General features: G+C 45.3%; 1 protein-coding gene across 2 annotated transcripts; it reads right to left on the reverse strand.

Annotated features, from left to right (window-relative positions):
• Positions 1–3,533: 3,533 nt before the first annotated feature.
• AMPD3 (adenosine monophosphate deaminase 3) lies at positions 3,534–100,123 on the reverse strand. Of its 2 annotated transcripts, none has more exons than XM_073658307.1 (15): positions 99,886–100,123; positions 68,237–68,462; positions 58,120–58,321; positions 56,593–56,758; positions 54,415–54,631; positions 50,574–50,703; positions 48,965–49,159; positions 48,029–48,160; positions 47,271–47,434; positions 16,994–17,120; positions 12,050–12,213; positions 11,613–11,733; positions 10,674–10,847; positions 8,581–8,691; positions 3,534–6,384 (listed from the first exon to the last, which is right to left on the reverse strand). In XM_073658307.1, exons 2-15 carry the CDS (start codon positions 68,455–68,457, stop codon positions 6,205–6,207), a joined length of 2,304 nt encoding a protein of 767 aa, XP_073514408.1. In that variant the 5' UTR covers positions 68,458–68,462; positions 99,886–100,123; the 3' UTR covers positions 3,534–6,204. The 2 variants fall into 2 exon arrangements, with proteins under 2 accessions (XP_073514408.1, XP_073514407.1); XM_073658306.1 differs by lacking the exon at positions 99,886–100,123 and adding an exon at positions 84,211–85,001.
• Positions 100,124–144,179: the final 44,056 nt, after the last annotated feature.

A 144,179-nucleotide genomic window follows, 5' to 3' on the forward strand; every position in this document is an offset into this window, starting at 1 on the left:
AATGCGGAGGAGGATTTTATTATTTGTTACTTCCTGAATGTCGCACAATTCAGCCAGATTTACATTTTTATTGGGTGAAACCACATTATGGGCCTGAGGATATTGGTGGTGCTCTGGGATTACTGGGAAGTGATGGGTCCGGGCCGCCTGCAGCATTGTAGACACCGCGACTCCTTATATGTGAAGATTGGAGAATACACAATGTAACGTCCCAAGAACTGCGCTCCGGCTATGGGCAGAGCCATAGAGCACTTGAGCCCCCACTTTAATGTTAGGAGAAAGTATCAACATCCCTGTAAACGTTGTTTGTTTTTTTTTTTTGTTTTTTTTTACAATTTTTTCCATCATGGAAAGTTATTAAACTTTATTCCCAGAGTTAGTGCTGAGCTGACCCATCACTGCCATCATCTGTACTCCCAACGAGTACGTTCTGATATTAATGCAGCTAAGAGTGGGCAAGTAGTCTGAGGAAGAGCCGGGGTTTGGAAGCCACTTATATGCTTTTGTTTAATAATGTGATTGGCCAAGTTTTATAACTTTTCATGCTGGATAAAATTATTAAAAAAAAAATAAATACAATTTTAATTATTAAAATTATTGCCATTGCCAACATTGAAGTATAAAGAGGTGATTAATAGGTAACCAGCTCATAGCATTCAGTGCATGAGGGCTAAATCACATGTGCACTACCCCTCTAAGACCACAGTTATTCAGCCCCTGTCTGCAGCTGAGAATAATTGCATCGCCATCTAGTGGCTGAAATATAAAAAGCATTATGGTTCATTTCTGAAGTTTCAATCATTAGGGCTTTTAAAGGGTTATTCCCAAAATAGGCAGTAATCTCTTATCCATAGACTAGGGGATAATTTGCTGACATCTGGGTGTCCAACTGCTAGTACCTCCCCCCACCCCCAGAGATGCCAACAATGAACTGATTGAATTAAGCGGAGGAGTGCAAGTTTTACTTCTGCTCTATTCATTGTCTATGGGACTGCTGGAAATAGGAGACCACGATGCTTGGTTTTCTCTGTCCTATAGACAGTTAATGTAGCGGAGGTCGAGCGTGTGCGCCCATGCTCCATACAGCACGAATGCGATTCTCAGGATTGGACCCTTTGCATCCTGTACAGAGGAGATCAATGGACAACTTGGAGATCTTTGGCTTATATTAGAAGGCCATGTGCAGAGTTTTTTTGAGGCGGTCACAAACTACACGTTTTCTAGTGGAAAAAGCTTTCTCCCCTGGAGTTTTCTCCCTCCCCTCCTCCCCTCCTGGAGTTTTCTCCCTCCCCTCCTCCCCTCCTGGAGTTTTCTCCCTCCCCTCCTCCCCTCCTGGAGTTTTCTCCCTCCCCTCCTCCCCTCCTGGAGTTTTCTCCCTCCCCTCCTCCCCTCCTGGAGTTTTCTCCCTCCCCTCCTCCCCTCCTGGAGTTTTCTCCCTCCCCTCCTCCCCTCCTGGAGTTTTCTCCCTCCCCTCCTGGAGTTTTCTCCCTCCCCTCCTGGAGTTTTCTCCCTCCCCTCCTGGAGTTTTCTCCCTCCCCTCCTGGAGTTTTCTCCCTCCCCTCCTGGAGTTTTCTCCCTCCCCTCCTGGAGTTTTCTCCCTCCCCTCCTGGAGTTTTCTCCCTCCCATTTTTTTTTTTTTTTTTTTATAGCGGAAAAAACAAAACACAAACTAAACTCTGTCTGGCAAATAGCATGAAAGTAATCAGCAATAAATGTATATTTTTCTGTTTATTTTGTGGAGCTTATTGCAACATTACCCGTTACACCGTATATGTAGCATATAATTCTGTGATTACAGACTACTTTAGAGAAGCGGCAGTGATTGTCGTGTGACTACTGGGGTGTTTGGAGGGGCTGCTACTCTTCCCAGTTGCCTTCGTTAATGAGAGGGCTGCAGACCTTTCCCTTTAAGACTTGCCTGAGACCACAGTAAATAATGATATTCATGATGGTCTACCATGTACACTACCACTACATATTTCCTTCACAATTGCTTGCTTGTCTTACTGGAGGCTCAGGTTACTGTTGTCTGTTTCCCATGCTTTACACTACAGCTCTGCTCACTTATATTGTTCACTCTTTACTCTGTATAAGAAGCATTAATATACTACACTGTATAAGTACAGAGGAAGCCACCATAGTGGAGCGCAATCCACTTGGTCACAAGACTACACATCATCCACATCCCTTCCCTGCGGCCGCCTCTTATATTTCGGATTTACTTATTATTTTGACCAGACGCCTCACGCTGCTCATAGTGATTATTCATTCATGTGACCTTTTTGCCTTGTACATGAAAAGCGCTAAACACCCTTACATAACGGCCTTTGTAAAGTAAGAAGTTGTGTTACTGGAAATATTTTAAGAAACTTAAAAAAAAAAAAAAAAATTGTACGTATTTTTGATTGTCCAAAATGAAAAAAAATAAATAACTATTTTGAAACAAATGTTTTTAGAATCATTTTTAACAAAACTAGAAATATGCTTAACTTTTATCATTTTATTTTTTTTTGTACAATTTATTTTGTACATTTTGTCCTGATTTTTAATGTAAATATTAATCTAATCACTTCTATTTCTGCCTTATGTATTTGATTTGCTTTTATATATAAATTGTGGAATATTATAAAAAGACAGTCGTCTGATACAATGCAAGCCAACGTGAAGGAGAACTCTACCTGGGGACATTAACTTACAAGATATCGCTGTAGAGTAACTTTGTGAAATCTTCATTAGGTCTCGTTCACACTTCTTTCGTATGAGTGCTGTCCGCGGTTTTCAGTGATAGTCTTTGGGGTCATTCATATGTCCGTAATTTGTCGCGGACCCAGCTCTCTGCACAAAATCATGGAGATATGTCTGATATTGATCCCAGTTTGGATATATGGGTCTGCGAAAAAAAATCGGACAGCACTCTGATTACATTCGAGTGCTGTCCGAATTTTTTTTCTTTTTTGAGGGAGTGCGGCCAGAGGGAGTGCGGCCAGAGGGAGTGCGGCCAGAGGGAGTGCGGCCAGAGGGAGTGCGGCCAGAGGGAGTGCGGCCAGAGGGAGTGCGGCCAGAGGGAGTGCGGCCAGAGGGAGTGCGGCCAGAGGGAGTGCGGCCAGAGGGAGTGCGGCCAGAGGGAGTGCGGCCAGAGGGAGTGCGGCCAGAGGGAGGGCGGCCAGAGGGAGTGCGGCCAGAGGGAGGGCGGCCAGAGGGAGGGCGGCCAGAGGGAGGGCGGCCAGAGGGAGGGCGGCCAGAGGGAGGGCGGCCAGAGGGAGGGCGGCCAGAGGGAGGGCGGCCAGAGGGTTTTTCTTCTGCGAGGAAAATCCTGATATTCTCTATTTACAAATATAAAATACAAATGAAAAATGTTGCTGTTCTTAAAGTGACGCCGTCATCGCGGCAGATCTCCCCCCCTGTCTATTCTTTTGTACCTAGGGGGGCCATCCTCTTCTACGGCCTTTATTCCATTCGAGGGCGTTTTTGGTGGTTGTATGCGTGTTCCGGCTTGATATAGGATACACCTAATAAAATCACCAAACGCTCCATTGCAGGTTTCTGATTTTATTTTTAATTTTGTTTAAAACATAGAAAAAAAACACAACTTTTTTTGGCAAAATAATAATCTTAAAGTAACTACAGGACGTATAAAATGTACACAAGGCCGAGCGTTACATCCATGTAATAAGCGCAGAGATGGCGGAGCACCACTGACCGGGGAAGCGAAGCGGCAGCCTGTTAAACTGAAGATCCACCAGGAGACGATCAGATGCTGCCTCGATACTATTAGCAGGTTATAGCAGATACAGTGCGGCAGTGACTGTTTATAGGACCAGCCCGTACGGCCGCCATTGGAGCCCTCATGGGGATTTTAACCCTTCGTTCCCTGAGTCCTAAAAAGCAAACTGGCCTCAGTACTCTGTCATATGCCCCCTTCTTGTTCGATTGTGGGTAAGTCAGGGACCAGGGAAAGCTAAGTGCTAATCCGTTTTTAAGCAGCCATTTTTCACCCAACTTTGCCAGCTAAGAATGGGGTGAAAGAGAAAAATACAAAGAAAACCTCCGTTGTGGATTACATGGCCATTAAGCAAATGCATTTATATTTATATGCCCGCTTTCATCAAGACAGATGAATGGACCTCCTGTGCAAGAGGTTCTGCAGCAGCTTTACACTTCCCTGTATTCTAAATGACAACACTTGTTGGATTTGGTTCTGCAGGACGGGGCCACAGCTCTTCAGTTTCGTTATCCAAGAGAACTCTGCCAAACGATAGTGATATATATATATTTTTTTTGTACTATGGTTTATTTCAAGATCTTTGCTTGCTGTCTCAATGAATGTATTTTGTTTTTTTTTAACCAGCTACACTTTTTTTTATGGGATACCTGTCAGTGAATGGAAAATGACAAACCTCTCCCAAAACAGTGTGAACAAGAGCTTAGCTTTGCTGATACATTTCCTCTTAATATTGATACATCCTCTTAATATCAAATGGCCTCTGTGTCACCTCTGTACTCCGTTTTCCCCAAATTGCGTTGCTTTTTAATGGTTTCATGGACTAATGTATTTTTCTAGTAGAATTATTTTGTTTTTTAGATTTTTTTCCCCCCATTAAATATCCTCTCAGGGTGAAGCTGTATTTCGCCTGTAAATAAGTTTACTATTTCTTTTGGTTGATCCTGAAAGTTCCACCTTTATTGTTTTCTCTCTTATTTTGAACTTTTTCTTTTGTCCAATTATTATATGAGCCAGAAAGAAGTCACATTAAAGGGACATTAACCCTAAACTGTGCAGCTGATAAAAGTAGAGCAGTATTGTAAATACTCCCATGCACATTGGATGAAAGTTGTCCAATTTTGCCACTTTTGGACGATCACCTGATGTCTATGGGGACCTCTTGTCTTGAGAGCCGGATCGGGCAGTTGGAATTTCAATGCCCCGATCCTTTTGTTTTCAGTGGAGACCTGTTTATGTGTTTTCAATAAGGAAAAAAAGAGTCTGTCAGACTCCTCTGGCAGCGGCTTTTTCCTTATTGAAAACACAAACTTTTGGCCAATGGGGGAGTTGGAAGAAAGATCGTTTTCTCATTGGTACAGCCAGCTTGGACAGCCCGAGTATAAACCCAAATGCAACCGCCTCGTGCCTAGGGAGCTGGATGTGTCAAACAGCCTTAAAGGGATCTGTCACCAGTTTTTTGATACACAATCTGAGAGCTGCATAATATAGGGGCAGATTCCAGCGGTGTATAACTTTACTGGGTGCTCGCTGCAATTTTTATAAAATCCCTGTTTTTCTAGCAGTGCTCTGAATGTTGAACTGTGTATAACCCCGCCCACATCACTGATTGGCACAGTGTTAACAGAAAGCAGCCAATCAGTGATGTGGGCGGGGATGGACTACATGGCAGCAGGTTTACTAGTCCTCTAGTGATAATCTCCTGCTGATAATACTGTTATTTTTATCAAAACTACAACAAGCAGCCCAGTAAGTGACACATCGCTGGAATCAGGGTCTCAGCACCTACATTATGCTGCTCTCAGCTTAGGCGACAAAAACCTGTTCACAGATTCCCTTAAAAGGCGACTGATCGGTGACACATGGATGTTCTCAACACTAGAGACAGTGGTGTAATATCAAGCTCAGGGGCCCCAATACAGAATCTCTATCTGGGCCCCCAATTATCACACATATTTAATAGTATTGATCTCAAAAGGGACTTTTTCAAACCCCTCCTTTAGGCTCCAATCCCTGCACCCAATATAGTTATGTAAAGTATGATCAATCGGGCAGAGAAGTTTCCACATCATGTCACTCATTCCCTCGATTAACACTGCTGTCAGCTGATAACAGGGAGAAATAGCTTGCATTCATATATCTGATAAAGAGATCAAACGATTACTTTCACCTGCACAGTAGTAGGAAGTATGGGTGATTGTAGATGGAGTGCCCCTTTAACTACCGTCCGTTATTCACATTCTCAGTATTTTACATAAGTTTTGGCAGACAGAAAACCACCCAGTCCTGAGTGGCGGATAACGGAAGAGGGGATCCTGCGGTTGTGCCCATACCCCCTGGTGGCGCTAAAACAAAGCAATTCACTCTCCAGGGCTACCGGCAAACTGAAAATCCTGGAGGAAAACACCCGATGTCCATGATCATCGTCATCATCCGTGCTGACTTGTAGGCACCAGAATGAAGGTACTTTCCCAGTGTTCTCCTCATTGTGCCTGAGCCGAGGGCATAGCCTCAGGATTCATAGCGTCGGCCAAAAAGCTCAGCTCGTTACACAGCGTCTCGTAGCGGAACGCCATGCGGATCTGAGCCACGTTGGTTCTGCTGATGTCATTTCCTTCCGGACCTTCCTTCATGCAATTCTCCCCCAGAAAATGCTTCTTTTCCTAGAAGACAAGAGAATGAGAGATGATGATCAGAGTGTGACCCAATGCCGAAGCTTTGCCCACTACGCCCCAATGCCGAAGCTTTGCCCACTACGCCCCAATGCCGAAGCTTTGTCCACTACGCCCCAATGCCGAAGCTTTGCCCACTACGCCCCAATGCCGAAGCTTTGCCCACTACGCCCCAATGCCGAAGCTTTGTCCACTACGCCCCAATGCCGAAGCTTTGTCCACTACGCCCCAATGCCGAAGCTTTGACCACTACGCCCCAATGCTGAAGCTTTGACCACTACGCCCCAATGCCGAAGCTTTGTCCACTACGCCCCAATGCCGAAGCTTCGCCCACTACGCCCCAATGCCGAAGCTTCGCCCACTACGCCCCAATGCCGACGCTTCGCCCACTACGCCCCAATGCTGAAGCTTTGACCACTACGCCCCAATGCCGAAGCTTTGACCACTACACCCCAAACCGCCACCTGCTGGGATCTTCTCTCTGATCTCACACGTCTCCTGGATCACATCCCAGCTACAGATCAGCAAATCCATTACTAATTGAATCAATTTTGCTACAAATTTCCCCAAAAATTGAGATTCTGCAGAAAGCTAAAGTTTGGGGATTCCATTTGATCAAATCCAGCAGTGCATCGGCCAGGTGGGTGACATTTTGCTGGATTATTTTGAGCTAGGAGAGGGTTAAATTAGCAAAATAAAACTTTATAGTCCCCTTTCTTCACCAGTTCCCGGAACATCCGCCCTAGTTGTCTATGACCCCCCATTTGGCCACATGGGGCGCCAGGATGGAGAAACATTGGAGGACCAGGAGGTGGCAGTATAAAGGTGTTTTTTTTTTTAGTTTTAACCCCTTCCTCATGCTAATCAGAGCAGTTTTGATTCAGACTAAATTTATTGGGACCAAATCGAATCTATTGAATTTGAGCAAATTTGCACAAAACAAGTTTCAGGACATTCTCTCCACTCTAACAGCAAAGGGAAGTGTCTCAGACTACAACTCCATCCAGAGACTCCCCCACCTGCTGTTCTCAGATGGATCAGCCCAGATCACGGGGAGTGTCTCAGACTACAACTCCATCCAGAGACTCCCCCACCTGCTGTTCTCAGATGGATCAGCCCAGATCACGTGGAGTGTCTCAGACTACAACTCCATCCAGAGACTCCCCCCACCTGCTGTTCTCAGATGGATCAGCCCAGATCAGGGGGAGTGTCTCAGACTACAACTCCATCCAGAGACTCCCCCACCTGCTGTTCTCAGATGGATCAGCCCAGATCACGGGGAGTGTCTCAGACTACAACTCCATCCAGAGACTCCCCCACCTGCTGTTCTCAGATGGATCAGCCCAGATCACGTGGAGTGTCTCAGACTACAACTCCATCCAGAGACTCCCCCCACCTGCTGTTCTCAGATGGATCAGCCCAGATCAGGGGGAGTGTCTCAGACTACAACTCCATCCAGAGACTCCCCCCACCTGCTGTTCTTAGATGGATCAGCCCAGATCAGGGGGAGTGTCTCAGACTACAACTCCATCCAGAGACTCCCCCCACCTGCTGTTCTTAGATGGATCAGCCCAGATCACGGGGCATGTCTCAGACTACAACTCCATCCAGAGACTCCCCCCACCTGCTGTTCTTAGATGGATCAGCCCAGATCACGGGGAGTGTCTCAGACTACAACTCCATCCAGAGACTCCCCCCACCTGCTGTTCTTAGATGGATCAGCCCAGATCACGGGGCGTGTCTCAGACTACAACTCCATCCAGAGACTCCCCCCACCTGCTGTTCTTAGATGGATCAGCCCAGATCACGGGGCGTGTCTCAGACTACAACTCCATCCAGAGACTCCCCCCACCTGCTGTTCTTAGATGGATCAGCCCAGATCAGGGGGAGTGTCTCAGACTACCAGAGCACAGTGTGCATGGAGGAAGCATACGTGACAATAGGGCTGGGAATCACAGAAACCCTGCCAGTGGGAATAACCAGGAGGGCATCGGGTGGTCTAGCCAAGTATTAAGCTTTTATCCTGAACTTTTAATGAGAGGTGGAAAGTCCCTCTAAATAATTATTCCCTACGACAGCTGTTAGAGGGTGTGAATGGCAGCCTTCCTTCACTTCTATTGGATCTGAACCAGCTGTAAAAAAAAAAAAAGAAAAACCCAAACCATCATTGGATTCCCATGTCCTGACCTTGTCGGAGAGGCCGCTCTGCAGGACGCTGTTCCTGGCGATCTCGCACAAGTCGCAGGTGCTCAGTTTCCAGACCTGGGCGGCGATGGCGTATTCCTCCATCAGGGCTTCCTATATCATAAATAGAGAGCTGCATTACTGAGGGCGCAGGCCGGGTGATTTCGACCAAGGGGCGACATTGTCCTCAGCAGCACAGAGTATTTCAGGAGAAGAGTGTGCTGATTTTATGGAAGGTGGCAAATTGAGAGTTAAATAGTGCCTAGCAGCACAGAGTATTTCAGGAGAAAAGTATGCTGATCTTGTTTGAGGTCACAGATTGAGAGTTAAATAGTGCACAGCAGCACAGAGTATTTCTGGAGAAAAGTGTGCTCATTTCATGGGAAGTGACAGATTGCACTTCTAGGCACTATTTAACTCTCATTCTTTGACCTCCCAGAAAATCAGCATACTCCTCTGCTTAAATGCTCTGTGCTGCTAGGCACTATTTAACTCTCTCAATCTGTCACCCCTCGCTTCTTTCCTAAAATACTCTGTGCTGTTAAATAATACTTAACTCCCAAGAGTATTTCAGGAGAGGAGTGTGCTGATTTTATGGGAGGTGACAGTATAAGGGTTAAATGGTGCCTAGCAGCACAGAGTATTTCAGGAGAGGAGTGTGCTGATTTTATGGGAGGTGACAGAATAAGGGTTAAATAGTGTCTAGCAGCACAGAGTATTTCAGGAGGGGAGTGTGCTGATTTTATGGGAGGTGACAGAATAAGGGTTAAATGGTGTCTAGCAGCACAGAGTATTTCAGGAGAGGAGTGTGCTGATTTTATGGGAGGTAGCAGAATAAGGGTTAAATAGTGTCTAGCAACACAGAGTATTTCAGGAGAGGAGTGTGCTGATTTTATGGGAGGTGACAGAATAAGGGTTAAATGGTGTCTAGCAGCACAGAGTATTTCAGAAGATTAATGTTCTGATCTTGTGAGAGAGGTTTAAAAGTGAAAGCAGCACAGAGATTTTCAGGATCTGGATGTGCTGATCTAATGGAGGATTAGAGAGGAAGCAGTGGGGCTCCCAGCAGCACAGAGTATTTCAGTGGAAGAGCGCACTGATCTCATGGGAGGTCGCAAACAAAATTACACAGTGGGCAAAGCAGGGTCTCCAGCAGCACAGTGTATATCGGAGCAGGGTATTCTGAAGAGTACATAGTTGAAGGAGCGAGGCCCTCCAGCAGTACAGAGTATTTCTGTGGAGAAGTGTGCTGACCTTTAGGCTGTGTGCCCACGTAGCATTTTTCAAGCGTATATGCTGCGGAATTTCCGCAGCGTAAACGCTTGAAAAACGCATGTATATCCGCACCCCATGGTCCCCAATGGGATTCCGCAAGTTCTATGCACATGCTGCGGATTTTTCCGCAGCGTTTATGCCGCGTTCAAAAATCCGCAGCATGTCATTTAATTTTGCGTTTCCGCAAGCGGAATTGCCTTTGTCCAATGCATAAAAAACGCAAGGCAATTCCGTATGTGGAAAACGCGTGATAAACGCGCGAAAAATGCGCGATAAACGCGTGCGGAATTCCGCATGCGTTTTTCCGGGAGAGGACTTGCATTTATGCAGCAGAAATTTTCTGCTTCATAAATGCAACGTGGGCACATAGCCTTAGGGATGTCACAAATTGAGATTTTTAAACGGTATAAAAGACCATGGTCTCCAGCAGCACAGAGTATTTCAGGAGAAGAGTATGCTAGATCTTGTGGGGAGGGGGGGGTCATGCATTGAGTGTAATATAGGGAAAACAGCAGGGTACCCAGCAGCACAGAGTATTTCAGTGGAAAATTCTGTGCTGATCTTGTCGGTGGTCACAGGTTGAGGTTTCCATGGTATAAAGACCATGGTCTCTGGCAGCACAGAGTATTTCAGGAGTGGGATGTAGTGATTCTGAGGGACATTACAGACATTTGTTTTCAGGTCAATTTTTTTTTTTTATCTTCTGGTTCAATAGTAAATAAGAGTACAAAGTGGAAAGAGCAGTGGGCCCCAGCAGCACAGAGTATTTCAGTAGATACGTAAGTGGGAGGCGAGGGGCCCCACTTTTTCCTTGCTCCCACCTTGGTGTAGTGGAACTGCATGGGATCGTCCGTGGACAGGGAGACGACCAGGCCTTTATGCAGGAATTCCCGCAGCGGGTTCTTGGAGTATTCTAGGAACAAGCTGTTATTGCTGAGAGGAGACATGGCGATGGGAATCTGCGCCAGGTAGTAGAGGTACTGCAGCACCGGGCTCTGGGGGAGAAAGGACGGATGACACACGAGCCAGGAAAAATCAGAAGAAGAACATTCTTCCATTCTTCTTTAGAGACTCAGCGCCTCTGGCAGTTTGTTACAATTGTATCAAAATATTAATCATTGTTGCAATAATATTGAATCATTGCAGCAGTTTCCTGCCTGTTCTCATCAGACTTTATCCACACATTGCATTTTTTGCAACTTTTTATTTTCTGCACCATAAACCCGAGTCGTGGAAGTAAAAAATATTTTGTCGCATTTTTCCATTCTATTTTTCCATTGATGTGAATGGGTGAAAAATGAAACACTGAAAGAATTGACGTCAAAAAACCGCGCAGCAGCTCAGTAAGTGCAAAGAAAAAGAAAATGCAGCGTGTGAATGAGATTTTATGAAATCTCATTCACTTCGCTGGTACTGTAAAACACGGCTTTTTTTCTGCTGCAGAAAAAAACGCCATGTGTGAACACACGCTAACAGGATTCTCCACCAGGCTGGATACAATTGTAACAAACCTTCAACTTTGAGCAATATTATAGGGGGCTCACCACTCCCACCCAAATGGATAAAGAGGTGCGACAGGGTCCCGTTCTCCAGATAGATGGGGGTCCCATAGTGTATCCCGAATCTGTCTTATATTTTCACCATTTACATGTACAATACAGAGGACATATTTCTTAGCAAGCAGCAAATTCAAAGCCACAGTTGCACTACAACTCCCAGCATTGGGCCCTGATAACTGGGTTTTTTTTTGTTAGTTTTACCTTTTTGAGAAGTAATCCATGAGAAATGTTATCTGCGGTTATAAAGGCCGACACCAGATGTGTGATGGACCCGGCTTCTCCACAATGAGGCCGGAACAGGAAGGTGCTCATCCCCCGCTCCCTGGGAAATGGAAAACGTCAACGATCATTGCAATTCTTCCAAACCAGCGATCGCAGCCCAGAACCGCAGAGGATTTCACCACGGAGCCCCCCACTAATCTCTAAAGCAAAGGGGACCCCGGAAGTGAAGTCAGTGGAGAAACCAACAGCATTACTATGAGATATGGGAATCTGAAGGCCCAAACTTAGGGGGTCCGCAGAATTCTGGAAGCTACTGATGTTCCTGTGCACAAAATCCAGGAAGGAAACATTTAAAGGGATTCTCCTGCCAATGCTGACATGGTGGGTCAGTCTTGAGGGGATGGGGGGTCACTTACTTGCGCAGGTTGTTGAGCAGCATGATATTAGCATACATATAATACAGGTAGTAACTGTACGGGGGGTTCTGCTCGTGCGTCCACTGGTCGGGGGTCGGACTCTTGTTGGAGAACATGTGATCGTTGTGTTTGGACTCATCGTCGACGCTGTCAAAGCCGGTGACCTGGAATCACAAATGTGCCGATCAACGAAGGCACCAACACATGGTCGTCAGATGTTACCGCCCGTGATCTTAAAGGATACACACAAGAGGGGGCACCCCAGGATATACACAAGGAGGAAACCCCCGGATATAGATAAGGGAGAACACCCCTAGATATATACGAAGGGTGTCATCCCCAGATACACAAGGAGGGACACCCCTTGGATATACACAAGTGGAGGGCACCCCTGGATATATACAAAAGGGGGGACACCCCTGTAAATATATGAAAAATATATACCCCTAAACATACACAAGGGAAGACACCCCTAGATAAAAACAAGGGAGGACACCCCAAGATATATACGAAGAGTGTCACCCCCAGATTCACAAGGAGTGACACCCCCTGATTTAAGGAAGGACACCCCCCGGATATACACAAGGGAGGTCACCCCAGGTTACATACGAAAGAGGGGATACCCCTAAACATACACAAGGAAAGACACCCCTATATATATACGAAGGGTGTCAACCCCAGATACACAAGGAGGGACACTCCCTGATTTAAGGAAGGACACCCTCCCCCCGGATATACACAGTGCAGGACACTCCTGGATATATACAAAAGGGGGACACACACACAATATATATAAGGGACGACACCCGTAGATATACACAAGGAGGGAACCACGAATACACAGTGTGCAGAATTATTAGGCAAGTTGTATTTCAGAGGATTATATTTATTATGCTCTCAATCAACCCAAAAGACTCATAAATATCCAAGCTTAATATTTTTGGAAGTTGGAGTGGGTTTATTTTTTTGATTTGGCTATCTTAGGAGGATATCGGTTTGTGCAGGTAACTATTACTGTGCAGAATTATTAGGCAACTTAATAAAAACCAAATATAATCCCATCTCACTTGTTTATTTTCACCAGGTAAACCAATATCAGTGCACAAAATTTAGAAATAAACATTTCTGACATGCAAAAAACAAAAACCAAAAAATGATCAGTATAGCCACCTTTCTTTATGATGACACTCAGCAGCCTTCCATCCATAGATTCTGTCAGTTGCTTGATCTGTTTTCGATCAACATTGCCTGCAGCAGCCACCACAGCCTCCCAGACACTGTTCCGAGAGGTGTACTGTTTTCCCTCCCTGTAGATCTCACATTTTATGATGGACCACAGGTTCTCTATGGGGTTCAGATCAGGTGAACAAGGGGGCCATGTCATTATTTTTTCTTCTTTTAGACCTTTACTGGCCAGCCACGCTGTGGAGTAGTTGGATGCATGTGATGGAGCATTGTCCTGCATGAAAATCATGTTTTTCTTGAACAATACCGATTCTTCCTGTACCACTGCTTGAAGAAGTTGTCTTCCAGAAACTGGCAGTAGGTCTGGGAGTTGAGCTTCACTCCATCTGACTCGCCCCCTGGGCCGTGGGGCACTCGGGACCGGACTTCAGGGCAACGCTGGGAGTAGTAGTGGCGACCCGGTCCCGTGGCTCAGGGTGGTCAGACCAGTGGCAGTCCTTTATCAGTTTTAAGTGATGTCCGACTACGCCACCCGTGGATTGCGGTTATTATGAACCGCCGCTGCAAGGTAATCCCCTGAGGCTGATGGTGTGTGCAGCTGAGATTGTATAACTCCCCACGGGAGGAGTGTAGCCCCAGGGCAGTGCTGTGGATCGAGGGGGTGATGGTGAAGAGAGTCCCAGTGCCGTTAGTGCTGGAGGAGCAAGGAGTACACAGACAACGTACTGCAGTCTAATGTCTTTTACTCACAGTTCATATGCTCTGGGTCACCTGGGCGCAAGCAGTGACCACCCAAGCCGTGCGGTGTCCACCAGGTGAGGAACTCGGTCAACCCCCAGGCAACTCAGGAGTATGGTTCAGAGCTCCTTCCTATCCTTCCTTCAGCTCGTGCCCCGCCAGTGACCAAGCTTTTGTCCAGCTCCCGCGGGTCTATGCGGTCAAACGTGGGCCCCGTTTCCCGCTACCCTATATGGTATGCCTTCCTAGCAAGGTTTAGCAAGGGGTCGCACCAAGTGATGGTCACGACCTCCGGTTCTTGGCTGAAGATTATTAGCTTCCGCCAAATTGGGATCCGGTACCCTCTTCTTGCCTGACCCGTCACCCGATTCACGTTGGTCCTTAGGGTCCCTTCCACCTTCTTGTTCCTGAGCCCTTCTGTTTCTCGGCCACTTCTTTCCCTTTCCTGTTCCTTCTCTTCTCCTCTGTTCCTTCTCCTCTCAGGCCCCGGTCTTTTCTCTAGGCCTGCCTCTGAGCAGAGCTCCTACAGAGCCTTTGCTCCCAGTCTTCTCCTCTCACTGACTGTCTGAACGACTGAACTGAACCCAGAACTAAGATGGTGCCCACCTTTTATACTTCCCTCTAAAACATGAGCCCAGGTGACCAGCAACCAACCGTCCCCTCCTGCTCCTACATCACAGGATTCCCCCCCCCCTCCCCACTCCAGCCAGGGACATGGTCTGTCGTGCCTGCATTTCTGTCTAATGGGAGCACCGTTGAGCTGTCCCCCGGAAATGGGGTGTGTGTGATGCATGCAGCCTACCGAGCCCTGGCCCATATTCCATCCTTACCTGGGAGAGGAATATCACACCTCTGGGTGAGGTGCAATACCTCTGTAGCGACCGAGCCCTCGGGGCGCTACACATCCTCAACCCGAAAAGGTCCCACAAGTTTATCTTTGATGATACCAGCCCATACCAGTACCCCACCTCCACCTTGCTGGCGTCTGAGTCGGAGTGGAGCTCTCTGCCCTTTACTGATCCAGCCTCTGGCCCATCAAGAGTCACTCTCATTTCATCAGTCCATAAAACCTTTGAAAAATCAGTCTTAAGATATTTCTTGGCCCATTCTTGACGTTTTATCTTATGTTTTGTAGCGTCGGCGTCCCTGCCTTCTGCTAGGCAGGGACGCTGTTCCCCTCACCTCTCCGCTCCGTGCCCGGCGTCCTCCTCCCGCTCTGCTGGCAGCGCGCGCTGCTTCCCGGCCACTGTGCTTAGGGCGCGCGCGCGCTCCCCCTCTCTTAAAGGGGCCGCGCGCGCCGTCCTAAGGAGTCCCCGGCCAATGGCCGGAGGACCTCTCCATATATAAGGCACCTCCTCCAAAATGGAGGTGCCTGAGCAATGTTGTTGCATAGTCTATCACTCTGCTTCAGCCCTCAGGTCCTGTTACCAGTTACCTGCCAGTTACCTGCCAGATTCCAGCTTGATACCTGCCTGATACTTGTCTATCTACTTGCATTCCTGCGGTCCGACAGTCTGCCTACCAGCCCTGCCAGTCTGTCTATGGATCTGATTACCCGCTCACCTGGGAGCGTCCGCCTGCTACCTGCCTGCTAGCCTACCTGGAGGCTCTGCCGTCACCTGCCGTGACCACCTGCCTGTTCAGAGACTCTTGCCTGCTCACCTGGGAGCGTCCGCCTGCTACCTGCCTGCTAGTCTACTTGGAGGCTCTGCCATCACGTGCTGTGACCACCTGCCTGTCCAGAGACTCTTGCCTGCTCACCTGGGAGCGTCCGCCTGCTACCTGCCTGCTAGCCTACCTGGAGGCCCTGCCGTCACTTGCTGTGACCACCTGCCTGTCCAGAGACTCTTGCCCGCTCACCTGGGAGCGTCCACCTGCTACCTGCCTGCTAGCCTATCTGGAGGCTTCGCCGTCACTTGCCGTGACCACCCGCCTGTCAAGAGACTGTTCCCGTCACTTGCCGTGACCTCCTGCCCCCCTACCCAGAGACTGTCCCCGTCACTTGCCGTGACCTCCTGCCCTTCTACCCAGAGACTGTCCCCGTCACTTGCCGTGACCTCCTGCCCTTCTACCCAGAGACTGTCCCCGTCACTTGCCGTGACTACCTGCCCTTCTACCCTGGGAGCCACCCGCTTCCTTACAAGGACTGCCCCTTTGTATCGTAGCTCAGAGGTTCCACCTCCCAGACCCGTTACATGTTTCTTGTTCAAAGGTGGTGGTTTTTCAGCCGTCCTTACCTTGGCCATGTCCCTGAGTATCGCACACCTTCTGCATTTTGATACGCCAGTAACGTTGCAGCTCTGAAATATGGCAAAACTGGTGGCGAATGGCATCTTGGGAGCTTCACGCTTGAGTTTCCTCAATTCATGGGCAGTTATTTGCTCCTTTTTTGGCCAACACGCTTTTTGCGACCCTGTTGGCTATTTGCCATGAAGCGCTTGATTGTTCGGTGATCACGCTTCAAAAGTTTGGAAATTTCAAGACTGCTGCATCCCTCTGCAAGACATCTCACAATTTTGGACTTTTCAGAGCCCGTCAAATCTCTCTTCTGACCCATTTTGCCAAAGGAAAGGAAGTTGCCTAATAATTAAGCACACCTTATATAGGGTGTTGATGTCATTAGTCAACACCCCTCCTCATTACAGAGATGCACATCACCAGATTTACTTAATTGGTAGTTGGCTCTCAAGACTATGCAGCTTGGAGTAGGACAACATGTATAAAAAGTATCATGTGATCAAAATACTCATTTGCCTAATAATTCTGCACAAAGTGTATAGTGAGGACACCCGTGAATATATATATATATATAAAAAGGGGGGAGACACCCCTGAATATACACAAGGGAGGACAGCCCCTGGATATATATGAAGGAAGGACAAATATACACAAGGGAGGACACCCCCCGAATATACACAAGGGAGGACACCGCTGGATAAATACGAAGGGGGACAACCCCTGGATATACACAAGGGGGGACACCCCCAGATATACACAAGGAGGAACACCCCTCTTACTTACATAGTTAAGGAATAGGTAGAGCTCTTTGTGATCTGAAGGGTTAATTGTCGCCTCAAATAGTGGCAAGAATATATTTTCCAACATTTTGCCAAAATCTGGGAGAATCTTCTTCGATCTGAAAATGTCACTGGAAGAAAAAAATACAGATATTGATTCCCCATCATTTTTCTTATTCTCCCGTCACGGTCATCCAGCATTACATGTCATAATCCGCATTTATGGGAAAAGTAAAATTTTATTTCAAATCTGATAGATCCTGCAATTGCAGTTCCCCTTCTCTACCATCAGGGGGCAGCACATTTGCAGTTAGAAAAAGTTGACAACACATAAATGAGCAGCAGACGTCAGGGCGGCATCAGTGATAATGGGCTCCATGTCTGCACATCTCCTCTACATCATATCTTTGTGTTAATGGTCCGGAGAGATTAGTTTTTATTGAGATTGTATCAAGTTTCAAAACCACAGGAAGCAAAATGTGCATTTCCCTTGCAATTAAGTCCAGCCTGTTACTGGAAAGGCTGCAGTGCCCAAAGTGACTCCTGATCAACAGCCGGTGCTGAAACTAATTCGATAACGGGGCTTCTCTATTCCCTTGTCGGTGTGCAGCATTGTTGGTGGCTCATGGTGTTTGTGGGCAGGGTCAGCTCCAGGTTTTTCTGGGCCCCGGGCGAAAGAGTCTCAGTGGCCCCTTTAACACATGCACGATTCATGATGCACAGATACCGCAGAGAAATATACAGTATATATATAGTACAATGCCGACGATTTCACTTCTTACATTACATGAGCGATATCTATTGTAAATTCTAGAATAGCTCAGAAACCGGCGAATCCTCGCAGCGCACAGTGCAGACCGGCAGTATAGTCCTCCATACAGTATAATGGGTTCCACATAGTCCTCCATACAGTATAATGGGTCCCACATAGTCATCCATACAGTATAATGGGCCCCACATAGTCCTCCATACATTATAATGGGTCCCACATAGTCCTCCATACAGTATAACGGGTTCCACATAGTCCTCCATACAGTATAATGGGTCCCACATAGTCATCCATACAGTATAATGGGCCCCACATAGTCCTCCATACATTATAATGGGTCCCACATAGTCCTCCATACAGAATAATGGGCCACACATAGTCCTCCATACAGTATAATGGGCCCCACATAGTCCTCCATACAGAATAATGGGCCCCACATAGTCCTCCATACAGTATAATGGGCCCCACATAGTCCTCCATACAGAATAATGGGCCCCACATAGTCATCCATACAGTATAATGGGCCCCACATAGTCCTCCATACATTATAATGGGTCCCACATAGTCCTCCATACAGTATAACGGGTTCCACATAGTCCTCCATACAGTATAATGGGTCCCACATAGTCATCCATACAGTATAATGGGCCCCACATAGTCCTCCATACATTATAATGGGTCCCACATAGTCCTCCATACAGTATAATGGGTCCCACATAGTCCTCCACACAATATAATGGGCGCCACATAGTCCTCCATACAGTATAATGGGCCCCACATAGTCCTCCATACAGAATAATGGGCCCCACATAGTCCTCCATACAGTATAATGGGCCCACATAGTCCTCCATACAGAATAATGGCCCCATATAGTCCTCCATGCAGTATAATGGGCCTCACAGTCCTCCATACAGAATAATGGCCCCACATAGTCCTCCATACAGAATAATGGCCCCACATAGTCCTCCATACAGTATTATGGGCCTCATATATTCCTCCATACAGAATAATGGGCCCCACATAGTCCTCCATACAGTATAATGGCCCCACATAGTCCTCCATAAAGTATTATGGGCCTCATATATTCCTCCATACAGTATTATGGGCACCATATAGTCCTCCATACAGTATTATTGGCACCACATAGTCCTCCATTCAGTATAATGGGCACCACATAGTCCTCCATTCAGTATAATGGGCACCACATAGTCCTTCCTACAATATTATGGGCCCACATAGTCCTCCATACAGTATTATGGGCCTCATATATTCCTCCATACAGTATTATGGGCTCCACATAGTCTTCCACACAGTATTATGGGCACCACATAGTCCTCCATACAGTATTATAGGCACCACATAGTCCTCCATACAGTATTATGGGCACCACATAGTCCTCCATACAGTATTATGGGCACCACATAGTCCTCCATACAGTATTATGTGCACCACATAGTCCTTCATACAGTATTATGGGCATCACATAGTCCTCCATACAGTATTATGGGCACCACATAGTCCTCCATACAGTATTATGGGCATCACATAGTCCTCCATACAGTATAATGGGCCCCACATAGTCCTCCATACAGTATTATGGGCACCTCATAGTCCTCCATACAGTATTATCGGCCTCATATATTCCTCCATACAGTATTATGGGCTCCACATAGTCCTCCACACAGTATTATGGGCACCACATAGTCCTCCATACAGTATTATGGCCACCACATAGTCCTCCATACAGTATTATGGGCACCACATAGTCCTCCATACAGTATTATGGGCACCACATAGTCCTCCATACAGTATTATGGGCATCACATAGTCCTTCATACAGTATAATGGGCCCCACATAGTCCTCCATACAGTATTATGGGCACCACATAGTCTTCCATACAGTATTATGGGCCCCATATATTGCTCCATACAGAATAATGGACCCCATATAACGCTCCATGCAGAATACTGGTCCCCATATAACGCTCCATAGAGGACACTGGCCCCCTTATAACGCTCCATACAGGATACTGGCCCCCATATAACGCTCCATACAGGATACTGGTCCCCATATAATGCATTACATTACATGAGTGATATCTATTGTAAATTCTACAATAGCTCAGAAACCGGCGAATGGCTCCACACAGTATACTGGCCCCCATACAATGCTCCATACGGAATACTGGCCCCCATATATAACACTCCATATGGAATACTGGCCCCCATATAAGCTCCGTAAAGAATACTGGCCCCCATATAACGCTCCATACAGAATACTGGTCCCCATAAAACGCTCCGTACAGGATACTGGTCTCCTTATAACACTTCATACAGGATACTGGCCCCCATATAATGCTCCATGCAGGCTGTTCCCCCCACATAATGCCCTATGCAGGCTGTTCCCCCCTTATAATGCCCCATGCAGGCTGCCACCCCCCTTATAATGCTCCATGCAGAATGTCACCCCCCATATAATGCCCCATGCAGGATGTCACTCCCCCCATATAATGCTCCATGCAGGATATCACTCCCCCCCCATATAATGCCCCATGCAGGATATCACTTCTCCCCCCATATAATGCCCCATGCAGGATATCACTTCTCCCCCCCATATAATGCCCCATGCAGGATGTCACCCCTCATATAATGCCCCATGCTGGATGTCACCCCCTATATAATGCCCCGTGCAGTATGTCCCTTTCCCCCCATATAATGACCCATGCAGGATGTCACTTCTCCCTCCCATTTAATGCCCCATGCAGGATGTCAACCCCCATATAATGCCCCATGCAGGATATCACCCCCATATAATGCCCCATGCAGGCTGTCACTTCTCCCCCCCCATATAATGCCCTATGCAGGATGTCCCTTTCACCCCCATATAATGCCCCATGCAGGATGTCCCTTTCACCCCCATATAATGCCCCATGCAGGATGTCACCCCCCCATATAATGCCCCATGCAGGATGTCCCTTTCTCCCCAATATAATGCCCCATGCAGGATGTCACTTTCCCCCCCCCATATAATGCCCCATGCAGGATGTCCCTTTCCCCCACCATACAATGCCCTATGCAGGATGTCCCTTTCCCCCTATATAATGCCCCATACAGGATGTCCCTTTCCCCCACCATATAATGCCCCATGCAGGATGTCACCCCCCTCCCTCTTCATAATGCCCCATGCAGGACATCACCCCCCTCTCTTTAAAATGCCCCATGCAGGATGTCACCCCCCCCCATATAATGCCCCATGCAGAATGTCCCTTTCCCCCACCATATAATGCCCTATGCAGGATGTCCCTTTCCCCCTATATAATGCCCCATGCAGGATGTCCCTTTCCCCCACCATATAATACCACATGCAGGATGTCACCCCCCTCCCTCTTTATAATGCCCCATGCAGGATATCACCCCCGCTCTCTTTAAAATGCCCCATGCAGAATGTCACCCCCCCATATAATGCCCCATGCAGGATGTCCCTTTCTCCCCAATATAATGCCCCAAGCAGGATGTCACCCCCCCATATAATGCCCCATGCAGGATGTCACTCCCCCCCCATATAATGCCCCATGCAGGATGTCCCTTTCCCCCACCATATAATGCCCTATGCAGGATGTCCCTTTCCCCCCATATAATGCCCCATGCAGGATGTCCCTTTCCCCCACCATATAATACCACATGCAGGATGTCACCCCCCTCTTTATAATGCCCCATGCAGGATATTACCCCCCTCTCTTTAAAATGCCCCATGCAGGATGTCACCCCCCCATATAATGCCCCATGCAGGATGTCCCTTTCCCCCACCATATAATGCCCTATGCAGGATGTCCCTTTCCCCCCATATAATGCCCCATGCAGGATGTCCCTTACCCCACCATATAATGCCACATGCAGGATGTCACCCCCCTCTTTATAATGCCCCATGCAGGATATTACCCCCCTCTCTTTAAAATGCCCCATGCAGGATGTCACCCCCCATATAATGCCCCATGCAGGATGCCACTCCCCCCCCATAAAATGCCCCATGCAGGATGTCACCTCTCCCCCCCCATATAATGCCCCATGCAGGATATCACCCCCCCCATATAATGCTCCCATGCCTCCATAGCTCAATGTGGACAAAACTGAGCTCATTATCTTTCTCCCATCTCGCATATCCTTCCCAACTGATTATTCAATCACAATAAATGACATCACTCTTTCCGCTGTACCGACAATCCGCTGCCTCGGAGTAACCCTTGACTCTGCCCTGTCCTTCAAACTCCACATCAGAGCTCTCATCACCTCCTGTCGCCTCCAGCGCAAAAATATTTCCAGAATCCGTCCCTTCCTCAACCCTCAATCTACTAAACTACTCTCGCACCTCTCCAGTCCATCCTCAACTCTGCTGCATGACTGGTCCATCTCTCGCCTCGCTACTCCTCTGCTACCCCCCTTTGCAAATCCCTTCACTGGCTCCCATTCCCCCAGCGTATCCAGTTCAAACTACTAACACTGACCTACAAAGCCATCCATAACCTGTCTCCTCCGTACATCTCTGAACTAATCTCCCGATATATTCCCTCACGTAACCTCTGGTCCTCCCAAGACCTCCTTCTCTCCTCCACACTTATCTGTTCCTCACGCAATCGCCTCCAAGATTTCTCCCGAATATCCCCCGTCCTATGGAATTCTGTGCCTCAACACGTCCGATTATCCACCACACTTGGATCTTTCAGACGGAACCTGAAAACCCATCTCTTCAAACAGCCTTCAGCCTGCCATGACCCCACTGCCTCCTCAACAACACCAGAGCTACCGCAACTCCTCAACCTACGTACCGTTCTATCATTGTTAGTTTGTTTACTGTAAGTGATATTTGTATTTGATATGTAACCCCTTATGTACAGCTCCATGGAACATGAAATCAATGGCGCTATATAAATTAATAATAATAAAAATACACTAAAAAAATCAAATACTCACCTCACTCCTCCTCACCTGCTGCCGCTGCTCAGGTCCGGACTCCAGCGTCGCCGGCGTTGTCCCGCTCTGCGCTGCCTGTGACGGCTCAGGGGAGGGCGCGGTGGAAAGACGTCACAGGGAGCGCAGAGCAGGAAGACAGCGGATCTGCGGAGGCATGGGGAGAGGTAAGTATCTGGCTGCCGGGGCCCTGAACAATCGGGGGAGAAGGGCGGGAGCTGTCACCGCTCTCCTCCGCCCATATTCCGGCAGGGTCCCCGACTGCGAATGAGCCCCCCTGCCTGCTCAGGGGCCCGGAACTTGCCCGGGTACGCCGGGTGCTGACGCCGGCCCTGTTTGTGGGTACACGGTGGGCAGACTTATTGGGGCAGTTTGAACACAAGCTTACTGCTGGGAGCCCTGAGGTTTGACTGTGTTTTTATTTTATGGTGTTTATATTGGTTGGGCAGTTTGGACACAAGCTTACTGCTGGGAGCCCTGATGTTTGACTGTGTTTTTATTTTATGGTGTTTATATTTAGACAGGTTTTTTTTATAAAAGGGGTTGTCTCAAACTGAACCTACAGAAGCATACTGCTCCCACCCCCTGGATTCCTGCTTTGCTGGTGGGTGTGTTCTCATGAAGATTGACAATTCGCACCAGCAGCATGGTTGCGTCTTTGGTCCAAACTGTGCGCTCCCCATGGCTGCTGGATAAAGCGCATATAGACTGAGGATGGTCGGGTCCAGTGATCCAAAGCAGATGTGTCAGAGCAATGTTAGCTCCTTTAAGGGGTAAGTAAACACTCCCTATTAAAGTTCTCCATCCCAGAGCTTTTATTGTTATGATCTGCAACAAGTACTAAGGAAAGATATGGGAAAGCTGTCCCTACAGTAAGACTAAGCTGAATCCCTACGATGTAGCGGGCTGCCTGTTCCTAGCGAACAGACCCGCCTTAGTCCTCGGCTAGTCTGAACGAAGACCTATAGCAAAAGGGGAGGGTCCCTAAAAGAACTAAGGACTGGGACAAAAATGGGACACTTCCTGAACAGAGAAAGTTGCTGCAGAACACAAAAAGACAAACTGACAAAAAGGTACTAGAGTTCCCAGAAGGACCAAGCGAACTGACAGAGAAAGGCACAGAAGCACCTGGCTAGAGAAACAGTCAAACACTGAAGTCACAGCCAAAAGGGCGGAACTGGAATATATAGGCAGATGGTCAAGTGACGGCAAAACACAAGATGAAAAAAAACAAACAGGAGTGTTCTAACATTTATATGGCTACAGAAGAGCAACAAAACTTCAGCCGGAGTAGTAATGCATCAGGTCTGTTCTAGGTGAAAGAGACCAAACACCTGTAAGACAGACGCTGTTAATAAAGGAGAAGGATTGGCGCATTATTAAGGGACTTATTCCTGTTAGTGAAGAGCGCACCTGCCAGATAACTGCCTAAAAGGGTTGAGACACCAGAGGCATCTGAAAGCTGATGCCCAATTGCATGAAGAAGTGCCACAGCAGAGACGGCTAGGAGAGGAATGCCGCTATGCGGTAACTGTAAAGGCTGCAACTAGAGAGTGCAAAGCCGCCAAATGAGCTGCTGCAGAATATTGCTGCCAGAGAGATGTTCGTCAGATGGCTTGTGACTAGTGATGAGCGAACATGCTCGCTACTGCTCGGTGCTCGCCCGAGCATCTCACGGCTCGAGATGCTCGGCGCTCACCGAGTATTTCCGGGTTGCTCGGGTCCCCTCCCTGCATGTTTGGCGCTCTTTAGAGAGCCAATGAACATGCAGGGATTGCCTGCCATGCACTGTAATGCCGTAGCCATGTTGGTTGTGGGCATTACAGTGATTGGCTGGCCTCACAGCGTCATCAGGTCTATATCAGACCTGGCGCCGCCATGCTCGTCACAGTCACTCCGGAATCAGACAGCTGATGCTGTGTCAGGCAGAGATTTGATCATGTATTAGGTAGTGTAGGGAGAAAAACTGTACATTACACATATCCATCTTAACAAACAGTCCTTCTGAGGATTAATCCATCTGCAGAGATATCAGGCAGGCAGGGTGTATAGGCAGGCAGGCAGTGTATATAGCAGACTGCAGTGTATATAGCACAAGAGGCTCCTTTCCAGTTCTGCCTTCTACTGCTGTTAGATATTTCTAGAAATAGGCCCAGGTCTCAGGGGCCAGGAATACTTTTCTTTGGATCTTAATCCTCATTATTTGCTTAAAAAGCAATCCAGAGAACACCATTTTTTCTGCGCCATTTGCTTGTTGGCACTGCAGAATACAACCAGGTCCTTTCCATATTAGAGCGCTAGAAATCCAGCTATTTAAAACCGTGTTTTTTCCGTCACACGGATCACATATACGTTGTCAGAAAATACTGCCATTTCTGGCCCCCATTAAAAATTTCTTTTAGTGTGTCAGTGAAGCAATTCACCGCAGTTTGCTGTTCAAGCTACTTACCTACAGGCCAGGTATTTAAAACTCTGTTTTCTCTGTCACACGGATCACATATAAGTTCGCTCCAAACTCAGTCATTTGTAGTGAGCGTGGAAGATATTGTCCTCCATTTAAAATGGGCAAGGCATGTGGCAAGGGACGGGGAACTGGACGTGATGATAATGGTGCATGCAGAGGCCGAGGACAAGGCCGTGGGCAAGCCGAAATTGTGCCACAACAAACACCCACATCTTCTTGCCTGACCTTCCTGTCCCAATTTCTAGGGGACCGCAGCACACCACTATTGAACCCAGAGCAGTGTCAAAAGGTTGTTGGCTGGATAGCGGATAATGCTTCCAGTCACTTAGCCACCACCACCACCACCACCCGGTCTTCCACGAGGTCAAGTTTCAGTAGCCGTGAGTCTGGACCGCATATTCCTCACCCTGATCCTCCTTCCTCCCACCATGCCGAGTACCCGGAGACAACTGATCCCACAGTTGGACACTCTGAAGAGCTTTTCACTTTTCCATTTATAGATTCGGGCCTCTTGCCCAGTCCACGGGGCAAGAGGAGATCGCGTGTAGCGATGCCCAAATATTTGAGCAGCCACGGTCACACGAAGGCGACGGTGGGAAAGTGTCACAAGAGGTGGACGATGATGAGACACAATTGCCAGAAAGTCAGGAGGAGGACCAGGGTGCGTAAGTGGAAAACGAGGTGGTGGATGATATAGTAACTGACCCAACCTGGCAGGAGGACATGCAGAGCGAGGACAGCAGCACACAGGGGGAGGGAGGCAGAGCACCCCAACAGGCTGGAAGAAGCAGTGTGGTGACCGCAGACAGAAGGCAGGCAACCGTTCCCCGTAACACCAACACAAAGGAAGTTGCCAGTACAACTGTTAGGTCTTCCAGAGTCTGGTTGTTTTTTAAAGACTGCCGATAACCCCAAAAAGTCCATTTGCACCACCTGCCAGGCCAGCATCAGCAGGGGTGGCAAAACGACCAGCCTGACCACCACCAGCATGACCAGGCACATGGCAGCAAAGCACCCGACTTTGTGGGCCAAACCCCAGTATCCAGATACAGTGTCTGCGGGTGGCACAATTGCTTCTTCCGCTGTTGTGCATGCAAGCCAATCCCCTGTCCATGGTGCATGCGAAGACGCCTCCTGCCCTGCACCTGTCTTTGTACACTCTCAAGTAGCAGCATCAGGAAGCACGTCCATGTCCTTGTCCCAGCGCAGTGTTCAGTTGTCCATACCCCAGTCCTTGGAACTCAAGCGCAAATATGCAGCCAACGCCCCACAGGCCACACTACTAAATTCTCACATTTCACGACTGCTTGCGCTCGAAATGTTGCCTTTTAGGCTCGTGGAGATGGAAGCATTCCGCAACCTGATGGCGGCGGCCGTCCCTCGGTACTCGGTCCCCAGCCGCCACTATTTCTCCTGGTGTGCTGTCCCCGAATTACACAAGCACGTGTCCCAAAACATTAGTCGTGCTCTCAACAATGCAGTTACCGGTAAAGTCCACCTAACCGCGGACACGTGGACAAGTGCTTGTGGGCAGGGACGGTACATCTCGCTGACGGCACACTGGGTTAGCATAGTGGAAGCCCGGACCCAGTCGGACTTTGGGACGGAACATGTCCTCCCGACGCCAAGGATTGCGGGCCCTAGGTCAATCAGGGTTGCCCCCATGGTCTACAGCTCCTGCATCCTCCTCAGCCTCCTCCTCCTCTTCAGCCTCCATCTCCGAAATTATCACATCAGTCACAAGCTAGAAGAACTGCAGCACTGCCTTGGCCAAGGGGCAACAGGCTATGCTGAAGCTAATATGCTTAGCTGAAAAAATGCACAATGCTGAAGAGTTGTGGACAGCTCTGAAAGAGCAGGCAGATCTGTGGCTCACACCGCTGAACCTACAGCCAGGCATGGTCGTGTGTGACAATGGCCGGAACCTGGTGGCGGCTCTGAGGCGAGGCGAGCTCACACATGTACCATGCCTGGCCCATGTGCTTAACCTCGTGGTTCAGCAGTTTCTCAAATCCTACCTGGAGCTGCCGGATCTGCTTGTTAAAGTACGCCGCCTGTGTGCCCATTTTAGAAAGTCAGCTACAGCTTCCGTCGCCCATGCAGTGTTTCAGCAGCGTTTGCAGCTTCCGGCTCACAGACTGCTCTGTGATGTCTCCACGCGTTGGAACTCTACACTGCAGGTGTTGGGAAGGATTTGTGAGCAGAAGAGGGCAGTTGTTGAGTACCAGCATGAACAAGGCCGTCTGTATTCAGTTCAGACTCCACACATAAGACCTCAGAAGTGGACATGGATGTCAGACATATGTACCATCCTCCAAAACTTTGAGGACTCCACCAAGATGGTGAGCGGTGATGACACCATAATTAGCGTCACCATCCCGCTTGTCTGTCTTCTGAAACGCTCTCTGCTCACAATCAAAGTGGATGCATTGCAGGCGGAGCACGATGAGATGGAGCAAGGAACCATACAGGGTGATTACACACAGCCCAGCCTCATCTCATCCCAACGTGGATTGGGTGACAATGAGGAAAAGGAGGAGGAGGAAGGACAGGAGCTAGTTTGATGCACTATAGACGATACTACCTGCACAGCTGTCATACCATCTGTTCAGCGTGGATGGCCAGAGGACAGAGAGGAGGAGGAGGAGAGCATGGTCAGTCATCCTCTTGGTGAGGACACGGAAGTCTTGCCTGTTAGTAGTCTGGCGCGCATGGCTGAGTTTATGTTAAGCTGCCTTTCCCATGACCCTCGCGTTCTCAAAATTTTGGGTGACAGTCATTACTGGTTGGTGACACTTCTAGACCCACGCTACAAGGAGAACTTTATATCTCTTATTCCTGAGGTGGACAGGTCTACAAAAATGGGGCAGTACCAGAAGGCCCTTGTTGCAGAACTATTAAAAAAATTCCCATCTGAAAACGCTGGCGGCAGAGGGCACACTTCATTGGACAACCAAGGAGTACAGGCGAGAGAGACACAACTTCAATCCAGCAGAGGCAGGGAAACACTGTCAAAGTTCTGGGAGAGTTTTCTCAGACCCTCCCATTGCACAGGCCCTGAGGCGCGGGGTACTCTAACAAGGAGTGCAAAGTTTGGGAAGATGCTGAGGGAGTACCTTGTCGACCGTACCAACGTCCTCCGTGATTCTGCTGTGCCTTATGATTATTGGGTATCCAAGATGGATACGTGGAATGAACTGGCTCTCTATGCCTTGGAGGTCCTGGCCTACCCTGCCGCCAGCGTTTTATCAGAGCGGGTTGTCCTTGCTGGGATTTGAACCCAGGATCCCAGCGCTGCAAGGCTTCAGTGCTAACCACTGATCCAATGTGCTACCTTTCACTCTCTAATATCTAACAGGCTAGAGAAGCTTGCACCTACTGCCACTCTATCTTCAGCTCCTTTGTGAGAAAATGTATTTGGGCAGCCACTCAGTCTACCAAATAAAATTCCTGAGAAGGAAATTGGGGATGGCTTCGCTACTGGTACTGGGGGCAGTGCTAATACCATGGCGTCGTACCATAGTTTGCTGGAAATATTCCAGGCTGGTAGGAGGCAAGAAAATTCCTACAGAAAAGTACCAGCAGTAATGTTCAGGCCACATTTCAAGTGCAAGCAGCTTTAGAGGACTTCCTGTGAGAAATGGCACGCAGGGTAGATACGGTTTCCCTCTATGCCAGTGCTTTCACCGAGTTAAATACAACTCTCAGCCAAAAAAGTTGTGGACTGGCTCCGTACCGTCCCTGGCCACATTCACCTGTCCACGTGTTTGTGGTTAGGCGGTCCTTCCCAGTAAGTGCACTAGGGAGGGCACGGGTAATGCTGTGGGACCCGTGCTTGTGGAAGGCGGAGGCGATACCGGGAAAAATAGTGGCGGCTGGGGACCGAGTATGGACACCCGGCCGCCGCCGGCATGAGGTTGTGAAAAGCTTCTGCCTCCACGAGCTTAAAAGGCCACATTTCAAGTGCAAAGAGCTGCCCAGAAATCTGGCAGTTTAGTGTTACGGCCTGTGCTTGGGTGGGTGAGTGGCTGGCTGCATACTTGCACTTGCATTCCAAGTAACAGAAAACTAAGCAGATGGTGGCCTCTATCATCATCATGGCCTCACCTCGGCACTATGAACTCTCCTGAAGGAGAAGCCAGGGCCCGCCGGATGAGTCTACGGTTCTCTGGTGAGCCCGTCCAACCCTGCCGAGAAGCAGCCCTGGCTAAGAAAAGTGTGGGGGAAGGTTCCTGGACACTCTATGGCTGCTTTTTTAATGTGGATCGGCCATGCTTATGCATGTTATTTCTCAAACCGCATTACAGATCAGGCCATTTTCCAACTCTGTATTCAAAAAATTAAATGCGCAAAGAAAGATGTGTGTGTGTCAAAGCACCACCGACAAGTGCGAGTTGATGTTGGACGGGCTGCCATTGCTTCTGCAACAAGCTCAATTACAGGACTTCCTGGGAGAAATGACACGTAGAGTAGATACGGTTTCCCTCTATGCCAGTCCTTTCACCGAGCTAAATACAACTCTTAGCAAAAAAAGTTGTGGACTGGCTCCGTACCGTCCCTGGCCACATTCACCTGTCCACGTGTTTGTGGTTAGGCGGTTCTTCCCAGTAAGTGCACTGGGGAGGGCACGGGTAAGGTTGTGGGACCGGTGCTTGTGGAAGGCGGAGGCGATACCGGGAAATATAGTGGCGGCTGGGGATCGAGTATGTACACCCGGCCGCCGCCGGCATGAGGTTGTGAAAAGCTTCCGCCTCCATGTGCCTAAAAGGCCACATTTCAAGTGCAAGCAGCTGTCAAAAATTTGGCAGTATAGTATTGCAGCCTGTGGGTGGGTGGGTGGCTGCCTGCATACTTGCGCTTGCATTCCAAGGAATGGGGTAGGGACAACTGAACGCTGCAGTGGGACAAGGGCGTGGACGGTGATTGTTGCAAGTCTGCAACGACAGGTGTATGGCGGGAGGCATCTTCGCATGCGCCAAGGATCACTTATGATGGGGACACTTTTAGGCAGTGACCTGGGAGTCAGAGATGCTTCCAGAGGTCTTACCCATGCTGTTCCCATGTCTTTTCAGCACTGTATGCATGTGTCTGATGATGTGTCACACACCACATGGCCAGATAAGGTTGTAAAATGTTAAAATGACATTTCCTGGTGAATGCATTAGTCTTGGTTGAAAGCAATTCAAAAGTGTAAAAACGCATCAAAAACGCTACGTGTGAACATTGCCCAAGTTGTGGAGGAGTATTTTTGTTTTTGGTTATTTATTTTGCCTTATATACAAGTCATTACCCTGGAAAGGATGTTCCTTAACATATTTCCCAGGAAAATCCATTTTGGTTTCGTTTTTTGTATGTTTTATTGTGAGTCCGTAAAAGTGGCGTAATACTCTGACCACGTTGCTGACAGCAGTCATCTTGGAGTCAGAGATGCTTCCAGGGGTCTTCCCCATGCTGTTCCCATGTCATTTGAGCACTGTTCCCATCGATTTGGGCAATTTTTAGGCCCTCTGCAGACCGCCGGGGGGAACCGCCTGAAAAATGCTCAAGTTTCCCATAGACTTACATTGGGCTCGTTGCTCGGGTCGAGTATTCCAATTTGCTTGACCCGAGCAATGAGTACCTGAGCATTTTAGTGCTCGCTCATCACTACTTGTGACCACTGAGAAAATGTGAGCTGCTCTGCTTAGATAATGACACAGAAACTTTTGCAAACTGAAGGAAGTGCTGATGATGAAACTGCCAGCAGACTATCACAAATGAGATAATGACACAGAAACTTTTGCAAACTGAAGGAAATGCTGCTGATGAAACTGCCAGCAGACTATCACAAATATTATCTAATTGTCACAAGTGTCACGAGAGGGAGAACTGCCTACCTCTTTTCTAGTAAACCATTGCTTCATGTGAGCCTGTCTTAACCATCATTACCACCTGATGAAGGTAGCAAGCTGCTACCAAAACGCGTTGTAGAGCATAAGTAATTAATAAAGGTTTGTCACCTTATAATCCTCAATATTGCCCTGAATCCTCTTTTGACTTTAGTGCTCCTATAGACCACCTTGTTCTTTCTTCATGTCTTAACCATCAAGCTCATTGGCTCCCTGGGAGTAAAGTTTCTCAATTGACAACTGGGCTCAATTGCATCCTTCTGACAATCTTGCATGGAAAACCCCTGTATCATCCAGGGCCACTACATCCTAATTAAGTTAAAGAGTAACCGTCATTTTAATTTTTAATAAATAAATCAATAGTACACGTGAAAATAAGCAATTTTGTAATATATCTTATCAGAGAAATCTGATTCTTTCTCCTCCTGGAGAATTCACGGGTAAAATCTGTAAAATCTGTATTCAGTGAAGACAGATTTTCCCATTACTAAGGTAGGAGATGACAGTTGGTGCTCATAAAATTCTATGGAGGAGGGAGGAGCTAGAGGTAGACACAGTTCTCCTGAAATGACGGCTACAGTTCTCCATAGAACTTTATGAGCACCAACTGTTATCTCCTATCTCAGTAATGGGAAAGTCTTTATTCACTGAAGACAGATTTTACCAGTGAATTGGGAAAATTGAGAATAAAAGATCAGATCAAGAGGAGAAAGAAGCAGATTTCTTTGATAAGATATATTACAAAGTTTCTTATGTTCAGCTTTACTTTTGATCTATGAAAACTAGATACAAAAAATAAAATAATAAATAAATATATAAAGTATATAAATGTATATAGATGTATATACAGTATATATACAGTACAGACCAAAAGTTTGGACACACCTTCTCATTTAAAGATTTTCCTGTATTTTCATGACTATGAAAATTGTACATTCACACTGAAGGCATCAAAACTATGAATTAACACATGTGGAATTATATACTTAACAAAAAAGTGTGAAACAACTGAAAATATGTCTTATATTCTAGATTCTTCAAAGTAGCCACCTTTTGCTTTGATGACTGCTTTGCACACTCTTGGCATTCTCTTGATGAGCTTCAAGTGGTAGTTACCGGAAGTGGTTTTCACTTCACAGGTGTGCCCTGTCAGGTTTAATAAGAGGGATTTCTTGCCTTATAAATGGGGTTGGGACTATCAGTTGTGTTGTGCAGAAGTCTGGTGGATACACAGTCTTACTGAATAGACTGTTAGAATTTGTATTATGGCAAGAAAAAAGCAGCTAAGTAAAGAAAAATGAGTGGCCATCATTACTTTAAGAAATGAAGGTCAGTCAGTCCGAAAAATTGGGAAAACTTTGAAATTGTCCCCAAGTGCAGTTGCAAAAACCATCAAGCGCTACAAAGAAACTGGCTCACATGAGGAGCGCCCCAGGAAAGGAAGACCAAGAGTCACCTCTGCTTCTGAGGATAAGATTATCCGAGTCACCAGCCTCAGAAATCGCAGGTTAACAGCAGCTCAGATTAGAGACCAGGTCAATGCCACACAGAGTTCTAGCAGCAGACACATCTCTTCAACAACTGTTAAGAGGAGACTTTGTGCAGCAGGCCTTCATGGTAAAATAGCTGCTAGGAAACCACTGCTAAGAACAGGCAACAAGCAGAAGAGACTTGTTTGGGCTAAAGAACACAAGGAACGGACATTAGACCAGTGGAAATCTGTGCTTTGGTCTGATGAGTCCAAATTTGAGATCTTTGGTTCCAACCACCGTGTCTTTGTGCAACGCAGAAAAGGTGAACGGATGGACTCTACATGCCTGGTTCCCACCGTGAAGCATGGAGGAGGAGGTGTGATGGTGTGGGGGTGCTTTGCTGGTGACACTGTTGGGGATTTATTCAAAATTGAAGGCATACTGAACCAGCATGGCTACCACAGCATCTTGCAGCAGCATGCTATTCCATCCGGTTTGCGTTTAGTTGGACCATCATTTATTTTTCAACAGGACAATGACCCCAAACACACGTCCAGGCTGTGTAAGGGCTATTTGACGAAGAAGGAGAGTGATGGGGTGCTATGCGAGATGACCTGGCCTCCACAGTCACCAGACCTGAACCCAATCGAGATGGTTTGGGGTGAGCTGGACTGCAGAGTGAAGGCAAAGGGGCCAACAAGTGCTAAGCATCTCTGGGAACTCCTTCAAGATTGTTGGAAGACCATTTCCGGTGACTATTTCTTGAAGCTCATCAAGAGAATGTCAAGAGTGTGCAAAGCAGCCATCAAAGCAAAAGGTGGCTACTGTCACGGGTGTGTTGCCACGAAGATCGTCACGATTACACAGCCTGACTTCTCGCAGCTGACTTTTTGGTGCTTTGTGTTTTTCGGCAGTGAGGGAGTTAATTCTCTCTCTCTCTGTGCTAGACGAGGTCCAGCCTCACCCAGCTGCAATCAATGCTGCTGTAGTGAGACTCCTTCAAATGCCTGCTGGTCTGTTAGGGAAGTATCGGTGAAAGCATTTCATACAGACTTACAGAGCGGATCGTGGTATTTGGAGTTTCTGAGATAAGTGTATTTGGAGTGTATTTTCCCTTCCTCGCTTTATCATTTATCTCCTTTCCCGTTGGTGTTCCCTCTGTTGTAGTTGTGTAGTTTTTGTATGCAAGGTGGTTTTGGTTTTTCCCTTGTACTGTCTCGTTCGTCTAAGTACTGTGTGTGGGCATATTATTACTTGTCCCCTTTTGTTGTGATCAGGGTCCTTCTCAGGACTAGATTACTTAGGTGCAGGGATCCTCAGGAGGTAGGGGTTACGCTGGCGGCCTGGACCTCTGTACCTTTAACAGTACCTCCAGGTTGAGGGATTAGTCAGGGCCCCAGCTTAGGGTCAGCTTAGGCCCCCTACCTCCAGTATACAGAGACAGCGTGACATTTTCACCGACCCACTTAGTTTTTCTCCAGCTACCATGGATCCAGTAGCCGGTCTAGCTCGGCAGTTGCAGAGTTTGTCCATGGAGCTGGCGGACGTTAGGTCCAAGGTTTTGTGTCCTCAGGAGCAAGCCGGACCAGAACCTAAAGTAGCTCTCCCTGACAGGTTCACTGGGGGGCGGGACAAGTTTTTTGTTTTCCGGGAGGCATGCAAGTTGTACTTTCGGCTGCGGCCTCGGTCATCGGGGAGTGAAGATCAAAGGGTGGGATTGTCATCTCGCTCCTACAAGGGGACCCTCAATCTTGGGCGTTCTCTCTTCCCCCGGGCTCCCCGGCTCTTCAGTCAGTGGATAGGTTTTTCGCTGCTCTGGGACTCGTGTATGATGACCCAGATCGGATCTCCCTTGCTGAGTCTAAGTTACGTAGGATCCAGCAGGGAGATCGTCCGGCGGAGGAATTCTGTTCGGAGTTCCGTAGGTGGGCCACGGACACCCAGTGGAATGACCCGGCTCTTAGGAGCCAGTTTTGTCAAGGTTTATCCGACAAATTACAGGATGTGTTGGCACAGTATGACTCTCCCGTGTCACTGGAAGCCGCTATGGCCCTTGCTATTCGCGTTGACAGACGGCTTCGGGAGAGGTGCGGGGCAACTCCGCCCCCTGTGATGACTCCACCTTCTACAAGGTCCCCTCATATGGTGGTTCCCCTGGTCAGTCCAGAGGAGCCTATGCAATCAGGAGGGACATCATTTCGGGGGAGGGGACCGGTGGTGCGCCATAAGACAGGAAGGTGTTTCTTCTGCGGGAGAAAGGGACATTTTATTGGGGGGTGTCCGTCCCGTCCCTTGCAGAGTGAAGAGTCGTCGGAAAACTGTTGATCCCAGGTTGTGTGGTGGACGGCAATCTGGGAGTAGGTATTTCGTCCCTAGGTTCGTCTCAGTTTCTCGTACCGGCGGAGGTGGTGGTGGGTACAAGAACTGAGAGGATATCTGTTCTTCTGGATAGTGGGGCCGGGGCTAATCTGGTTGATGCTCGGTTTGCCCGGGTTCAAGGTATGCGATTGAGTGAGTTGGCTAAACCCATCCCCATATTCTCGATCGATGCCAGGCCTCTCGGTCAGGGAAGTTTTTTGCAAGCTGTGCATGACGTAAAACTTCAAGTGGGGGCGATACATAAAGAACTGTTGTCTTGCTACGTGTTGGAGGGTCTTCCCACTCCTATAGTGTTGGGCCTTCCTTGGTTAACTAAGCATAACCCGGTTATTAATTGGCAAACCAGAGAGATAAGCCAATGGAGTAAATTCTGTAATAAAAACTGCATGAACACGGTCATCGGTGCGGTTACTCCTTGGGTCTTACCTCCATTTCTGGCGGACTTTGAGGATGTATTCTCGGAGAAAGGGTGTCAGGAACTACCTCCTCATCGCGAGTATGACTGTTCTGTAAAACTGCTCCCTGAGGCCAAGTTACCTAAAGCTAGGTTGTATAACCTTTCTGGTCCTGAGAGGCAGGCCATGAAGGATTATATTTCAGAAAGTCTGGCTAAGGGGCATATTAGACCTTCATCTTCACCGGTGGCTGCGGGGTTCTTCTTTGTTAAGAAGAAAGATGGAGGCCTACGCCCTTGCCTGGATTTCCGTGAACTTAATCGGATTACGGTCCGAGATCCGTATCCGCTCCCACTTATTCCCGATCTCTTTAATCAGATCGTGGGCGCCAAATGGTTCTCTAAGTTGGATCTCAGGGGGGCGTACAATCTGATTAGGATGAAGGAGGGGGATGAGTGGAAGACGGCGTTTAACACTCCGGAGGGGCATTATGAGAACCTTGTCATGCCATTCGGTCTGACTAATGCCCCGGCGGTGTTCCAACACTTTGTTAATGACATTTTTCGCCGCCTGGTGGGACAGTTTGTTGTCATATATCTGGATGATATCTTAATTTACTCGCCGGATCTGGTGTCTCATCAGGAGCACGTTAGGCAGGTGTTACAGATCTTGCGGGATAATAAACTGTATGCCAAATGGGAAAAGTGTGTGTTCGCCGTACAGGAACTCCAGTTTTTAGGCTTCCTGGTTTCAGCGTCCGGTTTTCGTATGGACCCTGGGAAAGTGCGGGCAGTTCTTGAGTGGGATCGGCCAGAGAATCTTAAGGCACTACAACGTTTCCTGGGGTTTGCTAATTATTACCGGAAGTTTATTCGTAATTTCTCGTCCATGGTTAAGCCTCTCACAGACATGACTAAAAAGGGGACGGATTTTTCTAGGTGGTCTGACAAGGCTTGTCAAGCATTCTCCTCCTTGAAAAAATGTTTTGCCTCGGCACCCATACTCATTCAACCTGATGCGTCACAGCCATTCATTGTAGAGGTAGACGCTTCCGAGGTAGGGGTGGGAGCAGTATTGTCACAAGGTTCGTCCCCTGGTAAGTGACATCCGTGCGCCTTTTTCTCTAAAAAATTGTCGTCCGCTGAGAGGAATTACGATGTCGGCAATAGGGAACTCTTGGCCATTAAGTTAGCTTTTGAGGAGTGGCGCCATTTTTTGGAGGGGGCAGTCCATCCGGTCACCGTCATCACCGATCACAAGAACCTGCTATATCTGGAGTCCGCGAAACGTCTGAATCCCAGACAAGCTAGGTGGTCATTGTTTTTTACCAGGTTTAATTTTGTCGTTACATATCGTCCTGGGTCAAAAAATGTAAAGGCGGATGCCTTATCTCGTAGTTTCCCTGGGGCCGGGAATACGGACGACCCGATTCCTATCCTTCAGGAGGGGGTGGTGGTTTCGGCAGTATGCTCTGAGCTTGAGGAGGAGGTATTGGAGGCTCAGGGGGACGCCCCTGTTGGACCTCCGGGGAGACTGTTTGTTCCAGATCAGTTGCGACAAAAGGTGATCGAGGCACACCATAACTCAGTTTTTGCAGGACACCCGGGGAGTAGAGCAACTGTGGATCTCCTCTCGCGTCGGTTTTGGTGGCCTAACTTACATAAGGAGGTGGTAACTTTTGTCGCGTCCTGTGGGGTTTGTGCGCGCTCTAAGACCTCACATACCCGTCCGTCTGGGGCCCTCTTACCTTTGAAAATCCCGGAGCGTCCTTGGACTCATCTGTCTATGGACTTTATTACGGACCTCCCTCCGTCTTTGGGTAAAACGGTCATACTCGTTGTAGTGGACAGGTTCAGCAAGATGGCACATTTTATCGCTCTTCCGGCTCTCCCTAATGCTAAAACTCTTGCGCAGGTGTTCATTGGGGAGATTGTGAGGCTTCACGGGGTACCCTCCGAGGTGGTGTCTGATCGGGGGTCTCAGTTTGTGTCCAAGTTCTGGAAGGCGTTTTGTGCACGGCGGGGGATGCATTTGTCGTTCTCATCGGCTTTTCATCCTCAGACCAATGGTCAGACGGAACGTATGAACCAGAGCTTGGAGACATATCTCCGGTGTTTTGTGTCAGAGAACCAGGAGGACTGGGCTTCTTTCTTACCTCTGGCAGAGTTTGCTCTTAATAATAGGCGGAGCGAGTCCACTGGTAAGTCCCCGTTTTTTGGGGCATATGGTTTTCACCCCCAGTTTTGTACTTTCAGTAGGGGGGGCTCTTCGGGGGTTCCTGAGGAGGAACGATTTTCCTCATCACTCGCTTCAGTATGGAGAGGGGTGCTGAAGAATCTGAATACTATGGGGAACCGATACAAACGTATGGCTGATAGGAGGAGAGTGTCTGGTCCGGACCTAAGTGTGAACGATCGGGTATGGTTGTCTACCAGGAATATAAAACTTAAGGTTCCCTCCTGGAAACTGGGTCCCAGGTTCATCGGGCCGTACAGAATCAGTTCTATTATTAATCCGGTGGCATTCCGTCTTGATCTCCCCCCTACGTTTAAAATTCACAACGTGTTCCACAGATCGTTGCTTAAGAGGTATGTGGCGCCGGTGGTACCGTCACCTTTACCTCCCCCTCCAGTGGTGGTCAATGGTAACTTGGAGTTCCAGGTATCGAGGGTCATCGATTCATGCTTTAATCGCCGGTCCCTTCAGTACCTGGTTCATTGGAAAGGGTATGGTCCTGAGGAGAGGATGTGGGTTCCTGCGTCGGATATTAACGCAGACCGATTAGTTCGGGCCTTCCACACGACTCACCCGGATAAACCTGGCCCTGAGGGTCCGGAGGCCCCTCGTAGAAGGGGGGGTACTGTCACGGGTGTGTTGCCACGAAGATCGTCACGATTACACAGCCTGACTTCTCGCAGCTGACTTTTTGGTGCTTTGTGTTTTTCGGCAGTGAGGGAGTTAATTCTCTCTCTCTCTGTGCTAGACGAGGTCCAGCCTCGCCCAGCTGCAATCAATGCTGCTGTAGTGAGACTCCTTCAAATGCCTGCTGGTCTGTTAGGGAAGTGTCGGTGAAAGCATTTCATACAGACTTACAGAGAGAATCGTGGTATTTGGAGTTTCTGAGATAAGTGTATTTGGAGTGTATTTTCCCTTCCTCGCTTTATCATTTATCTCCTTTCCCGTTGGTGTTCCCTCTGTTGTAGTTGTGTAGTTTTTGTATGCAAGGTGGTTTTGGTTTTTCCCTTGTACTGTCTCGTTCGTCTAAGTACTGTGTGTGGGCATATTATTACTTGTCCCCTTTTGTTGTGATCGGGGTCCTTCTCAGGACTAGATTACTTAGGTGCAGGGATCCTCAGGAGGTAGGGGTTACGCTGGCGGCCTGGACCTCTGTACCTTTAACAGTACCTCCAGGTTGAGGGATTAGTCAGGGCCCCAGCTTAGGGTCAGCTTAGGCCCCCTACCTCCAGTATACAGAGACAGCGTGACAGCTACTTTGAAGAACCTAGAATATAAGAGATATGTTCAGTTGTTTCACACTTTTTTGTTAATTATATATAATTCCACCTGTGTATATATATACAGTTAGGTCCATATATATTTGGACAGAGACAACATTTTTCTAATTTTGGTTCTAGACATTATCACAATGAATTTTAAACAAAACAATTCAGATGCAGTTGAAGTTCAGACTTTCAGCTTTCATTTGAGGGTATCCACATTAAAATTGGATGAAGGGTTTAGGAGTTTCAGCTCCTTAACATGTGCCACCCTGTTTTTGAAGGGACCAAAAGTAATTGGACAATTGACTCCAAGGCTATTTCATGGACAGGTGTGGGCAATCCCTTCGTTATGTCATTCTCAATTAAGTAGATAAAAGGCCTGGCGTTGATTTGAGGTGTGGTGCTCGCATTTGGAAGGTTTTGGTGTGAAGTAAACATGCGGTCAAAGGAGCTCTCCATGCAGGTGAAACAAGCCATCCTTAAGCTGCAAAAACAGAAAAAACCCATCCGAGAAATTGCTACAATATTAGGAGTGGCAAAATCTACAGTTTGGTACATCCTGAGAAAGAAAGAAAGCACTGGTGAACTCATCAATGCAAAAAGACCTGGACGCCCACGGAAGACAACAGTGGTGGATGATCGTAGAATAATCTCCATGGTGAAGAGAAACCCCTTCACAACAGCCAACCAAGTGAACAACACTCTCCAGGAGGTAAGCGTATCAATATCCAAATCTACCATAAAGAGAAGACTGCATGAAAGTAACTACAGAGGGTTCACTGTAGGGTGCAAGCCACTCATAAGCATCAAGAATAAAAAGGCTAGACTGGACTTTGCTAAAAAACATCTAAAAAAGCCAGCACAGTTCTGGAAGAACATTCTTTGGACAGATGAAACCAAGATCAACCTCTACCAGAATGATGGAAAGAGAAAAGTATGGCGAAGGCGTGGTACAGCTCATGATCCAAAGCATACCACATCATCTGTAAAACACGGCGGAGGCAGTGTGATGGCTTGGGCATGCATGGCTGCCAGGGGCACTGGGTCACTAGTGTTTATTGATGATGTGACACAGGACAGAAGCAGCAGAATGAATTCTGATGTATTCAGAGCCATAGTGTGTGCTCAGATCCAGCCAAATGCAGCCAAACTGATTGGTCGTCGTTTCATACTACAGATGGACAATGACCCAAAACATAAAGCCAAAGCAACCCAGGAGTTTATTAAAGCAAAGAAGTGGAATATTCTTGAATGGCCACGTCAGTCACCTGATCTCAACCCAATTGAGCATGCATTTCACTTGTTAAAGACTAAACTTCAGACAGAAAGGCCCACAAACAAACAGCAACTGAAAACCACCGCAGTGAAGGCCTGGCAGAGCATCAAAAAGGAGGAAACACAGCGTCTGGTGATGTCCATGAGTTCAAGACTTCAGGCAGTCATTGCCAACAAAGGGTTTTCAACCAAGTACTAGAAATGAACATTTTATTTACAATTATTTAATCTGTCCAATTACTTTTGGTCCCTTTAAAAACAGGGTGGCACATGTTAAGGAGCTGAAACTCCTAAACCCTTCATCCAATTTTAATGTGGATACCCTCAAATGAAAGCTGAAAGTCTGAACTTCAACTGCATCTGAATTGTTTTGTTTAAAATTCATTGTGGCAATGTCTAGAACCAAAATTAGAAAAAAATGTTGTCTCTGTCCAAATATATATGGACCTAACTGTATATATATATATATATATATATATATATATATATATATATATATATATTGTAGTGCCGGCGTCCCTGCCCTCTGCTAGGCAGGGACGCTGCTCCTCTCACCGCTCTGCTCCGTGCCCGGCTTCCTCCCCCCGCTCTGCTGTCAGCGCGCGCTCCGTCCCGGCGTCCTCCTCCTGCTCTGCTCTCAGCGCGCGCTCCTTCCCGGCCCCTGCGCTTAGGGCGCGCGCGCGCGCGCTCCCCTCCTCTTAAAGGGACCGCGCGCGCCGCCCTAAAGAGTCCCCGGCCAATGGCCGGAGGACTTCATCATATATAAGGCACCTCCTCCAAAATGGAGGTGCCCGAGCAATGTTGTTTGCACCTGTGTCTCACCTGTGCTTCAGCCCTCAGGTCCCGTTGCCAGTTACCTGCCAGTTACCTGCCAGTTTCCTGCCAGTTTCCTGCTAGTTACCTGCCAGTACCTGCCAGTTACCTGCCTGATTCCTGCCTGAATACTTGTTACCTGTCTGCCAGTCTGAGGTCCGACGGTCTGCCTTACTACTCTTGTCAGTCTGTCTAAAGGACCAGCCTGCCCGCTCACCTGGGAGCGCATATCAGCTACCTGCCTGCTTGCCTGAGGTCCGACGGTCTGCCTTACTACTCCGGTCAGTCTGTCTATGGACCAGCTTGCCCGCTCACCTGGGAGCGCTTCTCCGTTATCTGCCTGCTTGCCAGCCCGGAGGCTCCGTTGTCACGTGCTGTGACCACCAGCTACTCCAGACTCTTGCCCGCTCACCTGGGAGCGCATCTCCGTTACCTGCCTGCTTGCCAGCCCGGAGGTCCCGTTGTCACGTGCGGTGACCATCAGCTATTCCAGAGACTCTTGCCCGCTCACCTGGGAGCGCTTCTCCGTTACCTACCTGCCTGCCAGCCCGGAGGTTCCGCCGTCACGTGCCGTGACCACCTGCTATTCCAGAGACTCTCGCTTGCTCACCTGGGAGCACACATCTACCACCTGCCTGCTAGCCTACCCGGAGGTTCAGCCATCACAGGTCGTACCTACCCCTTACCCAGAGACTGCCCTGATCACTTGCCGTAACTCCCTGTCCGTTCACCCAGAGACTGCCACCCGCTCCCTTACAAGGGCCGCCCCCTTGTATAGTAGCTCAGAGGTTCCGCCTCCCGGACCCGTTACAGTCCGCCTCCCGGACCCGTTACAGTTTGCTCGGGCCATGGAACCCGGTGGCACCCAAGCTCCCTCGCTCTCGGACCTCGGTCTTGAACTGTCCCGTCAGAGGTCCCAACAGGAGGCCATCCTGGGTCACCTGCGGAATGTTAATACTCGCCTGAACACTCTGTCTGATCCACCAACAACCTCCGCCAGTGCCATATCTTGCAATCCGGCGGCTCCGCTGCTCACTAATACTATGGTATCCTACCCCGGACCCCGGCTTTCTGCACCTCCTCGCTTCGGAGGCGACCCCGTCCAGGCTCGGGGCTTCTTGAATCAGTGCACCCTGCATTTTGAACTTTTGTCCTACCAGTTTAACTCCGACCGGGCCAAAATTGCCTTCATCATGTCCCATCTCACCGGGGAGGCCCTGGCCTGGCTGAATCCTCTATGGGAGAGAGGAGACCCCCTGGTGTCCAACTTGCCTGCTTTTCTCACGGCTTTCCGGAAAGTCTTCGACGAACCCGGACGGAAGACCTCATCTGCATCATCGTTGCTACGCCTCCGTCAGGGGAGTCTCACCGTGGGCCAATATGCCATACGGTTCCGTACCCTTGCCTCGGAGCTGGCCTGGGATAACGACGCTCTGGTTTCCGTCTTCTGGGAGGGTCTGTCCGGCCGTATTAAAGATGAACTTGCCGGTCGGGACATTCCTACCACTCTCGATGACTTAATAACTCTTGCCACCCGAATTGACCTACGGTTTCAGGAGCGTGCCAAAGAGGTCACCCGTGAGAGAAGGATTCCACGTTTAGCTCCTACTTTCCAGAAACCCGTCATTCCCTCCATCTCTCCCCAAGTACACTCTCCTGAGCCTATGCAGGTCGACCAGACCAAGATGGTCAAAACCCGTCAGGACTCACGCCGTGCCGAGGGGAGCTGCTTCTACTGTGGCAGTAAGGAGCACCGGATCCGTGCCTGCCCGGAGAGGTCGGGAAACGCCTGTGTCTAGGTTCGCTCAGAGAGGTCCACCTAGACAAGAATAAATCCTCTCCATCCCTGCTGTTGTCAGTTTCGATCATCTACGGGGAGAACCGTTATTTCGAACTAGCCCAACTTGACTCTGGAGCAGCCGGGAACCTTATTTCACAGTCCCTGGTTGAGAAATACCGCATCCCCACCAAACCTCTGGCTGTACCCTTGTCTGTCGCTGCCGTGGATGGGGGCCTCTTACCTCGCCCCATTCAACTCATCACCGAATCCATTACCCTGCAGGTGGGAATGCTGCATTCTGAAAGTATCTCCTTTCATGTTCTGCCTGGACTCTCTCACGCCCTCTTGCTAGGTCTGCCCTGGCTCCAGAGACATGCACCCGTGCTAGACTGGCAAACCGGAGAGGTCCTTCGCTGGGGACAAGACTGTCATAAAACCTGCCTGGTTCCCGTCCATCCCGTCCGTCCCTCTCCTACCCCAGCTAATCTACCTGGACTTCCGATTCCTTATTGGTCTTATGCAGATGTCTTTAATAAAAAGGAGGCAGAGACATTACCACCACATAGACCATACGACTGTCCCATCGATCTGCTACCCGGTACTACTCCTCCCCGTGGGCGTATCTATCCTTTATCCGCTGCTGAGACCCGGTCAATGTCCGAATATATTGAGGAGAATCTGGCCAGAGGATTCATCCGGAAATCTACCTCCCCGGCGGGAGCAGGCTTCTTTTTCGTCAAAAAGAAGGACGGCTCTCTCCGTCCCTGTATAGACTATAGAGGCCTAAACCTGATCACGGTGAAGAATAAGTACCCCCTTCCGCTCATTCCAGAATTATTTGATCGTCTGAGGGGGGCTAGGATCTTCACCAAACTGGACCTTCGTGGGGCGTACAACCTGGTTCGTATTCGTCAGGGGGATGAATGGAAGACGGCATTCAACACCCGGGACGGCCACTATGAATACCTGGTAATGCCCTTTGGTCTCTGTAACGCTCCTGCCGTCTTTCAAGAGTTGGTCAATGACATCTTCCGGGACCTTCTCTACTCCTGCGTAGTGGTGTACCTGGACGACATCTTGGTCTTCTCTCCGGATCTCCAGACTCACCGGAGGGACGTTCGTCAGGTCCTGCTCAGGCTAAGGCAGAACCATCTCTACGCTAAATTTGAGAAGTGCCTCTTTGAGCAGACCTCGCTTCCGTTTCTGGGCTACATTATCTCTCAGACCGGCCTTCAAATGGATCCTGAGAAACTGTCTGCCATCGAGAAATGGCCCCGACCGGAGGGGTTGAAGGCCATTCAGCGTTTCCTGGGCTTCGCCAACTACTACCGCCTCTTCATACCACACTTCTCTTCCTGGACGGCCCCAATTTCTGCGCTCACCCGTAAAGGTACTAATCCCAAAGAGTGGCCACCCGAAGCAGAGGAGGCCTTTCTTTCCCTTAAACAGGCCTTCTCTTCCACCCCGGTGCTGCATCGCCCAGATGGCAACAAGCAGTTCTTCCTGGAAGTTGACGCCTCCTCCTCTGGAGCCGGAGCGGTACTTACTCAAAAATCATCTTCCGGGAGGATGGTAACTTGTGGCTTCTTCTCTAAACTCTTCTCCTCCTCTGAGCGCAACTATTCCATAGGAGACCGAGAGTTATTGGCCATCAAACTGGCATTGGAGGAGTGGCGTTACCTGCTCGAGGGGGCTCTTCACCCGGTAATAATTTACACTGACCACAAGAACTTGGCTTACCTCCAGCATGCCCAGAGACTTAACCCGCGCCAAGCCCGGTGGTCCTTGTTTTTTGCTCGTTTTGATTTTGTCCTTCATTTTCGCCCGGCTGACAAAAACGTCAAGGCGGATGCCTTGTCTCGATCCTTTCTGGTGTCTGATCTCGAGGAGGATCCGAAACATATCATCGATCCCGCCAGAGTAATGCAGGTGGCTCCCGTGAGTCTAAATCGTCTTCCTCCTGGTAAGACGTTCGTACCAGTACCTGATCGGGAGAAGATTCTACACTGGGGTCATTCGTCTAAACTAGCTGGCCACGCCGGTCAGAAAAAGACCCTCCAGCTTATTACCCGGCACTACTGGTGGCCTAACCTGCACAAGGATGTAATAGACTTTGTTTCTGCCTGTGTGTCCTGCGCCCGCAACAAAGTTCCGAGACACCTGCCGGCCGGCCGCCTCCTACCTCTGCCAGTACCTGCTGCCCCCTGGCAGCATATAGCGATGGACTTCATTACTGATCTGCCCGTCTCTGCCGGTTGTACGGTCATTTGGGTGGTCGCTGACCGCTTCTCCAAGATGGCTCACTTCATTCCACTGCCAGGTCTTCCGTCTGCACCCGAGCTGGCTAAAGACTTTATCCGCCACATCTTCCGTCTTCATGGCCTGCCCCGTCACATCGTGTCGGATCGTGGGGTACAGTTCACTTCCCGTTTCTGGAGAGCCACTTGTAAATTGCTGGACGTCACCCTGGACTTCTCCTCCGCTTACCACCCACAGTCTAATGGTCAAGTGGAGCGGATCAATCAGAACCTGACCAGTTACCTTCGGCACTTCGTTAATGCCCACCATTCTGACTGGGTGGATCTCCTGCCATGGGCCGAATTCTCGTACAACAATCACGAGAGCGAGTCTTCCTCCAAATCCCCGTTTTTTGTAGTCTACGGTCAGCATCCTCGGATCCCGTTTCCCGTCTCCACCTCGGCGGACAATCCGGCTGCGGAATCTCTTGTTAACAAATTTTCCTCCATATGGGAGAGTACCCGGTCCGCACTCCTTCTGTCATCCGAGCGTATGAAAAGACACGCTGACAAAAAACGTCTGGACCCTCCTCAATTCCGCCCTGGGGATAAAGTCTGGCTCTCGTCCAAATATGTCCGGCTCAAGATCCCTTCCTATAAGTTAGGGCCTCGGTTCATCGGCCCACTGGAGGTCATCAGTCAGATCAACCCGGTGGCCTATAAATTGAAACTCCCGGCCAACTTACGGATCCCTAACTCCTTCCATGTGTCTCTCCTCAAACCTGTTGTACTTAACTCTTTTTCCAAGTCTACAGGTACGCCTCCTGCTCCGGTTTCTGCTGAGGACGAGTTTGAGGTAGAGAACATTCTTGCCACCAAAAGGGTAAGAGGAAAGACCTTTTTCCTGGTAGATTGGAAGGGGTTTGGTCCTGAGGAGAGAACGTGGGAGCCCCGGGAGAACATCCATGCCCCTCTCATCCTAGCTAAATTTCTGTCTGGCCTAAAAAAGGGGGGGCCTAAAGGGGGGGGTACTGTAGTGCCGGCGTCCCTGCCCTCTGCTAGGCAGGGACGCTGCTCCTCTCACCGCTCTGCTCCGTGCCCGGCTTCCTCCCCCCGCTCTGCTGTCAGCGCGCGCTCCGTCCCGGCGTCCTCCTCCTGCTCTGCTCTCAGCGTGCGCTCCTTCCCGGCCCCTGTGCTTAGGGCGCGCGCGCGCGCGCTCCCCTCCTCTTAAAGGGACCGCGCGCGCCGCCCTAAAGAGTCCCCGGCCAATGGCCGGAGGACTTCATCATATATAAGGCACCTCCTCCAAAATGGAGGTGCCCGAGCAATGTTGTTTGCACCTGTGTCTCACCTGTGCTTCAGCCCTCAGGTCCCGTTGCCAGTTACCTGCCAGTTACCTGCCAGTTTCCTGCCAGTTTCCTGCTAGTTACCTGCCAGTACCTGCCAGTTACCTGCCTGATTCCTGCCTGAATACTTGTTACCTGTCTGCCAGTCTGAGGTCCGACGGTCTGCCTTACTACTCTTGTCAGTCTGTCTAAAGGACCAGCCTGCCCGCTCACCTGGGAGCGCATATCAGCTACCTGCCTGCTTGCCTGAGGTCCGACGGTCTGCCTTACTACTCCGGTCAGTCTGTCTATGGACCAGCTTGCCCGCTCACCTGGGAGCGCTTCTCCGTTATCTGCCTGCTTGCCAGCCCGGAGGCTCCGTTGTCACGTGCTGTGACCACCAGCTACTCCAGACTCTTGCCCGCTCACCTGGGAGCGCATCTCCGTTACCTGCCTGCTTGCCAGCCCGGAGGTCCCGTTGTCACGTGCGGTGACCATCAGCTATTCCAGAGACTCTTGCCCGCTCACCTGGGAGCGCTTCTCCGTTACCTACCTGCCTGCCAGCCCGGAGGTTCCGCCGTCACGTGCCGTGACCACCTGCTATTCCAGAGACTCTCGCTTGCTCACCTGGGAGCACACATCTACCACCTGCCTGCTAGCCTACCCGGAGGTTCAGCCATCACAGGTCGTACCTACCCCTTACCCAGAGACTGCCCTGATCACTTGCCGTAACTCCCTGTCCGTTCACCCAGAGACTGCCACCCGCTCCCTTACAAGGGCCGCCCCCTTGTATAGTAGCTCAGAGGTTCCGCCTCCCGGACCCGTTACAGTCCGCCTCCCGGACCCGTTACATATATATATATATAAAACGGTGACGGTTACTGTTTAAAGGGGCATACTATCCTACATCTTTCCTTATTAATGGTTCTGTCTTGCACACAACACCATCCTCTGTACTGATGAGTCCTCACTGGGCACCAGACAGGCTTTAGATTTACTATGATCGATAAATGACTTACAAGATCCGCGGCACCTGGATCATCCAGCGCATATTGGGGGAGTAGACCTTGTGCTTGATGAACCACTTGGCCAGGATGTCCCACTCATCAGAGGAGCGACCATAGATGGATAGCCGAGGCTCTGTGTACTGGTACTTGCTGTCCTCCAGCTCTCGAGCCACTTCCTGAACAGACAGACAGGGGGCGCATTAATGAAAAAGGACAAGAAGAATAAGTTAGAACTATGGCTACTCTTTTAATTTGGACTTTTATAAGGTGCATTCAACATGGTTGTCATTGAATTTGGAGGATGGGGTAGACCTCAAAAGGTACAAGACCTAGTGGTGATAGGACCTTACTGGTATCTGGGGGGGGTTCCTGACTATCATAACTTATCTAGGGCAAGAAAAAAAGTAAAGCGCCGGAGGTGGAGGGTTAAACATATACCATTGTCATTAATTCTACAGGGGACTCAAAGTTTAATTAGCAAGTTTAATTAGGGCAATATTTAAAGTGGTCTTATGAAATTAGGAAAACAGGGCTGCTTTCTTCAAGAAACAGCGCCACACCTCTCTATGGGTTGTGTCTGGTATTGCAGCTCAGATTAATTAAAGTAAATGGGATGCAGTTGCAATACCAGACACAATCCATGGAGAAGTGCGGGACTAAGAGAGGTATAAAGGGGCACGGTGACAAGACTGAATGGATCTCGCTCACTGTAAGAAGTATTACTGTCCCTTTAAATATAGGATATAATCCCATGCTGATGTGATCCTTACCTTGATAATCCGAGCAAAGTACTCCCCGTCTATGTAATTGTCCGTCTTCAGGTAGAGGTCTCTGAGCTCACTCGCTCCCACGGGGTTATACTTAGCGTTGAACTTATCGAATCTGTGGAAGGTTTGTCGTCCCTGTGGGTTCAGCATTAATCTTTTGTTAAACGGAATCTCACAAAAAAATGTAAAAAAACAGAAAAAAAAAAAAAAACTTAAAAGGCAAATTCTATTCACTTCAATAGGCGGCAGTAATCTGATCCCTCAGTCCATTTTATATTGCACAAGAGAGATTTAACCTGTACTTTGGAGTGAATAATAAATGCAGGAGGCAGGGGGTGGAAAAGAAGTGGCTCATAAGTGGGGAAAGAAGCAGATTTCTCTCCTAAGATATATTACAATTTCTTATATTTGCTTGTAACATTGATTTATGCAAAGTTTGCTGAAATGACAGTGACCATTTCATATTTTTTTTTAGCCAGAACAAATCTCAGGCTTATTATCTTACAACTTTGAGATATGATTGTGGATATTTCAAAAAGTTCCAGAAAGTCCAAGTTTTTCTTACTTTCTCAGAGCCCTGACAGATCTAACCCTGATTATCTCAACCCTCTGGGATATGGACCCTAGATAAAGAGTTTGGAACAGTGGAAGCTCTGATTTATTATCTCAGGGGGCTGACAGATTCCAGACATACTCGCTCTGACCTCTAATAGTCCTCAGACTTATGTTGCCAATGTTTTGTCATATGAAATGTGGACATAATTTCAAGCAGTGAATGTCTAGTGTATTTTCTCCAAGCTCTGACATCTGGACCACTAACATAGTCCTGAAAAGTCAAAGATCTGAACTATTATCTCAGAGGTCCACATCACAACCACTGGATGGCCGCTAGTTGTAGAATTATAGAACTTCCCCGGATCATTACAAACTATACGTTACCGCATGGACATCCAGAGAGTCTACAGTCAGGTCGTACGGATCCATGTAAAGACTCTCAAATAGTTGTTTGAGTGTCATCTTCTTCCCATTCTTCTCAGTGACCACCTTGTCTGGCTCTGTGCGGTAGGTGTGTTTAATGAAGCGGAGCAAATGCTTCTGGTTCATACAGGCAGCGGCGTGAATATGGGTGTCCACCTGAAGATACAGAAAACTGGATGGTCAATTGTCCACTTTTTTTTCAATGAGTGTCCATCATACCAGAACCAAATTGAAGATCCCCAAATGACCAATGTCCATATCATCCATGGCCATACCATCAAAAATCCATCATTACTAGCTGAGGTGGGGTCATCTGAATCCACCCCAATCAAACTATTATGATGTGTTTCACAATGGATTGATGTCCATACCACCAAGTGAATAATACAGATGAGGTCTCCAAAGGACTTATCCACCCAAGATCAATGTGTATGACCTTCTCCCAAACAACTAGGAGGAATCGTCATTGCCTACACAAGCCAAGATGTATGACTTCTGACAGCAACTTACCGATATTAATGTCTACATTGCCTAAACCTATACCATCTATCTCCAGATCATATGACTAAATCATATCAAGGATAATCTATATGCACTAAACTGGTCAATGCACAATCTAAACCAAACTACATGATTCATTTGATACTTTGTTATGTTGGTCTTCAAACACCATCAACCCAACTGTATCACCACAACATATCAATGACCACCCAACCAACTATTTGGTTGAGAGGTCTCTGATATTATAACAGTTTGGCTGGGTGGTCTGTTATAACGTATAAGTTAGAGACCACTAAACCAAACTGTTATCTAATGACCATCCCTACAAATTATTGAAGATGTCCTAAACCAACATTAATCCAATGATTTAATGACCATCTGAAAATAGCAATTCTAAAGAAAACCCCACCAAACTATCCAAACACCGTCCCAACAAAGTATCAGTCACCGTCTAACCAAGTTGTATGAATTTTGGAACAACCACGTTAATTTCACTGACAGCTATTCTTCGAAGACGACTTAAACTAGAATGTGTCCAATAATCTAATGACCATCTGAAAATACCAACAACCACTGATTCTAAAATAAAAGTCTTAGGAACATATCAATGACCATCAAACCAAACTTCATCTTCTCTAATGACCATCACAACAAGGTATCAAGCACCATCAAACCGAACTGTATGACTGATTTAATGACCATCACAACAAGGTATCAATGACTACCCAACCAAACTGTTATCTGATGAGCAACTCAACAAAGTATCGAAGACTAAATAAAACAAAGTTTATGACTTATCTAACGACCTTCTGAAAATAAAAACATCTTAGCAAAATATCAATGGCCACCAAACTATCTAAACACCATCACAACACCATCACAACAAAGTATCAATTAAGGTCTAACCAAACTAGATTATTTGTCTAATAACCATGATTGTTTGGTTGTTCTTCCCATTACCTGGGTTTCATCTAATGACCTTAATTCATGGGTTCCTTGAAAGTAAAAGCCAATCAGCCATATAATAAAAAGAATAAGAACTTATTGTTTTGGGTGTTTATATTTATACCTTCCTGACATTATAGAAGTCGCGGTGAGGGACACTTTTCAGTTCCTTCAGCTCTGACATCTCGTTCAGCATCTCATGGAGGTTAAACTTGGATCCCAGGAAGTTGAGTCTGCGATGACAGTAGGTTTTTCTGTGGGAAACATTGATAAAAATAATAAGTATTAATGTTCTTATTTTTATAGTGCAGATCTGGCAGATCACCAGCCCACAGGCAGCGCTCAGCGATTACATCATAGCTGCGTCCACTGGCCCCGGCTCTCAGGCTCCTCATCACACCGCACACTATTAGGCTGGATTGTATCCTCAGTGGTCACTGCATATTGGGGCAACAACGTTCTGGGTCACATGACATTAACCCTATCCTGTCTTGCTAATTTATTTTTAATACAGCCTTGATCTATTACAGTACAGCTAAGATCAGGTTAACTGAAATGTCTTAGAACTTATCCGTGTCCTTCGCTCATGCTTTACACTGCAGTTCTGCTCTAGTAGTGCATGGCTATAATCAGGGACTCCAGTTTAGCTTCATTGACTATTAGAGGTTAACGAAGTTTGAAATTCATCTCCTGTTTCACCATCGGTTCAAACTGCTTATCAGTCCTTTTCTCATGCTTTATACTGCAGCTCTGCTCTTTTAATGCATAGCTATGATCAGTGACTCCAGTTTAGCTGCATGGTCTAGTAGAATCTTATGTAGCCTGGAATTGATCTCCTTTCTCATCATAGTCTCAGGTGGCTGCTCTTTGCTGCCATGATTTATACAGCAGCTCTGCTCTATTAGGACATACCTCCAATCAGCAATTTGAGTTCAGCTGCATCGTCTATTAATGTCTTAGATGGAAATCCACTTTCTTTCTCATTTTAGGCTCTGTATTTATCTCATGCTTTATACTACAGCTTTGCTCTATTACACACAGCTGATATTAGGGTCTTACATAGTCTTAAATCCATGTCCTGTTCTATAACCTCAGTCTACAGGTCTCTCCGTCCCTCATGCTTTAAACTGCAGCTCTGTTTTGCAACTATACTGCCTGCATGGGAAAAAAAAGATTATCTGCAAATAAATTGGAGGATAAGTATATACTATATTTAGTGCCTCACTTTTCCTGGAGACAATAAAGCTAATTTGTCTACAATAGACATCTCTGGAATGTCTTTGTCACCGTCAGCGCAGGATAGGTCGTGTGACGAGCTGTCATGTTGACCATTGTTTTATTACAAGCTTGTGGCATGCAGCAAAGACTCGTCATAAGCTAAGCATTAATCTCTCCATTATTCCGAGTCCTGGGCAGTTCCAAACATTTCCAACCCAAACCAGAAGAACCAGTTCACGACTCTTTATATGTGGGAAGAACATTGCTTGCCAACACAATGTGTCATAGCAGGTTCCAGTGATTACGACTGTCAGGCGCCCGGCCTCCTGGCTCTACCCTCATCATACTGAAGAGTTACATGAGAAGTTTGTCAAAACTTTCTTATGTTCCTTCTCTGAGCCAGAGAAGACAACTACATAAAAATGTGCATGACACATCCCATGAGCTGGTCAAACAAAATTTGGGGTTAAAGCCCACTTGACCCTCTATTGCAGGCACACAGCATTGGCTGCCTCTCCACCTATTCTTAACGGGATAGGTTCCCTAACCGTACGAGTGGGTGGTGGAGACGCCTAGATCATCCAGATTTTGACTTGTTCAGGGCATATTCCCCTACATGTCCTCCCTACAATCCAGCCTTGGTGGAGAAGTAAGCAATTTGCTCCACTGACTTCTATCGATGGACATCTTGCTGGTCCATTGGTCCTTTCCCATGTCAGAGGAAGCCTCAACGTAAGTAAAAAGTAGGGTCTTTCGGTGTAGGATATGCAGTGTGATCCATCATTGGTGTCAAATTTTACTCTTTTCACATTGTGTGGACCTCAAAGGTTCCCTAACCGTAAGGCTGTGTGCCCACGATGCATTTTTTAAGCGTTTCCGCAGCGGCAATAACGCTGCAGAAACGCTTAAAAAACGCTTGATAGAAGGTCTGCCATGTTCCCCAATGATAATCCGCATGTGCTGTGCACATGCTGCGGAAATTTCCGCTGCGGGTTATCATTGCAGAAAAATACGCAGCACTACCAATTATTTTGCGGAAGCGCTGCGTTTTCACCGCCATTGACTTGCATTGGAACGCATGGATTTTGCATGTACAGATGCAGTGATGCGGAATCCATGCGTTCCAATGCAAGTCAATGGCGGTGAAAACGCAGCGCTTCCGCAAAATAATTGGTAGTGCTGCGTATTTTTCTGCAATGATAACCCGCAGCGGAAATTTTCGCAGCATGTGCACAGTTTCAATGTGCGGATGGTACCAGGGTTTGGAAAAGAGGAGACTCTCCTCCGGACCCGGGTACCATAGAGCCTGTTAAAAAAAGAATAAAATAAAAAATAAACATTATACTTACCTTCTGATGGCCCGTGGTGCGCTTGTTTTCGTTTGCCAGCAGATCGCGGTAGACTCAAGGACCTGCGGTGACGTCATTTAGTCATGTGACGGCAGGTTCTTCAATGTACCGCGAGCTGCCGGCAAGCCAGGACAGATCGAATAAAGACTGCGGGGGCCATCAGAAGGTAAGTACATATTTATTTTTTTTATTTTTTACCATTCTTTACGGTCACACTATATAAATCCATGCTGTTTGCATGGATTTATATAGTGTGACTAAGTTGACAAGCACTTTCCAAGTGATGCTAAAATCGCTTGGAAAGCGCTTGACAACCCGCATGCGGAAATGCATGTGAAGAATGCTTCATTTCCGCATGTCCCTGGCAGGAAAACGCATGTACAACCCGCATGTACAATCCGCATGCGTTTTTTCTGCCAGGGAGATGCAGAAACGCTCAGGAAAAATCCGGAGAATTTCTGCATCGTGGGCACATAGCCTAAGAGTGGGTGGTGGAGACCCCTAGGTCATCCAGATTGTGAGTGTTTCAGGGCATGTTCCCCCACATGTCCTCCCTACAATCCAGCCCTGGTGGAGAAGTAAGCAAATTGCTCCACTGACTTCTATCGTTGGACATCTTGCTGGTCCACTGGTCCTTTCCCATGCCAGAGGAAGCCTCAACATAAGTAAAAAGTAGGGTCTTTCGATGTAGAGTATGCAGTGTGATCCATCATCGGTGTAAAATTTTACTCTTTTCTCATTGTGTGGACCTCAAAATTGGATGGAACAGTTGAGATATCTGATCCTCTGTGGACTCCCTTAGTCTTCACTACGAGACATCCTTGAAGATTGTGAGGTGCCCGGCTTCCTGGCTCTATCTTCTTCATACTGAAGAGTTCCATGAGAAGTTGGTCAAATCATTCTTATGTTCTCTCTCTGAGCCAGAAAAAGACAACTAGTTATAAATATGGATGACACATCCCATGAGCTGGTCAACCAAGCGTACCATGTAGAGGTGGGTGAGAAAAGGTTGTTCAGGCTCAGTGACAAAAATCTGGGTTAAAGCCCACTTGACCCTTTATTGCAGACACACAGAAGTGGCTGCCTCTCCACCTCTCCTTAACAGGATAGGATCCTCAACCATAAGACTGGGTAGTGGAGATCCTTAGGTCATCCAGATTGTGACTGCTTCAGTGCATGGGATATGTCCTACCTACAATACAGCCCTGGTGGAGAGGTAAATGATTTGTTCTACTGACTTCTATCAATGGGTGTCCCTTGCTAGAGAAAGCCACAACGTAAGTAAAAAGTAGGGTATTGAATGGATTAATTAGAACATCTGCTCTTCTGTAGCCTCCATTAAGCTTCACTATGAGAACATCCCATAGAGATCTACAAGACATGACATTTTTGACTTACGTTGGGCCATCAGCGATAAGAGCCAAGATATGACTGAGGTCAAGAGTGTAGGTCTCAAGGTCGGGATATGGTAAACTTCTTGGCTCGTTGGCTTCTGCCATCTCCTTGTTGTCGTAAACGTATGGGATCCCGCCTCTCATTTTCACAACATAATAAAGGTTTGGGGGAAGTTTTTCTACATTGTAAGGATCCTCATCCCCTGGTGGAGGGTTAAAAACTGCAAAATAAAAATGGATGGAGAAACTTGGAGTTTATATTGAATGTAACATGAAGTCCTTTACTTGGGACGATCCCTACATTATTTACATCATAAACATTAAAGATTTTGAGGTTTGATCACACATTGTACTAGAAATGTTACATTCAATTTCTATTATATTTTGGCAATTTCCTACTTATAAACACATAAAGGATGGTGTCATCACCCCATGAGGATCATTTACAATCCATCTTATTTTCGGAAGTCATGCCTCTTTTGGGATAAATAAAAGTTAGGGCAAAGATTGCCCCTATATATAAAGTGTCACCAGAAAAAGACTTATTGTTTAAATCAGATTTTTATGGTAAATATATTTTAACATTCTTTTTCAATTTTTCACATAATTTCTATAAAAATTGGCCTTTTTTCCCTCACCCGTCAAAGCCTTTTTTTCGTAGTGTCCATTGGAAGACACATGGCCATAGGAGAGGAAGAATTCATATCTTACATAGACATCAATGATGCCAACTTTCACATCCCAATTTGTCAGACACACCAGTGTTTATTTTGCTTTGTCGTCAGAGGATGACTGGAGGGTCCACCACCAGAGCTCAGGGATCCTGGGATCTTGTAATGAACCTTGACCACTTGTGGTTGAGCCTGGATGCCATGAAGTCAACATCCGGGGATCTCCGTGTGCAGCAGAGTTTGGTGAACACCTCAGGCTGAAGTCATCAGTCTCCTGGGCTGAATCTTTTGTGACTGAGGAAGTCGGCCATCCAATTATCTACTCCTGGAATGTGGACTGTCAGGAGGTCTGGTTGTTATATTCTGGCCACAGTAGAATCTGGAACGATTCCAGCATAGACGCTGTGCTCCTTGTTCCTCAATGGTGATTTAGGTTGGTGACGGCTGTTGTGTTGTCCACTTGAATGCTGCCAGGGTGACCTTTTTGAGGGCTGAATTTAGTACATCAGAGAGAGGAGGATCCATCAAGTTCCGGGTCATTGATAGGGAATGTGGACTCTTGGAGGAACCATGTTCGTTGAACTGCCCAATCTAGAAGGTTTCTTCCTGGCCGTGGAGACTGGTATCCATCAAAACAACTCATCAATGGGGCAGTAGCAAAGACCGTCCATGAGAGATGGAAGGAGAGCAGAGCCACTACTGAAGAGGGTGACGGACCTCTAATGGAAGAGAAATCTGCTGATCCAGAGAACCCTTCAACTTGTCCCATCATGTCCTGATAGCTCACTGAAGAGGAAGAGTATGAAACTAGGCATATGGAGTTGCTTCCAAAGATAAATCTATGATACCCCAGATTCACATACAATGTCAGATTGGTTCTGTGTTCCGAAGAGAAGAGGCTTCATATTGGAGAGTGTGGACTTTTTCTGTTGGGAGAAAAATCCTGGCCAAAGGAGTGTTGGAAGAACAGTTAGACTCCAAGAGGGGAAGAGAGACAATTCAGATAGTCAATTATCAAACCAAAGTGTGACAGAGATGCGATGTGAAGGCTCTCCAAGTTGTTTTCTCTGGACGGTGCCTTTACCATGATGTCATCAAGGTATAGGATGGCAACAACACTCGTGGAGTGAAGAAGGCCAAGACCTTCATGAAGACCAGTGGTGTCACTGCCAGACTGAAAAGGAGTGCTACAAATTGGTATTGGCTGAGCCCAACAGCAAAGCGAAAAAAACACTGATGAATCTGATAGAGCGGGATGTGAAGGTATGATACATTCCTTTAAGTACTGCAACCAGAAAGTACCTCCATTAAATATGCCACAGCCAGATATTGCACTATCCCCCCATTATGACTTCTGGAAGCCACAATGTCCAAGAGCAGGTGAAGTGCAAGTGGCTAATTGTGAAAAACAAATTACTTTTCATTGACTGTACTGGTTGTAGACACACAGCAGAAGACTTTTGGGGCAATCACATACTGAACACAATTGATATAAAAAGTGACCCCTATACCTGGAAACACCTCATCTTCCAGCTTCCAGTTTTCATCATTCATGGTACACAAGTATTGAGCAGTGGTTCTGGGGAAGCGGTGATATGCCAGCCGGGAGTATTTCTCCCGTATTAGGAGAGCTTTGGCAAGTCCGATGGCAGCTTGTTCATAATCATCAACGGTAACCTGTTGATAATAGCAATTTTTTAAAGAATATTTAATTTAGGCTGAAATTTCCCATACAAATGTCAGATTTAAATAATAAAAACAAATCTGTCCTCAGATATCATCACAGTCTGGAGAAAAATTAAAGTTAGCATATCCTCGACCAAATCTTTACGCAAGTAACCAAAGTTTTCACTATACCTATTCTGTATCCAACCAATCACCTAACCTACCACCTCTTCACTCAACTAACTTCTAATCCAATCACAAAACCACCACCCAAATAACTCTTCATCCAACCATCTAGCAACTCGATCAATTAACTTGTTATTCATCTAACCATATAGCCAACCACCCAACTAAGGCTGGCCATACACATTACATAGCTGTTGGCCAAATGATGCTTTTGCCAATCGTTCGGCTGACAGCCATCTCTGCCGACACTCCCATATGCTGGAATGGTCACTCCGCCAATCACTCTTCTGCTCTCGATGAGAAACCAGCCAACTGACAAGTCAGCTCATCTCAGGGAGAACAATGCGATTGTCAGTCCTTAATTGGATATGTCTGATCAACATCTCCTCCGACTATCAGTTGGCCAGCACCCCCATATAAATCAGACCATCAGCCGAACCCATGGATATCGGCAGGTTCAACTGACATATGTCTGATGTGTATTGGGGCTATAACTCTTCATCCAACCAGCCAGCCATTCAACCAGTTTTCCATCTAATTATGTAACCAACCACCCAACTAACACTTCATCCAACCAGTTGGCAACTCAATCGACCAGTTATTCATCTAACCAAATAACTAACCAGACAACTAACTCTTCATCCAACCAGCCAGCCACTCAACCAACCAATTTTTCATCTAACCATATAACCAACCACCCAACAAATTCTTCATCCAGCCAGCCAAACAACCAACTAGTTTTTAATGTAACCATGTAATCAACCAACTCTTCATCCAACTAGCCAGCCCACCAACTTATCACTCAACCAACTATTGAAGCTAACAAACTCTTTATCCAACTAACTTTTCACCAAACTTATCAACTCTTCACCACAACAACTTTCTCTCAAACAACTCTTCATCCAGACAGTATTCAACCCAACCATCTCTTTATTCAACTGGTTCTTTTTCAACTATTTCTTCAACTAAACCTGGCCATACACAATGGCTAAAAGTCATGGGAACCTGCTAGCTTCAGTGAGATCAACAATTAATCATTTGTGCATGTGGGGCTTGTTAGATCATTGTGTTCTTAGGTCAAGAGTTTGCTATCACACATGTATGACTTACTAACTGTATAGTTTAGAACTAATTGAACAACAAGCAATGATCTTTAACAAGTTACAAGACATGAGCAATGTTCCTACCCCAGCACAGTAGTCTCCACTTATGGTGACTCTCTGGAACTCAGGGACATCAGCTTGTGATGGACATCGTAGAATGGGACGGGCCGGTTGGTCTGGAGATGCGGGAGAAGGAATTGGAGTGATGGTGGAAGGCGTCTTCCAGTCAAGAGGGGGCATTTGAAGAGACAAAGATTGGGATCGGATGATCTTGAAACTTTTCTTCCTAAATTGAAGAAAATTAAAAGGAAGAATTTATCCATTGTTATTATCATGTGCACCATCAGATTATTATTTAGAGGAACTGTACGCATCAGCTCTACAGAGTACGATGGATGGAGAGCCAAGGGAAAATAATTAGACATTTCCCAGCTGGTGAATAGTTGACCATTGTTGTATAATTCGGCACATCCATTTGCCATATTTCACTCCTCTGTAAAATCAGATCCTCTCTTGCTCTTGGCCAATTTATCAAAATTCATTATTGCATTTGTGCCTTTTTTTTTGTCGTTTTGTTTTGCACCTTATTTTTCTTTTAATTTGCGTCTTTTATAAAGTCTATTTCATATGTGTTCACCTGTTTTGTTTTTATTTTTATGTTTGTCATCATGGGTCAGGATTTGGGTTTTCCAGATGTTTTCAGCTGATTCGTCACTTACAACTTTAAAAAGTCGCAAAAGAATTGCACAAATGTAATCTAGATCCTTCCTGTCCTTGGAGTGATTTTAGATTTGCATGACATTTTTTGTCCCTGCAAATTTTGTGACATTTTAATGGAATTTTTTGCACTAAAGGGTTGTAAAAAAACTGGATAATAGCAAAAATAAAGAGCATTTTTTGATTTTACGCAAAATTCATGAACCATTTTGAAGAAGTCATCAGACATCAGAAAGAATGTGAACAAGTATCACCAGACATGCACCTGACAGATATTCTTCATGGTTTTCACGCATAGCACTCCTACCTATGATATTCTATGGGGCTATGCATATGTTCCACTTTTTCCTTGCACCGAGATGTCTGCGGAAAAAAATTGGACATATATCCGATTTCGATCCAAGTGTCAGATCAAAATCAACAATGCAAGTCTATGGGTTCGTGGAAAAAAAAAATCGCACCGCTCTTTGGTAGCATCCGATTTTCACTTACAGAATGAAAAACGTGTAGAAATTTTTTTTTTCTCTCCACGTCGGAGAAAAACTGATGCCGCTCTGATCAGAATAAAAGGACCGTTTTTCTCGAATGTGTTGGAATCGGTCGCGTGACCCTACCCTTGTAGTTGCACAAAAACTTTGCAAATTTCAAACAGTTTTATGGCAAAATTCTGACGCAAAATGAGGAATTGAGGGCCAAAATCTTGTGGGTGGGGCGGGTGGCGGAGGGGTATATGCCCCCTCATGCAGCTGTTAAAGGCCACCAGATAGCCCGCGGCTTTTGTATTTTCATCAATATTTGGAGGCTTTGGTTCCTTCTCTTTGCCTTTTAGGGGTAATTTCCCTATCTTTTAGCATCTAGTTGGAAAAGCTGTAAGCACCCACCATATTGTATCACCTATTCTAGGATTGGTCATCAATATGCCATCGATTTGGTCCAAAATCCGGCGATCAGCTGAAAACAGCTACGGTGTTAACACATAGAACGGAGCAACTGAGCGCAGCTGAGCGTGACTAAGCACAGCTCCATTCAATGTGTAGTGGCTGCTGCCCAGTACTGCAGAGCAACTCCTTCCCTTTTGATCAGGAGCTGTTCTGCAGTACCCTGCAGGGGCTGCTACACATTGGAGATGCTCTCAGCAACTCCATTCAATGTGTCTACATCTGTTGCAGCCAGAGTTGCCGTACAGTATAGTCCCAGCATAAATAGATGGATGGATGGATGGTCTGTGTTCTGATTAGTTATACGGCTTCTGAATCTGGGCTTTGAATATATTTTGTGGGGTCTGATACAAGTATAAGGATTTGGTTCAGGGTATGATTTTAATATAGGGGGCTCTCGGCTCTGCATATATTTAGGCGATTTGGTTTGTGGTCTGATATTAAAATAAGGGTCTAGGGTCGGATATTAATATAGGGGTATGGTCTGGGGTCTGATATTAATATAGGTGTCTGGTCTGGGTTCTGATATTAATATAGGTGTCTGGTCTGGGGTCTGATATTAATATAGGGGTCTGATATTAATATAGGGGTCTGGTCTGGGGTCTGATATTAATATAGGTGTCTGGTTTGGGGTCTGTTATTAATATAGGTGTCAGGTCTGGGGTCTGATATTAATATAGGTGTCTGGTCTGGGGTCTGATATTAATATAGGTGTCTGGTTTGGGGTCTGATATTAATATAGGTGTCTGGTCTGGGGTCTGATATTAATATAGGTGTCTGGTCTGGGATCTGATATTAATATACAGTAGGTGTCATGTCTGGGGTCTGATATTAATATAGGGGTCTGGTCTGGGGTCTGATATTAATATAGGGGTCTGGTCCCAGGAGTGATATTTATATAGGGTCTGGTCTGGGGTCTGATATTAATATAGGTGTCTGGTCTGGGGTCTGATATTAATATAGGGGTCTGGTCTGGTGTCTAATGTTTATATAGGGGTTTTGTCTTCTGTCGCCTGCTCCATATACTACATATTCTCCCGACTTCTTCCTTATACAAAGAGTGGATGATGGGAGAAGTGAGGGGACGCCAGGCAAGCGGTGGGGGAGGCTGTTCAACCAAGTCAATGGACCCCAAAGCAATCATGTGGCCAGCCGTCATTGGCATCTGCCACTGCCTTTGATGTGTATGTAGGTCATCCAGGGGAGACAAATCATGTATCTCCTGCTCCTCACAGACAATGCAATGATACTTTCTCCTAATTCGGCCATATTTTCTTGTACTCCTTCCCTAGATCCTATATATATGGTCACTTTACACACATGACTGAAATGAAGCCATATTTCTCAGTTGTTACAGTGTCGTAACTTAGTGGACAATATTTATACCAGACCTATCAGATACAGTAATGTTTCTTCCTTACACCACGTTGTGACTGCCGTGCAGATGTTTCAGTTGAAGTTTCCGGTCATTTATGTGCTTTGTAATAAGAGTATAATATCCGGATACATCTAGATGCTGTGATTACAGAACGGCGTGGCTGTGTAATAATTCACCGCATGCTTTACATTCCGGCCTCTGGTCATTGTTAGACTCGTAAAGTTATGGCAGGTTTTCCAACAATCTAATCTAATAGCTGCCAGCTCCTGTGCCTGTCCGCGTGCAGCTCACAAGTACAAGGACTCTACTGCGGATACTATGGAGACTATCAGATCATGGCTTCTCGGCTCGTGTGGCCACAAGTGACAAAAAACGGTTGCTATTTTCATTACAACGTGCCAAGACACGAGAACCACAAAGAGGAAGTAGTGGAAGGGGTTCACATAATAAAACTATAATAACGGCAACTCCCTGGTATACTGGGAAAATATAACCCATACAACATACACACGTGATCAAAATTGTTGGTACCCCTCGTTTAATGAAAGAAAAACCCACAATGGTCACAGAAATAACTTGAATCTGACAAAAGTAATAATAAATTAAAAATCTATGAAGATGAGCGTAGATAAAACAAAAATAATAAAAAAAAGTATTTTAAAAACTCTACGTGTTTCGCCAGCATCCAGGCTTCCTCAGGTGTATAACTGGATGCAGCTGAAACGCGTAGTGTTTCTTAAATAAAAATATTTATTTTTTTATTACCTTTTGTTTTATCTGCACTTACTGGATCGATTAACCTATTTCCACCTGTTTTTTTTACGTCTTCTAGCTCTGCTGGAACTCCCCATGTAGGATTTTCCCACAGTATACCAGGTTGGCTGCACCCACTGGAATCCACTTTAGCACCTAAAGCAAAACTTTGCCAGGTGAGAACATTTTCTACAATTTGTTTTATATTTTTAAGTTACTACGCTCAGACAGCGCTCCTCACTCTCCTCTTCCACCAAGGAAAATCCATACTTTGGTTTAACTCTATAAATACATTATTCTATTTCTTCCTATAGATTACAGTAGAAGGGGATTCACCGGATGCATACAGCCCACCATTTTTGCCACCCGGACTCTGGGAGTTCAATTCTGATCATGACAGCAGAGTATGAGCTGCTCCTCTCAGTCTGGGATAACACTCATGTAGAAGGTGCCCTTGTTTGCACGCAGAAAGTTGGGTTGGACCCAGCTAGATTTAGGGTATGTCTTTTTCAAGAGGATTCCGCTCCGAAACCCACCTGAAAAACAATGCTAACTAAACACTTAAATTAATGAAAATAAGCATTTATATGTAATAACGACTTGCTGTGCATTTTTTCCGGCTTTTGAACGTCTTTTTTTCTTTCTTATTATAATTTGTATAAATTTTCATATTTAAAGGGATAACAGGAAACTAAAAAAAATTAGTGGGAAAATATTAGAAATGTTGGGGGGAATAAGGAAATATACATTTAAGATTACAGTGGGAAAGGAGAGATTAACTCATTATGTCTGATGTTGGCAACAGACAGCCTTTGCCAATGAAAATGTATTTGCATATTTCAATCTAAATTTGATTTTATTATGTTTTTGTGTTTGCAGATTAGACTTCCATAAACAGGAGGAACATTATGGCCATCTATCTCCATATAGGTGGGGCTCATATCTAACTTCTGGGTTATTGAGATTACATTAGAGAAGTTTAATTTGGGCACATAACATTTGCATGTGGGCTACCTGTAGTTTCTTGCATACAGCTATGATATACCGGTAGATCTATTTGTCTCTATGCTCACACCCTGCCGTCCGGATCAACGGACAGATATCTACTAACTACACTGCAACATTGAAATTGCAACACCAAAAAGGAAAAGTTGTGAAATTCAGAAATTCATCAAATGGATAGACAAGTTAATGATCTGCAAATGATGAAAAAGTGGAAACAAATTCTAAACATCTTGATTTATGTATTGTGGAGTATGAACCACGTGCACAAATCCTCGCACTTCCAGCCTCAGTTGCTATCACTGAGATTATTAATAGTCGTCTGAGGAAGGTTCTGCTGCTGAATGCACTTGAGCTAATCATCAAGATCCTCTGCTGGCAGCTCCTGTGTAATCACCGACCAATGACATCTACGATGTGCTCGGTGGGAGACAAGTCCGGAGATTTTTCAACACAACAACCCCATGCTGCATGTTGCTGGTGATACTATGAACTAAATACTAAACCTGCTCCCATGGCTGCAGAGTCTCCTGACTTGTCTCCCATTGAGCACATCTGAGACGTCATTACACAGGAGCTGCCAGCAGAGGATCTTGATGATTTGCCCAAGTCTATTCAGCAGTTGAACCTTCCTCAGACGACCATTAATAACCTCAGTGATAGCAGCCAAGGCTGGAAGTGCCGGGATTTCAGGACGTGCCATGTTAGATACTGAATAAATCGAGAAGTTTTGAACATTTTCTTTCCATCTTTCTACTATTTACTGATCAGTAACGTCTCCATCTTGTGATTTCCATCATTCCACGACTTTTCCTCCTTCACGTTGCGATTTCAATGTAGAAAAGTGTAAAACATAATTGTATCCAACATTTCCGTTCTATTCATAAATCCGGAATAATCCATCTTGCACGTTTCCAGTGTCCAGTTATCACCTGCTGACTCCTCGGGTTTATTAATAACCCTCCAGATATCTGACCTCCGAGCTCTCCAGGGATTTACATAGAGAGATAATGGCTGCTGTTCTCTGCATGGAAATATAATATTCTCATTTTATCATGTGGAAATTATTCTGTTCAGTTCTGTTATTCATGTCTGACTATGAAAATGTGGAAACAACATGTAATATATCGAATAGAATTAATCATGATGAGCTGGATACTCAAAAAAAGTATCAGCCCTACCCAGAATAGAGGGGGCCCCAATAATGATAATATGCCCCTCATTACGATGCCTTATTTTACCACCTAGGACAAAGGGGAACAATGTTTTTATTACTTTTTTTTTATGTAGAAAGTTTTGTCACTTTAGTTCCTTCCCTAACCCTAATTCTAACCTTATCCCTAGCCTTATACCTAAGTCTAACCATAGTTAGTAGCAAATTACATTTCAGTGCATATGATTCAATACTGACTTTAGTCAAAGCTTTTTATTACTACTACAATAATAAAAATAATAATCATAAGCTTTGTCATCTCAGTCGCTGCTTATGCAGAGCGCAGCAGCCACCATGAGTTTGCCATCGGCTTCTGCACTCTGCATATTCAGAGACTGAGATGACAAAGCTCATGATTATTATTTTTATTATTGTAGTAGTAATAAAAAGCTTAAATAAATATACTTATATATTTATCAATATAAATATTATTGCACAAAACAATACTAAAAGTAATAACTGTAAATTAGGATAACACATTAGTGAATGAATCCTTTAAACTTGTATAATAATGTTATTATTATTAATAATAATTATTATTAACAACAACGCATAATAATAATGCACAATAATAGTAATAATAATAATAATGCAAAATAATAATAATGCACAATAATAATAATGCACAATGATAGCAATAATAATAATAAAAATAATGCATAATAATAATACTAATGATAATGATGCATAATAATAATAATAATATACAATAATAGTAAAAAAATGCATAATAATGCATAATACTACTACTACTACCACTACTACTACTACTACTACTAATAATAATAATAATATACAATAATAGTAATAATAATGCATAATAATAATACTAATGATAATGATGCATAATAATAATAAACAATAATAGTAATAATAATGCACAATAATATTAACAATAATAATAATAATAATAATAATAAAACTGCATAATAATAATCATAATGCACAATAATAATAAATAATTTATATAACAGGTCATTATTTAGGGCAGGATAAAGGCAATAATTATACAGGAGTTTTAAAGAATTATAATTATTTTCACTTGTACTGTTATTATTACATGGAGAATGTACTGCAGAACATAACTAGTTCATTTTGGAGGAGGTAACAGATCTGACCTGAATGCAGTAAGTGTAATAGTCAGTACCTGGCCCAGGACAGCTCTTTCCTCACCATGGACCAGTGGCACAGGGTATAGAGACCCAGCATGCCTTTATGTGCGGCGGTGAGAGCGGAGGGAGGACGTGGATCCAGCTTTGCATATGGCTGACTCCGCACATAATCCCATTAAAGAAGATTTTCCTACTGTGTTTATCTCTCCGCGTCAGGATTGTATCAGGAATATAACAACAGCAAAATAACCAAAATTTTGCCATAAGGAAATACATAAAAAACATATAACTTGTATGATTTAACTATGAACACACACTGGTCTGCATAGAAGCTGCATACACAAAACGGGAGGAAATCTTTTTTTTTTTTTTAAAGTGTCTCCCTTTTATACTGAAACAAGAAGGAAACCTTCTACAGAGGCATCATTTAATCATATCGATGAGAACACCGCTATTATTGAATACAATGATACATCTGGACCGGAATTGACACCGATTCCTAAGATGTGTCACATACCCCCTATAGCTGTCATCATTCTCACCTCACCACCTCTTATTTTAAGCCCCCGTCTAGATAACTCTGCCAGTCAAGGACAAATTCAGGACAGGCTTTCAATAACTGTATAGTGAAGGTCATGAGAGTGAAACTCCACTGATGATTACTGGCTACACAGTAAATGCTGAATCCAGCCTATCAATTACTATATTTTTAGAATTAATTTAGAAACAAAAAAATGAAAATGTGGAAACCATCAACAAGCAGGTAAACTGCTGCCGACAGATTGCTTGGCTTTGACTGCATTTGGAGCTTTTAAGAATAATTAAAACCTGAATATCAATGTGGACTTGTTACTATATGAATCGGCAGCTTCAATGAGCGCATTGCTGGATAGCAAAAAATCCAGAAGGCAGGGGAGCAGTGCGCTTTTACACACCTGTCCCGGGTATCCCGGGCTCCGCTCCCTTCTCCTGGGTCCACTGCCCTCTGCTGTGCTCCACATCAGGTTTTGCAGGTTGCCTGGCGTGGATCAATGACAGTTCCAATCACCTCCCTTTTGCCCCATTAAAAACAAAACAATAAAAAATACACCTATTTGGTATCGCTGCGTTCGTAAAAGTCCAATCTATCAAAATATTAAATAAATGAATCCGATCGCTAAACGGCGTAATGAGAAAAAAAATTGAAAAGCCAGAATTACGTTTTTTTGGCAGCCGCAACATTGCAATAAAATACAATAAAAGCTGATGAAAACATCATACCTACCAAACAATGGTATCAATAAAAACATCAGCTCGAGTTGCAAAAACTAAGCCCTCACCCAGGCCCAGATCCCGAAAAATGAAAACGTTATGCATCTCGGAAAATGGCCACAAAAAAGCTTTTTTTTTCTTCTTTTTTTTTTTTTTTTTTTCACCACGTCAATAAAAAAATAAACTATACATGTTTGCTATCTGTGTACTCGTACTGACCTGGAGAATAATGTTGTCAGGTCAGTTTTACTGTATAGTGAACATGGTAAATAAAAAACCTACAAAACAATTGTGAAATTGCACTTTGTTTTACAATTTTAATGCACATGGAATTTTTTTTTCCAGCTTTCTAGTGCATCACATGATAAAATTAATGTTGCAATTCAAAAGTACAACTCGTTTCGCAAAAATCAAGTCTACATACGGCTTTATTGACAGAAAAATAAAAAAGTTATGGATGTTGAAAAAAAGGGGAGGAAAAAGCGAAAATGAAAAAAATAAAAATGGCCCAGGGGGGAAGGAGTAAAGGCCCATTGACACACACCTGTGTCTTGGGATTGAGACTCCAGTGTTCCTTGATTGGTGTGCTCCATTATCTGTACTATTGTGTTTCAACTCGCATCCAACACGGTTTTGTTCCCCTCCATCTGTATGTTGAGTTTCCAGTTAGCCTTGTCCCCAAAATTCCATGTGTCCTCTGGCATCTGCACCAACATATGGGGTCCATGTGCCCACCCGGACGAGAGGCTTAGCAGATCCACCTCACCTGGTGATCCCTTACACCAAAAGATAGAAACCTGAGACAACCCCTTTAAGGGGTTTGTGAACTAATCACAACCACAGTCTGTTCACCCTTGTGCACTCAAAGCACTGAATAGGAAACAAACACCACTCCACCAGCATAGCTACTTGTTGCAAATGTGTTGCAAATTTCTGAGAAACAACTGCAGATATTTCTCGTACTTCTAGGCATATTATTCATGTATATACGCAAACACGAAAAACAGGAGTTTTTTGGCAAAAGTTTGACAGGATATTTTATTAGACACTTAGGACAAATTACGTACAGCAAGGAACAACCCGGCACCAAAGTTGGGCAGCATACATAAGTATATTCATGTCGATACTCATAGAAGAGTCCATAAATAAATTCATTGTCTATGCAAAATAATGTAACGGTCGTGTCAGCACATAAACACATAAATCATAATATTGCACTCATGCGGTCACATGGTCCTGATCACATTTAAACATGCATGGAAGGTCCTTTTCTGCATTCCCCTCGAGGAAGCTGTCAAATACACCACGCGAAACGCGCGTTGGGGATCTTTTCTTATTGGGCTGCTACTTTTAAGCAATGGGTAAGAGTGCAATATTATGATTTAACAAATGGTTTTATGTGTTTATGTGCTGACACAACCGTTACATTATTTTGCATAGACAATGAATTTATTTATGGACTCTGATTGTCGTATGTAGCACTTAAACAGTTATCCCACTTGGGAGTAAGCACTGCTGCACTTTTTCCATTGAGATTTCTATCTTCTATGAGTATCAACATGAATATACTTATATATGCTGCCCAACTTTGGTGCCGGGTTGTTCCTTGCTGTACGTAATTTGTCCTAAGTGTCTAATAAAATATCCTGTCAAACTTTTGCCAAAAAAATCCTGTTTTTCGTGTTTGCATATATATTAGCTTTATGGAGTGCCATAAATCTCCACTTTTCCTATATTTGGGACCTTACTCTGGTTAGAGTGGTTTTTTACAATGTACTTTATGAATATATGATTAATTATATTATTCATTTATGTACAATAACTGCGCAGGACTAACCTTTTAACGGTTTCCGCAGATTTCTGTTCTGCGATTTCCTTTTCCAGTTCTCGTTCTTTGGCCTCTTTCTGTCCAATAGGACAATCCTCGGGCACGGTAAACAGGGAAAATGCATCTTTACTGTCCTCTTCTCGAAGAACTTTTGCAAAAACTTTCTCAGCCAGAAGCCGGACTTGTTCATCCACCTCCGAAATATTGAGGCGAGGGAAGTGCCGCGGCATCTCTCCTAAAGAGACAAATAAGTTAAAATAATAAGTTCTGAGATCAAATAATTACTATAATATTATGTACAAGAATATAATTACTATAATACTGCCCCCTATGTACAAGCATATAACTACTATAATACTGCCCCTATGTGCAAGAATATAACTACTATAATACTTCCCCTATGTACAAGAATATAGCTACTATAATACTGCCCCTATGTAGAAGAATATAACTACTATAATACTGCCCCCTATGTACAAGAATATCACTACTATAACACTGCCCCCTAAGTACAAGAAAATAACTACTATAATACTGCCCGTATGTACAAGAATATAACTACTATAATACTGCCCCTATGTACAAGAATATAGCTACTATAATACTGCCCCTATGTACAAGAATATAACTACTATAATATTGCTTCTATATGCAAGAATCTAGCTACTATAATACTGCCCCCTATGTACAAGAATATCACTACTATAATACTGCCTCTATGTACAAGAATATAACTACTATAATACTGCCCCCTATGTACAAGAATATCACTACTATAATACTGCCCCTATGTATAAGAATATAACTACTATAATATTGCTCCTATATGCAAGAATCTAACTACTATAATACTGCCCCCTATGTACAAGAATATCACTACTATAATACTGCCTCTATGTACAAGAATATAACTACTATAATACTGCCCCCTATGTACAAGAATATAACTACTATAATACTGTCCCTATGTACAAGAATATAACTACCATAATACTGCTCCTATGTACAAGAATATAACTGCTATATTACTCCTCCCTATGTACAAGAATATAACTACTATAATACCGCCCCTATGTACAAGAATATAACTACTATAATACTGCTCCTATGTGCAAGAATATAACTACTATAATACTGCCCCTATGTACAAGAATATAACTACTATAATACTGCTCCTATGTACAAGAATATAACTACTATAATACTGCTCCTATGTACAAGAATATAACTACTATATTACTCCTCCCTATGTACAAGAATATAAATACTATAATACCGCCCCTATGTACAAGAATATAACTACTATAATACTGCTCCTATGTACAAGAATATAACTACTATAATACTGCCCCTATGTACAAGAATATAACTACTATAATACTGTCCCTATGTACAAGAATATAACTACTATAATACTGTCCCTATGTACAAGAATATAACTACTATAATACTGCCCCCTATGTACAAGAATATAGCTACTATATTACTCCTCCCTATGTACAAGAATATAACTACTATAATACCGCCCCTATGTACAAGAATATAAATACTATAATACTGCTCCTATGTACAAGAATATAACTACTATAATACTGCCCCTATGTACAAGAATATAACTACTATAATACTGCTCCTATGTACAAGAATATAACTACTATAATACTGCCCTCTATGTACAAGAATATAACTACTATAATACTGCTCCTATGTACAAGAATATAACTACTATAATACTGCCCTCTATGTACAAGAATATAACTGCTATAACACTGCCCCTATGTACAAGAATATAACTACTATAATACTGCCCCCTATTGACAAGTATATAACTACTATAATACTGCCCCTATGTACAAGAATATAACTACTACAATACTGCTCCTATGTACAAGAATATAACTACTATAATACTGTCCCTATGTACAAGAATATAACTACTATAACACTGCTCCTATGTACAAGAATATAACTACTATAATACTGCCCTATGCACAAGAATATAACTACTATAATACTGCCCCCTATGTACAAAAATATAACTACTATAATACTGCCCTCTATGTACAAGAATATAACTGCTATAATACTGCCCCTATGTACAAGAATATAACTACTATAATACTGCCACTATGTACAAGAATATAACTACTATAATACCGCCCCTATGTACAAGAAAATAACTAATATAATACTGCCCGTATGTACAAGAATATAACTACTAAAATACCGCCCCCTATGTACAAGAATATAACTACAATAATACCGCCCCCTATGTACAAGAAAATAACTACTATAATACTGCCCCTATGTACAAGAATATAACTACTATAATACTGCCCCCTATGTACAAGAAAATAACTGCTATAATACTGCCCCTATGTACAAGAATATAACTACTATAATACTGCCCCCTATGTACAAGAATATAGCTACTATAATACTGCCCCTATGTACAGGAATATAACTACTATAATACAGCCCCCTATGTACAAGAATATAACTACTATAATACCGTCCCCTATGTACAAGAAAATAACTACTATAATACTGCCCCTATGTACAAGAATATAACTACTATAATACTGCCCCTATGTACAAGAAAATAACTACTATAATACTGCCCCTATGTACAAGAATATAACTACTATAATACTGCCCTCTATGTACAAGAATATAACTATTATAATACTGTCCCTATGTACAAGAATATAACTACTATAATACCGCCCCCTATGTACAAGAATATAACTACTATATTACTCCGCCCTATGTACAAGAATATAACTACAATAATACCGCCCCTATGTACAAGAATATAACTACTATAATACTGCTCCTATGTACAAGAATATAACTACTATAATACTGCCCCTATGTACAAGAATATAACTACTATAATACTACCCCTATGTACAAGAATATAACTGCTATAATACTGCCCCTATGTACAAGAATATAACTACTATAATACTGCCCCTATGTACAAGAATATAACTACTACAATACTGCTCCTATATACAAGAATATAACTACTATAATACTGTCCCTATGTACACGAATATAACTACTATAACACTGCTCCTATATACAAGAATATAACTACTATAATGCTGCCCTATGCACAAGAATATAACTACAATAATACCGCCCCCTATGTACAAAAATATAACTACTATAATACTGCCCTCTATGTACAAGAATATAACTACTAAAATACCGCCCCCTATGTACAAGAATATAACTACAATAATACCGCCCCCTATGTACAAGAAAATAACTACTATAATACTGCCCCTATGTACAAGAATATAACTACTATAATACTGCCCCCTATGTACAAGAAAATAACTGCTATAATACTGCCCCTATGTACAAGAATATAACTACTATAATACTGCCCCCTATGTACAAGAATATAGCTACTATAATACTGCCCCTATGTACAGGAATATAACTACTATAATACAGCCCCCTATGTACAAGAATATAACTACTATAATACCGTCCCCTATGTACAAGAAAATAACTACTATAATACTGCCCCTATGTACAAGAATATAACTACTATAATACTGCCCCTATGTACAAGAAAATAACTACTATAATACTGCCCCTATGTACAAGAATATAACTACTATAATACTGCCCTCTATGTACAAGAATATAACTATTATAATACTGTCCCTATGTACAAGAATATAACTACTATAATACCGCCCCCTATGTACAAGAATATAACTACTATATTACTCCGCCCTATGTACAAGAATATAACTACAATAATACCGCCCCTATGTACAAGAATATAACTACTATAATACTGCTCCTATGTACAAGAATATAACTACTATAATACTGCCCCTATGTACAAGAATATAACTACTATAATACTACCCCTATGTACAAGAATATAACTGCTATAATACTGCCCCTATGTACAAGAATATAACTACTATAATACTGCCCCTATGTACAAGAATATAACTACTACAATACTGCTCCTATATACAAGAATATAACTACTATAATACTGTCCCTATGTACACGAATATAACTACTATAACACTGCTCCTATATACAAGAATATAACTACTATAATGCTGCCCTATGCACAAGAATATAACTACAATAATACCGCCCCCTATGTACAAAAATATAACTACTATAATACTGCCCTCTATGTACAAGAATATAACTGCTATAATACTGCCCCCTATGTACAAGAATATAACTACTATAATGATCTTTTTATTTAAAACTGACAACCAAATATTACAGAATAATTACATTAAAATCACAAAATAATAAATATTAAAGAAAATAAATACTGTGTTGTTACATCACTTACACAATAATATTAGATAACATTAATAAATCCCGCCACATGAATGTTCCTCCAGTTCACATTACCTGAGTTAATCTTTATATCTTTCTTATACACTGTCTTAAGACTTTCCAGGATCTTATACCTGACACTATCACAGGACAGCACCTCCTTATTGATGAGCAGGCAGCACCGTGCACACCACAAATGATAGATGGTCACCACATTTATTACATATAGTGAGCTTCGGTTATACGCCCTGAGCTCAGGCTGGAAGTCTCCGTACAGCAGCTGACCATACGACTGTCCCACCAGGTGCGGTAACTTTAGGGACAAGGACACACACTCCCATACCTGCATACTAAAAGGACACTCTAGCAGCAGATGCTCCATAGTCTCCTGTATATGGGGGCACTCTTCTCTAGGACAGGATCTGTCTGATACATTCCGGCACTTTAGGTTATCTCTGACGTACATCTTACCATGGAGCCCCAGCCACGCCACATCTCTCATATGAGTGGGAATTCTGGGATCTAGTACGTTTTTTGCAGCCTGTTTTACATCTAGACTTGGGGCGCCCCTCAATTGAACATGGACACTAAAGTGAGATGACAGCACGTTCTTATACAACTCCTTCCTACTGAGCTGCCTGACGTCCTCATATAGGATCCTCCATCTAATAACCTTACTTATTACATGGACACCATACCAAGAAACATTATTCTTTAGTCGTCCTGAGATTCTCTTGATGGGGTCCCCTACCGACCACACGGACACAAACTGCTGGATCTGGCTCTTAAACAAACAAGACCATGGCGTCTTCTCTGAATTCTTACAAAAAGAGAAATTCTTCATAAGAAACATGAGATTAAAGAAGAGCTCAGGACAGGGCATGGAGAGACCACCCTCCTTATGGGGGAGATAGACAATGTTTCTCCTGACCACATTCACTCTGTTACCCCATAAGAAGTGGAAGAAGACATTGGTAAGTCTGGGGAGTAACACATCGGGCACCGGGAACACCACACTGATATAGAGGAAGAGCGGGAGCAAGAAGGTCTTCAGCAGGCGGACCTTCTCCAGATAAGTCAGCTTCCAGTGTCTCCAGCTCTGCACCTTCTGCTCACACACCACCAGCTTCTCCTCCCAGTTCACCTTCCCATCATCTACAGCTCCAAACACTACTCCCAAAATCTTTATCTGACCCTGAACTGTTCTGAAGGGCACAGAGAAGACATCACTGACACCCCCCAACCACAACGCCTCGCTCTTCTCCATGTTCACAGAGGAGTTAGACACATTGGAGAAGGCTGTGATCTCCTGCTGTAGAGCCGCACAGTCATCTCTAGACGACACCACCACCGACACGTCATCCGCATAGGCGCAGAACTTTACATCCTCCACTGTACACTAGCAGGCGACACCTCAGCCCTGTGAAACCTCTATGATCCTGCACTTTTCTGAGGAAAGGATCCAGACTGAAAACATACAACAATGGGCTGAGAGGACAGCCCTGCCTCACCCCTGACATGATCCTGAAGGGCTCGGTCAAGTGACCATTAATCAGCGGCAGGCTTACAGCCTCCTTATACAGAACCTGCAGCCACTGCACAAACCGCACCGGGAGGCCATAGTGTAACAACACCTGGTACAGGTAGTCATGATGGACTCTATCAAAGGCTTTACACTGGTCTAAGCCCACAATATACGCCCCCACATTGTGCTGCTTAATGTACATCACAGCTTCTCTCACCAGCAGCAATAAGTCCTCTATCGTCCGACCCTTCACACCACACGTCTGGTTGGCGATGATCAGCTCACCCGCCACCTCGCTCAGCCGATAATACAAGATCTTGGCCAGGATTTTATAGTCAGTGTTTAGCAAAGACAGTGGACGCCAGTTCTTTACATCTTTTAGATTTCCCTTCTTTGCTAAGAGAACCAGAACAGATCTATACTGGGACTGTAGGAGCTTCCCTGCAGAGAGGCAATCATTATAAACCTGCACCAGGTCCGGAGCCAACAAGTCCCTGAACTCTTTGTAAAACTCGCTGGTCAGGCTGTCCAGTCCTGGGCTCTTGTTGGCCTTTAAGGAGTCAATGCTCCTCTTTACCTCATCCTCAGTTATGGGATCGGCCATACTATCTGCCTGCACCAGGTCTAACGTTGGTAGGGACACCCCCTTCAGATAGGCTTTAATGTCATCCTTATCAATATGAGCCCCTTTATACAGATCTCTATAATAATCACCAATGATCCTGTGGACTTTCTCTGGCTCTGACTGCTCCACCCCATTCTCATCTAACAAGCCAATGATCAGCTTCTTACTGACCCTGTTCTTACAGGCAATAAAGGGATCTGGATTATGGACGCCCCAACTATCAAACTGTCCCTCCGCCTTGAGAGACTTGAGGCGATCGTACTGCAGCTCCCTCATCCGCTGCTTTATATGGCTGATGCTCCGTCCATCCACCTTCTCTCCACCATTCATCCTGCTGTATAGCCGGCTGAGGTGCAGTCTCAGGGCTGTGTATCTCATATAATCCATATTACTACGTCTCCTGGCTGCTCCTACAATAAACTGCTTGATGTCACTCTTCATGATCTCCCACCACTCGGCTGTGTCATCACACATACATTGGGTGGTCCTACGCTCATTATAGAATGTGGTGAAGGCCTCTCTGAACCGAGGATCTTGGACTACAGAGCTGTTCACCTTCCAGTACCCCTTTCCACAGACCACAGCTTGGGCCAAATCCAGCGTCACACTCACCATACAATGGTCCGAATACTCCAGGGGGCTGATCCTGTACTGAGAGCATCTCACCTCCCTCTTTATATACACCCGGTCTATCCTACTGGCATTACCACCCTTATGGTAAGTGTACGTCTTACTGGTATGATGAGACCCATAGGGGTCTACTAGGTGGGCCTGCTGGACTATATTATTAAGGAACGTCTCATCATATCTTAGTTGCTTATGACTACTGGATCTGTCCACATTACAGGACACATTATTAAAGTCCCCACACAATATAAATACTTTAGATGTAAAGCAATATGGTTTCATGTGGTCAAATAGTTCCCTCCGCTCTTTCCTGGTCTGCGGAGCATAAATGTTTATCGCTCTATAATGGATGGAGTCCAATGTAAAGTCCAGCATCAGACAGCGACCCGGACAGATCTCCAGGACTCTGTCCACCTGGACATTCATGGTATTAAAGAGGACCCCCACACCGTCATTTCTCTCCAGACCGAAGGACCAGTATGACGGCCCAAGTCTCCAGTCTCTCTTAGCAGCATACACATGGGGATTGCTCTTCAGATACGTCTCCTGCAAGAAGAAGACGTCAGATCTCTCGTCAGATAAACGCTGGTAAATCGCCTGGCGCCGGCTCGCAGTCCTCACACTGTTCACATTAATGGAGCTTATTCTCAGCTGCATCCTGATCACTTGGACTTTTTAGTCTTCTTCCTCCTTCCACTGCTGTCACCTGTAGTGCCCCATCTCTTTGTGGACACGGGAGGGTCAGGATCCACCTCATCAGAGACGTTTTCGAGGATGCATGAAGGACTTTGCTCCATTTGTGACTCTTCATCTTTGTCTTCTCCCAGCACATTGTAACGTCCAGGACTTATCGCCAGCACTGGAGGCTCAGAGGTTTTCTGTACTGTTGTGACTTTTCTGGTGGGATCCACAGATGCATTTTTTCTTTTTACAGTCACAAAGCCTTCCTCATCCACACTGGACAGTGCAGGCGGACTAACTGCTTCCACAGATGTACTGGGCTGATGTTTGGATGGTTTGGTGACAGTGTTAGAACCTTGCTCTTAGGTTTTTTTTTTCCTTTGCTGGTCACATGACCTTGTTGGCCTATTTAATCCTGCTCCGCCCTTCTGGCTTTGCTGGACTTCATTGTATATCTACTTTCTAGCTAGCCTGTGCTCTGTATCTAACTCTGTTAGTTTGCTTGGTCTACGGACCTCTATGTTCTATTTGTTGTTTGTTCGTCTGTCTGCTACTATTTCTGTTAGGAGGTGTCCATTTTCCTCCTAGTCCTTAGTACTTGTAGGGATTCCTTCCCCACATCTATAGGTCTCCGTACAGACTAGCTTAGGACTTTAGCAGGTCTGATCGCAGGATCAGGTTCCCTGGTACATCGTAGGGATTCAGCTGAGTTCTATCGTAGGGACAGATCTCCTCTCTTTCCTTAGCTCTGGTAGCAGAACATAACAGACAGGCTTTCTGGACACCTTAGGCCTCTCTTTAACAACTGGCGTTTTAGGCCCTACTTTAGTGGCTGATCGAAGCTTAGGTCTTATTATATTGGCTGATGACGCTTTAGGTCTTTCTTTAGTGGCTTGTGGGCCTTTAGATGGTTCTTCAGTGGCTGGTGGTCCTAGTAGTGCAGCATCCGTTAATACATGAGACTCTGGAGCAGGTTCACTGATAATGTCACTTCTGTCCTCATCCATACCGGCTTCTGGGACAACATCAGAACCTCTGGTGACATCTTCCTGTACAACTTCTGAGGAGGTCTGGCCATTATATTTATTATGTTCTGCATGCCGGCAGTCCCGGAACGTATGCCCTAGTTCTGAGCACAGATTACAGATGACGGGTCCTGTGCATTTGTCCTTTGTATGACCTGACTGTCCACATAATGAGCACGTGATACGAGAGCAGTTTATGGCGAGATGCCGGCCCCCACATCTATGGCACAGACGTGGCTGACCAGGGTAGTAGCAGATCCCCCTCTCTGAGCCCAGGTAGAAGGAGTGCGGCAGATGTCTGGTTACACCGCTCTCTTGCATAAGCTGGATTCTTACCGTATATCCTCCATTCCATATCTGCTCCTCATCATAGATCTTGTCGGGATGACTTCTCACTATGCACTGCCGGTTCAGCCAGTGCTGCAGATCCGCCACCGCCACCACCTCAGACTGGAACAGGACAGTGGCCGTTATCTCCTGCGGCTTAGACAGCTGGATACAATGGAGGTGATCCCAGATCTCATCTTCTCTGGTGTCATTATAGATGTTCCAGAACAGATCCAGATCACACTGGAGCTTAAAGCTGATGTCATAGATCCTGCTGGATGGGATATGGATCAGAGCGTAGACCTCAGACGCATTGAACTTCATGAAGTCTTTCAGGAGAACTTTCCCAATGTAAATTCTAGATGGGATGTTCTCCTCTGGTCCTGTATATTTTATCCTTACTGCGTTTCTCCTCTGAGGCGGGGGGTTCACTGGTCTGGTGACGTTAGAAAACAGTCTCCTGAACTGATGGTCAGCAGATGGGTCAGTGCTGGAGCTTTCACCAGCCGCAGATGGGTCAGTGCCGGAGCTTTCACCAGCCGCAGATGGGTCAGTGCCGGAGCTTTCACCAGCCGCAGGTGGGTCAGTGCCGGAGCTTTCACCAGCCACAGGTGGATCAGTGCTGGAGATCTCCACCGCTGCTGGAGGATTAGTGCTGGAGCTCTCCCTAGCTCCATGATTACTGACACCTGACTGTGCTGCAACAACACCCAGATCTACTACTGATGGTTGCACAGTATTGTCTCCATTCACTGACATGGAGGGTTCAGAGTCCATTACCCCTGCAGTGTGGTCTCCATCCGCTGACATACATGACATAGAGTCCATCACTACTGATTGCTGCACAGTATTGTCTCCATTCACTGACATGGAGGGTTCAGAGTCCATTATAATATTTGTATTATCTGTTGCAGACAGACATTCACTAGCACCAGTGAGCGGGGTCTCACTCACAGCGCTAAGGGGGGTCTCACTCACAGTATCAGTACAGGGTGCACTTTCTTTCTCACTCTCAGCAGCTGAGCTCACTTCATTGCTGCATACAGAGGTCACTGCAGTTAACCCCTCGTTTGCTGGCACACTTTCCTCTGCCGCACTTTCTGGTGTCTCGGACCCCTCACATTGTGCCCCTGATATCAGCGCTGCACTTCTCACTGGGCTTCCTTGCTCCACAATGCTGTACACAGTTTTATATTTAATGTCCTTATTCCCAATAAAGCGTTTTCTGCTCACAGTCTGGGCTCTGGATTCTTTCTTTTTCTCTTTAGCCCAAGTCTCCTTTCTGGGCACAGAGATTAAACCTTTCTCCAGTTTTTCTTTCCTGATCAGCAGCTCTCGGCTGCAATCATCCAGACACTCGCACTTCATCAGCTTTACCTTAGGATCAGTCTCTTTCTTAATTTCTTCTTTTAGTTTGCTGATATGCAATTCCAGCTTAAATATACTTTGCCTTGTTACTTTAGCATTTAATCCTCCAACATAACAAGCAGGTTTAGAAGACTCACCAGCCACCATCTCCAGCTTTCCATTACCATCAGATGCATGTTGCAGGCCAGACTCCAGACCAGGGGCTTTCCCTGGATCATCAACCCAGCTCCCCTCCCCTCCACCTGGGTCAGAAGCCATGCCTCCGCCCTGCTGAGAGCTCACAAGCACACGTCTATCCTCTCCTATGGACAAGAATAGAACTACTATAATACTGCCCCTATGTACAAGAATATAACTACTATAATACTGCCCCCTATGTATAAGAATATAACTACTATAATACTGCCCCTATGTACAAGAATATAACTACTATAATACTGCCCCCTATGTACAAGAATATAACTACAATAATACCGCCCCCTATGTACAAGAAAATAACTACTATAATACTGCCCCTATGTACAAGAATATAACTACTATAATACTGCCCCTATGTACATGAATATAACTACTATAATACTGTCCCCTATGTACAAGAATATAACTACAATAATACCGCCCCCATGTACAAAAATATAACTACTGTAATACTGCCCTCTATGTGCAAGAATATAACTGCTATAATACTGCCCCCTATGTATAAGAATATAACTACTATAATACTGCCCCTATGTACAAGAATATAACTACTATAATACTGCCCCCTATGTATAAGAATATAACTACTATAATACTGCCCCTATGTACAAGAATATAACTACTATAATACTGCCCCTATATACAAGAATATAAATACTATAATACTGCCCCCTATGTACAAGAAAATAACTACTATAATACTGTCCCTATGTACAAGAATATAACTACTATAATACTGCCCCCTATGTACAAGAAAATAACTGCTATAATACTGCCCCTATGTACAAGAATATAACTACTATAATACTGCCCCCTATGTAGAAGAATATAACTACTATAATACTGCCCCTATGTACAAGAATATAACTACTATAATACTGCCCCCTATGTACAAGAATATAACTACTATAATACCGTCCCCTATGTACAAGAAAATAACTACTATAATACTGCCCCTATGTACAAGAATATAACTACTATTAGGCTGAGTTCACACGATGCGTTTTTAATGCGTTTCCGCGGCATTTTTGCAGTTGCGTTAACGCCGCGGAAACGCATTAAAAACGCATGGTAGAAGGGCAGCAATGTTCCCCAATTGAAATCCGCATGTGCTGTGCCCATGATGCGGATTTTTCCGCAGCATAAACGCTGCGCTCAAAAATCCGCAGCATGTCAATTAATTTTGCGGAAACGCTGCTTTTTTGGCGCCATTGACTTGCATTAGACCGCATGGAATCCGCATCACTGTATATGTTGATGCGCTTTTCATGCGGTCTAATGTGCGGATGGTACCCGGGTGTGGAGGAGAGGACTCTCATCCAGACCCAGGTACCATTAAAAAAAAAAGAATAAAATAAAAAATATATATATATACTCACCTTCTGACGGCAGGCGCAGCACTCCTGCTTGGTTCCCCGCACTTCGCGGTTGAATGAAGAAGGACCTTCGCTGACGTCAGAGTCATGTGACGGGTCACGTGACACTGATGTCAGCAGGTCCTTCAGTCTTCACTGCCGGTAGCCTGGACCGAGCGAAGCAGGACACCGGTTGCCATCAGAGGGTAAAGTATATATTTATTTTTTATTTTTTGACATTCACACACTATATATGCCGGTTGCATGGATTTATATAGTGTGAAGTTGACAAGCACTTTCCAAGTGATGCTAAAATCGCTTGGGAAGCGCTTGTCAACCCGCATGCGGAAATGAAAGTGAAGACCGCTTCATTTCCGCATGTCCCTGGCAGGAAACCGCATGTACAATCCGCATGCGTTTTTTCCTGCCAGGGAGATGCAGAAATGCTCAGGAAAAAATCCTGAGCATTTCTGCATCGTGTGCACGTACCCTAATACTGCCCCCTATGTACAAGAAAATAACTACTATAATACTGCCCCTATGTACAAGAATATAACTACTATAATACTGCCCCTATGTACAAGAATATAACTACTATAATACTGCCCCTATGTACAAGAATATAACTACTATAATACTTCCCTCTATGTACAAGAATATAACTACTATAATACTGCTCCTGTGTACAAGAATATAACTACTATAATACTGCCCCCTATGTACAAGAATATAACTACTATAATACTGCCCCTATGTACAAGAATATAACTACTATAATACTGCCCCCTATGTATAAGAATATAACTACTATAATACTGCCCCCTATGTACAAGAATATAACTACTATAATACTGCCCCTATGTACAAGAATATAACTACTATAATACTGCCCCCTATATACAAGAATATAAATACTATAATACTGCCCCCTATGTACAAGAATATAACTACTATAATACTGCCCCCTATATACAAGAATATAAATACTATAATACTGCCCCCTATGTACAAGAAAATAACTACTATAATACTGCCCCTATGTACAAGAATATAACTACTATAATACTGCCCCCTATGTACAAGAAAATAACTACTATAATACTGCCCCTATGTACAAGAATATAACTACTATAATACTGCCCCTATGCACAAGAATATAACTACTATAATACTGCCCCTATATACAAGAATATAACTACTATAATACTGCTCCTATGTACAAGAATATAACTACTATAATACTGCCCCTATGTACAAGAATATAACTACTATAATACTGCCCCTATGTACAAGAATATAACTACTATAATACTGCCCCTATGTACAAGAATATAACTACTATAATACTGCCCCCTGTGTACAAGAATATAACTACTATAATACTGCTCCCTATGTACAAGAATATAACTACTATAATACAGCCCCCTATGTACAAGAATATAACTACTATAATACAGCCCCTATGTACAAGAATATAACTACTATAATACTGCCCCCTATGTACAAGAAAATAACTACTATAATACTGCCCCTATGTACAAGAATATAACTACTATAATACTGCCCCTATGTACAAGAATATAACTACTATAATACTGCCCCTATATACAAGAATATAACTACTATAATACTGCCCCTATATACAAGAATATAACTACTATAATACTGCTCCTATGTACAAGAATATAACTACTATAATACTGCCCCTATGTACAAGAATATAACTACTATAATACTGCCCCTATATACAAGAATATAACTACTATAATACTGCTCCTATGTACAAGAATATAACTACTATAATACTGCCCCTATGTACAAGAATATAAGTACTATAATACTGCCCCTATGTACAAGAATATAACTACTATAATACTGCCCCTATGTACAAGAATATAACTACTATAATACTGCCCCCTGTGTACAAGAATATAACTACTATAATACTGCTCCCTATGTACAAGAATATAACTACTATAATACAGCCCCCTATGTACAAGAATATAACTACTATAATACAGCCCCCTATGTACAAGAATATAACTACTATAATACAGCCCCCTATGTACAAGAATATAACTCTTAGATTTTTACCGTGAAGCTTTTCTTCCTATTGTCTCCATGTATTATACAGAGGTCTGATATGTAAATATATGGAAATTAAAAGCTGATACAACATAAGAAGTATCATTTAATAAGTGGAGCTCTCTATTCTGTTTGTTATCAGGATGTTTCATCAATGTTTTCTTTCCATTATTTCATCATTCATTTGCATTATTTCTCTCGTACTTCATCTCTTAAAGTGACAGAGAAGCCTACAGTCAGGTTTATTAACGTTTTATGGACCCTAAAATGTTTTAAAAACATTTCTGCAGGAAATTAAAGCCATAATGTAACTTTATCATGGAGAACTAGCCTTACAAAGCTAAGTCAACATATAGCAGTGATAATACATTTTTTGTAGAGGATTTGCACAAACATGATACGGAGTCAACATTATACAAAACAAAGTCAACATTACCCAAGCAGCGCCTACCTTCTCCAGTGATAAGGTTAGAAAGAAAGCCAAACAATACACTTTATTCAGCGGAGTATACAATGTAGGACATCAGAGAAAAACGTGATCAAAGCTCACCCAAGCCATGAATACATTTTTCCGACTGGTTCAACTAGTTCCAGTTTTTTTTCTTTACAACCAATGGAGCCACTTATATTATGAATGAGGTTATATAGTTTTCATTGTACTCAGTAACCCAACGTTTTATCTCCCAGACCTTTGGGTCCTCATGATTATGGCCAAATCTTAAAGATATGACCATTGGTCCTCAAGCACTATCAGTATGGCTGAAGAAGGGCCATATTTAAAGTCAGGGGTAGTTTGCTGTGAGATATTTATTTAAATTGTACTTAAAAAGTTGCAAAATAAATGGCATCATGTGCACCATAATTAAAAAGGAAGGAACGATACATTAGAATTATTTTAACATGAATAAGATGGAAGCTGGTCACTTGATTTTTAGACTGGGCAAATACATCAAGTTCACGGACTTCGTGCATTTTGGCACCACCTATGTGAACACCGACGCTAACCATGCAAATGCTTCTCTTACCTAAATAAAAATGATGTCCCCATAAATTGACACCACTGCATATATGTGAATGCAATGGGATCTGGTGACATCACGACGTTGTCTCATTTGAACCAATCATAAATATTAGCCACACCTTAAAAATGTCTGCCTCCACGGTGAGCACTATCTATGGGTCAGCTCTGCTTGTGACATCTAAATATGTGATCTGGAAAGGTAGGGAGGCTATGGGGTCAATCACGAGCCCCCGGCCAAAAATTCTTGCTACCGTCTCGTTCACCCTACTTTTGGAGCTTGCTTCGGATTACGGGTCTTTGAATTTGGATGCAAAGAGTTGCCATAAACATGTGGCCATGTGACACTGAACATTAACATCCCCAGAGATGACTTTTGAAATTCACTTCAAATTTACAATTTTATGGAAAGTGATATATAATATACAGATCCACAGGGGATGATGTTGGCAATGACCCAGGTACTCTGTCACACAACCCCTTTGCATATAACAAGCAGCTGCCTATCTCCGAGTCCGAGGAATATTGCTCCACACCATGACTTGCTGTTTACATCAGAAATGAAGGGGGAAAGAGCTCAGTTACCCAACAGGAACAAAACAACATGCCCAGGAAATTATTCAAGTGTCAAAATATTAAAATTCCGGAACAGAAAGAGGAAGTTGAAAGTTCTTTAAACTGTTAATTGTATCTAATTCTTCCTAAAATAGACATTTTACAAGAAAAATTTGAAAACTAAATTTAAAACCAAAGCTAGAAAAATATGAATAAGAATAATAAATGAATAAATATTACAGTAAAACAATGTACATACCTATTGTTCCAGGGACTGCCATGGGTCCTGCGCAAAGGCCACTTTTCCAAGATGAATATGTCCAAGGCAGACTTAGTAAATATGATATAACAGTGATTTCAGGATATCAAGTTCAGAATTATTTTAGGAAAGGCAAATTTTTGGTCCAGCGAGGCAGAGCATGCTAGTTAAAAAAAAATCTAAAGCTGATGTATTATTTTTTATGGATGCTGAGCCAAGAGGTGTAGGATCCAAACTCCTACCCAAAATGGATCAGCTCAGTCTTATGGGACCTGCTTGCTCTCAGTAAGTGAGTCCAGCTCTTTGGAGCCAAGATCTTGAATATCGTAGGTTAGGTTGTTCCTGTGTGACCTAAGTTTAAGAACTCAAACCTAGGAGGTTTTGGTCCACAGTAAGTGAACTCAGTCCTAAAGAACCCAAGTCGTGGTTCACAGAAGATAAATTCAGTCCTGGGGATCCTTTGTTCTAGTCCACAGTAGATTGGCTTAGTGTTGAAGGACTTGAGTCCAGTAGATGAGCTCAGTCCTTAGGGACCTGAACACAGAGTATGTGAGTCTTTGAGATGCTTCTCTGATGCTTTCCTTCCTCTATCGCCTCTTGGTGTGAGCTCAGCTCTTACTGCCTGGATGTTTTGATCTGAGACAACTATATAAGATGGGTCATGCCGAGAAATATGAAGACTAAGAACAAGACACCAAAGAGGAGGTCTGAATCTGATGACAGATTAACATCTCTCGCATCTACGAAGGGAAGTATTTTTAGAGCAGATTATGGGATCTGTTTTTGCTCCTCCAGTAACTCTACTGTATGGTGTTTTTATAAGTCACCGCTACACGTCACTGGTAGAGACACCTGTTTAGCATAAGTGTCACATTGGTTCACATGTCACAAACACTGCTGCATTGTCTAGATAACTCTTGTCTGACTCAGGGAACGAGGATCTTGTGGAGGATCACAAGGAGGAGCAGCGAGCACGAAAGACCTCACAAAATGCAGTCTGAGAACACAAAATTCATACATTTGGCAGCAAAAAAAGAAAAATAAATATATCTTGTGGCCACAAAATTTTAATATACTGATGCAAAAAATCATTATTTGAGCACAAAATAAATATTTTTGTAAAGGTATCTTTTATTTGCACAATTTTGGCAATTGTGTACTAGCAAAAAAAAAAAAATTTGTGCCAACACAAGTTCATTAAAAAATAGAAAGTCGTATTTTGCGGTAATAAAAAGTCAGAAAATTAATCTTAAAGTTCTTCATTTTTTTTTTCTACTTGTAATAATGCCATAATTTTTTTTTTACAAGCGTTTTTAGAGGTGTTTTTTGTTACTGTGTAACATATTTTTATTGCATTCTTCATGTCTTATAAAGAAGCCAGATAAAAACAAACCCAGAGCATACTGTATATAGAAGGAATGGCGTTTATGCCAGAAACTGATGTAAGAAAAATTGCAAATTATGTTGCATGCAGTTGAACTTCATAATTTGCAAATTTTAAAACTTTTTCTGCCATTTACACTACTTTTTAGAAAAGTGAGCGAAATCAAGTAGAAGCGGGCAAAGGCCACTGAGGCCAAACACATTTACTATAGTTTAAGCCAGAAAGTGAAATAAAGTAGAGTATTAACTAGCCTATGGATGGAGTACATTTATAATTGTGGCACATGCACCCAATTTATTAATAGAATCTTAATGATTCAGGTGCATCTTACCCCAGAGTGTTTTTTTACTAAAAATGGCGTAAAGTACGTCCTACACTGTGTTTTACGACTAAACTCGACCGAAAAGCCATTAGCCTGATGAAGAGACCTGCGCAGTCTCGAAAGCTTGCAACTTGTTACCATCTTTTCAATTAGCCATTAAAAGGTATCAACCACTGAGGACTCTCAAATCTAAATATTTTTCCACCACAAAGCCAAAAATTAAAATGTGCTCTATATAGTGTTTTCTATTGCACTGTAGGTTCAAAGTAATATCTGGTTGCAGTGTTTTTAGCCAAGAAGAAGACGCACATTCTGCTGAAGTGTATTGTGGTGCATAGGCCCGTCAGCTCCCTGCACTGCAATACACGCTACCGGCTAATCAGAGGCCGGAAGCTAGCATCAGCGCGCCCGTCAAACGCAATGAATGGCAGTGAGGTTATGTGCCGCTCGTGGCTGACACGCTGAAATCAGTTGCAGGCTATAGAAGAGAACGCCTCATGTCGTGGGAGCAGAGGAAGGTAAGGAGAATTGTTTATGTTTTTTAATGTGTTGGAAAAGAACTGCAGAATGGACATTACACCAGGAAGGGGCCCAGGGTGGGAGATATTATACAATGAAGGGGTCCATGATAAAGGACATTCTACCAGCAAAGGGCCAAGGATGGGGGAAATTATTATAGGACGGGGGACATTCTACCAGGAAGGGGCCCAGGATGGGGGGGACATTATACCAGGAAGGGCTCAAGGATAGGAGAGAATATTATAGGATGGGTGATATTTGACCAGGAAGGGGCCCAGAATGGGAGACATTACACCAGGAAAGGGTGCAGGATGGGGGACATTATACCAGGAACGGCTCCAGGATGGGGGAGATTATTATACAGTACAGACCAAAAGTTTGGACACACCTTCTCATTTAAAGATTTTTCTGTATTTTCATGACTATGAAAATTGTACATTCACACTGAAGGCATCAAAATTATGAATTAACACATGTGGAATTATATACTTAACAAAAAAGTGTGAAACAGCTGAAAATATGTCTTATATTCTAGGTTCTTCAAAGTAGCCACCTTTTGCTTTGATGACTGCTTTGCACACTCTTGGCATTCTCTTGAAGAGCTTCAAGAGGTAGTCACCAGAAATGGTCTTCCAACAATCTTGAAGGAGTTCCCAGAGATGCTTAGCACTTGTTGGCCCTTTTGCCTTCACTCGGCGGTCCAGCTCACCCCAAACCATCTTGATTGGTTTCAGGTCTGGTGACTGTGGAGGCCAGGTCATATAGCGTAGCACCCCATCACTCTCCTTCTTGGTCAAATAGTCCTTACACCACCTGGAGGTGTGTTTGAGGTCATTGTCCTGTTGAAAAATAAATGATGGTCCAACTATACGCAAACCGGATGGAATAGAATGCCGCTGCAAGATGCTGTGGTAGCCATGCTGGTTCAGTATGCCTTCAATTTTGAATAAATCCTTAACAGTGTCACCAGCAAAGCACCCCCACACCATCACACCTCCTCCTCCATGCTTCACGGTGGGAACCAGGCATGTAGAATCCATCCGTTCACCTTTTCTGTGTCGCACAAAGACACGGTGGTTGGAACCAAAGATCTCAAATTTGGACTCATCAGACCAAAGCACAGATTTCCACTGGTCTAATTTCCATTCCTTGTGTTCTTTAGCCCAAACAAGTCTCTTCTGCTTGTTGCCTGTCCTTAGCAGTGGTTTCCTAGCAGCTAATTTACCATGAAGGCCTGCTGCACAAAGTCTCCTCTTAACAGTTGTTGTAGAGATGTGTCTGCTGCTAGAACTCTGTGTGGCATTGACCTGGTCTCTAATCTGAGCTGCTGTTAACCTGTGATTTCTGAGGCTGGTGACTCGGATAAACTTATCCTCAGAAGCAGAGGTGACTCTTGGTCTTCCTTTCCTGGGGCGGTCCTCATGTGAGCCAGTTTCTTTGTAGCGCTTGATGGTTTTTGCAACTGCACTTGGGGACACTTTCAAAGTTTGCCCAATTTTTCGGACTGACTGACATTTATTTCTTAAAGTAATGATGGCCACTCGTTTTTCTTTACTTAGAATTTGTATTATGGCAAGAAAAAAGCAGCTAACAGTCTATTCAGTAGGACTATCAGCAGTGTATCCACCAGACTTCTGCACAACACAACTGATGGTCCCAACCCCATTTATAAGGCAAGAAATCCCACTTACTAAACCTGACAGGGCACACCTGTGAAGTGAAAACCATTTCCGGTGACTACCTCTTGAAGCTCATCAAGAGAATGCCAAGAGTGTGCAAAGCAGTCATCAAAGCCAAAGGTGGCTACTTGGAATAACCTAGAATCTAAGACATATTTTCAGTTGTTTCACACTTTTTTGTTAAGTATATAATTCCACATGTATTAATTCATAGTTTTGATGCCTTCAGTGTGAATGTACAATTTTCATAGACATGAAAATACAGAAAAATCTTTAAATGAGAAGGTGTGTCCAAACTTTTGGTCTGTACTGTAGGAAGCAGGATATTATACCAGGAAGGGGCCCATGATGGTGGACAAATTACCAGAAAGGGCTCCAGGATGGGGGAGATTATTATAGGATAGGGACATTATACCAGGAAGGGGCTCAGGGTGGGAGACATTATACCAGGAATGGACTCAGAATGGGGACATGATACCAGGAAGGGGCTCAAGATGTGGACATGATACCAAAAAGGGGCTCACGATGGGGGACATTATACCAGGAAGGGCTCCAGGATGGGGGAGATTATTATAGGATGCAGGACATTATACCAGGAAGGGACCCATGATGGGGGACATTATACCAGGAAGGGGCCCATGATGGGGGACACTATACCAGAAAGGGCTCCAGGATGGGGGACAATATTATAAAATGGGGACATTATACCAGGAAGGGGCTCAGGATGGGGACATGATACCAGGAAGGGGCTCAGGATGGGGGACATTATACCAGGAAGGGGCCATATAATGGCACAAAAATCTCTACAAAAATTGATTAATAGATTAATTGATTGATTTTTAAAAAATAAATATACAATACATTGCTTATTAAAAAGGCTGAAAGTTGCCTTCATGGCCCAGCACGAAGTTACATATTTTAACATACGCTCAGACTGAAGTTCAGAAGAGGATTTTGTGGATCTTTTTTTTCTCTCAAATAACAATTTTATTTTTTGCTAACACATTTTTTCGGGAATTCTTTGTTAAACATCCACAGTGTTTGTAGGCAATTAAGGAAATATACATTTTTTGCAGGATAGATCATGGTGCTGATTCATTCTACCATCTTAGTAAGAAGAGGGTCTATTCCGAGCTCACCTTACTTCTCCTTGAAGGAGTGAAGGTTGTTGGTTTGGTACTCCTACTATTCTTGGTCCCACCCAACCCCAGACGAATGGGGCTCCTTACATCACAGACCTCATGGCCTCATCTACAAAACACTCTTGAACTTATGTTACAATTTTGTGTTTGTAAACATGATTGTTATTCTGTAATTTGTTAAGTCACAAAACATCTGTGAAGTCATCACATTTTACTGCAGGATGACAGGTCTAGGTCCGTAAACACACAGCAGATTTCTGTTTGTCGGATCCAGTGCTGGTTACACTTAGGGCTGCAGGTTACACTGACATCTCAGCGACACATTGCAACATTGGATATGATGATTTTTTTCTGGTGTTGCTTTGGGATCTGCAACACAGAGTCACAAATGTTTCTAAATGTGTTGCATTTTCTGTCGCAGGTTGCAAGTCGCATGTGAGATACTTGCCGTAGACTTCAATGCAAGTCGCACGCAACATGTGACTTATCTACAATTTGGTTGTTTTATTAACAGCAAAATCACAGTGCTAAAATATTCCCTCAATAGCAAGTAGCATGAATGTTTTTGTCTAGCGACTTTTTAGAGAGTTGCTGTCACGCGACACATATCGCCGTGTACCCTCAGGCTAAGGGCTTGCTGCCACTTGTGATGAAATCGGACTAATTCAATCTGATAAAAAAATCATATTGCATTTGGACCAATCGTATTCTTTTACAGGGGACATGGGCTTCAATGAATTAGGTGAATATAACTGTGTTTTTTAATTTGTATTTCAATAAAGGACTCTGTGTCATTATTTCAAATAAAAAAGATATTCCATTTGTCCCTTGACGCGTCTAGCTCTGCTACATCTTGAAGTCTTGCTGAATGGTTGCAGGATGCAACCATTCAGCCTGACATGCAGCAGAGTCACTGAGGTGAACTCTGTTCACCACAATGACGTTAGCACGAGCACCGTGGGAAAGTTCTCATGGCACTCGCGCTGATGTCATTGAGGTGAAGGGAGTTTATTGGCTCTGAACTCCGCTCACCTTATTTCCGTCACCGTGGGTCACTTGGCTATGCTAGCACGTGCAGCTCAGTGTCTCTGCTGCATGTCAGGTTCAATGATCACATCATGCAACCATTCAGCCTGCCATGTAGATGTAGCAAGCTAGACGTGTCCAAGGATAAATGGATTATCTTCTCGTCAAATAGGTGAGGAATATTGTGGTTTATTATTTTTTGTCTTTTACAAAGGACATTGGCATCGGAGGATTATCTTCACTTCGGACAGGTAAGGATTATGTTGGTTTATTATTTTTATTCTTTTACAGGGGACATGGGCTTCAGTGGATTAGACGTAAAGGTGAATATAACTGTGTTTTTTATTTGTATTTCAATAAAGGACTCTGTGTCATTATTTCAAATAAAGGACTTTATTCTGTGTGTTTTTTATTTAGAATTTGACTATGGGGTTAGTAATGGGGGCATCTTATAGACACCTCTCCATTACTAACCCCTTGCCTTGATGTCAGCTGCCAATATAAAGCTGACATCAACCCCAATACTATTACCCCACTTGTCAATCCACCAGGGAAAGTGGGCAGAGCGGAGGCTAAGCACCAGAATTGGTGCATCTTATGGATGCACCTTTTCTGGGGCGGCTGAGAGCTGATGTTTTTAGTCTGGGAGGGGGCCAATATCCATGGCTCCTTCCTAGGCTATCAATATCAGCTCACAGGTGTCTGCTTAGCCTTTGCTGGTTGTTGAAATAGGGGGGACCCCACGTCATTTTTTTGGGGGGGTCCCTCATTTTAATAACCACTAATGTAAAGGCTAAGTATACAGCTGTGAGCTCATGTTAATAGCATGGGTATTACCCTCTTCCCAGGTTATAACCATCAGCCCCCAGCTGTCTGCTTTCCCTCTGCTGGTTAATAAAATTTCGGGGGACCCCACGCCATTTTTTTCAAAATATGATTCTGTGCTCATCTGTGCTTTTTTTTCAGCTCGAATCGGATAGAGATCGCATTGAAAAAAATTGCAGCATGCTGCGAGTGGATGCAAATTTTGGATCGCAATCACCAATGTAAGTCAATGGGTGTGAGAAAAAAATTGCATGGCACTAGGACCATGCGTGTGCCGTCTGATTTTTACACACCCATCTCATAGAAAACCCGACATTTCATCTGCCGCGTACAGTAAAATCACAGCGTGACAAGTCAGAATAGAATAGATAGAATAGATATTCATTCATATAATAGATAGAAAGATGTCAGTGACATATAATTAGTACAGTGCAAGTGTAGCTTAATGTGCATTTATTTTATTCATTAAAAAATTACAGAAAAAAATGGCGTTGGGTCCCCTGAATTTAAATTTATTAACCAGCTAAGGGAAAGCGGACACCTGGGGGCTGATGCTTATAGCCTGGGAAGGGGGTAATACCCATGTAGCGTCCCAGGCTATTAATATCAGCTCACAGCTGTATACTTAGCCTTTACTGGTTATTAAAATGGGGGGATCTGAAAAAAAATGAGGTGTGGTCCCCCCTATTTTAACAACCAGCAAAGGCTAGGCAGACAGTTGCGGGCTGATGTTGATAGGCTAGGAAAGGGCCATGGATATTGTCCACTTCCTAGACTAAAAACATCAGCTCTCATCCACCCAAGAAATGGCACATCCATAAGATGTGCCATTTCTGGTGCTCAGCCTCCACTCTTCGCACTTGCCCTGATGTAGTGGCAAGTGGGGTAATAGGGTTGGGGTTGATGTCAGCTTTGTAATGTCAGCTGACAACAAGCCCAGGGTTTAATAATGGAGAGGCATCTGTAAAACACCCCTATTACTAACCCCATAGTTATATTGTAAAAAAAAACAACCTAGAATAAAGTCCTTTATTTGAAATAATGACACGGATTCCTTTATTGAAATAAACACTCCCCATTCCTCTTTTACCCATTTAATCAGAAAAATTAAAAATAAAAAAGCAAAGTTATCCTCACCTGTCCGACGAGCAGATAATCCACTGAAGCCCATGTCCCCTGTAAAAGACAAAAAATAATAAACCACCATATTCCTCACCTTTCCAACGAGAAGATATTCCATTTGTCGCATCATGCAACCATTCAGCAAGACTTCTAGATGTAGCAGAGCTAGATGCGTCAAGGGACACATGGAATATCTTCTCGTTGAATAGGTGAGGAATAATGTGGTTTATTATTTTTTGTCTTTTACAGGGGACATTGGCATCAGAGGATTAACTTCACTTCGGACTGGTGAGGATTAGGCTATGTGTCCACGATGCAGAAATGCTCAGGATTTTTTCCTGAGCGTTTCTGCATCTCCCTGGCAGAAAAAAACGCTTGCGGATTTTACATATGTTCTCCTGCCAGGGACATGCGGAAGTGAAGCGTTCTTCACTTGCATTTCCACATGCGGGTTGACAAGCGCTTTCCAAGCAATTTTAGCATCACTTGGAAAGGGCTTGTCAACTTGGTCACACTATATAAATCCATGTGTGGCACCCCAGGGGTCTGGTTGCCACAGTGATAGAAATATCACGTCTGAGAGCAGGCGGGAGGTTCCCTGGTCAGGAACACTTAAGCACAAAACACCTCCTACTCCAGTCCAGAAAGGGGAGGAACCTGCCCTTTATAAACTAGATCTGGGGCGGGGTTAGAGAGTCGGTTGCTGAGGGAGAGATAGAACAGCAGCAAGGAGCTCTGTAGGAGCAGGAGCTGAGCGCCAGGGACTGGAAGCAGGTATCGCTCGTCCTGGCTGAAGACACAAGAACCGGACACAGGAGTCCGAGGCTGTGGGGACTTACACATACCCAACAGCAGAAACCCGCCGGCAGGGGATTTCAGGTCCTCTGGCCATAGAAGCCCGGAGGCTCAGTCACGAGCAAGGGACCAGCACCGCCATCGAGGAGCGGGGGCTACCAGAAGGCCCCAAGTCACCAGCCATACGGGTGAGCACCACACGGTATACTCAGGGACCTGGGCTACTTCTACTCGCTTACAGCAAGGTAGCCAGGAAGAGTGCAGATAGACGGGGAGGCCTACAACTCCACCTGGCCAGGGGGACTCCTGTTTGCTCACAGACTGACCAGGCCCCTTATGCTAGCCAGTACTCCTGGGAGGGTATGCCTTATTGTCACCAGTAAAGACCCTGAACTGCACTGCAAAGACTCTGAGTCGTTTCTGCTGCGCCCGTGCCCCATCACTCCCATCATCCACATTCCCTGCCCTGAGGCTATACTCTTCCCGTGGGGAGTTATCCCATCCTTTGCTGCGCACACTACACCAGCCTCAGCGGTCTGCCTCGCAGCGGCGGTACACCCTGACCGCAATCCACGGGTGGCGTAGTCGGACATTAACCCATAAAACCCCTACAAAAGACTGCCACTGGTTTGACCACCCTGAGCCACGGGACCGGGTCACCGCCACGGAGACGACAACCCCCAGAGACCCGGCTCCGGGTAACCCACACACGCGCGTACACCGGCCCAGGGGGCGCGTCACATGCAAACGGCATGGATTTATATACTGTGACCCGAGAGAATGTTAAAAAATAAAAAAATAAATATATACTTACCCTCCGATGGCCCACGCTGGCTTGCTTCACCGTCCCGGCTGCCGGCAGAGGTACACTGAAGGACCTGCCGATGTCAGCGTCGCGTGACCCGTTACATGAGCGCATCGGGGGCCGCCAGAAGGTAAGTATATATATATTTTTTATTTTATTCTTTTTTTTACTGTTTTCAATGGTACCCAGGTCCAGAGGAGAGTCTCCTCTTCTCTAGACCTGGGTACCATCCGCGCATTAGAACGCATGGAATGCGCATCTACTTATGCAGTGATGCGTAATCCATGCGGTCTAATGCAAGTCAATGGTGGCGAAAATGCAGCCCTTCCGCAAAATAATTGGTAGTGCTGCATTTTTTTCCGCAATGATAATCCACAGCGGAAATTTTCGTAGCATGTGCACAGCACATGCGGATTATCATTGGGTTACATGGCAGGCCTTCTACCATGCGTTTTTTAAGCGTTACTGCAGCGTCTTTGCCGCTGCGGAAACGCTTAAAAAACGCATCATGGGCACACAGCCTTATGTTGGTTTATTATTTTTATTCTTTTACAGGGGACATGGGCTTCAGTGGATTACAAGTAAAGGTGAATATAACTGTGTTTTTTAATTTGCATTTCAATAAAGGACTCTGTGTCATTATTTCAAATAAAGGACTTTATACTGGGTGTTTTTCATTTAGACATTGACTATGGGGTTAGTAATGGGGGCATCTTATAGACGGCTCTCCATTACTAACCCCTTGGCTTGATGTCAGCTGCCAATACAAAGCTGACATCAACCCCAACCCTATTACCCCACTTGCCAATGCACCAGGGCAAGTGGGCAGAGCGGAGGCTAAGCACCAGAATTGATGCATCTTATGGATGCACCTTTTCTGGGGTGGCTGTGAGCTGATGTTTTTAGTCTCGGAGACGGCCAATATTCATGGCTCCTTCCTAGGCTATCAATATCAGCTCGCAGGTGTCTGCTTAGCCTTCGCTGGTTGTTGAAATAGGGGGGACCTCACGTCATTTTATTGGGGGGTCCTTCATTTTAATAACCAATAATGTAAAGGCTAAGTATACAGCTGTGAGCTGATATTAATAGCCTGGGAATCTCCATGGCTATTACCCTCTACCCAGGCTATAACCATCAGCACCCAGCTGTCTGCTTTCCCTCTGCTGGTTAATACAATTTTCCGTGGACCGCACGCCATTTTTTTCAAAAATGTATTTAATAATAAAATACATGTACAGTAAGCTACACACACAAAGCACTGATTATATATCTCACTCACATAGTTCTATATCTATCTATGTTTAGAATTACTTTATGAAAAAGCTCATGTTAAAATCGCATTTCATTCGGATGCTAGGTGCTAAAAATCGCATTGTACTCGCATGATAATCGCACGCCACTTGCATGACACTTGCTCGACTTTCCTGCATCAAAATCGGACCAATTTGAAAAACACTAATGTGTCTCTGGCCTAAATGTCATCGAAGAACGAGTTTGTTCCAAAGATTTTAGCAAAAAAAAAAGTTAGTGTCCGAATGGACAATAAATGGAATACATCTTGTTTGATTGCTCTTCTCTAGTTTTTGCATTAGAGGAAGAAACTACACAAAGTGATTCTCACAGGAAAAAGATTGAGGTGGAGAAAGCACCGAAAGAAGAGGAGGAATATATTTGTTGCAAAAGAGGAAGGAAGAGACTGCACACAGTAATTACACAGCAAGAAGAAACGGCACTGGCGAAACATACTGCACAGAGTGACTGCACAGGAGGAAAAGACTAAATGTCACAGCTGGAAGAAACTGCACACAGTGACTGCACTGGAGAAAGACTTAATAGAGAGACTGCCCAGTAGTAAGAGACTGCACTCAGTGACTGCACTGGAGAAAGACTTAATAGAGAGACTGCCCAGTAGTAAGAGACTGCACTCAGTGACTGCACTGGAGAAAGACTTAATAGAGAGACTGCCCAGTAGGAAGTGACTGCACACAGTGACTGCACTGGAAAAAGACTTAATAGAGAGACTGCCCAGTAGGAAGTGACTGCACTCAGTGACTGCACTGGAGAAAGACTTAATAGAGAGACTGCCCAGTAGGAAGTGACTGCACACAGTGACTGCACTGGAAAAAGACTTAATAGAGAGACTGCCCAGTAGGAAGAGACTGCACTCAGTGACTGCACTGGAAAAAGACTTAATAGAGAGACTGCCCAGTAGGAAGTGACTGCACACAGTGACTGCACTGGAAAAAGACTTAATAGAGAGACTGCCCAGTAGGAAGAGACTGCACTCAGTGACTGCACTGGAAAAAGACTTAATAGAGAGACTGCCCAGTAGGAAGTGACTGCACTCAGTGACTGCACTGGAAAAAGACTTAATAGAGAGACTGCCCAGTAGGAAGAGACTGCACTGAGTGACTGCACTGGAAAAAGACTTAATAGAGAGACTGCCCAGTAGGAAGTGACTGCACACGGTGACTGCACTGGAAAAAGACTTAATAGAGAGACTGCCCAGTAGGAAGTGACTGCACTGGAAAAAGACTTAATAGAGAGACTGCCCAGTAGGAAGAGACTGCACTCAGTGACTGCACTGGAAAAAGACTTAATAGAGAGACTGCCCAGTAGGAAGTGACTGCACTCAGTGACTGCACTGGAAAAAGACTTAATAGAGAGACTGCCCAGTAGGAAGAGACTGTGTGACACCCCAGGGGTCTGGTTGCCACAGTGATAGAGATATTACGTCTGAGAGCAGGTGGGAGGTCTCTTGGTCAGGAATCCTATGCATGCCACACCTCCTGCCCAGTCCTGGGAGGGGAAGAACTTCCCCTATATAAACCTAGGGCTGAGGCAGGGTTAGTGAGTAGAGAAGAAGTAGAGACAGAGAAAAGAAGCAAATATAGGAACAGAACATCAGGAGCTCTGTGGGAGCAGTGTTACAAGGAGTCAGGGGCTGGCAGCTGCAGAGCTCGCCCTGACTGAGAAGATTTCTTACCGGACCCGGAGTCCGAGGCTGTGGGGACTAACTCCTACCCAGCAGCAGAATCCGTCAGGCAGGGGATTCCAGGTCCTCTGGCCAAGAAACCCGAAGGCACGGTCACACGCATGGGACCAGCACCGCCGTCGTGGAGCGGAAGCTACTAGAAGGCCCCGAGTCACCGGCCATACGGGTGAGCACCACACGGGACACTCAGGGACGTGGGCTACTTATACCCGCCTCTAGCAAGGTAGCCAGAAGAGTACAGTTAGTTTGGGAGGCCTACAACTCCGCCTGGCCAGGGGAGATCCCATCTGCTCAAGGACTGACCAGGCCCCAATCGCTAGCCAGTACTCCGGGAGGGTCTATCTTTGTCACCAGTAAAGACCCTGAACTACACCGTACCGTCTCCGAGTGGTTCCTGCTACCCCCATCATCCACGTCGGCTGCCCTGAGGCCATACCCCTCCCGTTGGGGGTTATACCATCCACGCTGCACCATCCTTCCACCGGCCTCAGCGGTCTGCCCTGCAGCGGCAGCTCCATAGCTGCATTCAACGGGTGGCGTAGTCATCCACCATCTACTGCTAATAGACTGCCACTTAGTCTGACTCCCTGGGCACGGACCGGGTCATCGCCACGAGACTACTACCCCTATCCGATCCGGCTCCGGGTAGGCTCCCGCGTGCGCAACGCAGCGCGACTCAGGCCCAGGGGCGCGTCAACTGCACTCAGTGACTGCACTGGAAAAAGACTTAATAGAGAGACTGCCCAGTAGGAAGTGACTGCACACGGTGACTGCACTGGAAAAAGACTTAATAGACAGACTGCCCAGTAGGAAGTGACTGCACACAGTGACTGCACTGGAAAAAGACTTAATAGATAGACTGCCCAGTAGGAAGTGACTGCACACAGTGACTGCACTGGAAAAAGACTTAATAGAGAGACTGCCCAGTAGGAAGTGACTGCACACGGTGACAGCACTGGAAAAAGACTTAATAGAGAGACTGCCCAGTAGGAAGTGACTGCACACAGTGACTGCACTGGAAAAAGACTTAATAGAGAGACTGCCCAGTAGGAAGTGACTGCACACGGTGACAGCACTGGAAAAAGACTTAATAGAGAGACTGCCCAGTAGGAAGTGACTGCACTCAGTGACTGCACGCGAGGACTCGGACACAAGGAGAAGCTTCCTTTCGGCTGGGGCTCTGCTTTGGCCCATTTATAATTTTTACATTCTTATTGGCTTGATTGTGCAAAAATAATAAACTCGGCATTACTGATTCCCCTTAGTTCAGCGCTGCCTCTAAACCCCTGCTCCCGGTTTTTGGTAACAGTAAACAGCGGCGACATAATGGGTACAATGCATGTGACCGCTGAAGTCAATCACAGGTTTCTGCGGTTTTGCTGCTGTAGGTGTCATGAGCCACTGAGGGCAATGATTGACTGCAGCAATAGTCATTATATCACTGCAGAAGCCTGTCACCAAAAATTGGGAGCAGTAGCAGAAAGACGTCACTGGAGCAGGTGAGTGAGGCTGAGATGACTATTTTTTAATGTGAGCAAGTAAATAGGCATTTATAAATAATGAATGGAAAATCCCTAAGACCAGCAGCGCTCGGGACGCTGCCGTACTACATATTACATACTACACAGAATAGGACTTTCAGCACTTCCATCTATAAAATTAAACTTTTTATTGGAAATTTATTTAATAACAGGAGGATCCAAAGTGAGGATAAAGCTTTACGCATTTCTAGCGTAGGCTATGCCCTTAGTCATAGAGGAGAGGTGAGGTGTATATAGTGTATACTGGAGAGATGCAGTGTATATAGTGTATACCGTAGAGGTGCAGTGTATATAGTGTATACCAGAGAGGTGCAGTGTATATAGTGTATACCAGAGAGGTGCAGTGTATATAGTGTATACCGGAGTTGTGCGGTGTATATAGCGTATACCGGAGAGGTACAGTGTATATAGTGTATAGCGGAGAAGTGCAGTGTATATAGTGTATACCGGAGTTGTGCGGCGTATATAGCGTATACCGGAGAGGTACAGTGTATATAGTGTATAGCGGAGAGGTGCAGTGTATATAGCGTATACGGAGTTGTGCGGTGTATATAGCATATACCGGACAGGTGCGTTGTATATAGTGTATACCGGAGAGGTGCAGTTAATATAGTGTATACCGGAGAGGTGCAGTGTATATAGTGTATACCGGAGAGGTGCAGTGTATATAGTGTATACCGGAGAGGTGCAGTGTATATAGTGTATACCGGAGAGGTGCAGTGTATATAGTGTATACCGGAGAGGTGCGGTGTATATAGTGCATACCGGAGAGGTGCCGTGTATATAGCGTATACCGGAGAGGAGGTGCGGTGTATATAGTGTATACCGGACAGGTGCAGTGTATATAGTGTATACAAGAGAGATGAGGTGTATATAGTGTATACCAGAGAGGTGTGGTGTATATAGGGTATACCAGAGAGGTGCGGTGTATACAGTGTATACCAGAGAGGTGCGGTGTATATAGCATATACCAGAGAGGTGCGGTGTATATAGTGTATACCAGAGAGGTGCGGTGTATATAGTGTATACCAGAGAGGTGCGGTGTATATAGTATATACCAGAGAGGAGGTGCAGTGTATATAACGTATACTGGAGAGGAGATGCAGAGTATAGCATATACCAGAGAGGTGCGGTGTATATAGTATATACCGGAGAGGTGCGGTGTATATAGTGTATAAAATGGTTATACCATGCAGTCGGTATATAAAGCCTGGGCGCTTGTCTCACTATATACGGGGTTGGGTACGGAGAAGGACATTCTGAAAGTGACTGTAATGGTGACTCAGGACTCCAGTTTTACTAGTTTGCTCCTACTCTTATTACAATTAATATATGGCGACCCTCCGACCTCTCAAAACAATCATCCAGACCCTACTAGGGTGAGATACTCTGCAAGGGCACGCAGCACCGTCGCCATCCGAGCATGCTGGCACACACCCTCCTACATAGATAAATATATAAGCACCAGCTCAAGGTCTCGCAGCACCTCAGAGGTCATATCGGCACACATACTGTCTTACCTGGGGGTCCTGCACGTCGCTCTCTCCACCGATGACCCCTGGTGCAGTAGATGGGCAGCAGAGGCTTCTGTCCTGGCTCTGAGTTCAGTTACCTGCAGAGACTTCTGTCTGATCGCTCCAGGAAACTTCTTGCTGGGCTCAGATTTCAGTCCCTCTGCTGGAAGAGGAACATATTGTCATTCATGCTCTCCGCCAGGCAAACTGCCCTCACAAGCCTTGGAATACTGTCAAAGGAGTGCTAAATAAAGAGCAGAAGAGGAGGGAATTAGAACAGAGGGATGGGAGGATAGGAGAGAATATAACCAGTATAACCAGGCGATTGAGGAGAGTAGGGGGTAGAGGAGAATATAACTGAGGGACAAGGGAGAAGATAACGGGGGACGGGGAGAAGAGAACAGGGAGTTGGGGGAAAAGAACAGTGGGATGGGGAGAAGAGAACAGAAGGACGGGGAAGAAGAGAACAGGGGGACGGGGAGAAGAGAACAGGGGGATGGGGAGAAGAGAACAGGGGGATGGGGAGAAGAGAACAGGGGGACGGGGAGAAGAGAACAGGGGACGGGGAGAAGAGAACAGGGGGACGGGGAGTAGAGAAGAGTGGGACGGGGAGAAAAGAACAGGGGGACGGGGAGAAGAGAACAGGGGGACAGGGAGAAGAGAACAGGGGGATGGGGAGAAGAGAACAGGGGGACGGGGAGAAGAGAACAGGGGGACGGTGAAGCAGAGAACAGGGGGATGGGGAAGAAGAGAACAGGGGGACAGGGAGAAGAGAACAGGGGGACGGGGAGAAGAGAACAGGGGGACGGGGAGAAGAGAACAGGGGGACGGGGGAGAAGAGAACAGGGGGACAGGGAAGAAGAGAACAGGGGGACGGGGACAAGATAACAGGGGTACGAGGAGAAGAAAACAGGGGGACAGGGTAGCAGAAAACAGGGAGACGGGGAAAAGAACAGGAGAATGAGGAGACGAGAACAGGGGGACGGGGAGAAGAGAACAGGTAGACGGGAAGAAGAGAACAGGGGGACGGGGAGAAGAGAACAGGGGGACGGGGAGATGAGAACAGGGGGATAGGGAGAAGAGAACAGGGAGACGGGGAGAAGAGAACAGGGGACGGGGAAGAAGAACAGGTGGACAGGGAGAAAAGAACAGGGGAACGGGAGAAGAGAACAGTGGGACGAGGAGAAGAAAACAGGGGGATGGGGAGAAGAGAACAGGGGGACAGGGAGAAGAGAACAGGGAGACGGGAAGAAGAGAACAGGGGGACGGGGAGAAGAGAACAGGGGGACGGGGAGAAGAGAACAGGGGGACGGGGAGAAGAGAACAGGGGGGTGGGGAGAAGAGAACAGGGGGATGGGGAGAAGAGAACAGGGGGATGGGTAGAAAAGAACAGGGGAACGGGAGAAGAGAACAGGGGGACGAGGAGAAGAAAACAGGGGGACAGGGTAGCAGAAAACAGGGAGACGGGGAAAAGAACAGGAGAATGAGGAGACGAGAACAGGGGGACGGGGAGAAGAGAACAGGTAGACGGGGAGAAGAGAACAGGGGGACGGGGAGAAGAGAAGAGGGGGACGGGGAGAAGAGAACAGGGGGACAGGGTAGCAGAAAACAGGGAGACGGGGAAAAGAAGAACAGGGGAATGAGGAGATGAGACCAGGGGGATAGGGAGAAGAGAACAGGGAGACGGGGAGAAGAGAACAGGGGACTGGGAAGAAGAACAGGGGGACAGGGAGAAGAGAACAGGTTAATGGGTAGAAAAGAACAGGGGAACGGGAGAAGAGAACAGTGGGGCGAGGAGAAGAAAACAGGGGAACAGGATAGCAGAAAACAGGGAGACGGGGAAGAGAAGAACAGGGGGATGGGGGAGAAGAGAATAAGGGGACGGGGAGAAGAGAACAGGGGGATAGGGAGAAGAGAACAGGGGAACGGGAGAAGAGAACAGGGGAACGGGAGAAGAGAACAGGGGGACAGGATAGCAGAAAACGAGGACGGGAAAGAGAAGAACAGGGGGGATGGGAGAGAAGAAAACGGAGATGGGGAGTAGAGAACAGGGGATGGAGAGAGGAAGAACTAGGGGATGGGGAGAAGAGAACAGGGGGACGGGGAGAAGAAAACAGGGGGACAGGGTAGCAGATAACAGGGAGACAGGGAAGAGAAGAACAGGGGAATGGGGGAGAAGAGAATAAGGGGACGGGGAGAAGAGAACAGGGAGATGGGGAGAAACAAGTGGGTGCAAGAGAAAATGGGGAGAAGAGAACAGGGGGTGGGGAGAAGTGAAAAGGGGGATGGGAAGAAGAGAAAATGGGGACAGGGAGAAGAGAACAGGGGGACGAGGGAGAAGAGAACAGGGAGACGGGGAAGCAGAAGTCAGGGAGATGGAGGAGAAGAGAACAGGGGGAATGGAGAACACGCGGATATGGAGAGAGGAGAACAGAGGGATGCAGAAAGAGGAGGAGAACAGAGGGATGTGGAAAGAGGAGAACAGAGGGATGTGGAAAGAGGAGAACAGGGGGATGTAGAAAGAGGATAACAGATGAATGTGGAGAGATGATCACGGGGTTATGGAGAGAAGAGAACAGTGGGAAAATGGAGAGAGGAGAACAGGGGGATGTGGAGAGGAGAACAGGGAGATATAGAGAGGAGAACAGGGGGATGTGGAGAGAGAAAAGGGGGATAAGGAGAGAGGAGAACAGTTGCATATGGAAAGATAAAATGAGGATAAGGAGAGATAATAACAGGGGGATATAGAGAGGAGAGCAAGGGAATATGGAGAGAGGAGAACAGGGGGAAGTGGAGAGAGAACAGGGGGTTAGGCAAGGAGTTTATGGGGCCGGGAAGACAGCAGGATAGAAGGACAGTAGTACAATGTGATGGAAATAGAAGAATAAGAGGACAGTACAATATAGACACAGGAGGATAGGGGGGCGGGGGATAGAAAGACTGAAAGACAGGTGGATAAGAGGACAAGAAACCAGAGGAATAGTGTTATGAACGTAACACACATTGACTCATGGGTAACATGAAAAGGGAAGACCTACTACAGGGAGACACCGCACCCACACCAAACTGGTCCCTGTACAGACTTGAAAGACCCTAGCCGCACAACTCAACAACACCGCCTCGGACCGAACTCCCTAAAAGGCAATCGAGAGGTTTCTCTTACCTCCTGAGGAACCAGAGGAGAGACCGCAACACACTGCAAACTAGAGGAGAGGAAAGTGTGCAGGAAGATACGAAAACCTAGGATTAAAAAATTACAACACACTCAAATAGGGTAGAGAGGGAAAACTAAGGAGAGCCAAAAGTAAATAGAACAAGCATAACCTCCCAGAAACCTAAAGAGATGAAAGGAAGAGGAACTAGGAAGGAAAACAAACAGACACACTGCAGGAATTCAACAGGTGCACTTACCATGCAAAGTAAACCCCTTAGATGAAGGGCTGAAACTCCTAATCCCAAATCCACCTAGAGGTATAGGCAGCAAGGAATTGCAGTGAAGGGTGAACATATAAAACCCCACCCAGAATGTGATAGGGCAAACCTAAATGGGAAAATGGAAAATACCTGGAGAGGAGCAAACCAAGAAGGGTAAACAGAGACAATTGAAGCCATCAGCATCTGGAAAGGGAAGAAAGGGCAATAGCTCAGCAGACAGGTGAATTGACCATGCAGCAACAGGTCAGCAAATCAAATCCCCAAACCGAATCATAACAGATAGGAGAACAGGAAAACAGAACCATAGGGGATAGAAGGATAAGTACAACGGAGTAAAGGCTGACAGGAGGTTAGGAAAATAAGGAGAGGCAGGGGAGGAAATAGAAATGGGGCTAGGAATATAGAAATATAGGGGGAAAGGAGAATAGTAAAATGGGAAACAGGCATAAAGGGTAGGGCTCAGGTAGGTAGAGGGGAATGGGGATAGGAAAAAAGACAGGAGGATAGAGAGACAGGAGGATAAGCACAAGTGTCATAGGGGGGCAGGAGAAAAAAGAGGGGGAGAAACAGGGCAAGGAAGACTGAAATATAAGTGAAAAGAAGGACAGTGGGTTGGGGACAGGAGGGTAGACAGACAGAAGCAGAGTGAAAAGGCAGGACCAGAGGAAAGGACTCAGAAGGACATGGAGACAGGGTGATAGGGGAACAGAATGGGGTAAGGATAAGGGGGACTGAAGGTCAGGAGGATCTAGGATCAAAGGGACCAATTCAAAGAAATAAATGGATATGACCTCCTGAAGATTCATGGATGTGGCACAGGAGCTTACAATCTATGGGGTTCAACCATGATATTACTATATAAGAAAGGAGATCATAGTATATAGCACAGGAGCTCACCATGTACTAGGTATAGCTGACATTACTATATGAGGAGGAGAAGGAATCACTGCTTGGGATGTTAGATGGCATTGAGATTAAAGAGGATAGAGAATATGATAAACTGAATGTATCCCTATAGATTATGCTGCAGTCAGGACATTTCACCTAAAATAATTGTCTTGCTAACTGCAGTAGTTTTTCCTACATGGTAAGAGATGATGGGTGACAATCACCCTAGTTACCATAACCTGAAGGGTTGTCCTCCAGCTCTCCACATTCCCTGACTGGTATATAAATGTGTCTTGTGTGTCAGTTTAATACTGCAGTTCTAGTATTTTATTCATGCATAAGGAAGCTCAGAATGACCAGTGCTGTAGACCCAACCCATAGGCCAATGATAAAGATCTATAAGTAATGTCACATGGAGACAGATGGAGTCTATAGGTATCGTTCTATGTGCCATTCCCTGACTATAGACGCTGGGCACATGATGCCACAAAATGCGCTCAGAGCTCTGGATTTTTATATTCTCGTATTGATTATTATTCTACTTTCCAAACTAATGGATCAGGTGACATCATCACCCTTCTAAATGTTTAATGGGGCCTTTATTGATGGCGTATCCATAGTGCGATGCATCTCGCCATAATGGAGCTTCCTTATTCACAAGTCTAAGTGCTTCCTCTCCGCTGTCTATTAACTGTTTTATGGGCTCAGGGTTCACATCTCATTCTGCTGTGCAATGGATACAATGTCTGTTTGTAGACGCTGATGTAGCACAGCTGGGTTTGTCATGTTGCAAAACTCAAGATAATATTTTTGTGGCTTTTTAAGAGAATGGACTAAACTTGTGCAACATTGTCAAAAAGGTCTTTTCAGCATGCATAGGAAGAAAAGTACACCCTGAAAATATAGGTTTATATAACTCAGGAAAGGATAACTGTTGTCTTGCAGGAGTGGAGTGCTGAGCTCAGGTTTGTTGATTAGATTGCAAGCTCCTAGGAGCAAGGACTGATGTGAGTGATATTGTATTTTGTCTATATAGTGGAATTGTACAGGTCTGATCTACAGAGCTATATACAACAGACTCATGTACATTACAGCGCTGCTGACACATGACACCTATTTACCTAGGATTCCATTACTGCAGCTTGTACACAGCGGCGGAGCATCCCAGGGCCGTATATAAATAGCAAGGAATTGTATAGGAATTATATATCTGCTGTGACCTCAGCAATCTGAGTCAATAGGCAAAGTTAACAAAAAAAATCATAAGAAGCCTCTGAAATTACACTTATAAGAACATTTTAAATAGGTAAATGTTTATCCATAGAAGTCCTTATTATTGGACATTAGAAATGGGAATAAAACTCAACTTGTTCCAACCATCCGCATCATGAAACGTGGAGAAATAAGCCCTGAAATGATTCAGGTCAGACATAAGCTTAAGGCTCTGTGCACATAGTGTGTTTTTTGTGCATTTTTGATGCGATAAATCCACGCGGAATTGGCCCCAAAAAACGCATTGCAAACCTATTTCCTATGAGATTTTGCAAGATCTGTGCACATGATCAGGATTTTTCCTTACAGAATTTCTTGTGCAGTAAAGGAAGCAGCATGTCCATTCTTTGTGCGTTTTTGCTTGTGTTTTTTCTATACAATGCATTGGGGAAAACACATGGCAAATCCGCAGGAGAAAACGCATGAAAAATGCATGAAATGCAAGAAAAAACGGATCAAAAACGCACGGAATTTCCGCAGCATTTTTGCTGCCAAGAGATGCAGAACCTTGCAGAAATGCTGCAGAAATTTCTGCAAGCAAATCCTGAACGTGCACACATAACCTAAGGCTGCAGTCACACAACTGTATTTTATCTCATCCAAGAAAATCAGGTTCATTATGCAAATTACAGTCTGATCAGAGTTTGATCCCATTTTCTCAGATGAGAAGAAAAAATTCTTCATCATCTCCATTCTGTCAGTCCGTGAAAATCGGACTGCACTCAGATATCATCCAAGTGCAGTCCGATTTTTATCCACGGACTCATTGACTTGCATGGCTGAGTGTGATCCAAATATCGGATGTAAATTGTGCATGCTGTGATTTTTTGCTTGGACAGATTCTGTCCGATTAAAAAAATCAGACATGTGCACGCCCCAATAGAATAACATTGGTCTGAATGCGATAAAATGTTTTGCTTGATCGCACTCCGACTAAAAATATGGTCGACTGCACGACCCCAAAACTGACATCATATATCTGCTGGACCAGAAGGTTTACTACGGTCATGATGTTGGTGCACAAGAAGCCGGGCAGCTCTTCCTTGGCACCTTGTATCTAACCCTGCACCTAGCGCAGTCACCCGCAGGATTGTCCTGCATGGCAGAGCCCAGAGAGTCCTGCACAGTAATAACACATGAGCCCTGATATGTTGCGGCACAATTACTTTCAGGTAAGAGTCCACAGTTTTGCATAGGACCACATACTGCTGGGACTTGTGGTGCCACACCAGAAACCACTGCACACCTCACTGGTGCTGCACACTTGCTGCATCTTTCCTACACAAATCTCCTTCATCCAAAGTGAAACTTGCAGGCTGCAGTGCTGGCTTTACATAGGACTGCTGGGCGCCACTCATGGGGCAGGGCCGGGATAAGGTATTTTGGTTCCATAAGCAGATGAGGCAAATGGTGTACCCTCATCTATGCACTAAGTGGCAAAAAATGGGTCACACATAGCACTCAGCGGCCATGTCGCCCATGTCCAAGGTGCGGCTGCCAAGATGCCACATCCTAAATGTTGCAGTGACTTCTTTTTGCATCATATGAAATGAATTGCTAATGGCATTCCTATGAACGGTTTTGAAGAAACCTCGTGGCCAATTAATATTAAACAAGCCATCTGCATTCATGATGTAGCGGGAAGCAGCTGTGACATTTAGGAAGTGGATATTCAGCAGCCGCACCACGAAGGTGCGCTGAGTGCTATGAGCGACCGCGGAGTCAGAGATTCAGGTAACAGGCCCCCAATCACAACCCCCCTCCGTAACTATAATTAGTAGATGACTGTAATAATGGTAAAAATACACTGCTCACCAGTCTATCTGCACTGCATCCATCAATGGCAGTGAGCACGGCGAAAATGATAGTGTCCCACAAAAAATTATAATGCTACATAGTGACCCAAAAATAGTGATAGTACCACACAAGTGTACCCGGCCCTAGGTGCAGTTTTCCCTCCACTACTTCCTAGCACAAGTCTCTTCTGATCTGCTGCTGTCACTGCTCGCAGGGCCGGCTCCAGGTTTTTCTGGGCCCCGGGCGAAAGAGTCTCAGTGGCCCCTTTAACACATACCATGATTCATGATGTACAGATACCGCAGAGAAATATATATATATATAGATAGATAGATAGATAGATAGTACACTGCAAAGATTTCACTACTTACATTACATGAGCGATATCTATTGTAAATTCTACAAAAGCTCAGAAACCGGCAAATCCTCGCAGCACACAGTGCAGATCGAATATAGTCCTCCATACAGTATTATGGGCACCACATAGTCCTCCATACAGTATTATGGGCACCACATAGTCCTCCATGCAGTATTATGGGCCCCACATAGCCCTCCATACAGTATAATGGGCCCAACATAGTCCTCCATACAGTATAATGGCCCCACATAGTCCTCCATACAGTATTATGGGCACCACATAGTCCTCCATACAGTATTATGGGCACCACATAGTCCTCCATACAGTATTATGGGCACCACATAGTCCTCTAGACAGTATAATGGGCCCCACATAGCCCTCCATACAGTATAATGGGCCCCACATAGTCCTCCATACAGTATAATGGCCCCACATAGTCCTCCATACAGTATTATGGGCACCACATAGTCCTCCATACAGTATTATGGGCACCACATAGTCCTCCATACAGTATAACGGGCCCCATATAGTCCTCCATACAGTATTATGGGCACCACATAGTCCTCCATACAGTATAATGGCCCCATATATTCCTCCATACTGTATTATGGGCACCACATAGTCCTCCATACAGTATTATGGGCACCACATAGTCCTCCATACAGTATAACGGGCCCCATATAGTCCTCCATACAGTATTATGGGCACCACATAGTCCTCCATACAGTATAATGGCCCCATATATTCCTCCATACTGTATTATGGGCACCACATAGTCCTCCATACAGTATTATGGGCACCACATAGTCCTCCATACAGTATTATGGGCCCCATATATTGCTCCATACAGAATAATGGACCCCCTTATAACGCTCCATACAGGATACTGGTCCCCATATAATGCTCCATAAAGGATACTGGCCCCCATATAATGCTCCATAGAGGATACTGGCCCCCACATAATGCCCCATGCAGGATGTCACCCCCACTTATAATGCCCCATGCAGGATGTCACCTCCCCCCCCCATATAATGCCCCATGCAGGATGTCATATCTCGCACCTATATAATGCCCCATGCAGGATGTCACCTCTCCCCCCATATAATGCCCCATGCAGAATGTCACCTCTCCTCCCCATATAATACCCCATGCAGGATGTCAACTCCCCCCCCCATATAATTCCCCATGCAGGATGTCACCTCTCCCCCCATATAATGCCCCATGCAGGATGTCACCTCTCCCTCCCATATAATGCCCCATGCAGGATGTCTCCTCTCCCCCAATATAATGCCCCATGCAGGATGTCACCCCCCCATATAATGCCCCATGCAGGATGTCACTTGTCCCCCCCCCATATAATGCCCCATGCAGGATGTCACTTGTTACCCTCCATATAATACACCATGCAGGATGTCACTTGTCCCTCCCCCTATAATGCCCCATGCCTCCATACATATAAAAAAAAAATCAAATACTCACCTCACTTCTCCTCACCTGCTGCCGCTGCTCTGGACTCCTCAGCGACCCCAGCATCTTCCCACTCTGCGCTGTGACGGCTCAGGAGAGAGCGCGGTGTAAAGACATCACCGCACCCTCTGACCTGAGATGTCACAGTGCAGCAGCCGTGGAAGACACTGGAGCTGCTGCGGAGGCACGGGGAGAGGTAAGTATTGTGCCAGAGGCGCTGAGCAAGCGGGGGGAGTGGGCGCTGACATCGGCACCGCACCGCTCACAGGTCCCATAGCGCGCCGGGCTGCCCGATGGTGAGTAGACCCCCCACCTGCTCAGGGCCCCGGCACTTGCCCGGGTGCACCGATTGCTGACGCCGGGGCTGACTGCTCAGATGTCAACATGTTGGGTCCCAGTGTTTTCCTTCTGCTTTTCCAGAGACTTCCTTTCCTCAATGATTGCACTGATCACCGGCAGGTGGTTTCAGCAGACTTTCAGTTTTTGCTACATAGGCCATGGAGCCAGAGCGTTGCCGGAGGAGCAACATTACCCTCAGCATTTTTTCAAACATCAGTAGACACCAAATCTTATTGCTTGGAGCAGTATTATAGTAGTTATATTCTTGTACATAGGAGCAGTATTATAGTAGATATATTCTTGTACATAGAGGCAGTATTATAGTAGTTATATTCTTGTACATAGGAGCAGTATTATAGTAGTTATATTCTTGAACATAGGGGCAGTATTATAGTAGTTATATTCTTGTACATAGGAGCAGTATTATAGTAGTTATATTCTTTAACATAGGGGCAGTATTATAGTAGTTATATTCTTGTACATAGGGGCAGTATTATAGTAGTTATATTCTTGTACATAGGGGCAGTATTATAGTAGTTATATTCTTGTACATAGGAGCAGTATTATAGTAGTTATATTCTTTAACATAGGGGCAGTATTATAGTAGTTATATTCTTGTACATAGGGGCAGTATTATAGTAGTTATATTCTTGTACATAGGGGCAGTATTATAGTAGTTATATTCTTGTACATAGGAGCAGTATTATAGTAGTTATATTCTTTAACATAGGGGCAGTATTATAGCAGTTATATTCTTGTACATAGGAGCAGTATTATAGTAGTTGTATTCTTGTACATAGGGGCAGTATTATAGTAGTTATATTCTTGTACATAGGAGCAGTATTATAGTAGTTATATTCTTGTACATAGGAGCAGTATTATAGTAGTTATATTCTTGTTTATAGGGGCAGTATTATAGTAGTTATATTCTTGTACATAGGAGCAGTTTTACAGTAGTTATATTCTTGTACATAGGGGGCAGTATTATAGTAGTTATATTTTTGTACATAGGGGGCAGTATTATAGTAGTCATATTCTTGCACATAGGGGCAGTATTATAGTAGTTATATTCTTGTACATAGGGGCAGTATTATAGTAGTTATATTCTTGTACATAGGGGGCAGTATTATAGTAGTTATATTCTTGTACATAGGGGGCAGTATTATAGTAGTTATATTCTTGTACATAGGGGGCAGTATTATAGTAGTTAAATTCTTGTACATAGGGGGCAGTATTATAGTAGTTATATTCTTGTACATAGGGGCAGTATTATAGTAGTTATTTTCTTGTATATAGGGGGCAGTATTATAGTAGTTATATTCTTGTACATAGGGTGCAGTATTATAGTAGTTATGTTCTTGTACATAGGGGCAGTATTATAGTAGTTATATTCTTGTACATAGAGGGCAGTATTATAGTAGTTATATTCTTGTACATAGGGGCAGTATTATAGTAGTTATATTCTTATACATAGGGGGCAGTATTATAGTAGTTATATTCTTATACATAGGAGCAGTATTATAGTAGTTATATTCTTGTACATAGAGGCAGTATTATAGTAGTTATATTCTTGTACATAGGAGCAGTATTATAGTAGTTATAGTCTTGTACATAGGGGGTGGTATTATAGTAGTTATATTCTTGTACATAGGGACAATATTATAGCAGTTACATTCTTGTACATAGGGAGCAGTATTATAGCAGATATATTCCTGTATATAGGAGTAGTATTATAGTAGTTATATTCTTGTGCATAGGGGGGAGTATTATAGTAGTTATATTCTAGTACATAGGGACAGTATTATAGTAGTTATATTCTTGTACATAGGGGCAGTATTAGAGTGGTTATATTCTAGTACATAGGAGCAGTATTGTAGTAGTTATATTCTAGTACATAGGGGGCAGTATTGTAGTAGTTATATTCTTGTACATAGGGGGCAGGATTGTAGTAGTTATATTCTTGTACATAGGGGCAGTATTATAGTAGATATATTATTGTACATAGAGGGCAGTATTATAGTAGTTATATTCTTGTACATAGGGAGCAGCATTACAGTAGTGATGTTCTTGTACATACGAGAAGTATAATAGTAGTTATGTTCTTGTACATAGTGGCAGTATTATACTGGCTATATTCTTGTACATAGTGGCAGTATTATAGTAGTTATATTCTTGTACATAGGGAGCAGCATTACAGTAGTGATATTCTTGTACATACAGTGGTGGCCAAAAGTATTGGCACCCCTGCAATTCTGTCAGATAATACTCAGTTTCTTCCTGAAAATGATTGCAATCACAAATTCTTTGGTATTATTATCTTCATTTAATTTGTCTTCAATGAAAAAAAACAAAAAGAATTGTCCTTAAGCCAAATTGGATATAATTCCACACCAAAGCTAAAAAAGGGGGTGGACAAAAGTATTGGCACTGTTTGAAAAATCATGTGATGCTTCTCTAATTCGTGTAATTAACAGCACCTGTAACTTACCTGTGGCACCTAACAGGTGTTGGCAATAACTAAATCACACTTGCAGCCAGTTAACATGGATTAAAGTTGACTCAACCTCTGTCCTGTGTCCTTGTGTGTACCACATTGAGCATGGAGAAAAGAAAGAAGACCAAAGAACTGTCTGAGGACTTGAGAAACCAAATTGTGAGAAACATGAGCAATCTCAAGGCTACAAGTCCATCTCCAAAGACCTGAATGTTCCTGTGTCTTCCGTGCGCAGTGTCATCAAGAAGTTTAAAGCCCATGGCACTGTGGCTAACCTCCCTAGATGTGGACGGAAAAGAAAAATTGACGAGAGATTTCAACGCAAGATTGTGCGGATGGTGGATAAAGAACCTCGACTAACATCCAAACAAGTTCAAGCTGCCCTGCAGTCCGAGGGTACAACAGTGTCAACCCGTACTATCCGTCGACGTCTGAATGAAAAGGGACTGTATGGTAGGATACCCAGGAATACCCCACTTCTTACCCCGAGACATAAAAAAGCCAGGCTGGAGTTTGCCAAAACTTACCTGAGAAAGCCTAAAACGTTTTGGAAGAATGTTCTCTGGTCAGATGAGACAAAAGTAGAGCTTTTTGGGAAAAAGCATCAACATAGAGTGTACAGGAAAAAAAAAGAGGCATTCAAAGAAAAGAACACGGTCCCTACAGTCAAACATGGCGGAGGTTCCCTGATGTTTTGGGGTTGCTTTGCTGCCTCTGGCACTGGACTGCTTGACCGTGTGCATGGCATTATGAAGTCTGAAGACTACCAACAAATTTTGCAGCATAATGTAGAGTCCAGTGTGAGAAAGCTGGGTCTCCCTCAGAGGTCATGGGTCTTTCAGCTGGACAATGACCCAAAGCACACTTCCAAAAGCACTATAAAATGGTTTGAGAGAAAGCACTGGAGACTTCTAAGGTGGCCAGCTATGAGTCCAGACCTGATTCCCATAGAACACCTGTGGAGAGATCTCAAAATGGCAGTTTGGAGAAGGCACCCTTCAAATATCAGGGACCTGGAGCAGTTTGCCAAAAAAGAATGGCCTACAATTCCAGCAGAGCATTGTAAGAAACTCATTGATGGTTACCGGAAGCGGTTGTTCGCAGTTATTTTGGCTAAAGGTTGTGCAACCAAGTATTAGGCTGAGGGTGCCAATACTTTTGTCTGGCCCATTTTTGGAGTTTTGTGTGAAATGATCAATGATTTGATTTTTGCTTCATTCTCTTTTGTGTTTTTTCCTTGCAAGCAAATTAAATGAAGAGAATGATACCAAAGAATTTGTGATTGCAATCTATTTCAGGAAGAAACTGAGTATTATCTGTCAGAATTGCAGGGGTGCTAATACTTTTGGCCACCACTGTATGAGCAGTATTATAGTAGTTATGTTCTTGTACATAGTGGCAGTATTATAGTAGCTATATTCTTGTACATAGGGGGCAGTATTATAGTAGTTATATTCTTGTACATAGGGCCAGTATTATAGTAGTTATATTCTAGCATAAAGGTGCAGTATTATAGCAGTTATATTCTTGTACATACAGGGCAGTATTATAGCAGTTATATTCTTGTACATAGGAGCAGTATTATAGTAGTTATATTCTTGTACATAGGGGGCAGTATTATAATAGTTATATTTTTGTACATAGGACCAGTATTATAGTAGTTATATTCTTGTACATAGGGGGCAGTATTATAGAAGTTATACTCTTTTACAAAGGGGTAGTTTTATAGTAGTTATATTCTTGTATATAGGGAGTAGTGACGCGCCCCTGGGCCTGTGTCGCGCTGCGTTGCGCACGCGGGAGCTTACCCGGAGCCGGATCTCTTGAGGGTCGTAGTCTCGCGGCGGTGATCCGGTCCGTGCCCAGGGAGTCAGACTAAGGGGCGCTGTATTAGCGGTAGATGTTGGACGACTACGCCACCCGTTGAGTACAGCTAAGGAGCTGCTGCTGCAGGGCAGACCGCTGAGGCCGGTGGTAGGATTGTGCAGCTTGATAGTATAACCCCCAACGGGAGGGGTATGGCCTCAGGGCAGCCGACGTGGATGATGGGGGTAGCAGGAACCACTCGGAGACGGTACGGTGTAGTTCAGGGTCTTTACTGGTGACAACGATAGACCCTCCCGGAGTACTGGCTAGCGATCGGGGCCTGGTCAGTCCTTGAGCAGATGGGATCTCCCCTGGCCAGGCGGAGTTGTAGGCCTCCCAAACTAACGATACTCTTCTGGCTACCTTGCTAGAGGCGGGTATAAGTAGCCCACGTCCCTGAGTGTACCGTGTGGTGCTCACCCGTATGGCCGGTGACTCGGGGCCTTCTAGTAGCTTCCGCTCCACGACGGCGGTGCTGGTCCCATGCGTGTGACCGTGCCTTCGGGTTTCTTGGCCAGAGGACCTGAAATCCCCTGCCTGACGGATTCTGCTGCTGGGTAGGAGTTAGTCCCCACAGCCTCGGACTCCGGGTCCGGTAAGAAATCTTCTCAGTCAGGGCGAGCTCTGCAGCTGCCAGCCCCTGACTCCTTGTAACACTGCTCCCACAGAGCTCCTGTTGTTTCTTCCCATAGCTGCTTCTCTTCTCTGTCTCTACTTCTGGCATGGCCCAGGAGCTGGGCCCAGCCGGAGCCACAGCTCCCTGTCAGCCCTCCTGGCTGAACTCTCCCTCTGAACTCCCTAACCCTGCCTCAGCCCCAGGTTTATCTAGGGGAAGTTCTTCCCCTCCCAGGACTGGGCAGGAGGTGTGGCATGCATAGGATTCCTGACCAAGAGACCTCCCACCTGCTCTCAGACATAACATTGCCGTTACTGTGGAAACCAGACCCCTGGGGTGCCACATTCCCCCCTAGTGAAATTTAGTACTCCGGGACTAAACATATTTTTAGAAAAACATAACAAGGTATAAACAATAATAATACAATAAGAAAAACACATAAAGATGGTTACGGCGTGTCCGCAACCGGGTGCAGTCTTTGAAGAAAAGCAAGGTGTCCATTTCACCAAAACAGGGAGACGTAACCAGGTAGGGGTCTGTCCTGCCCCCAGTCCTTAACAGTCTTTAGTCCATTCCTGGGTTACGCTCCAACCATGTACAAAGGATTCCCGGTAAATCCACCAAACACTCCCATAAATTACTAGAAACACATAATTATTTACAGGATATGGCCGCTCTCAGTCCTCGGCCAGTGGGGATAAGGAATGGCTGCTCACAGTCCTCAGCCTGGTTTAAGATAGGGGCACATGGGGAACAATTCACTAATCCCAACGGGGACCATATTTTAATTAGCAGCAGTCCTTGTACCCTTACGGGTAACTATTTACAGCTCTTTATTCACGCTACTTCCCTTCAGTACCTATGTCCTCTTTGTGCTCCCTCCTGAGGGTAGTCCTCAGACCCGTCCGGGTCCTCTTGGCTTTCCTCGTATTGGTAGTACTGCAGCTCCTCCTCGGTTAGCTGGGTTAGTATCTCTGCGACAGTCCTCCTCCCAGGTGGCCAGGACTTTACCTCCCTTTGGGCTGCCCCAGTTAATTGGGCCACCAGGATGCTCACTTTTTGCTCCTCTGTGAGGGGGTACACCTGGAAGAGGCTATCCAGCTTTTCTCTAAAGTCATGCAGGGTATGTGACTCCCCTGAGTACTGGGGTAGCCAGGCTGCCCCCGGGATATAGGGCATGGTGAAAGGCATGACCGCAACAGCGGTGGCGCTGGCGGGGGTTGAAGCGGTGAAGCTCTCCTCCGTATCCGACATCCTTCTCCCCCCTAGTGGACCGTGGCCTACCTTGCGATGATCCTCTTCCGTAGGCCGCGGCTCCGCAGTGGATCGTCAGGGTTGAGGACCTTCCGTCGCGCTCCTGTGACGTCGGCGTCTGCTGGGCTCCTTCCAGGACCTTACGCAACGTCCGGACGTGAGGCGGGGCTTCAGTTCTCGCGCGCTTTCGGAGTCCACGCCCCTCTTCTTCCCATGCGGCGTCCTCAAGATGGCGTCCAATGCCGGGAAAACTCCACGTATGGCGGGAAGAAGGCTGAAGATGGCGCCGGATGGCGGGAAAACTCCACCGATGGCGGGAAGGAAGCGGAAGATGGCGCCGGATGGCGGGAATCTTCACCACAGGTAAGTTTGAACAGTCTTTTTCAGGCACGCAGTACCCGGTGGTTGCGGGCACGAAATCCTGCCGACTACGCCAAAAGTTGACGCGCCCCTGGGCCTGTGTCGCGCTGCGTTGCGCACGCGGGAGCTTACCCGGAGCCGGATCTCTTGAGGGTCGTAGTCTCGTGGCGGTGATCCGGTCCGTGCCCAGGGAGTCAGACTAAGGGGCGCTGTATTAGCGGTAGATGTTGGACGACTACGCCACCCGTTGAGTACAGCTAAGGAGCTGCTGCTGCAGGGCAGACCGCTGAGGCCGGTGGTAGGATTGTGCAGCGTGATAGTATAACCCCCAACGGGAGGGGTATGGCCTCAGGGCAGCCGACGTGGATGATGGGGGTAGCAGGAACCACTCGGAGACGGTACGGTGTAGTTCAGGGTCTTTACTGGTGACAACGATAGACCCTCCCGGAGTACTGGCTAGCGATCGGGGCCTGGTCAGTCCTTGAGCAGATGGGATCTCCCCTGGCCAGGCGGAGTTGTAGGCCTCCCAAACTAACGATACTCTTCTGGCTACCTTGCTAGAGGCGGGTATAAGTAGCCCACGTCCCTGAGTGTACCGTGTGGTGCTCACCCGTATGGCCGGTGACTCGGGGCCTTCTAGTAGCTTCCGCTCCACGACGGCGGTGCTGGTCCCATGCGTGTGACCGTGCCTTCGGGTTTCTTGGCCAGAGGACCTGAAATCCCCTGCCTGACGGATTCTGCTGCTGGGTAGGAGTTAGTCCCCACAGCCTCGGACTCCGGGTCCGGTAAGAAATCTTCTCAGTCAGGGCGAGCTCTGCAGCTGCCAGCCCCTGACTCCTTGTAACACTGCTCCCACAGAGCTCCTGTTGTTTCTTCCCATAGCTGCTTCTCTTCTCTGTCTCTACTTCTGGCATGGCCCAGGAGCTGGGCCCAGCCGGAGCCACAGCTCCCTGTCAGCCCTCCTGGCTGAACTCTCCCTCTGAACTCTCTAACCCTGCCTCAGCCCCAGGTTTATCTAGGGGAAGTTCTTCCCCTCCCAGGACTGGGCAGGAGGTGTGGCATGCATAGGATTCCTGACCAAGAGACCTCCCACCTGCTCTCAGACATAACATTGCCGTTACTGTGGAAACCAGACCCCTGGGGTGCCACAGTAGTATTATAGTAGTTATATTATTGTACATAAGAGCAGTATTATAGTAGCTATATTCTTGTACATACGAGCAGTATTATAGTAGTTATGTTCTTGTACATAGTTTCAGTATTATATTAGTTATATTTTTGTACATAGGGTGCAGTATTATGGTAGTAATAATCTTATATATAGGTGGCAGTATTATAGTAGTTATATTCTTGTACATAGGAGCAGTATTATAGTAGATATATTCTTATATGTAGGGGGGCAGTATTATACTAGTTATATTCTTGCACATAGGGGGCAGTATTATAGTAGTTATATTCTTGCACATAGGGGCAGTATTATAGTAGTTATATTCTTGTACATCGGGGCAGTATTATAGTAGTTATATTCTTATACTTAGGGGCAGTATTATAGTTGTTATATTCTTGTACAAAGGGGGCAGTATTATAGTAGTTATATTCTTGTACATAGGGGCAGCATTATAGTAGTTATATTGTTATACATAGGGGGCAGTATTGTAGTAGTTATATTTTTGTACATAGAGGCAGTAATATAGTAGTTATATTCTTGCACATAGAGGGCAGTATTATAGTAGCTATATTCTTGTACATAGGGGGCAGTATTATAGTAGTTATATTCTTGCACATAGAGGGCAGTATTATAGTAGTTATATTCTTGTACATAGAGGGCCGTATTATAGTAGTTATATTCTTGTACATAGGGGCAGTATTATAGTAGGTATATTCTTATACATAGGGGCAGTATTATAGTAATTATACTCTTGTACATAGGAGCAGTATAATAGTAGTTATTTTCTTGTACATAGGGGCATTATTATAGTAGTTATATTCTTGTACATAGAGGGCAGTATTATAGTAGTTCCATTCTTGTACATAGAGGCAGTATTATAGTAGTTATATTCTTGTACATAGGGGCAGTATTATAGTAATTATACTCTTGTACATAGGAGCAGTATAATAGTAGTTATTTTCTTGTACATAGGGGCATTATTATTATAATAGTTATATTCTTGTACATAGAGGGCAGTATTATAGTAGTTATATTCTTGTACAAAGGGGCAGTATTATAGTAGTTATATTCTTGTACATAGGAGAATTGTTATAGTAGTTATATTCCTTTACATAGGGGGCAGTATTATAGTAGTTCCATTCTTGTACATAGGGGCAGTATTGTAGTAGTTATATTCTTATATATAGAGGGCAGTATTATAGTAGTTATATTCTTATATATAGGAGGCAGTATTATAGTAGTTATATTCTTGTACATAGGGAGTAGTATTATAGTAATTATATTCTTGTACATAGGGGCAGTATTATAGTAGTTCTATTCTTGTACATAGGGAGCAGTATTATAGTAATTATATTTTTGTACATAGGGGGCAGTATTATAGTAGTTATATTCTTGCTGTTATGATCTGCAACATATACTAAGGAAAGATAGGGGAAAACTGTCCCTACAGTAAGACTAAGCTGAATCCCTATGATGTAGCGGCCTGCCTGTACCTAGCGAACAGACCCGCCTTAGTACTCGGCTAGTCTGAACGAAGACCTATAGCATAAGGGGAAGGGTCCCTAAAAGAGCTAGGGACTGGAACAAAAATGGGACACCCCCTAAACAGAGAAAGTTGTTGCGGAACACAAAAGACAAACTGACAAAAAGGTACTAGAGGTCCCAGAAGGACCAAGCGAACTGCCAAAGAAAATCACCGAAGCACCTGGCTAGAAAAACAGTCAAACAACACTTTAGTCCAGCACAGCCAAAAGGGCGGAGCTGGAATATAAAGGTAGGTGGTCACGTGACCGCAAAACACAAGATGGAAAAAACAAACAGGAGGGTTCTAACAGTACGCCCTCTTTTAAGAGGATCTTCCGGATTATCCAGGCCCAGGCCTATCCGGAAACCTCTTATGGAAAGCTCTAACAAGCCTAGGAGCAGACACATCATCCTCCCTTACCCAGGAGTTGTCTTCGGGACTGAAACCCTTCCAGGAGACAAGATACTGTACTCTAAAATTCAAGATTCAAGAAATTTCATATTCGCCGTCTTCCACCACAGGAGGAACTGTGACAGTGGCATCCCTATCAGATACGTCAGCCTTTTTCAACAAGGAAACATGAAACACAGGATTAATCTTCCAAGAAGTAGGGACATCCAACCTAACCGCAGACGGATTAACAACCTGAAGAACTTTAAATGGACCCACAAACTTAGGACCCAGTTTTTTAGAGGAAATCCTCAACCGCAAGTTCTTTGAGGACAACCAAACCATGTCACCCACAATAAAACAAACCTCTTTACGTTTCCTGTCAAAATATTTCTTGGACTTCTTGTTAGCCTCTTGAAGGTTGCAACGTACATTAGTCCAAACTCTCTCCAAATCACCGGAAAAATTCTCCTCCTCCGGCACCGGCGACCCCACTTTGGAGAATGAACCAAAAGACGGATGTCTCCCAGTACAACAAAAAAAAGGAGAACACCCAGCAGAGGAGGATGTATGATTGTTAAGAGAAAATTCTGCGAGAGGCAGAAACTCAGACCACACCTCTTGATTGTCCGCCACAAAACATCGCAAAAACTGTTCAGCATCCTGGTTCTTTCTTTCAGTCTGTCCATTAGACTCAGGATGATACCCAGACGAAAATTACAAATGGACTCCCAACCTGTCACAAAAAGCACGCCAAAAGCGAGCCACAAAGTGAGGTCCTCTATCAGAAACAATATCCGTGGGAACGCCATGAAGCTTGACAATCTCCTTAACAAACGCCTTAGCGAGTGTCTTGGCGCAGGGCAACTTAATGAATGGAGCCAAATGACACATCTTACTAAAACGGTCCATGACCACCCAGATGACAGTAAAACCCTCAGACACAGGAAGATTAGTAATAAAATCCATAGTGAGATGCGTCCAAGGTGCACTAGGAACCTCCAGAGGGCAAAGCAACCCCGCAGCAGGAGTATGTGAAGCCTTTGACCTAGCACACACCGTACATTGACGCACCCACTTGATGACTTCCTTCTGCCATCCAGGCCACCAAAAACTGCGACTGATCAGTCTCTTAGTCTCCGAAATTCCTGGATGACCTGCCAACCAAGACTCATGACACTCCACAAACAAATCTCTCCTAAAGGTTCTAGGCACGAACAGCCTCCTATGAGGAGTGTTAGATGGAGCATCATCTTGAGCTTTCAGAATCCCATTCTCCGAAACGGAGTCCAAAGCCACCACCACAACTCCTTTCAGTAAAATGCTCTCCTCCTCCTCGGCACCGACCGTAGGAGAGAAGCTGCGAGATAAAGCATCGGCTTTAACATTCTTAGTACCAGGGATATAGGTAACAGAAAAATGAAACTGAGAAAAAAAAAGTGCCCAGCTAGCTTGACGGGCATTCAAGCGCTTGGCAGCATCCAGATAGATCAAATTCTTATGATCTTTGAACACCTAAATAGGAAATCTAGTGCCTTCCAAAAAATGAAACAATGTTCAAAAGCGAGTTTTAATAGCCAGCAACTCCCGATTTCCAACATCATGATTCAGTTCGGTTTCTGAAAATTTTTTCGAAAAGAAGGCACAAGGATGTACTCCATCCCTGTTCTCCTGAGACAAAACTTGTAGTATCGGCGTCTCTGCCCCCCGACAGGCTGAGACGCCGTCCCTCTTACCACCGCGCTCCCCGCCCGGCGTCCTCCGGCGCTCCTGCATCTGCAGCTGCCGGCGCGCGCTGCTTCCCGGGCACTGTGTTTATGGTGCGCGCGCGCGCTCCCTACCTCTTAAAGGGGCCGCGCGCAAGCCTAAGGAGTCCCCGGCCAATGGCCGGAGGACCTCTCATATAAAAGGCACCTCCTCCGTGCAAGGTTGTAGCTTTGTGAGTTAAACTCTGTCTCAGCCCTCAGGTCCCGCTGCTAGCCTGACTACCAGTCCAGCCCGCCAGCATGTCTAGAAGTCCAGCCCGCCAGCCTGACTACAAGTCCAGCCCACCAGCCTGACTTCAAGTCCAGTCCACCAGCCTGACTACCAGTCCAGTCCGCCAGCCTGACTACCAGTCGAGTCCACCAGCCTGACTACCTGTCCAGTCCGCCAGCCTGACTACCAACCCAGTCCGCCAGCTTGTCTACTCTCCAGCCCAACAGTCTGTCTACAGTGCAGTCCGCCAGTCTGTCTATGGGCCCTGCCCGCCTGCTTACCTGGAAGCACCTGCCTGTTACCTGCCGTGCCTGCCAGCCCGCTTACCTGGAAGCACCTGCCTGTTACCTGCTGTGCCTACCTGCCAGCCTACCTGGAAGCTCCTGTTTGCTGCCTGCCGTGTCTGCCAGTCCGCCTCCCCGGATCACCCGTCAGCCTGCCCGCTCATCTGCTGTAACGGTCAGTTCCTGCCTTCTGACCCGTGGGAGTCACCTGCTCTCATACAAGGTTGGTCCCAGAGTAGCACCTGGTCCCTCTGCTCGGTCCTTCCCTGGTCACGGAGTTGATTGAGCCGCTGTACAACCTTGGTCGGTCCGAGTTGATACTTAGTTACGCCCCTCTAGTCCCTCCTTGCACCGCAGCACAGAGGTTCTACCACCCGGATCTGTAACAAAACTGCTCCGACCCCCACCGATGAAGCATCGACCTTGACCAAAAAAGGCTTGGTCTCATCAGGCTGCATAAGGATAGGGGCAGAACTGAACCTCTCTTTGAGAAACTTAAACGCTTCAATGGCCTCAGTAGTCCACTGCGCTGTATTCGCACCTTTCCTGGTGAGATCGGTTAGAGGCTTAACAATTACAGAAAAAATCTTAATGAATTTCCTGTAATAATTGTCAAAACCCAAAAATCTCTGTAGAGATTTCAAACCAATAGGCCTCGGCCATTCCTGCACAGCCTGAACCTTCACAGGGTCCATCTCAAAGCCCTCGCTGGAGACAATGTAGCCCAAAAAAACTAATTTTCTGCACAGCGAACTCACATTTCTCCAGCTTAGCAAAGAGTGAATTATCACTCAATAGCTGCAAAACTTCACGTACACTCTGCCAATGGGACTCGAGATCTGGTGAATAAATCAAAATGTCATCCAAATACACAACCACATTATTGCCAATCAAAGGTCTCAGGATGTCATTAATAAGGTTCTGAAAAAATGCAGGTGCATTGGTAAGACCGAAAGGCATCACCAGATTCTCAAAATGACCTACCGGAGTGTTAAAAGCAGTTTTCCATTCATCACCCTCCTTCACTCGTAACAAATTGTATGCCCCCCAAAGATCAATTTTAGAGAACCACTTGGCCCCCACTAACTGGTTAAATAAGTCAGGAATTAACGGCAGTAGGTAGGAATTGAGTACGGTAATCTTATTAATTTCACGAAAATCCAGACATGGACGTAAACCCCCGTCCTTTTTTTTAACAAAGAAAAATCCAACTGCCACAGGCGACTTAGAAGGTCTAATGTGACCAGCAGCCAGGCTAGTCTCTATGTACTCCTCCAAGGCCTTTCTCTCAGGTATAGTCAGATTAAACAAGCGACTTTTGGGAAGAGTAGCTCCAGGAACAAACTCAATGGCGCAATCATAATCCCTATGAGGAGGTAAAACTTGTGACTCCTCCTCTGAAAAAACCCTCCAAAAATCTTGAATAGGTACCGGTAATTCCCCTTTTCCCACAGCCACAATGCGACCATTACAACATTTATCATAGCACTTCGGATTCCAAGACTTAATCACATTAGTAGACCAGTCCAGCAAAGGATTGTGCAGTTTTAGCCAAGGCAATCCTAGAACGACCGGAGAGGGTAAATTATTTAATACAACCAAGTCCAAAATTTTGTGGTGAATTCCACTGATAGTGAGGGGAAATGCAGCAACCTTGTGAGTAATACATTTCAATAGAGTGTTATCAATTGCAATCACAGAAATAGGTGATGACAAAGGTTTGGATTTCAATTTAAGTTTTTCCAAAAAACCTTTATCAATCACATTAAGTGTTGAACCACAATCCACAAATACCTGAAATTCAATCAAATTTTCCTGCAAAGTAGTACTCCCAGAAAGAAATACTCCTGCAGAGCATAAATAAGCTATACGGAAGTAACTGACCTTCTTTTTTGTTTACTTAAACGGAGCTCACAATACTTAATCAAATGATCAGCTTTACCACAATAAAGACACAATCCCTCAGCGAACCTCCGGTCTCTTTCCTGAGAGGAGAGCGACTTCGCCTCAACCTCCATCGGTTCTCCGCCATCAGAGCAGATTTTCTGGGGACTAGGACCTGGCATTACAGGAGTCTTTACCTCATTCTGCCTAAATCTCAGTCTCCTATACACATGAACAGCTAATTGCATGGCATCCTGCAGAGTCTCAGGTGCAGGGAATGCAATTAGCAAATCCTTAACCCTTTCACTCAGACTAGCAAGAAATAGACATTTCAGAGCAGGATAATTCCATTTGACTTCAGAAGCCCACCTTCTAAAGTCTGTGCAATAATTTTCAACATCACCTGACCCCTGAGTCAAACGCCTGAGTTCTGCCTCAGCAGATGAGATTCGATCAGGATCGTCATATAATAGACCCAAAGCCGAAAAAAATTCTTCTACAGACCTTAGGCATGGATCATTAGGTTGAAGACAAAAGGCCCACCCCTGTGGTTCGTTGCACAAAAGTGACATAATAAAACCAATGCGCTGTGATTAATTTCCAGAGGACCTTGGTCTGAAACGAAAATATAACAAACAAGCATTTTTAAAGGAAAAAAAATCTTGCTGTTTACCATAAAAAACATCAGGCAGTCCTACCTTGGGTTCCACAAAATGAGGTCCAGAACAGCTACTCACGTGTTGCTGGAGCTCGGCCACCTCCAGAGACAATCCCTGCAAGCGTTGAGCCAAATCCTAGAGGGAAACCATACTGATCCCCGAATTTCTTTCCTTTAGTTTTTTTTTTGGGCTGGACTTACTGTTATGATTTGCAACAAGTGCTAAGGAAAGATAGGGGAAAGCTGTCCCTACAGTAAGACTAAGCTGTATCCCTACAATGTAGCGGGCTGCCTGTTCCTAGCGAACAGACCCGCCTTAGTCCTCGGCTAGTCTGAACGAAGACATATAGCATAAGGGGAGGGGTCCCTAAAAGAACTAAGGACTGGAACAAAAATGGGACACCTCCTAAACAGAAAAGTTGTTGCAGAACACAAAAGACAAACTGACAAAAAGGTACTAGAGGTCCCAGAAGGACCAAACGAACTGACAGAGAAAGGTACAGAAGCACCTGGCTAGAAAAACAGTCAAACAACACTGAAGTCCAGCACAGCCAAAAGGGCAGAGCTGGAATATAAAGGCAGGTGGTCACATGACCGCAAAACACAAGATGGAAGAAACAAACAGGAGGGTTCTAACACTTGCATATAGAGTGCAGTAATATAGTAGTTATATTCTTGTACATAGGGGGCAGTATTATAGTAGTTATATTCTTGTACATAGGGGCAGTATTATAGTAGCTATATTCTTGCACATGGAGGACAGTATTATAGCAGTTATATTATTTTACGTAGGGGCAGTATTATAGTAGTTATATTCTTGTACATAGGGGCATTATTATAGTAATTATACTCCTGTACATAGAACCAGTATAATAGTAGTTATTTTCTTGTACATAGGGGCAGTATTATAGTAGTTATATTCTTATATATAGGGGGCAGTATTATAGTAGTTATATTCTTGTACATAGGAGCAGTATTGTAGTTATATTCTTGTACATAGGGGCAGTATTATAGTAGTTATATTCTTGTACATAGAGGTAATATTATAGTAGTTATATTCTTATATATAGGGGGCAGTATTATAGTAGTTATATTCTTGCACATAGGGGCAGTATTATAGTAGTTATATTCTTATATATAGGGGGCAGTATTATAGTAGTTATATTCTTGCACATAGGGGCAGTATTATAGTAGTTATATTCTTATATATAGGGGGCAGTATTATAGTAGTTATATTCTTGCACATAGGGGCAGTATTATAGTAGTTATATTCTTATATATAGGGGGCAGTGTTAAGGTCTACTGCATTGTAAAAATGCAACGTATTTTCTGCTCTGTATTTCCAGATAGAAATTTACAGTAGTAGTGCTTTTAATGGGATCTTAAGAAATGTCATGCTTTAATAGCAGGCGTATTCTTGCACACAGGAGGTTGTATTTTAGTAGTTACATGTTGAAATCAGATATAAATTTTTGTCATTATGTAATATGCCCATTTATCTTTCCTTTGTTGACAGCACAATTATTAATATTGCCAGGTACAATACACAGGGTGGAGCTGCGCTGTCACATTATATGAGGAGGGTGAGACAATGTTTCCAGATTCCTGCGGTCTCCTTATTTTATATGACAACACGTAACCCAGAAGCTCAGCCTTCATTCCGGTGGCCTCATCATCGCTGCTGACAGACGATGGGTGTTTTCGCTTTGTAACTTTTTGCAATGTCATGAGATGTTTACAGTTTCTGTTCGCTGCACCTACGTGGATGATGCACTTCATGGGGTCACATCCCAATGCAAAATAGGAGTCGTGTATTAGTTGTGCGCTAGTTACATTGGTTTCTGTTGCAATACACATGACTTGCTGCGCTCTTGGTTTAAAATACATTCTTTTTTGGAAAAATGCAACCTTTTTTTTTTTGCAAGTCAATAATCTTGTTGCACTCTTGTGTGTTTTGTTTTCTTTTTCACACTTCCAGTATGTTTTTTTTGGATTCTTTGCATTTTTTTTCATACGTTTACAATCAGCTTTTTGGCAGGACAGTAAAAACGCATAAAAAGTGCATGTCTGAATAAACCCCAAAAAGTTTGTAAAAACAAGCGACATTTATGAATTTTTTTACAAGACAAAAAAAACATCAAAACTTTGCGAACAAGCTTTAATTAAAGGAGTTTTCAACTTTAGCCAAACCCCTTGGAGTCGAAAGAATTTTTGGTTAATTTTACTTTAGTCTTTTCTCCCCTTTTTTTTCTTCATTTTTCCATCGACATAGCTGTATGATGGCGTATTATTTGAGAGATGAGTTGTAGTTTTGAATGTTTCATTTTACCATACAAATATAGTGAAAAATGGAAGAAAAAAATCCAAGTGGGTGAAATGGTGTAAAAAAGACAATTTTTGCCTGTTTTTTTTGTTTGTTTTATTAGTTTTGCTTTATGATGTTCACTTTTCAGTAAAAATGTCACATTAGGGTAGAGTCACACAGCTGTATAACTCGGACAGGGATTGCAATGCAATGCTCGGACTGGCCGGCGGCTCTCCCCAACCGAGTGTGACAGCATGTATTTCTGTGCAGCTTTCAAGCTTGGGTCAGGAGAGCCAATGGCCAGTCCGAGCATTGCGTTTCCATCCCTGTCCAAGTTATACGGCCGTCTGACTCTTTCCTTAAACAGTAAATTAACCATTTCTATAGTTTCTTTTATGTTTTACTGCTTAAAAAAAATGGAAACAAAATTTTTGTTTGTTGCCAAATTCTGAGAATCACAACTTTTTGGGGTCTTTTGTCAACAATGTGGTATTTGGGCTTATTTTTTTGCGAGTTGCAGTTCTTAATGATTCTCTGTTTGAATACATATGATTTTCCCTCTTCTTATATTCCACTTTTTTTTTTGGTGGGGGGGGGTGGTGATTAAACTGCAGTAATTTTGCCACCATTGTTCTTTCTGGCATTCACCGTATGTGATCAGTATTATGATATTTTATTAATTCAGACCGTGGCAGTCACAGAAATATAAAATACGCTGATTTTTACTTTTTTTTAAAAGATATTTTAGTTTTCATTTTGTGGAAAAGGTACAACTCAAACTTTTACATTTTGTGGGATTTTTATGTATATTTTTAACGTTATTTTTTACATTGTTTTTTTTAGCCCTCCAAGGGGAACCTGCGATCACCCACTCCAAAAAAAACACCTCTGTATCAGCACCCTATATTAGTGGTAGTGTCACTTTAAACCAGATCGTTGTCTTAGGAGCCTGCGGGAACCCGTGTGATACAATACTTGTCAGCAGTACCTGGCGCTCGTGCCATCAGGACAATGATCTGGTTTGTCTCTTGTGTAACGCTCTCCATATTACTAGAAAACATTGTGTCTCAGTCCAATCTGATCTCACCCTCATTAATGAGTAAGAGAGAAATGAATGGCTGCACGAGGGATAAAAGATAAATTACAGGTAGAGGGAACATATTTGGAGGACTTGTCACACACGTTCCTGCTGTAGGTTCATCCCGAAAGTTATTTATTTGTGCAATAAACCGGCCTGGCATCAGTTGTCGCACATAGAGGAATGTTATAGGCTCTTCTGTCCTTTACCAAAATCCCTGCTACCCCACCCTTGGTATCTGGTGGTCATGTGCCACAGTTCTGGTGTCCAGGATGCAGCAGTCCTGGTGTCCAGTGGTCAAGACCGCCAACCCGAGTGTCCAGCTTATAAATTCAGCACCACTGGTGTCAGGTGGCTAAGTGCACAAACTTTTTTGTCCAGTGGTTAAGTGCCCCAGGTTTAGTAACCAGTTAATAAATCCAATAGCCCTGGTGTCCAGTGGCTAAGTTCCCCAGGTTTAGTATCCAGTTAACAAATTCAACAGCCCTGGTGTCCAGTGGTTAAGTGCCCCAGGTTTAGTATCCAGTTAATAAATTTAACAGCTCTGGTGTCCAGTGGTTAAGTGCACCAGGTTTACTATCCAGTTAACAAATTCAACAGCCCTGGTGTTCAGTGGTTAAGTGCCCCAGGTTTAGTATCCAGTTAATAAATTCAACAGCTCTGGTGTCCACTGGTTAAGTGCCCCAGGTTTAGTATACAGTTAACAAATTCAACAGCTCTGGTGTCCAGTGGTTAAGTGACTGGAAAGACCCAAAAACAAGCAACAACTGAAGTCAGCTGCAGTAAAGGCGGAAAAGCCTCACAAAGGAGGAAACCCAGCGTTTGGTGACGTCCATGGATTCCAGACTTCAGGCCATCATTACTGCAAAGGATTCTCTACAAAGTATTAAAAATGACCATTTTATTTATGGTAAAGTTAATCTGTCCAATTACTTTTGAGCCCATGAAATGAGGAGGCTTTGTAGGAAAATGGTTGCAATTCCTGAACGTTTCACAGGATATTTTTGTACAACCTCTTTAATTAAACCTCAAAATGTCCACTTCAATTGTATCTCATATGTTTCATTTTAAATCAAAAATAGCGGCCTGCAGAGCTGAAATCACAAGGATTTGTCACCGGCCAAATATTGGACCTAACTGTACACATATATACACACATATATACACTTATATATATATACACTTAGCTTATCTACAGAATATGTCATACATGTGAGATCAGCTCTGGTCTCATCTGTGGGACCTTTACACCTCTTAGGTCCCCTCTTTGCAGACCACATCAAGGTGGGGAATGATTGAAGGGACTGACAATTAGTGAACTGACTTCTAGCGATACAAAGACCTGCACCTATAAGACATTAATGCTTTTTTAATGATTCCAATGATAATTATAGGCTGCCATTAGGATAGTTTTTACATTGAACTTTTAGTACTTTTCAGCTCATATTATCCCTTTATATCTTCTTCCTCCTCCTCCCTTATCTTAGTAATATTGTACATGTCTTGGTTAAATATTGTACAATGTGAAATAACAAAATGTATCAAGATCCTGGAAGAAAAGAAACAGTAAGTAAATATTCTATACATTCTAATATACTTAGTAACATAGTAACGTAGGTTGAATAAAGACCTCGGTCCATCCAGTTCAACCTTTCTCCCCAAATTGTACTCCCTACACTAACTTACTAACTTACTAGGACTTGGCCTCACAAATGTATTATTACTAGTGATGAGCGAGCATGCTCGCCACTGCTCGGTACTCGCCCGAGCATCTCAGTACTCGAGATGCTCGGAGCTCGCCGAGTACTTTCGAGATGCTCGGGCGGGAGCTCGGGTCCCCGTCCTGCATCTTTGGCGCTATTTAGAGCACCAATCATGCAGGGATTGTCTGCCACTCACTGTAATGTCACAGCCATTGTGGTTGTGGCATTACAGTGACTGCCCAAAGCGATGGGAACAGTGCTCACAGTGAAACATGAAAAGCCGGCAATTCATCAGCGGCATACACCGGTACCCGACAATTTAGAACAGAAAGAATAGAGCATCACACATAGATTAGATAGATAGAAACATGTCAGTCACATATATAAGAAGTACAGTGACAGTGTTGGTTACTGTACTTGTCATTTAGTGTTAAAGTATTTATTAAAAAAAATAATAGTGTTTTCATGCACCGTCTCTTTAAAAAAGCCGGTCGGCAATTCAGCATCGGTACCCGACAATTTAGAACAGAAAGATAGAGCATCACACATAGATTAGATAGATAGAAACATGTCAGTCACATATATAATAAGTACAGTGATAGTGTTGATTACTGTTCTTGTAATTTAGTGTTAAAATAAAGGATTTATTTAAAAAAAAATTGGCATGGGGTTCCCCATAATTTTAGTCTCTAGTGGAGGTTAAGCAGACGGCTGGGACAGATGTTTGAAGCCTGGGAAGGGGGTAATACTCACGGAGCTTCCCAGGCTACTAATATCAGCCCCCAGCTGAATACCTAGCCTTTACTAGCTATTAAAATGGGGGACCCAAAAAAAATGATGTGGGGTCCCCCCTATTTTAATAGCTAGCAAAGGCTAGTCAGACAGCTGGGGGCTGATATTAATAGCCCAGGAAGGGTGCCATGAATATTGGCCCCCTCCCAGGCTAGAAACACCAGCCGTCAGTGTTATGATCTGCTACAAACACTAAGGAAAGATAGGATAACTGTCCCTACAATAGGACTAAGCTGATTCCCTACGATGCAGCGGGGGACCTGTTCCTTGTGAACAGACCCGCCTAAGTTCTCGGCTAGTATGAACGCAGACCTATAGATATAAGGGAGGGGTCCCTACAAGAACCAAGGACTGGGACAAAGTTGGACACCTCCTAGCAGAAGTTGTAGCAGAGAATAGACAAGCAAACAAATAGTACTTAGTGGTCCATGGACCAAGCAAACTACAGAGATAGGTACAAGGCACCTGGCTAGCTAAAGAGTAATTAAACACTGAAGTCCAGCAAGACCAGGAAGGAGGAGCTGGATTATATAGGCAGAAAGTCATGTGACCAACAAGATAGAAAAAAAACTAACAGGAGGGTTCTAACAGTACCCCCTCTTCTATGAGGATCCTCCGGATCCTCCAGGCCCAGGTCTATCAGGAAACCTCCTGTGAAACGCTCCGACAAGTCTAGGAGCAGAAACATCATCCGCCCTTACCCAGGAGTTATCCTCGGGACCGAAACCTTTCCAAGCGACGAGATACTGCAATCTCCCTCTATACCATCTAGAATTATGAATGCGAGAAATTTCATATTCACCGTCTTCCACCACCGGAGGAACAGTGACAGTGGCATCTCTATCCGATACATCAGATTTTTTCAATAAGGAAACATGAAACACTGGATTAATCTACCAGGAGGTGGGAACCTCCAACCTAACAGCAGATTGGTTAACTACCTGAAGCACCTTAAATGGCCCTACAAACGTCAGGCCCAATTTCTTAGAAGGAATCCTCAACCGCAGATTCTTAGAGGACAACCAAACCATGTCACCAATCGCAAACAAAATCTCTTGACGTTTCCTGTCAAAGTACCTCTTGGATTTTTTGTTAGCCTCTTGAAGGTTACCACGTACATCAGTCCAAACTCTCTCCAAATCACCGGAAAAATTCTCCTCCTCCGGCACTGCCGATACCAATTTGGAGAATGACCCAAACGACGGATGTCTCCCAGTACAACAAAAAAAGGCGAACACCAAGCAGAAGAGGATGTATGGTTGTTAAGAGCAAATTCAGCAAGTGGCAGAAACTCACACCACCCCTCTTGATTGTCTGCCACAAAACAATGCAAAAACTGTTCAACATCCTGGTTCTTTCTTTTTGTCTGTCCATTAGATTCAGGATGATATCCAGATGAAAATGACAAATGAACTCCCAACCTGTCACAAAAGGCACGCCAAAAACGAGCCACGAACTGAGGTCCCCTATCAGAAACAATGTCGGTAGGAACGCCATGGAGTCAGACAATTTCCTTAACAAAAGCCTTAGCGAGTGTCTTAGCGCAGGGCAGTTTGATGAAAGGAACCAAGTGAAACATCTTGCTAAAACGGTCCACGACCACCCAGATGACAGTGAAACCCTCAGAGGCAGGAAGGTCAGTAATAAAATCCATAGCAAGATGCGTCCAAGGTGCACTAGGAACCTCCAGAGGGCAAAGCAATCCCGCAGCAGGAGCATGTGAAGACTTAGATCTAGCACACACAGTACATTGACGCACCCACTTAATGACTTCCTTCTGCCACCCAGGCCACCAAAAACTGCGACCTACAAGTCTCTTAGTCTCAGAAATTCCTGGATGACCTGCCAACCGAGAATCATGACACTCCACAAACAAATCTCTCCTAAAGGTCCTAGGCACAAACAACCTCCCATAGGGAGTGTTAGATGGGGCATCCTCCTGCGCTTTCAGAATCTCATCTTCCAAAACGGAGTCCAATGCTGCTATCACAACACCTTCTTGTAAAATGCTCTCCTCCTCCTCAGTACCAACCATGGGAGAAAAGCTGCGAGATAAAGCATCAGCTTTAACATTCTTGGTACCCGGGATGTAAGTAACAGAAAAATTAAACCGCGGGAAAAAAAGTGTCCACCTAGCCTGACGGGCATTCAAGCGCTTGGCAGCATCAAGATAGATCAGATTCTTATGATCAGTGAAAACCTGAATGGGAAATTTAGCACCTTCCAAGAGATGACGCCAATGTTCAAATGCGAGTTTAATAGCCAGCAATTCCCGATTACCAATATCGTAATTAAGTTCGGTTTCAGAAACTTTTTTTGAAAAAAAAGCACAGGGATGTACTCCATCCTTGTTCTCCTGAGACAAAACAGCACCGACCCCCACGGAAGAAGCATCAACCTCGACCAAAAAAGGCTTGGTCTCATCAGGCTGCATAAGGATGGGGGCAGAACTGAACCTCTCCTTGAGATACTGTACATAAAAGCTTCAATGGCCTCAGTAGTCCACTGAACCGTATTAGCACCTTTCCTGGTGAGATTGGTCAGCGGTTTAACAATTATAGAAAAATTCTTAATGAATTTTCTGTAATAATTGGCGAAACCCAAAAAATCTCTGTATCGATTTCAAACCAATAGGCCTAGGCCATTCCTGCACCGCCTGAACCTTCACCGGGTCCATCTCAAAGCCCTCGCTGGAGACAATGTAGCCCAAAAAACTAATTCTCTGCACAGCGAACTCACATTTTTCCAGCTTAGCAAAAAGTGAATTGTCACTTAATAACTGCAAAACCTCACGTACGCTCTGCCAATGAGACTCCAGATCCGGCGAATAAATCAAAATGTCATCCAAACACACAACCACATTCTTACCGATCAACGGTCTTAGGATGTCATTAATAAGGTTCTGAAAAAACGCTGGTGCATTGGTAAGACCAAAAGGCATCACCAGATTCTCAAAATGATCCACCGGAGTGTTAAAAGCAGTTTTCCATTCATCACCTTCCTTCATTCGTAACAAATTGTATGCCCCCCGGAGATCAATTTTATAGAACCACTTGGCCCCCACTAACTGGTTAAACAAGTCAGGAATTAACGGTAGTGGGTAGGGATTGCGTACGGTAATTTTATTAATTTCGCGAAAGTCCAGACATAGACGTAAACCGCCGTCCTTTTTTTTTTACAAAAAAAAATCCAACAGCCACAGGTGACTTAGAAGGTCTAATGTGACCGGCGGCCAAGTTCGTCTGTATGTATTCCTCCAAGGCCTTTCTCTCAGGGATAGTCAGATTAAATAAGCGACTCTTGGGAAGAGTAGCTCCAGGGACAAACTCAATGGTGCAATCATAGTCCCTATGAGGAGGCAAAATTTGCGAATCCTCCTCAGAAAAAACCTTCCAAAAATCCTGAATAGGTACAGGTAATTCCCCTTTTTCCACAGCAGCAATGCGACCGTTACATCATTTATCATAACACTTAGGGCTCCAAGACTTAATTTCATTGGTAGACCAGTCCAGTACAGGATTGTGCAATTTTAACCAAGGTAACCCCAAAACCACTGGAGAAGGCAAATTATTTAATACCGCCAAATCCAAATTCTCTTGGTGAATACCATTAATAGTGAGGGGAAATTCAAAAACCTTGTGAGTAACACATTTCAAAGGAGAGCCATCGACAGCAACCACAGAAATAGGAGATGACAAAGGTTTGGATTCTAATTTAAGTTTTTCCAAAAATCCCTCATCAATCACATTAAGTGTTGAACCACAATCCACAAATACCCAAAATTCAATCAATTCCTCCTGGGATGAGGTGATCCCTGAAAGAAATACACCCTTGGAGTTTAAACAAGCTATACGGGTGTAACTGACCTTTTTTTATTCTTTGTTCAAACGAAGCTCACAGTTCTTAATAGATTTACCTTCATTAACCCTTGGACGCAGTCTCCTGTCTACCCGTATAGCTAATTGCATTGCCTCCTGCAAGGTTCCAGGTGTTGGAAAGGCAATCAGCAGATCCTTAACCCTTTCCCCTAGACCAGCAAGAAATAAACATTTCAATGCCGAATCATTCCATTCTACTTCAGCAGACCACCTACGGAAGTATGTACAATAATTTTCCACATCACCTGATCCCTGCTTCAAACGTCTCAGTTCAGTTTCAGCTGATGAGACTCGATCAGGATCGTCATACAACAACCCCATAGCAGAAAAAAAATCTTCCACTGATCTAAAGCACGGATCACTAGGTTGGAGAGAAAATGCCCATCCCTGTGGCTCTTTGCGCAAAAGTGACATTATAAACCCAGTGCGCTGTGATTCATTACCAGAGGATATGATAAACAAGCGTTTTTAAAGGAAAAAAAATCTTACTGTTTACCACATAAAAAATCTGGTAGTCCTACCTTTGGTTCCACAAAATGCGCTCCAGAACAGCTACTCACGTGCTGCTGGAGCTCGGCCACCTCCAGAGACAGTCCCTACAGGTGTTGAGCCAACTCCTGAACCGACACCATGTTGAAATCTGGATTTCTTTCCTTAGAGATTTTTTTTTTGTTTGTTTGTTTTGGGCTGGACTTACTGTTATGATCTGCTACAAACACTAAGGAAAGATAGGATAACTGTCCCTACAATAGGACTAAGTTGATTCCCTACAATGCAGCGGGGGACCTGTTCTTTGTGAACAGACCCGCCTAAGTCCTCGGCTAGTCTGAACGCAGACCTATAGATATAAGGGAGGGGTCCCTACAAGAACCAAGGACTGGGACAAAGTTGGACACCTCCTAGCAGAAGTTGTAGCAGAGAATAGACAAACAAACAAATAGTACTTAGTGGTCCAAGGACCAAGCAAACTACAGAGATAGGTACAAGGCACCTGGCTAGCTAAAGAGTAATTAAACACTGAAGTCCAGCAAGACCAGGAAGGAGGAGCTGGATTATATAGGCAGAAAGTCATGTGACCAACAAGATAGAAAAAACCTAACAGGAGGGTTCTAACAGTCAGCCGCCCCAGAAATGGCGCATCCATAGGATGCGCCAATTCTGGCACTTGGCCTCGCTCTTCCCACTGCCCTGTAGCGGTGGCAGTGGGGTAATAGGGCTGGGGTTGATGTCAGCTTATAATGCCAGTCAGTGACGTGCATGAGGTGAGCTGAGTTCATTGGACATGAACTCGGCTCATCTGGATGCCGTCACAGCCAGACACTGAGGAGCGCAAGCATGCCTGCGCTTCTCAGTGTCTGTGGCATGGCAAGCTGGATGGTAGCTTTCGGCTGCGATCCAGCCTGTCATGTGAATGTAGCAGAGCTGGAGCCGTCCTGGGAACCATGGAAAAGTAAGGATGAGGTTGGTTTATTATTTCACTTTTATTGCAGGAGATCGTTGGCTTCAGCTGGAATGGGCGTGATGGTAAGTATGGTTTAATTGAGAACATTAAAGAATTGTGTGTTTATTTCAATTAAAGGACTTTATTCTGGGTGTTTGCGTTTTTTTTTAACTTTGACTATGGGGTTAGTAATGGGGGTGTCTTATAGACGCATCTCCATTACTAACCTGGGCTTCATGTCAGCTGGCATTATCAGCTGACATCAACCCCAGCCCTATTACCCCACTGCCATCGCTACAGGGCAGTGGGAAGAGCGAGGCTAAGTGCCAGAATTGGTGCATCCTATGGATGCGCCATTTCTGGGGCGGCTGACGGCTGGTGTTTCTAGCCTGGGAGGGGGCCAATATTCATGGCACCCTTCCTGGGCTATTAATATCAGCCCTCAGCTGTCTGCCTAGCCTTTGCTAGCTATTAAAATAGGGGGGACCCCATGTCATTTTTTTTTGGGGGTCACCAATTTTAATAGCTAGTAAAGGCTAGGTATTCAGCTGGGGGCTGATATTAGTAGCCTGGGAAGCTCCGTGGGTTTTTCCCCCTTCCCAGGCTTCAAACATCTACCCCAGCCGTCTGCTTAACCTCCGCTAGAGACTAAAATTACGGGGAACCCCACGCCAATTTTTTTTTTAATAAATCCTTTAACACTAAATGACAAGTACAGTAATCAACACTATCACTGTACTTATTATATATGTGACTGACATGTTTCTATCTATCTAATCTATGTGTGATGCTCTATTCTTTCTGTTCTAAATCGTCGCGTACAGATGCTGAGTTGCCGGCCGGGTTTTTTTAAAGAGACGGTGCATGAAAACTCTATTATTTTTTTTAATAAATCCTTTAACACTAAATGACAAGTACAGTAACCAACACTGTCACTGTACTTCTTATATATGTGAATGACATGTTTCTATCTATCTAATCTATGTGTGAGGCTCTATTCTTTCTGTTCTAAATTGTCGGGTACCGGTGTATGCCGCTGATGAATTGCCGGCCGGCTTTTTTAAAGAGACGGGTGCATGAAAATCAGAGGGCACTAGCGTGTTCCAAGTGCCCTGCTATGTTTTTCATGCACCCTCCTATATACCCTGCCTGCCTGTCTGCCTATATATTCTGCCTACCTGACGTTTAATTGAGCACCGTTCCCATCGATTTGGGCAATTTTTGACCTTCTGCAGACCGCCGGGGGGGGGGGGACCACCAGAAAAATGCTTGAGTTTCCCATAGACTTACATTGGGCTCGTTGCTCGGGTCGAGCACCCGAGTATTCCAATGTGCTCGACCCGAGCTTCGAGCACCCGAGCATTTTAGTGCTCGCTCATCACTAATTATTACCATTTTTATTATTGCTGCACTATTACAATTAAAAATGAACCAGTTTATAATTTTTTAATTAGTTTTATATTTTGTATTACACTTGTGATTCTAATAATAGTATTACTAAAATCCCTATGCCTAAATCTGTTGATTCAGAAGAAGGCAAAAACCCCAGGACACATTCAGCCAATTTGCATCAAAGGGAAAAATTCTTTCTTGATACCGAGAAAATGCGATCAGTCCTAGAACCCTGGATCAAACCTACTTATAATCCTAGTTATGTAATCACTATTATCGTATTAAATGTACTACTATAGGTGTAAATTTTTTTTCTAATTTAACTGTAACCCACAATGTTACCTGTATGGAGGAAATCATCCAGCCCTTGTATAAAGCTGTTATAGTGTCGGCCATCACTACCTCTTGTGGTCGGCATTCCACAGTCTGACTGCTCTGACTGTAAAGAACCCTTTCCTGTTTAGGTAACGGCATCACCTTTCTTCCACCTGTAATGAGTGCCCCCTGGTCCTTAGTATGGTCTTTGGAAGGAATAAGTCATGTGCTAGTCCTATTGTACTGACCACACATATATTTATACATGTAAATGAGATCCCATCTGAGGCGTCATTTTTCTAAGCTAAACAAGTTCAACTTTTTCAACCTTTCATCATAGGAGAGGCCTTCCATCCCTTGTAATAATCTAGTTGCTGACTTTGAACTGACTCTAACTTCTGAATAGCTGTGGAGCCCAAAACTGGATCCCATACTCCAGATGTGGCCTCACCAGTGATTTATAAAGGGGTAACACTTGGGATAGCAGCATTTTATTTCTCTTTTTATACATCCTAAAATCTTGTTCGCTTTTGCGGCTGCTGCTTGACATTGAGTACTGCTGCTCAGCTTACTTGTAACCAGAATACCCAAGTCCTTCTCCTGTTCTGTAGTTCCAAGTATACTCCCATTTAATGTATATGTAGCAATAGGATTACTCAGTCCTAGGTGCATTACTCTACATTTATCTACAATAAACTTCATCTGCCAAGTGTTAGCCCATTCAGTCATCTTATCCAGATCGTTCTGCAATATTGTAACGTCAAGATCAGATTTTAATATCCTACATAGTTTGGAGTCATCTGCAGAGACTGAGACTTTACTCTCAATCCCATCCTTCAGGTCATTAATAAAGAGGTTAAAAAGAATTGGTCCTAGAACCTGCGGTCCCCACTGCTCCCAGTACAGATCACTGCGGCTCCCACTGCTCCCAGTACAGATCCCTTCAGTCCCCACTGTTCCCAGTACAGATCCCTGCGGTCCCCACTGCTCACAGTACAGATCCATGTGACTCGCCCCCTGGACCGTGGGGTACTCGTGATCCGGGCCTATGGCTGCTTGTGGGGGATATCACAGTGGCTGGCCTGGTCCGTTACCCAGGGCGGTCAATAAAAGGGGGTAATTTATTTATAGGAGATGTTAAGAGTTCGTGACGCCACCTGTGGATTGCGGCCAAGGAAGCCCCCGCTGCGGAGCAGTCCTCTGGAGCTGGTGTTATGGCAGCAGGAATGGTGTGGCTCTCCACAGGTAGAGCTAGCTCCTGGGCAGTGTAGGGGTAGATGGTAGATGCTGGTGAGAGACGACAGTGTGTCACCCTGGCCTGGATGCCACAAATGTATAATAAAGCTGAGTCTGAGAGCAAAGGGGAGGTTCCCTGGTTAGGGACCATTAGCATGCAGCACCTCCTGTCCCAGGCCAGTAGGGGGAGCAGGCTGCCCCTATAAAAGCTGGACCTGGGGGCAGGGTTAGGGAGAACTGGACGACCTGTCTCTGAAGTAAGAGGCGTCCCAGAGAAGGGAGAGACAGTTGTGTTGCAGCCTAGGAGGTCGTGTGGCAGTAGAGGAGCCACGAGCCAGGGACGAAAGGCGAAGCGAGCCTGTCCTGGCAGAGAGAGAGACACTGATCTACCAGACTTTGGTGTCCGAGGCTTTTAGGGTTCCAAGTCCTACAGCAAATAACCACTCCGCAGGGGATTGTATGTCTCTTGGCCTAAGAAGCCCGGATGTTCCGCCACAGCAGAAGGGACCAGCAAAGCCGCACCAGGCCAAGAGTAGAAAGGGACCCAAGTTGCCAACCATACGGGCGAGAAGACACGGCGAGCTCAGGAACGTGGGATATCGCACCACGTGGAGGGAGATAGCCAGAAAGAGCGCAGAGAGTACGGTAGGCCTACACCCTCACCCTGACCAGAAGGGCTTCCCACTTGTTCTCAGACATCCAGGCCCCCTCCTAGCCGGGACTGTTTTTGGGTCGCCTCACCTGTTCCAATAAAGACCCTGAACTGTTCAAGAGGCCTCCGTTTCCTGGCTATTACGGTCGGAATCATCCCCTCCATCATCCACTTACACTGCCCTGGGGCTACACTCCTCCCGTGGGGAGTTATACTACTCAGTGCTGCATACTTACATCTGCCCCAGCGGTCTGCACTGCAGCGGCGGTTATCCCTGACCGCAATCCACGGGTGGCGTAGTCGGACATTCGAAACACTGATAAACAGACTGCCACAATATTGGTCTGACCACCCTGAGCCACGGGACCGGGTTGCCACTACTACCCCCATCGGCACCGTGCACCAGAAGGCCCGGTCTCGAGTACCCCACAGCCCAGGGGGCGAGTCAGCTTTGGCGTAGTCGGCAGGATTGTGACCAACCCGCCACAAACGGGTATTGCGTGCCTGAAAAAGACTTTATACAGACCTGGGTGAAGTTTCACGCCATCCGGAGCCGTGTCCTGCCATCAGGCGCCATCTTCGGAGCGCCGTGCGGGAAGAAGAGGGGCGTGGACGTCAAAACCGTGCGAGATCTGAAGCCCCGCCCTACGCACCGACGCTGCACAAGGTCCTGGAAGGAGAGAGAGCGATGCTTACGTCACCAGGACGCGACGCAAGGTCCTCGCCCAGAGCAGCGCCGGCGGAACCGTGGCCTACGGAAGAGGATTAACGGAAGGTAGGCCACGGTTCACCAGGGGGGAAGAAGATGTCGGACGCATAGGCGCCCACAACCACCAGCGCAGCTGCAGCAGCGGTGATGCCATTCTCCCTGCCTTACATTCCCGGAGCGGCCTGGCTGCCCAAGTATTCAGGGGAGCCCCATGCGCTAACTGACTTTAAGGAAAGGCTGTACAGTTTATTCCAAGTTTACCCCCTGATAGAGGAACAGAAAATCAGTATACTGACAGGGCAGTTAACTGGCGCAGCCCAACGGGAGGTAAAGTCATGGCCAACTGAGGAGAAAAAGACTGTAAAGGACATTCTGGCCCGGCTGCGGGGTACCTTTGATACACGTACCTCCGCTGAAATTAAAATGCAGTTCTACGGATGTAAACAGCGGGCACAGGACAGCATCAGAGACTATGCCCTAAACTTGCAGGAAGCTTTGAGAGCCATCAAACAGTCTGACCCTGGCAGCGTGCAGGATACCGATAAACTATTAACAGAACAGTTCATAGAAGGTCTGCTGTCTAGCGCCCACAGAACCCAGCTGCGCCTCATGTTCTTTCAGAACCCTGGTCTAACCTTTGCCCAATTCAAGGACAGGGCCATAAGGGTGCTCCGTGAACCTGCACCAAGTGGCGCTATAAACCCACGGCGCCCTGCTCTCACCTACCACCAGGAGGCGGTGCCCTCCTCTATGGACTCTGTGGGGGCCGATGCACAGGCCCTGAACCAAGCCCCGTCGAAAGATCTGCACCACCAAGTCCAGGAGCTGACCAGGAGCGTTGCGGCGTTGACCAGGACCGTCCAGGCGTTACAAATGGACCCGTCAAGACCCATCGAGTTGGCTTCAAGCCCGGAGGATGTCCCGTGGCATCGACAGAGAAGGACCCCGTCATTCCGAGGGAGGCCCACAGATCGCTACACCGAGGATGGGCAGCCCATTTGCCGTCGATGCAGCCAGCCCGGACACATTTCCAGGTGCTGTAATTTAAACGGGTCCAACCTGGGGCAGAGGGCCAACCCCCAGGCATAAGATCATCAGGCCCTTACAATTGGCGTGATAAGTACGTCGGGGGGCGCCCGGTTTCACCCGTGGTGCTGGACGGTATCCCCATGAGTGCCTTGCTGGATACCGGGTCGCAAGTAACTACTATCCCTTATGTACTTTTTAAGCAGTATTGGACTGATGCTGATATAACACGGTATCCAGACAATGGCTTGAGCATCATCGCCAGTAATGGCTTGCCCGTGCCGCAGATGGGGTTCAAGGGGATGACCATTAAGATTGGTAAAGTTGAACTGCCAGCACAGGGAGTGATTATTGTGGACATTGACCGCCGTGAAAGTCACCCTAAAATAACTGTGGGTACTAACGTGATTGAAAATTATCTTTCAGAGGTAATTGTAATTCTATAGCAGGTGGCGGTGAATGCTAGTTCCAGCCAACAGAGAGTCCTCAACAAAGAGATAAAAGCTCTGATGAGACGGCAGCAGGTAGAACTGTCTGGTGGTGAGATCGGTAGCGTAAGACTGAGTGATCCGTTCCCCATTTCCATGCCTCCCAAAAGTGAAATGATGATCTGGTGTCGGACTGCAATCGGGTTGAGAGGTAGAGACTACCAAGCCATGGTAGAACTCGTGTACTCAGACAACAGGCCCACCATTTTGACAGCCCGGGGGGTGGTTGATGTCCGTCATGGGAGGGTGCCCGTCCGCATTCTGAACATTGGAGAGAGGGAGGTACACTTACACAGGTACCCTACACTTTCCAAGCTGTTTGCTGTTGAACACAAAGCTATCAGGGCTGTGGAGCCCTTGCCTCCATCTCCTCAGGCGGAGGGTAATGGCTCCCAGAAACAAAAGGAGGACTGGTGCCAGAAACTCCATGTGGGTGCTGACTCCACTCCCCTGCACCAAAAACAAGGAGTCTACCGGGTGGTTCAGGAGTATGAGAGAATCTTTAGTAAGCACCCGCTAGACTTCGGCCGAGTAAAGTAAGTAGAACACCACATCCCCACGGGGAGCCACCCGCCAATAAAAGAGAGGCACAGACCTGTACCCCCTGCACATTATCAGAACGCAAAGGGCATGCTGAGAGAAATTAAAGAAGCCGGGGTCATTAGAGACTGCTGTAGCCCCTGAGCAGCCCCCTTGGTTCTGGTAAAAAAGAAAGACGGTACCATGAGAATGTGCGTGGACTATAGAAAAGTCAATCGTATCACCCATAAAGACGCGTACCCGCTATCAAGGATAGAGGAGTCTTTAGCCGCACTAAAATCAGCTAACTTCTTCTCTACTTTGGATCTTACTAGCGGGTACTGGCAGGTTCCTGTGGCAGAGGCTGACAAGGAGAAGACCGCCTTCACCACCCCGATGGGATTAAATGAATTTAACTGCATGCCGTTCGGGCTCTGCAACGCGCCTGGGACCTTCCAGAGGCTGATGGAATGCTGTCTAGGGCACCGAAACTTTGAGACGGTCCTACTCTACTTAGATGATGTGATTGTTTACTCGAAGACCTACGAGGACCATCTAAAACACCTGGCCGAGGTGTTCGAAGCCCTGGCAGGCTACGGCCTGAAAGTGAAGCCCTCCAAGTGCCATCTGTTAAAACCGAAGGTACAGTACCTGGGACACGTGGTGAGTGCAGAAGGAGTAGCCCCCGACCCCGACAAAATAAGGAACTGGCCAAGTCCCTCTAATATCAAAGAAGTGAGGCAATTCCTCGGGTTGGTAGGCTACTACCGAAGGTTCATCCCCGGGTTCACTAAGATGGCAGCTCCAATGCAGGACCTCCTGATAGGTCAGTCCAAGTCCAGAAGTCACAAGCCTTCAAGTGGGATAAGTTGGAAGAGGATTCCTTCCGCCAGCTGAAGATGGCACTCACGGGGGATGAAATTCTGGCCTACCCTGATTATAGCCAGCCTTTATCCTCCACACCGATGCCAGTAATGTGGGGCTAGGAGCCGTACTGTCCCAAAATCTACAGGGCAGGGAGCGGGTGATAGCATACGCCAGCCGGAAACTGAGGCCCACTGAGAGAAACCCGGAGAATTACAGCTCATTCAAGCTAGAGTTCTTGGCGGTGGTGTGGGCCGTCACGGAACGGTTTAAACATTACCTGGCCTCTGCAAAGTTCACTGTGTACACGGACAACAACCCGTTAACACATCTGGACAATGCCAGACTTGGTGCCCTAGAGCAGCGGTGGATGGCGCAACTCTCGAATTATGACTTCACGATCAAGTACCGGGCGGGCAGAGCCAATGCCAACGCTGACGCCCTATCAAGAATGCCTCACTTACCTGACGGAGGTGAAGACCCAGAAGAGCTGAAGGAAGTAGAACTCCCTGCGTTTCACCGGTATGGAGCCACTCAATACTCCCACCGCGTGAAGGAGGAAGATTTAACAACCATCATGATCAATCCCCTATCTCACCACAGCTGGACCGAGACCCAAGATAGCGAACCTGCCATCCGCATGGTGAAAGACCTGCTGACCCGGGAAGACGCCCGCTTAGATCCGGAGGCTCCGGAGGAAGCCAAGCAGCTATGGAAAGAGAAGAGCAGGCTGTTCCTCTATGAAGGTAAGCTGTGCAGGAGACTTGTCAACCACCGGACGCACGAGCTGACCTGGAAAGTCGTGGTCCCAAGGTGAGATGCAGCTATGGTCCTGGGGGCTTACCATGACAGAGCGGGGCACTTCGGCTGGAAGAAACTGTAGTTCCTGCTGAGAGGACGGTTCTTCTGGATCGGCATGAGAGGGGCTGTAGAGAAATGGTGCAGAGACTGTGAACCCTTGTAACTTGAGGAGGAAGGACCGCACCAGCCAGAAGACACCCTTGAGGCCCATCGTCACCAAGCAGCCTCTTGAGCTGGTAGCTCTGGACCACGTCAAATTGGCTCCAAGCCGGTCAGGATACGTTTATGCCCTGTCAACTGTGGACCACTATTCCCGATTTCTAGTGGTGGTCCCTGTAAAAGACTTGACAGCTCAAACGGCGGCCAGAACCTTCCAGCAATACTTCTGCCGCCCACACGGGTATCCGGAACAGGTCCTGACAGACCAAGGTCCAGCGTTCGAGGCCGAAATCTTCCAAGAGTTCTGCAACCTATATGGCTGTAAGAAGATTCGGAAAACGCCTACCACCCACAAACCAACGAGATGTGTGAGAAAATGAAGAATATAGTCATTGATCTCCTGAAGACGTTGCCCCTGGAGGAGCGCAGCCTGCGGCCGAAGAAGTTGCCAGATCTGATAGACTTGTACAACCACATCCTGGTGAATGCTACCAACTGCACCCTGGCTTACCTGATGCGAGCCAGACCAGGTAAGCTGCCCATGGACCTGGAGATGGGAGTCCTAAAACCCAAGGACACCTCCCCAGATGCGGACTGGGATACGGAAAGGTGACTGCAGTACAAGAAGGTGTAGGAGAGTGTGGAGAAGAGCCTGGCCCAGGTGAGAGAAAGACAAGAGAGACTCTTCAACCAACACGCCCCTGCTGGTCCCCTAGAACCTGGTGAGCAGGTCCTGAAGCGAAAGAGAAGGCTACACAAGCTGGACGACCAGAGGGAAAGGGAACCCTATATGGTACTGCAGTCTGATCAAGACAACCCGAAGGTGTGCGTGATCACCAAGGATGGAGGAGAAACCACTAGCACCGTCTCCAGAGACCACCTAAAGAGATGCCCCGAGCAACTACAGAGT

The sequence above is a fragment of the Phyllobates terribilis genome, unplaced genomic scaffold (assembly GCF_046119375.1).
Source record: "Phyllobates terribilis strain yellow unplaced genomic scaffold, ASM4611937v1 Scaffold_13__5_contigs__length_258822181, whole genome shotgun sequence".
Lineage (NCBI taxonomy): Eukaryota > Metazoa > Chordata > Amphibia > Anura > Dendrobatidae > Phyllobates > Phyllobates terribilis.

Excerpts from the sequence above, each read along its gene's own strand:
- AMPD3 (XM_073658306.1), bottom strand. The coding sequence starts at position 84,232 with ATGGCAGTCCCTGGAACAATAG. Across the intron at positions 48,161-48,964 it reads ACTCTCTGGATGTCCATGCG|GGACGACAAACCTTCCACAG; the intron begins GTAACGTATAGT and ends CTGAACCCACAG. Across the intron at positions 11,734-12,049 it reads CTGCTCAACAACCTGCGCAA|GGAGCGGGGGATGAGCACCT; the intron begins GTAAGTGACCCC and ends TCCATTTCCCAG.